Here is a 130,204-nt window from a genome sequence, read left to right as displayed (position 1 = left end):
TGTGTATCCTAATGCTAGAATTTTCATCCTTATCGGATGGCTACTTAATCCTGTTGTTAGTCACTGTTACCTCTCATATCAGAGGTAGGTGTTGTACATCTGGATGTGATACATCTTATAAACCCACATCATAGTTCTCTGGATTTCTTTTATAAAACTATGGAATTAGACAGCTATGCAATACTGACAATGCAAAAACAGAAGGGTCTACAAAACAGAAGACTCCAGAAGATTAGGATTGCCTTGGCAAATAGTTGCCTGTTTACGCACATTTTTTTTCCATGGGATCTTTGCTTTGCTAATTCCACAGGATGAAAGGACTCATTGAATGAACATGTATGCAATGCTGTGTTCTATCCACAGTGGTCAGTTTGCTGGCTCAAGATTTACTTAGTCTAAGAGCTCTATTATTTGAGTTTTAGATTCATTAATTCCCATATTGACATTTCTGTGACGTTCTTCAGTATACTGAGTGCTCCAGGAACAGGAATGAGTTTATTTCCACAGCACTCTTACCTTTCTAGTGTTTGACTTTCTGAGAGTACACTGATGCTTCTTTTTGTCTGTATGAGTGAGTGCATAGGAGGGCCACTATGATGATCAGAGGGCTGTAGAACCTCTCCTATGAGGAAGGGTTGAGGGAACTGGCCTTATTTAGCTTGGAGAAGGTTCCAGGGAGACTTCATTATGGCCTTCTAGTACTTGAAGGGAGCATATAAACCAGAGGGGGCATGACTGTTTACAAGGGTGGATAGTGATAGGACAAGGGGGAATGGTTTTAAACTGAGACAGGGGAGCTTTATGTTAGATATTAGGAGGAAGTTTTTCACACAGAGAATCAGCTCTGAAAAAAAAATCAACAAACATGTTCTCTGCTTTATCCATGCAGTGGACATTGGTGGGACATCTGAAGGAGCTGTGTATGCTTGATTCCCCATTGTAGCCTGTATAGCATTTAGAGGGGAAGTAATTACAGATCTGCTGATTCCCTTAGCCTGGGGTCAAATCTCAGAGTTAAAAACAAGAGTAGGGTTGTGATGCCTAATGTGGGCAACAAGCAGGAATTATTAATCTTGGCCTGAGTGCCTCAGGCAGTCAGAAAATTCTTACTGCTTCAAAGAGTAAGGGAGTTTATGAGAATATTCAGCCTTTCCTCCGCGAGAAAATAGCCCATGAAACAAGTAAAGGAGAAGAACTTATGGTGATGTACTTGCATGGTAAGCCTTTGAAATGATAGCCTCATGAGAAAGAATGTGAAGCAGAAGGATTCTTGTCTTAATTACTTTCTGGAAAAATAAACAAAACAACAGCAACAAAACAAGAAAATTTCATAAAACCTCTATTGTCCAGTGCTGTGCTCTTTATCTTTTAAAATGACAGATAACTGAGAAATGCAACCGTATACGAATGATAGAGCTGCTCGTTTGTTTGGAAAAAAACAAAAGAACTTTTTGTGGCCTAAGAATGTTCCCCAGCTCTAATGATTATTTGAACACTACCAGTAATAGCAGCAGCAATGAAAATTCTGCTGGCTGCAAAATATGGATTATAATAACATGCAGAAGCTGTATTGACTTCTTTTCTGATTGGAGCTAATGCACATTCTGTCTGTATACCCGATCTACAAGCAAAACACAATTTCTTGGTGGATTTTATTGAAACGTATTTTAATTTCATGAATGTTCAGTTAAGCAACAGTATAATCTACAGTCTAACAGGCAGCCTACCATTAGTTCAGATCTGCTGGGCTGAATTGTATTCAACTGCTCAGAGTACTCAGCTGGTTCATTATAAGAATTCATCAGACACCCCTGGTTTCTGCACCGTGGCACAGGAAATTGGGCACACAATCCCTGCTGCTTTCCACATTCTGTTTGCTGTTACTTAAAACTTGCCATGGCTTTCACGTATTTCAAGGGTTAGCATAGTTTCATATATAGAGAGTTTGTGTTATCTGTATCTTATCTAGGCTGCTCTCCCCACTCTTCTGCCTTTGTTTTTTTACCATGAGAAATAGAAAACTAATTATAGTGCTTTTGCTTTCAACTCATTTCAGTCATAATGCCTAAAAATCTGCAGTGATGGTATTTTTTCATATATTAACCACACACAGCCTTACATCCTAGTGTAATTTTCTACCGCTGCACATAATGAAGCCACATGGTCTCTGCATGGGCAAAGCTGAACTGCATGCAGTGGCAGCATGAGGTGCATCCGATCTAATTGCCACTTATGCCTGAAGCTTCTGATGGATCCAGAATGGATTCAGATGGATCCTTCATCCCAGGAGATGTCCCCCCTCTCTGACGCAGATGGATTTCAGATCCAAAATATAACGTGTGGTTACCCCAGAGCCCTTGATTCTAAATTCCCAAATAACATTCAGTGTTACAAAGACTCTCCTCACTGATAGCTTTCAGGATTTGATTTCAGTGAAAATTCATCCTCCAGAAGATGAGATGGCTAAGATGAGAGCCATGACTCAACATGGAAAAAAAATGTAGCATTTATTCTTAAAAATTAAGCAGCAGAACAGAAACTACTAGGTAAAAGAATACAAAGAATGGCTCACTATGCAGCCTTTCTACAGATTAACAGATTCTTTCTCATTTAATCCATGCTTTGAGGTCTCTGTAATTAGGACAAAAGCTCTCTCTGATAATCAACTTATGTTGCAGTCCCACTATATATTACGATCATTATCTTATGTTTGTATTGTGATTTCAGCATATTGCTGTATCACGCTTGTAAATCAAATTCCCACATAATAACAAAATCTTTTAATAAATACATTTGGTATTAAAACATGAAATCCTCCTGCCATTTCAGACCAGCTCAATAGTTGAGAACTTATAGTCAAGACAGGCAGCTCACAAGTCCTCTTGGCATTAAAAAACCAACAAGCTCCAGCGGGCCTATCTCTTCCCAACATTCTTGTTGTTGTAGGGGCAAAGAGACCTGGAACAAGCAGAATTCAGATAAAGAGAGGCAAGTGGCTGCTGTCTTTTTGGTAGTGTTTTGATGAGGTATATTGTTGAAACATAGACCAAATTGTCTATCTTGGCAGGAAAAGGAGCGTCTGGAACATCCTTTTTGGTATGTGTTCTTGTATATGATGACACAGTGGAGCTTGTGGTGCAAAATGAGGGATTTAAAACCAAAGAGGTGGGCCCACAGGTACACCCTATAAGCATATATTCTCAATCTCCTTGGAGAAAGTCTCCAAGGAAGTGGACACAGGCTGTATGCTCATGAGCTCTGTACAGTGGCTCTGTATATATGAACTCTGTACAGTGATTATATAGAGGCTAACAATAGAGGGGGAGTGTGACAGCATACAGCAACAATGATAAACTCCAGCACTGCGAACTGTGGACATTGGGAAACTTTTTGCATATCCCTTGTTACTGAATGACGTTTAAACTAAATAGTAGACACAGTGAGTCATTAAAAGAGCACCAGTCAGCATAATTTTCAGGCTCTTTCCTTCTTTCTGCAATAAGCAGAAAGAGGGCTTTGGAAATATCTGTTTTCATTTGGGTTGGTAGTTTTTTTTTCTTAAATATTCAGTTTTACCCTAGTTTTCCTCACAATGTTTCTCCTTAAAGCTTTCTATTTATGACTGATTTATTGATTTCCTTACCAACTTCTCAGCATTGCGGAGACAGAAGCATTTCAGCTTTCAGGAATTTTGCTTCTGATGATAATGAAGTGTTTTCATCTTTGATATCCTTAAAATTGTAATCAGGTGTCTGTGCCACTTGACCAAATTAATGGAAAGTGAAGCATACAAGTCTGAGAAATCGCAGCAAAGAAGGCAGAAATGTGCATGTGAAGTTAACACCGCTTTTAGCATCCATTTCAGGCAGCGTATCATCCATGTTATCTTCCCACTCGTTCTGCTTTGCTTTGACGCAGATCGTGACCATGAAGCACCATGTAAGACACATGCTGTTGTTTTTAAACATAAGCATATGGATACTTATGTAATCTTATTTAGTGCTAGTTTGTAATGATGTTATCAATGCTTGTTTCTTTGGCCGTATTTCCCTGGAACTTCTGCTGTCCTATTTTTAGTGTAAGGCAAAGAAGCGTGTAAGAAAAGGAACCTGTATAGTTCCTTACTTAAACCTCTTTGCTTCATTAAGGTGTTGAATTATTAGTGTATTTTAATAATGAGACATATTTGAATTTTATATATATATATATATATATATATATATATATTCATATTAAAAATGACTAGCAATTATATATTTGAATGTAACTTCTTTTTCTCTGTGACCAATGCTTAGAAATCTAGTGTACTTAAGTTTTTTGGGAGCACTAATGTAGCTTTTTACAGAAGCACTGAGTGATGACTCAACACTTGGCTCACTTCAGTCACGGCCCTAAATTTATTTCAGTTCGACCAGCAAACAGTGTTGCTGCACGGTCATTGCTGATTAAAAACAAAACTGAAAAACCTGAAGCTGGATTTGACAGAACTACAGCTTGTAATGAGCTGATCACGTGGTATTCAGATTTCTTTTACATTTAAGTCCTGGCAGCTGTTGGCAACTAGCATTTCAATGCAAATATTACCAGTTTTTGTTTGTTTCTATTAAGAATTTGTTTCCTCTTCTCAAGTTCCTGGATAAGGAGATTTTATGCCTCTGCCCCAAACTTGAAGTACTTTTACCAGTTCTTTGGTTCTCTGCTCATGCGTTTACCATCTAGGAGGACCTACCTTTCCAAGCCTTTGCCTCTTGGTGTGAGTAGTCAAAAGAACTATCTGCGTGTATGGTGAGTAATCACACTGGAGGATTTCCAGGAGGTGGCTACAAGTGTATTGATCACATTTTTTCTTATATCTTTACACTCAGTTGCCTATTTTTGTCTCATATGTGCTCTCATTTGCTTCTTATGTTTTCTGAATGTTTTTCAAGCATTGCTCTGTTTCGAAATATAACACAAAGTTAATAATCAGTTTCTGGTAACTACTTCAAGAAATATCTTTTCAACTGTTAATACTACTATTAAAAGCGGTATGAATTCATTGCAACAGTTAAATTGATTTCTGTATATTTTAGTTTTCATTATTTCTGCTTCTAGATCTTGAAAGGAAACTTGGAGGTGGGAATTCCCTTGTCATGCATCATTTCTCAGATTACATACAGGCTTATCTGTTAGTAGACTGTTCTCTAATGACTTCTTATATTCTAAATTTCCCCCAAATTAGAGAACTACAGAGTTTCAAACTTACTAGGCCTGAAAGGTCTGTTTATAGAATAAGTATTTAACTCACTGACTCTTGATGGAAAACTTATACTGGTGTGCAATAATAGCATTAGTCTTCAAATGACAAAATGTTGGATAAAAAACCATGAAATTCCAAGAGTTACATTGAGTGGCTGGATATGATAGGATGGGTTCATCATTACAAATACCAAAAAATGAGGGATTTCTGATGGAAAGTCAGTGATCAGGGTGAAAAGGTGAAAAATGACTATCACATTTCTCTTCACATCCTTTTTTGATTCTGATGCTTTAGCTGACTGCAGTAATTAAGCAGTTTGGCTCAAGAGACAAAATTTTGTGCAAGGTGAATTTGAACATTGAAGTCCCAGCAGTGGCTTTCAGACATGCAGAAGTTGTTAAACTCACAAAATAATTAGCTAAATCTGGTGCTTGTAGTTAACATACTTACCTCACAATATTAATCTTGTTATCAAAAAGAAAGAAAAAGAAAGTTTTGCTATGAATACCGTGATTGTAGCTTGTTGAAGAAATTAGCAAAAAGCACCACACATCAATCGAGTAGAGCTGAAGATACCATAAATTAGCATATAACAGTAGGGAGATACTGATCTCTCAAGCACAGCATAATTGTTCCTTCCTTCTGTATAACACAGATTAAGATAGATACAGACTAACAGAAGGTCAGGAAAATGTAATGTCATCTAAAGTTCAGCTATTGAATATGACTGAATAGGAGGTTTTGTCTGTGGAAAAAAAAAACAACAAACACACAAAACAAAATAATAATAAAAAAAAAACAAAAACAAAAGCAACAACCTGATTAAGCCCTGAACTGAGAGTGTACTGAAGTCTTTTTATTCCATTCATTTGTCGCTAATCTACATCTCAACTTCCTGCATTCATGATCTACAAGAAAATTGTTAATGATCTCTTCTAGTCCCTTAAAAAGGAAGCTATCTCTGAAAGGGCAGAACTGGCCTTTTAACATCTTAGGTTAATTTGATTCGAATCTGAAGCATTAATGTGGTCTAAATCTCATTTAAAGCGAACTGCTAGTTTTAGTGGAAGGCTGCAGAGAGCCTGTAAAGGCGGTAGGTGGCAGACTGCTCCTAATAATCAGTATGAGATTGTGATTCAAGCCTTTTGGAACGCCCGTGGTGCTTAGTTAAAGGTGATGTAAAGATTCAGTTTCCAAATTCTTTCTGTATGGGTAGATGTTAAAGTACTGGGGAGAGTCCTAGAGTTCAAACAGTCTTCCTAGTTTTATAAAGCATGCCAATGATAGCCTGGTAAGGACTTGCCAGGAGGAGTTTGTGCTCCCTCACACCCTGCGTTATCAACTTTTGAAGTAACTGTGGCAGATTACCCTGCCCTGCAGTAGTTGGGTGACCCTGATCTTGCTTTAAAGGATTTGCTCCTGTTGATAGCAAACTAGTGCTCTCATGGTTTTACCACCTCTAAAGAACAATATGTGTATAGTTAACTCACTACTCTGAAATCCCTCCTAATTCCTGCTATCCAAAGGACTTTATTTTTAATCAACATAGTTTCACACATACATAATTATTTCTGAAGATGTCTACAGGTAAACCAAGGCCTCTACTGCTTTCTGCTTGCATGTGACATAAAATGTTGTGTCTAAATATTTTCCAAAGAACAAACCATCCCATTAAAATAGCTTCCACAGAGTACCCAGGAGCTGGGATCCTGTCCTTTGGCAAAAGCTTTTTTTTAATGTTGAATTTTTAATTCTGAATGATGCTAATCTGAGACAAATTTCCTTTTCTCTACACATCAGACCTTTTCAAGCTTAGATTCACCTTGAGGGTTTTCCACAATGCCCTGCTACAAATAATGTGGTTAGAGAAATACCTTGTCTCTTAGCTTTCGTCTCATAGATTTCATTGTAAAAGAAGCTTGTGGTGCTTCCTCAAACAGATAGGTTTTTATGCTTTTGTTTTGCTGACTGTCAAGGCAGTATCTAGTGAACACTGAGACATTTCACTACCCACCCAGGATGAGGCCCTTGTATTAGAGCAGGGCACTGATCCACTGCTGAAATCCATAGCAGTGGTTGGTAAACACTTGGGGGAGCTGCCTGTCCATTCTGCAAAAATAGCATGCTTAGATAATTGCCAGATTATCCACAGATAGGTTCATCACTAGACAAAATTTAAAGGGAAAAGAATTCTTACAAAGTAATCAAATGTTGTGAAAATTATATTTTAATTAATATAATAGTTAATTAAAAACTATGCATAAAAATAGTTTTATTTTTAAAATAATACATCTTCCACTGCATCTACATTTAAGCTGACCTCTGGGACTGATCCTTCAGGCTCTATTCCTGGTTACTGTGACATCGTGTGTATGCAGAGACTTATTTTTGCTTTCCTCCTCAGGCTATCTAACATTCCTACTGCATTCTTTGTTTAGACTAGAAGTATGCCATTAGTCTTTAAGATGCTTTCTTCTGCTTATATATTTCTTAAAACACAATGGAATAACTTTACAAACTGTACAAGATAAAGCATATAGCTTGTTTGCGTTCCTTTCTGTTTGCAGTGCTAGTTTGCTATCAGTTTTGCATCAATTACTTAGCATATAAATGAAAGCTCAGTCTGAGAATGAGCAGTGCAAATGTGCACCATTCTTTCCTCTCTCATACACACTTAGTCATTCAGACTTAGGGGAAATCCTGAATGATTTTGTCACAGCAACATTTACTATGGCTCAGTGTGTACATAACCACATCATGGAAATTTTGTTCTCCATTTTTGGAAGAATTTTTGGAAAAAAAAAATAAAATAAAAATCTGAGAATTTTACAGACTGCTACACAGATGCTGGGAGAACAGGAAGAATAGCTTCAGGACCATTTTAGTCATTTCCTGAAAGAAGACCTCACTATTGAAAGTGTTAGATTGAATTTTGGAGGTTGCCAATAATAAATACTATTTTATGACTCTTCCTATGTATTTGCAGTTGTCTTCGGCTCTTTGAACAGGTGAGGGACTGTAACACCTTTCAGATTCAGCAGGGCTGTACTTTCGTCTCTGTGGTTTCAGGATATTTGGTCTCTCACTCAAACAGTCAAAACCTATTGTCACAGAGCTTCACATGAGTTTTTGTGGTTTCACTGGTAACAAATATACTCAGCTCTGCATCTCAAAGGAGAAAGATATGTCATTAGAAAATGAAACATTCAGGAAGAGTCATATTACACATAAAGTGACAGCTACTTTTTACAGGTATAGAAGAATGTTTAGAACTCTTAGTCTGCTTTTGATAATGTAAGCTTTGGCTATGGAAATTAGCATTTTCTTCAGGTGTACTTGTCTGAAGCATCAAGTAAATGGTTATGAAATACTTGTACTCACTGTATGCTTGCCTGCAGTTCTGCAGAAAATGGGATTCTTCTTAATGCTCAAGTGAGACAGTCATTAATGAAAGTAGCAATTCATGATGGAGATTGGTCTTTGCACAAGACTGGTATTCAAATCATAGTGAAACATCAACCAACCAAACAGACCAACAAAAGCAGCTACAACTCAGCTAATGGATTTTTACAATATTGATATTCCTAAGTGCATGATCAGAAACAAGGAGAAAATAATTAGTAGAAGCTTTGTTCAAGTGTGGTCTTTATAATGAAGAATTGAAGGGAGAAAAAAACAATTTGGTCTCCTATTTATGACCGGATAGTTTTGATGGTTAAAGCATGCAAGAACAAGCTAAGGCAGCTCATATTGTTCACTACAGTTTAATGTACCTCTCCTTCATCCTACCAGTAGTACAGAGGTGAGAACAAATAGCCATACAAAAAAAGACAACTTGATAACTGTGCTGTGGAATGGCTACCCATCACTCTTACAGCTTAATATATTCTGTCTTTGCCAACTCCTTCCAAACAGTAAAGTGATAATTAGCCTTTTATTTGTTAGAGAGGAATTTTCATGTACTTACTTAAATGGTCTTAACTTACAGACAGAAGGATTTTTGATCTAGATCTTCCTTTACCAAGAAAAGAAGAGTCCTTATCTTTGTTTCTTATGCATAAGTCGATTGACACAGCACTCTTCTGCCAGCCTATTACAGAGGTTTAAAACTTATGAAAAATAAGTAGTCTTCAGATCTGATTCAGCTCTTGCTGCTTCCTGGGAGTCAGCCAGAAGAATCTCTTGGAACTGAAAGAATTGAGAAGCCCAGCTTCCAAGTACTGGAAATGTCTTCAGCTCAGTAGCTGTATGAGCTACTCCAGTGGGATTACAGAATTTTACTAGCCTGCCTGGAATTATTGATCAAAATGCTATTGTGATTAGTATTTTGTCCTCCACGGAAAACAGAGGTCATACCTTACCTATGTGTAACTTAAGTTACAGCACGAATAATAAGTTTTTGAGTCCCTATATCCTTTCCATCCTCATCTTACTAAAGAAAAGGCTTTATGGTTGCGCTGCATCATATAACCATTCTTTTTAGTAGTATTGTAGTATCTTAGGTTAGATATTAGGAGGAAGTTTTTCACAGAGGGTAGTGACGCACTGGAACAGGTTGCCCAAGGAGGTTGTGGATGCCTCATCCCTGGAGGCATTCAAGGCCAGCCTGGATGTGGCTCTGGGCAGCCTGGTCTGCTGGTTGGCAACCCTTCGCATAGCAAGGGGGTTGAAACCAGATGATCACTGGGGTCCTTTTCAGCCCAGGCCATTCCATGATTCTATGATTGATGAACTAGCAAAATTGCTGTATCTCTTGAAATAAGGGCTCCCTATAGGAAGAAGACAAGAATTTTACCTGCCATAATGGGGACACAGAGTTGTTACTGATTTTGACATGGATGTCTCAGGTTTTTTTTAATAGATCACTGGTACCTCAATCTGCAGGAAGGATGGATTTGGCAGTGCATTTTAAGTCTTGGGAGAGGAAGTAGTGGCATTCCTCTACTTAAAAAGAAATTACAGAAATTGGCATGACTGGACTTCAGATGTATTTTTTTTTTTAGCTGCCTTTCCATGTTGTATCTGAACTTCCAGGTGAGGTCTTGCAGGCTTTGCCAGTGCTAAAATCACTTCAGGAATGAAGCTGCTGTGTCATAGAAGAGACCTTGCAGTGTTATTGTTCAAGTGATATCCTGTTATTTCAGTAACAATTCGTGGTTTTTTTGGTGGTGATGGTGGTTTGTGGGGTTTTTTTGTTTCTTTATTTTTTGGGGGTTATTAACACTTAGCAACTTATGGTGAAGAAGCATTGTCATATAAATAAATAGAACTATTCCTTTGTAGGTAAATGTCCACCTTTCATCCCTAACTTTCCTTACAAGAAATGCTTTAAGGTGTAAATACTTTCAGCCATTTCAGGCCAATAGTGCAATCCTATGCAGCATTGCCGACATCACCTTAACATGGATTTATAAAGGGCAAGTTCATAAGTCTAAGAATAAGCCAGCCTTTGCCTTCATCATTTACTCTATTCAGATTCAATGTCTGTAAATATTTCTTTTTCACTGAGTGGAATTTTTAGCCTTTTTTTTGTTTGTGGAGGAGAATGTAGAAACATAACCTTTATCATTTGGGATTTGAACTGAAATAATGATGTTTTGAAGATCATTATATATATATAATTATGCATATATATTTTAATACAATGTAACTGTTTTCTGTTTCTTACCATACTGAAGAAAATGTGTTTAATGAGAATAGTGACCTTAGGATCAAGTGTCCCTACGTTATGCATACGAATGAACTCAAATGCCTTTGAGTGAGCTGGTATTGCTTAATCCAAATAGCTATACTGTTCTGTCCTAATGTGTACAATATTTAGAACTCCAAATAAACAAGTTCCAGAACAAATCAATTCAGTACGAGAAGGGTGTTGCTGACAGAGCTGGAAAGTGCTGTGTAAGCACTGCTGTCTGCCACACACTCCAGGAAACCCTGCCGCAGAGCTGCTAGTTGCTACCATAATTATAGCAGAGGCAGATGATGTCACTGCTAGAGGGCAAATGAAAGAGCTTGATGTCATCAACGTTAGCATTATTATGCCAAAGCATCAGTGCTTTAGAAGTCTGTTCTTACAGAAGGAGCAACTCTAAGCGTTCGCTTTTGTTTGAAAATTATAGACGTGCTGAAAGCTCCATTGCTTTTCACCCAAATACAATTACAAACACATCATTTCTTTAACATAGTTTATTTCAGTGCTACAAATTACTTGGAGACAAGATATTTTCTAATCACAGTCAATGGATTCTGCTGAGCAAATTGTAGATATAGGTGAAAAAATGACAAAATGCCATGAGCTTATCTAATGAAAACTTTTACTCCACCTGGCTTTAAACAAGGCAAAGGTTCTTTACTAAAACTGAGATTTGGGACCTAGGCTACTAATGCATTGCATCCTTATTGTAACTTCATTAATTCTGAAGTTACATCTGAATCTGTTCATTACATTCTGTGTTACTTGAATTCACTGGATTCTTTCTAAAAGTAGACAGGCATTTCCAGATATGACTTTTTGTTAATAAAGCAGGTTTTCCTACAGTAAAATTCTGACAGCATCTGCTTTGACCAAAATTACCTCATCTCTTAAAATCATTTGAAACAGCTTATGCTTGAGTAGCATCAATGACAAATATGTCTCAGACACTTCACATTTTACTTTCTACCTGTGCGTGCTTCTTTTTCTAAGAATCAGTGCCAGAAAAACATGCTCCATTCTGCTTCCTGTAAAGTGCAACTGACTGACAGTGCGATCTCTTGAAAACAGTTCTTGCTGCAGTTTATCAGTCAATGATATATCTTCATTTGTCAAGTATCTGACTGCTGTTGGTAAAAAAACAACAAAAACAACCATATCCAGTCTGTCCTTAAGTGAGTGTCAGTAGCTCTGTGGTCATGGAAATAGAGCTCAGCATCTGATAGTCAGTAAGAATACATAGCCAGGATAAGTTTTGCTGTTTGAGCTGAGCTCCACCTTACTATGAGTCTACTGCTAACAGACCAGGTTAGGCTTGTTTTGTAGAGCTGCTCTAACACTTTTGATTACCATATAAACAATGAAGTGTTTGCAATGAGGGTCAGAACAACTAGTTAAAATCTCAAGCTTGTACATACAAAACATCTGATTTACTGATAGCTTTATTTTGTTTGTTTGCTTGTTTGTTTGAGAACTTTACCCTGAGCTGTTATACAACAAAAGATCTTTACCATGGAGGAATCAAACCCATCACTTGATTACAACTGTTTCCTAAAATGGATGAAATGGAAATGTCAGAGACAGTAGTAAAAGCTTTTTACCAAGCGGAAATATTTCTTCAAAAGGTGAATACCGCTGCAGGAAAAAACAGTGATGCTTGGAAAGCCCTATATTCCCACAGGTTCTTGTAATTTTGCTTGATTTCTGCTATTTAATATTCATACATCGAATTACATCATTTTTTAAATATGTCTGTTGATGTAATACTAAGGGTCAGTTTCTGTAGATCAAGCTTCTGTGCTCCAAATTGCAGCACACAGATGTGTGTTAAAGTCAGTCTAGAAACAGTGCATCAACATAGATATGATTCTATATTTGACCTAAGCAGCTCCGTCTCAGCTTTTTCTAGACTTGTGCACCTCAGTGAAACTCAACTTGAGCACACCACTGCTTACTGTTTCTGTCAGGCTGAACTTGCTGTTGGCACTTGTCTGTATAAATGTCATCAATTTTCAAAAGGGCTTCTTCATGGTAATGTAATGCGCAGTATCCTCTGCAGGACTGCAGGATGGAAGTCTTGATTCAGCCCTTGAAACATATGACAATAAGCACTATTTCATACAACAATTATCAGTGCTTATAATAGTAGTTTCTGATACTAGAGAGCAATTATGGTAACAGATTCCCTACCACTAGAAGCTTACAATCTAAACAAATAAAATATATTTCACAGAAGAGATCAATATACAAAAAGCAGAATTGTCTTCTTTCTTCCAGTGCATGTATTGCTGACTTAAGGGATTTTGAGCAGGACAAGAAGTTCTTATAAATTAAAACAATGAGAAAAGCAGTAGCTGGAGGAAGCACAACTGAAAGAACTAAAATTGTATCAGTGTCCTGAAGCTGGACAGGATACAGATCCATCAGAGGTGTAGGGCAAAGCGTCATCCATAAATGGGAGCTCAGAAAAATAGGAAGGGAATGTAGTCACAGAAAATAGAGTTCAGTGTATTTACTTATCTGTATTAGTGAATCTGTGGACACTGACAAAGATCCTTTTGTACTAAGTTGTTGCTTGATGCTTGTTTTTTGTGACAGTCCCCGAGATTTCTACAAATTTCTGGGAGAGCTGTAGTAGTATAACTCCTTTAAAAACAGGCAGCAGGCTTTAATTAGCTGGAGGCCAAGCTGAAAACCCATGCATGGATTTGCATGAGTAAATGCAAAAAATACTATGTCCAAGTGCTGGTATGAATATTTTTCACACAGTAATTGCAGCTTCTGCTCACTGAAAACATTTTCTTGTGCAGAGTCAAAATAGTTGTTTATAAGTAAAAAAGATATTATAGTTTGTAATTTTTGAAAAAAGACTTATTGAGCAGGAGAAGGGAGAAGCAGAGGGCAATAGTACTCCTTCACCCTAGAGGATGGCTTGATAATGTTTAGTAGTAGTGAAAAACCTAAAGGTAGAAACTGAAGTAATTCTCTCTTTCTACCAGTGTTTATTCTTAACAATAATTTTCTACAGTGTTTCTCACTGTAGATACTCAGTCTTTTAGGACCGAGGCCACTGATACCTCAGCTCTTCAGGTTTGTTGGAATATGCTTTGGAGATAATATTTGGCCAGAGCAATTTAAAGAATTGCCTGATGTTTAACCGCTCACTTTTATTTCTTCACCTCTCTTTTAAATGTCTTGGTAATTGTTTTTGTGCCTGCAGCGTCCATAGTGATAAAGGAGATAGAGTAGAATAACATTTAAAATGAACAACAAGCCAACAGCAACATTAAATCCAATATAGATATCTGTAAAGAAAAAAAAATAGAGAAGAATGTTAAGGAGAGACATACATGTATGTCATCTTAGATACAGAGATAACAGTCTAATGAAAAGTATGTACAATGGAAATATTTCCATAGTTGAACTTTCACATTTGTATCAGGTCCATGGTCTGCATTACATCTAAGTATGAAAACATACACTTTAATCCTGAAAACACACACACAGTTTCCTGCGAATGGCCAGATGTTACTTCTAGGCTTTCACAGGGTTTCATCAGGAATCAGCAAAACACTGAATAAATGCAGGAAGGGAGAAATACACTGTGACTAATGGAAAGTGACATTTGGTGCCTTGCCCTCCTGGAAATAACATTCAGGGAGGAATAAAGAAATTTGGCAAAGGTTATCAGCTGTCAGCTGCTGGTAGTTCAAGAAAAATATTTGCTCTGTCTGCATAGATCAACTGCACTGGATGTGTACAGTGAAGGCTAAGGTATCATAGTACATAAGCCAGAAATTCAGATGCATAAACATTACTGTGCACGTGCAAGCCATTTATGTTTTACATCTGCAGAAGCTCTGATGAATCTAACATACACAGGACTCCTTGCATAGCACCTATATGACTTTCTGTTGTTTATTTGCAGCAATGGGAGCTCCCCTTTGGGCCGTGATCTGAGGTGGCTCCATGTGTGAATGTGCTATTAATAGCACTGCCTTCAGACTGTTGAAAAAGTCTATTCTTTACAACCTTAGAGAAATTTATTTTAATCTACTTTCTTCATTCATAGTAAAGCTGGTCCACATCTATTAAAGGGAGACCAAAGGTACAAATTTTGTGGCCATTGATACAATTTCTGCTTCCACATCTTATGCAGAAAATACAGTGCTGTTACACTACCTTTCATTTTGTCTTTATTCCCACATTCTTTTGACCAATTTTCAGTAATTATAGGAGAAACTAATTCAGCAAACTTCTCAAGTGGGCAGGAAGAGGTGCATCCTGGCAGAGTGAGTAGGTAAGGATCCACTGAAGTGTCGTTCCGATAATGCATTTCAATGCTATACTGCCTGATTAATGAAATTGAAAAAAGATTTTTTAAACTGTTCTTAAATAAAAGATTTCTGACAAGCAGAATGTTGCAAACAGATTTTAGCATCCTACTCTAGAACCCATTACTCAAGAATGGAGGTTTTCTAAGAGACATATGAAAGACAGTTTTCCAAAGACAGTTACCACACAGATCACCAGTCAGATCAAAAGGTCCTTCTGAAGCCTTTTGTCTCTTCTAAACCCTCTGGTTTACTTGGGATTTGTGAGATAATTGGGAGATGTTGCTACCTTTTGAACAGGTAAGTTTGATTTACTACTTACTTCCACTTGATAAGGACTGTTTTCTTCTTCTGGCCTATAAAAGCACACAGATATATGCATATCCAACAAATGTGATTTTTTTCCATTTTAATGTAATATTGTGCCTGTTTTGGCTACTTAGTGAAATATCAGTTAAAGCAAATTTGTATCCCCTCAGAGCATTTGAGAGAAAATGAGTTGCAGGAAGAGGGAACCAACTTCTAAATACTTTGTCTTCTTACATAGAGAAGAGGATGCTTACCCACTGTCATCTTGGTAGAGTTCAAAAAACTGGCAAGCAGCATATGGTGGCAGCTTTCCATTGAAAATATTGAGAGCAATCTGGATGGCCCCAATTGTGGTGTCATGCTATTGGGGAGAAAACAACAACAACACAAAACAAACAAACAAACAAAAAACCAACCAACAAAAAACATTATTGAAATTTAGTTATATCAGTGACCATTTATAGAGAAGAATGAGAAGAGACTAGAGAGGGGAGAGAAATCCAGATAAAATAAAACTGTGTAAATTTGACTGTAAGAATGCATTCAGAGTATTCATTATCAGGCAAAATGTTAATGGACTACCTCAGGCAGCAGTGCCCATTTCCAAAAAGGTACCACAGTATGTATATGACATCTTCTGGCAATACTTTTTTGAGAGGAAATAATGAGGGAAAGCATGATCTGGTCTGAGAAATAAATCAGTTTTTCCAGGGCATTTTGCTATCCCTTCCTTCCAAATGAATTTTGTTTCCAAGAACAGATTAAGGCTGTATGTGATAGTATACCTCAAGTTAAATTCCAATTCCATTTCAAGTTAAAATCCAAGTCCTTTCAAAGGTATTACACAAAATAGTTGCACACAAAAATTGTTTCTCCTCATCTTTATATACACTCAGAACTTCTTAAACTGCTGTTTCTTCTGTTTTGACTTACACAATAAAATCTCACTTTTGCTTCTATTTTTGACAGAATCAGTTAACCTCAATCATCCACCTGCAGTCTCTTCCTCTCCCTATTACCTCTTCTCTATATTATAATCCTTCTTCTCTATGTTATAGTCTAACTTCTGCATCTTAATTATTATGCAAGATCTTGAACTTCTTAGAGTGATCGTTTTCAAAAATAAGAGTATGTATTAAGATATAAATATTAGAGTATATATAAAAATTATATAAAAATAAGAGTATATATAACTGGAATGGACTGCCCAGGGAGGTGGTGGAGTCACTGTCCCTGGGGGTGTTCAAGGAAAGACTGGATGATGTGTTGAGTGGGAGCTATTGGTAATAGGTGAATGGTTGGACTGGATGATCTTTTAGGTCTTTTCCAACTTTGGTGATTCTATGATTCTATATGGTCCCAAATCTTTAAAGCAGCATTGAAAATTCTGGATGCATATTGTACTTCCTTCTCAAAAAGAATAGAGTAGATCTAGAAAATGCACAGAAAAGGCAACCAGAAAAACTTACGGTGTTGTGCAGCTTCTAAATAAGGAAAGATTAAATACTGGGAAGCAGTTAGGGAAAGGAAAAGTGGAAGAAATGAGACAGAAAATAGTATGCTTGTAAGTGAAGCAGAAAAAGTGAATAAAGAATGTCTGTTCTCCTTTAGCCACAATAGAAATGCTAGGAGGGAGTTAAATCAGTACTGAGTTTTAAAAAATAAATAAATATGGAAGTACTTCTTTTTTCTTTTAACACACAAGTTTAGAAGTCATTGCCACAGGGTGTTGCAGATGCCAAAAGCTAAATGAATTTTAAAAGCAATTAGATAAATTGATGGAAAGATGTCTGTTGAGAGTTATTAAAAGCAGAGACAAAGATTCTGACTCAGGAAGTCCATAAACCACAGTTTGTTGAGAGGTTGCATCAGGGAAAGCATCACCCCATGCTGGTATTATTCTCACATTCTTCCCTGCTGCTGCACACAGGATAATGTATGAGCTAAGTGGACCTTGATCTGACCCAAAAGGCCCTTTTTGTCCTCTAAAATAAAATTAATTGGAATTTAAAAAATAAAAAATAAATTAAAAAAAAGAATATTCAATGTACTATCCCTTTCTAAGAAGAGGAAGTGTTTGAAAGCACAGCTGGAGTTCTGCTGTGTATAAACATCTCTGGGTAAGGAATACTTAAGGCAAGATACAACTTATGAAAACCACAGCAAAAACTGCAGGAAAAAAATGATATAACACGCAGATATTTTTACTATGTATGGTTTGATAGAAACAGGTGTGAGCTTTGTCCTGCTATATTCTGATACTGCCCTGGGTTCAGTTTATTAGCTGAATTGGATTGTGTAACTGGACTGTGTATATTTACTCATTTAACTTACGTGGAGACTGATTATTCTCTTTCAGAACTTTTTACTAGTGAAATCATAGAAATATTTATTAAAAGTGAGGCTACTTACTGCAGAGTAGACCTCCATTTTTCTTTCTTTTGAAGAATTAGCAGCTTGCTTAATACTATTTAAAATAGTATTCACAAGGACACCTTAAAAAGAGAGGAAAGGGAGAGGAAAATGAAGATATAACATTTGCATAGAACCAAAAAAGTAAAGGGCTTTGAGTGTCAAACAGAACACATCTACTCAGATCTCATACTCATTTTTTAGCACATCCCAAGTTCACAACTAGTGAGAAAACAGAGCAAAAGAAAGTTAAGTATATCATTCATCATCCAGGCCAACTGAAGTGACTGAATTTACAGAAATCAGCTAGAATGATCCTTAGAATTATGGCCAATGACCCTTCCAGCTTTGTTGTGCCGAGATCTCCATTCTTTTTTATCTCTTTGGAGTGATGCAATAATGTTGGCTGCATTAGCCACTTCCTCTCTAGATGCTGAAGAAATATTTTTAACTGTTTAATTCCCACAAGTCACCCAGTATCAATTCTTGATTTTATCAAAGCTCTTTTGTACTCCTTATCCAAACCAGAGCTAATCCAAAGCCAGTAGAACAAGTATAATTTTTCACAAGTAAAGCAACAGGATGTTCTATGTTGTTACGAGCATTGTCTTATCAGAGAATGAAGCATTTTTTATTTACCTCCTTGTAGTCGTGATTTCTCTTCTGTTTTATAAACTCCAAATATTGATAATAAGGCCAATTCTGCCAGTTTTTCCATCTTGTCCACTGTATCTTTGGTGGCCCATACAGGTAGAGAGTAATTGTGAATACTCTAGTGAGAAAGGAAAGCAATGTTTTATTTTTTATTATATTCCCATCTTTCTATTGCCTAGCCTCACATTACTATGTTTGGACTCTCTGAGGCTGAAGAAATCTCTGAGGAAATTTTTGTCCGTTATAGTTTTATTCATCAGTGTTCCATGAAATACGCTCTGTGAAAATAGGGATCAACCTGAACAGGAAGAGAGGAATCATCTGCATTGAGATAATCTCTTGTGAGGCACCATGTATTATTACTGTAACAGTACTACTTTTTTATTTTGTTAGTGTGACAAATTGCAGACATGTGTCTTACCCTGTGATTAATTCTTTGATTATGTGATTACCCTCATCCTCTCCTCTATTAGTGGCCCTTCGGGTTATAATCTAGCTCCAGATTACCCTGCCTTTTCCATTCTGTGGTTCTATCACATCACTGGTCACTTACAGACAAGTGTCAATCTACTGTTATGTAACAGTGATTGTATCTTACAGTACAGAATTGTCCCATGCTTAGGACCAGTCTGACTCTGTTCACTGCAGTGATCAGTTGCAGCAATCTTATATATGAAGACAACAGTTTTGAAAGTTATAAGCCATGTTCTTAGGGTATTTTGTTACCAGTACACTAAATTAGGATTTAGATTCAAAGTTAAAAAAATAAGCAAATTCAGGAGAGAGGGCAATTCTTTTCTAAGGAACCACATTTACATTGTTTAATTGAAACATATCTTGGAGTTATTTTCTTCCTATAACCCTTATTGCATCATTATTACCTCACAGTACAGTGTATCGTACGTATTCCAGAGCTGGAAATTGTCCAGTATTTTAAGGTGGTTTAGTTCAAGTCCTGTGTTAACTGCCATTGTTTGTATAAAATCCTGGGGGGGAAAAAAAAGTGAGTATGCCACAAATACTCAATACATATAGAACATACATTCATACAGATTCACTAGTGTCCAACCTGACAACACACAAATGTTTGATTTTACACACGTGGAATCCTTATAAAGGAATATTCTGGTTGAAGTTTTCAATTTTTAATGATTTTGATGTGCTGATTTCTATTTCACACATTGGTTTTTGCCCAGCTTTACTAGGGATGTCTGCTATTCTTGATGCTACTTTCTTTTCTTCTGACTGCTCCAGGAGGCTACCTCCACCTCCACAAGCCTTCAGAAGTAAAGAAGAAGGTGGCACTTAAGACAAAGGAAGATGAGCAAAAAAGGATGAAGGGAAAATGGAAGATTTAAAAAACAACAAAACACACAGAAAAAAACAGAGGCAAATACTCAGGATGAGGAAAAAAGAAGCCGAGGAGGAAACTAGATTTTCCTTCACCTATTGAAAGGAGGCTGAGGATCCTCCTTTCTGTGGAGTAATAGGCTCACAACACTTTCCAAAAGGATTCTTACTGTTTGTGATAAGACATAAGAATAAAGGGACTGGATAATATTCCTTATTTTTATGTTGCCTGTTTCATGCTGGTAGATGAGAGAGGACTGCAATGAAGTTTTAATTCACCTCACTGGCAGGTGAATGAGTCTGCCTAGGGTTGCTGAGCTAGCAGAAATTTAGATGAAAGCAAAGAAAAATAGAAAATATTGGGTTTAGCCCAACAAGCATAGACAGGAAGCCTGAAGTGACTTAGAGAGAATGTCAGGATATGGGAAACAAAAGATCCCTGCTTCATTTGTGCATTAGTGCTATTACGAAGTGCATGAGCACAGCACTGACACCAATGACCACAATCCAGAGCATTTTCTGCATGAATCAAATATATTATCTGTATATCCACAGTCTTCTGCAGCACTGGAATGGGAAATTCTGTATCAGTGACTGTGAAGTTTTGTATCTGATTAAAAATGTAGGTCCATCATAAGATGGACATAAAATGCATCTCTGAGAGAAATTTACACAACTCAGTGTTTGCCTGATTGGGCTTGCTTTAGTTCTTTGTTACCATAGAATGATTTGGTCTGAAAGGGACCTTAAAGACCACTTAGTTCCACTCCCCATGGGCAGACACCTCTCACTAGACCAGGCTGCCTAAAGTCCCATCCAACGTGATCTTGAACTCTTCCAGGGATGGTGCAACTACAGCTTCTCTGGGCAGCCTGTTCCAGTGCCTCATCACCCTCTTAGCAAAGAACGTCTTCCTAACGTCTAAGCAAAACTTTCTGTTTTAAAGTGCTTTTTCTTATTTTTCATTTCCACTTCATTTAGACTTACCATATATGGTTGTATTCTACTTTGAAATTCACTAGATGTTTGGGTTTCCTTCTGAAGTTTATCAAAACGAGGACAGTCACGCAGAGGAAAATGCAGCTTCTGAAACAAGAGAAGCAAAACAAAATAGTTTTAGAACAATTAACACATCTCTAGTTTGTCTGTTGCTGAGATTTCTGATGTAACATTTGTGATATAAGTTCATTCTGTAACTGTTTGTTTGGGTGCATTGTTTATGAATTCTTGAACAGAGGAAGTGGACTTGCGGCCATGATTGCTGGATTTCCATCAGTTTAACCAATTTTGTCAGGAAGCAGTTACATGTGTGTCAGATGATTGCTTTTGGAAATGGATCAGAGTTCATAACCAGGAATTTTAAAAAGCTACCATTTCCCTCTTAATTTCTGTATCCCAGGAAATGCTGCTTGACTCCAACTAGGATTGAAATCTGAATTATCTCTCAGTCTACACATGCTGCTTTCAGATTTTGGGAGATAAGTACTGCATTATGGTAAGCATTTTAAGTAACTACTTAATGGACAGAACTTGAAATGTGAGTGACAAATAAACTGTGCTCCTGAAATATCAAAAAACGTGAGTCTAATAGCTCTGTTCTTTTTTTGGGGGTCATGGTTTCATATTTAATAAACCCAATTCTATGAATTATGAGGTTATAGTTATAGTAGATGTTTGATCTGAACCATGTATATCCATCAAACTGTGTGCTGATAATTAAATATATGCTTTATGCCAGTTTCAGAAGTACCTAATCCAGACAATAACAAATGAGGTCTGCCAGCAAAAAATTACAGCGAGCAAAATAAACTTGTGCTGATTCAGCAATTTATGCCACATCACTAGAGCATTTTAGACCCAGCAGTAATATTATCCTGCAACAATACAAACTGTGTAATGGAACTTATTTAACATACAGTGGAAAAATTCTCTGTATAGAGGCTCTTAGTAAAAGCCATTAAATTTGAATATTTATTGCCTATGCAGGACAGAAAGAAGAACTGCTCTGCCATTTGATGAACAATAACAGACTGCATGTAGAGGGCTTCTCTTTTTGTTTTGTAAACATGAGGCTTTGCAGTAGTCACCAACTGGCAGTAGCACATTTTCAGTTGGACACATTTCCATGGGGGCATTTTCTCTGTAATAGCAGCACACTTGAGGTTGAAGGCTCAAAGCTGCAAAATGAAGCTGGGGAATGTTGCTTAATTACACAATAACAAATGTTTTTTTCTGTATGGCTTAATTATCCCCCTCTAGGTCTTATTAATAAAGTCACACTTTTTGGCCTCATTAAACAGAGCTCAATGCTGTTGCATGTCAGGTCTTGGTAGATCTCAGTGGCTGAAAAATAAACTGTGACTAGGTCATTGCTTTTTTTTTTTTCTTCTTTTTTTCCCCCAGGATTGTACTTGGCCTTCATTTCCTATTTTGTGTTGCTTGGGGCTTGAAAACACTGTCAAATGTCTGTCTGGCTTGGCAAGGCAACAATGGTTGGTTTTGTTGTTTTTTTCAGGTGGTTTGCAGAGTCTGACTCAGAGAGGTTTCATCACACACAGGGAAACATCAATACCCATTCCTGAAGCAGCTTCAGAAGCGAGGGGGCATCAGACCATCCTATGGATGAGCTTGCATCCTCCAAACAACTCACGGCACTGCACTGTGATACCCCTAGATACCCCTAAGGACTATGAGGTTTTATACATATTTTATACATATACTCTTGCCATTCTGATGCTTTTACCATCCTGTGGCTTGAGAACTTCCCCTGGTATTCCTCATTTAAATAACAGAGACAATATTCTTTTTTATTTAGGAATATAGGCAGATTTCAAGCTGAACTGCATTGTGCCCAATCCATTTTATGGAAACCCCTTCTCCTTGTAGCTGCTTTCAAGCACAGCTTTAAAATGGCTGAATGCCAGTGGGAAGACAGATGCATCCCATCCCTGCTGAAAGTCTGTATTCTGATGTTGGTGACTGAACAGGCAGTTATTTTAGGTCTTTTGAACACATTTCCTTAAAGTCAACTTCTATCCTCAAAGGCAGAACAAAATTAACCTTCCTGCTGTTAGATTTAATAACTTTTCTTTTCTTACACAATCTTTGTCACAGGTGCCAGTGACACTAAGATCTAAACCTAATTCAGCCAGGAAGAGCTGTTTACAGCCAAACTTCTATAAGACCAATCATTCAGGTGGGACTGCTCTTACTACAGACTGTAAGGGAAATGCTAGTTTCATTAAGTGTTTGTACAGCATAAATTGACCTTTGTCTGTAATTAGAGTGCCTAAGTGCTACTAGAACAGGAAAGTAATAATTTAGAGGTCGTTATAGTGGCTGATGTAAATCCCATTCTTTACATAAACTAAGACTGAACTTGCTAAAGAGGGGAATTCCATCTGCCTGATTGATATTCAGGAAAGCACTTGCTCTCTATGTTGTTTTAGGGCAGCTTCCTTGTGATACTGTCCAAAAATGTCCTTTTGAGAAGAAATATTGGAGCTTGAAGAAAATGTGTGTGGTTGACAGATCAGGTATTCTGCAACTACAGAGTGAGGATTTTCATGCAGCTATTACAACTTGAATTATAATATGCTTGTCAGTCAGTAGCTATGGTTGATGTTTTCTCTTAGATTGAACTCAAAGAGAATGTAAAATGTTTGTTATAGCATTCAAAAAACAAACAAAAAACAAAAAAATCCTCTGAGAAATTCTAAGGCATTACAGGAAGCGTCCAGACAATACTTACCAGATCTGCTGATTTTGTCACAACATGAACAGGAATTGGTTGCCAGAGGAGGTCAGGGTTCCAAATTTGACTGCTAGTTGGTGGAAAGAGGCCAGAAAGGTATGACTGGGCACTCATAATGGTGCGGTCATAATCTGTACTTCGTATATAGAACTGAGGATAAAATGGCAAAGAGTTAGTAAATAAATGGAAACAACTAAGAAAAGAAGAAGCTTAACTCATCAAGCCTGGCTTCATGTTTTTCAGTCCTGTTTTTGCCTGGAGTCAGAGCACTGAAACCATAACGCAGCTTTCAAAGGCTCTACTATATTTGCATAAACAAGATTGCAGTGCACCTTTCACTTTGGAATCTAACCTTCCAACTGAACTAAAAGGAACGAGAAAAGGTGTTTTAAAAGAATAAAGCTTTGTTTTCTGAGGTTCGGGGTTACATCAATATGATCCATCTGCTGTAATTCAAGGATGAAGATACTTTTAATCATAGTGGTTAATAAAACTTCTCTCAGAAGCATGGCAAAGCTACGGTCTTTTATACTTTCCCATCATTGCATCCCTCAGTCAGTTCACCAAAATGGCAGCACTGTTTCCCCTTGATGGGTCTGTGCTATGTGACAAGCACATTCTAACAACTTTGAGACTTCTTGTTCACAGGATGACACGTGAGCATGGCTCATCACATTACTAGATATAGATTCATCTTTAAGCAGAGCAGAAAAATATTAGGTCACTATGGATAAATATCCAATTTATTAGATGGTGTGGAGCTGTACAGTCCTGGAAAACTGGGTAGTGGAAGACACAAACTAAACGCAGAAGCCTAAATTTAAAGTCTTGACTCCATGTTTTTACCTTGACATAAAGTCTGACTATCAAAGGAGTTCTTCTATTACCTGGATTTTGCATTACTGAAAGAAATACGATGATGTCCTTTTTATATAAAGTCCAAAGGTCTGCTATTCCAGATAACTGTCCTACAGAGAGTTCTGCTTTATACCTCTTTCCGGTTGTATGTGCTGTTCAAAAAGTTGGAATATCTTTTCCTCGTGTACTGTCCAAGTTCAAAGAGCTGCTGCATTCCAGTCTGTCAGGCAAGCATACAGATGACAATTAGATTAATGTGACTGTAGAATGTTAAATTTGTTTCTTTTCTATTTTCTTTTTTCTTCAGCTCTGTAAATGCTCTTGGGGTTAATAATAACACTGTAAAGAATGCCTGTTAATGACATCTGAAAAAGAAAGACTGATAACATTGTATTCACTATTGTCATTGCTATGCTATTTGATCAACCTGATTAATTTGTGGCTTACATTACATATCTTTAATAATTGTTTTCCCATCTTTGGTTTGGTACAACTGCAGTTATCTTCCACTGCACGCCCTGTTTTCTATTATTCATTTCAAATGCTATGAGCAGAACATTAACTTTTAGCTGCCAGAGAAGTACATTCTTATTATTGTTGATAAAAAGATAATAAAATAGAAAAAAAGCTCCCCCTAAAATCTATGCCAAAGCACAACTTTTTTTTATTTTTCATTATATCATAAGCTACTTGCAGGGAGATCATAATGTGTTCTTTGACTGCCTGAATTTCATGAATCTTTCAAGTCTCCCTTCAAATAATAAATGCTGAATTGTCCCTGATTCATGCCTCTGCATCATGATGACACATGCATCAGAATGCATTGGCCTTTCTTTGCTCCAGATTTGCATATGCTAAATACAGTTAAGGAGCTAAGGCTTGATGTTAAGGTGCCAGAGCTAAAGTAGGTTCAGCATATCCTACTGAAGCCCTGGGCTCAAAGCAGTCTCATTAGAAGACACATTGTCCCCAGAAGCAGCTTTCTCCTGCAAGACTTCACTTTTTTTGTAGGTGTTAGTAAAATTATAAAATACAGATTAATCACACAACCTGGTGTGCACATATAATTAATTTATCCTAATATAAAACACTGGGTATAGCACCCGGTGTTCAATGCTCATTAGAAGTTCAGCAATATTAGATCATGGATAATCTTTAAACTTGTCGTTTGCTTGAAGGAAGACACTCTATCACAAAGTGGTTTCTGTGTAAGCTATGATGAACAAGACTTCAGTTCAACAGAAGCTGGATGAATAAGTTTCCACAAACATTTATGAATTATTGGGTATTGCTAATAGCGACTATCAGTATTTGGTATTTTGCTGATGTTTGCAGAGTACACATCAAATTGTGGCCACTTCCTATATTTGTAGCATATGTATGTGCTACTGATAACATTAACATACCTTGGTAAGTTGTCCAAATCCCTGGGGCCATTCACTTTCTTTGTGTAAATCAGTTGGAAAGTTTACAACAGGTGATCGGTCACCATGTCGGAAAACCTAATAAAATTCATATTAACAAATCAAATTAATTACTGCTAGCATTCTATTCTTCCCTGACTAGAGGACAATCATACAATTTTACTTCCAGTGACATTTTTCAAATACAAATATTGGAGAGTAAGCAGCAACCTAGTCCAATAGGATTAGAGTACATTCTTTACATGGAAAAATATATACTCTATATAGGAGTTCAGTGGGCATGATCCTGATTATTCTTTCATTTAGGAATTAGAAATCTAGTGACCCAAAATGCCAGTGCCCAGATTATAGCTGTAGCTAGGCACGCATACAAGAAATTGGACTGAATTTTGGACACTTGGCCACTCTAAATTTAAAAACAATCCTGATGTGCTCATATGAGTATTTAATTACTTCGGCACCACACTTTAAATTTTAGTGACTACTTTTTTCATAGTGGTACCTTCCAGGTACACTGTCTTACGTTTAATTTCATGCTCATACCTCAATGTAAAGAAGTAAAAGTTTATCAATTGTACTGTTAGCTTACTTAATATTTACTGCTATTTTTAAATGTATTTATGAGAATATTTAAGAAAGTATCTAGATTTTTTTTTTTTTCCTGTTAATTTCAGTGACAGCAAAGGGTTTGGTTGCTTTGGTATCCTGGACATTCAAGCATGGTGAGTATTAGTGTGATATTTGCAGTCATATGATTTGTATATCAAGAAACTTCAAGTGAGCCTTTTAGTCACTGTGAAAGTGTGGTGTATCTGTTCATAAAGTGACATTTGTTCCATAATAACACACTGATACAGAGATACATACCTTGATTACAATTAGTACTCAACATTGCCTAACTAAGCCACATCGTTCTTCCCACACATCAAAGAGATGAGTTTGTTTGCCACTCCCACTGGAGTGGTATATATATTTTCAAAATAAACTAAAGAAGTGTGGTTTAATGTTTAATTACAACCTTTTTTTTTTTTTTTTTTTTTTTAGCAATGTGCACAAAACAGCTAGAGCAGGTACTACAGAGTTAGAAAATACTATCCTTTAAAAGAATATATAATTGGATTTCCCCATGTGTTCAAGTTCTCTATAGTAGACATGAAGATTTACTGGAGTATTAGAAACCATTGGAACCATACATAAAACTGCTTATTGTTTTTTGGCATTTGCTAGTTGAACTTCACTGAAAATGTGGTCAACCTGACATAAATACTGTTCATTAAACCAAGAAGTCATTTTTTTACTAGCATAAACAAAATATTTGACTAATATTGAATTGATGAGCTTCAAAAAAGGATAATTCTGAGTTGAAGTGTAGCAAAATAGTTCATAAAATATTCTTAAATATTTTATCTCTGTATGCAATTTTTATCAGCATCTCTGTATGGCTCTTTATATGACTTCAGACAGTTCTCAAAATCAACAGATGCAGTTACCAACTCCCTCTCCTTCAACACTATTGCAGCTTGAAGCTGATTTGATGTTTGGGTTCTCCCATTCTGTCTTTACAGCACTTCAGATCAAAATGGCTCAGACTTTGGCCAGCACTTGCTCCTATTGTTGTCAGATGAAAGATCGTGTTGAAGAAAAACTAGGGTAGGGGCAAGCTGAGATTATGGCACATATATGTGTATAAAACATCTTCATTCAAAAATGTCATTAATTACAGTGCATAATGTGGCTCTGAGTAATAGTGAGCCTCATATGGACATTTTTATTGAGAGACTCAACTTCAAACAAGATTTCTTACATTGCAGCTAGCAGTAAGAAGGTAAAAAACAGGGGATCCATGGAACCAGTCATGCCACCAGTCCATCATAGGTGCAGAAATACTAAGCATGTTCAGTCAAGATTTCATATGGCTCATGGTGATTAAATAGATAACATCCTTAGTCAGCACATCCTGTTCTGAGAAAAAGCATGATGAAATCATATCACCTCAAAAACCACACCTCTTTGTGTAGATGATAGGTGAAATGAGTGCCTATCTGGAGTCAGAAGTTACAAATCAGAACTTCTTTACAGAGACAGTAAATGAGTATTGCATTTCTACTTGGATACCTGATGGCCCTAGATAGTTCCTATTTCCTTCTCTTACGTCTATGTTAGTGCCTAAGAATTATTGTTAGGGTTAATATCTACATGTAAGGAGGAAATCTAAAACAGCATTTTGACAAATTGGCTGGTATTACAGCTTTTCACCACAAAACACTTGTGGCTAATAATTAAAACACCCCAAGTCAGCGCAAAGATGGAAGATACAAGGAGAGAGCAGTTCACCTTCAGCTTGAATCTGGAAGTGAGCAAAAGGGAACTTGTCTGGTTCCACCCTCCCTAGCAGATGTATTTTATGTTGTGCAATTCCGCTGAGAAAGTTCTTAAAAGTAATTATGACACTTTTTTTACAATACAGTAATACTCTTAGGTGACTACACAGCAACTTCCAGAGAATACAGCTGGAAAATGGCCACTGAATTAACTCAGAAATGGCCACTGAATTAACTCAGAAAGGTGCAGACTTTCATCGACTGCAGCCCGACTGTCATTTTATCCCATTATGTCAATGAAATGTTCTGGGGCCAATTTCTATTAATATCTCTTTCTGTTTCTGCTAGTAATTCTGATCACATGTGAATTCAAACTGTGAATTTAGAAGGCAAAATTCTACTGAACACACAGAAACCATGCCTTGAGAAAGGAGGTATATGCTGATAATAAGACTGGATCTATTGTAGCTTTTCAGGTAGATCGGTCAGTCTAAGGAAAAGTGTCAGGGATAAAATGAAGACATTTAAAATTAAATATACAAATTTTAACATTAGTTCTGATAATTTACTTCATAAATAGATACAGTTCTATCTTATTATTTCTTTTTTTTTTCTTTTTTTTTTCTTTTTTTTCTTTATTTCTTTTAGGTAGGTGTGGAAGATAGCTGCATAGGTGTGATAAAGAAGCTGATTTAGGACAGGAAGGATCGTATCTCCGTAATGGTGAGCCTTTCCTGCAACTATTTTTTCTTTCAGTACCACTGCTTGTTAGCACACAGTAACAGCTGCAATTCTGTAAAAGCCTCATTCTCTTCAGAGAGTTAATTCTCCAGAGCATGTTAACAGCCTGAATTCACCCCTGCATCTAGCTAGTTCTCCATTTCACCACTGAAACATTTAAGGGTACTGCTATATACAGAACATTACTGGAATTAGTAAGAGTTGAGTTCCTGCCTTCTTTAGGGTCTGAAACAGCAACAAGGCTTAGCAGGAGTAGAAACTGGTTTTTCTGGTGCACTCTGGCCTCTCTCCAATTGGCACATCTACATAAACCAACCAATATAGAAGGGTGGAAAAATATCTTAAAATTCCTATTTATATATGTAAATTCCAATCCCCAAAACTTTGTGTTGAAAATATCACTTTAAACCAACTATACTTAATCAGTATACCTCTCCCTACTAAAGAAAGCCCCAAACAGTTAGAATGAAAAGGGTTGTGATGCAACCTTCACCGTCCAAATTACTTTATTGTATAAATCTCTCATTTACTTTAGCTATGGATGAAACTGATGCTGAAGTACCGTCCAGTTACTTTAAAAAGAGCAGTAAACCAGCAAAATACATTTACAGTCTGTTTTTAAAATAACTACAGTTAACACAACACCCATCTCAAATATCTACATAAAATGCCCTTTTCTGTTTTAGTACTCTACTATCCTGATTCAGTTGTTCACTGTCATGGTGACTTCTATTTTGCAATTTCAGAGCCATCAAAAGCTTCATCTTCCAAGCACAATGAAGGTAGGCCACAATCACCAGGTCTGACTATGCAACAGGTAAAGTAGGCTTCAGATCTCTGCACCCCCATGCACTATGCCTCTACCACAAAGTGACATGGTTTAGTTATACTGAAAAAAATACTAGTAATTAGGAGGTGAAAATTCTTATAGCTAGAGGCATTCTTATCTTAAGGAGTCTTTAAATTTAGTAAGAAAAAAGAAAGTTGTATTGTTAAGTTTAAAGAGAGGCTAAAGAACTGCACACCTGGTTTGATTTGACAGACATACCAAATTCCCTGCATTTCCCACAGTTAAATAGAAAACAAATCCACTCACTGCAACCACGAACTTCAGTTCTTTTTCTGCAGTTGCTGGCTGAAGCAGAATGAAGGTAACATGAAAAGCAAAACATAGAATCCAACATGGGTTGGGCAGCCGTATCACTCCCATCCTGGCAGCAGATGAAAACAGTACCTGGAGCTCCTGCAGCTGCTCGGGCTTAACAGCCAGGATAGGAGGCTGGACTTCAAAAGGGGTGGAACTGAGGCTGGTGAATTTCAAATCCAGGAGGAATGTTGTGTGACTACGCAACAAACCCCATCACTCTTTGTTTTCAAATTACTGTTTACATTCCATTTAATCAAGTCATAATTCATTTCCTTTTTGTCAGTGACGTTTTTCTCTTTTGGAGCTTAAGGATGAGGCTGAAATACGAGGAGTTGCTGGGCATTTATAATGTTCCAACCTCCCTGTTCTATTTCTACTTCTTAGGGCTTTGAATTTTTACCGGTGATAGCACAGCCACAAGGATGAACTCAGAACCAAGAAAGAGCCAGGCAACACTGTTTTCTCTTTTCTGTCCCATTAATCCTCTTTTCCACGTCCCTACCTACCCTTTTTCTCTCCTTGTCTACGTTGTCACCGCAAAATCAGAATAATTATTTTAAAGAAGACTTCACCTATCACATAAATAGTTAAGTAAGTCTTAGAGAAACTACATTCTTCAACCTGTTTCCTCAGCAGTTTATTTGCTCTTTGAGTGTGTTGTTTTTCTTTTCCATTGTGCCAAATTCATTTTTTGGCCTTAGTTCCCAAAGAAATTTCTCATGAGCAGGCCCTGGAGCTCACATTTTTATTGTTACTAATTTAGGAACATCATTTTTGACGCTCAGTGGCTTTGAGCAGATTGCTCAGCTTGTCTCTCCTGAATTCCTCTCTATAAAACAAGACTAAGAATGACATTAGTTCTAGACACACAGCTTTTTGAAGCAAACAAACTACAGTTTGTAGAGACCTATAAATAGTTCCATAAATGTTGAAAGTTAAAATCATCCATGTATTGTCTGAGTTATACCATTCCTGTCATTCTCAAATCAGTCTCGGAGTCTTCTGTTGAGCTCTCTGGAGTCATATTTTCACTTCAACAGGTACTTTATCATTTACCAGAATATCTGTCCTTAGGGCCCTAAACTACACTAAGCCTAAAGTAAGTGCTCTCTTCTCTGAATTGTGTGACTGGCTTTAAGTGTCCATTTCCCTTGATGGAAGGGAGGAGGACTACAGCCCCCAGACTTCCCCATCTCCTTCTCTCTATCCATACCCAATTTTCAGCACTCACTTGAACTTCTATTTCTGTCCAATGTTTTGTCCCTGTCATCTTTGGTCTCTCCTGGTGTGATGGTGCCTATGCAGGAAATAGGCAAGAATGTCATTCATACTTGAATACTGATTACTTCACCTTCCTGAAAATAAATATAAGATGATCGCCTACAGCATTATTTAAGAATGCTGTCAAAAAAAGGCACTTTCTTTAGAATATTTTAACACCTCAAAATTCAACATAGGATGCCCTAATTTTTCATCTGTATAGATTTTTCAGTAGTTGGATCCTAAACATTTTGGATCAGTGACTCCTTGGTTTTCAGAAGTTTTTCTCATCCATTGTAAACCCTTGCCAGGAAATTCATAACTCATGAGTTTCATAAGGTTTACTGTTTCATTGTGTTCCTGTGATGAGTGACTGTGGCCAATGAAGGTGAGCAGCCATAACCCGAGAATCTTATTATTACAGAAACCATATGATAGCTTCACTTTAGAAATAAACAAATATATATATATATATATTTGTGGTGTTGGATGGCATAATTCAGGAAATGATACAGAACAATACAGAATAGCTGTATTTTGTAGAAAGTCTTTGCTGACAATGCTTTAAACATCACATTTCAACATGAAATCAAGCATATGATAAAGTTTTTCTTTGTGTGGCATCATTTTTCCTTTTAGCATATTTATTTTGCTAGTGGATGTATTAGCAGAAATATCACCAGAAAATGGGCACCATATCCTAAGAAAAATCATTGCACATTACAAAATGAAAAAAAGAGCCTCTTTTCTGTGCAGTGGTTTTAAAGACGGGGTCCTTCAGGCAATCTGTAAGTATGTATTTCATTTGTAAATTTAGTTACTTGTCTTGTATTTTAATTCCAGTTTGGGATATAGGCAGACTTCCATTCTTACTGTGCTTTAGACAGCTTCAAAATAAAACTTTAAAAATTATTCTGAAGTTAGTCATTAAAATTGTCCAAGCATCATAATGTAAATGGAGTCAAACTATTTGTATAATCTATATGCTAATTTGGCTCCATGGCATATATTATAATTATTAAATTATGGTATTTAGTGAAATTGGCTTGAGCACAATTGTCTGTTTTAAAAGTACATATCTGTCTTGAAGGCCTGCTGAAGCACAGCTAGAGTGGCTTTGAAGCAGACTGGTTGCAAAAGAACTCATTCTTTAATATACTTTAATGTACTTTATATTGTATTTATAATGTACATATACTTTAATGTACCTTAGGTAACTGCTTCTAGTGTAGAACAGCCCAGGCATGCACTAGGTGGAAGTTGTTGCATTGGAGACAGACAGATAGGAAACTGCTCCCTGCATCCAGGGATCAGTATATGTTAGATGTTTAATGTTTCTCCACAGAAGTTGGAATGCTCAATTCATTGTTACTAGGTCGTGTAGCAGGGAATTAAACATGGTCCAATGATGTAATGGAAAAGGAGGACCTTCTGTCATAGTTTTGCAAGTAGCTGGCTCAGCTGGGATGCACATCCATAGCTGAAGGGAAGTGCTGGATCCAGGTGGCAGATCCATGTTCCCCCATCCCGGGACAAAAGTGTGTGACAGAAGAAAGGTGTTTACATGGTTCTGAAAGTTTTGAGAGGTGGATTTGGATAAGGAAGGGGAGGAGGAACTATGAACTGTAGGCTAAAGAGACTTGTTCAGGTCTGGGAAGCCAGCAAGAAGATTACCATTGCCTTTGGTGGGAAAAGCATGAGTCCCCCTTTACAGCTCTTGATCTTCCACTCAAAAACATCTGGCAAATAAAACACTGAAAACAGCTTAAGCTGACACAGCTTCAGAAAAAGAAGTAGGAACAAGTACAAAATAGAAGAAAAGGTGCCTAGAAATTTGTTTTTAGAATCCAAGGCTATGATCTTGTAACTATGGGGTCTTACATTTTCCTCTCTCATTGGTTTTCTTTGGCTTTTTAAAAAAAATATTATTGCTGTTGTTGTTGTTAAAGGAAGTGTGATGGTCAGCTTTGGCCAGGTGTGTTGGCTTTGTGATGAATCAGAGTTCACACTAACTCTTCTGTGAGAGTGGCCAGATCTGGGAAGGCTCTCTGCCAGCATCTGCTATGGACACTGAGGCAATATGGAAAAAAAACAAAACTTGCTCTTCTTTGAGTTGGGAAGCAGCTACAACTGGCTGTGCCAATCTGTTAGAAAATGTTTATATCCTTATCTACTTGCTGCATCTAAAAGGATATAAAAGATGTTGCCTTTTTTCACTAGAGGCAGTCATTTATTTTTATTTGTATTTTTTTGAACCTGTTTGCTATGAAATCTAACTGCAATTCTTCCTAAACTGCTTTGTATGGAAGCTTAGAAAGCACAGGAATCATTGCTTGGGCCTTGCTGAGCAGAGAACAGGCTTTAACAGTGAGAATTCTGAAACTTAAGATTCTTATTAGAGGGAAAAGAGACCTTTTTATTTTATTTTTTTATTCTTTTGTAGCTTATTACCTGCTTATGCTGTAGTTCTAAGAGTGGACATACATTTTCAAGTCCAAAGAAAGGAATGGCAAAATTGTATTTCATTTTCATCTGTTACACTCTCTCTCTTTGAAATGACCTGTGGGCAAAAAGCTTCATATATCCTCTGTAAGGAAATAAAAACAATCCCAGTTTTTCAGGCAAAGAAGTGTCCACTATTGTCAAAAGTTTGTACTGTCAAAAGATGATTCCAATCCAGTGTTTGTAGTAATGCCACAAACTGCTTTTGCAATAGGAGTATTAGAAAATAAAACTAATGAATTATTGCCCAGCACACTGTGCATGTTTTAACTAGCACAAAGCTGCGGAGCCTTTTGTGTTGTCAGTAGGATCTTTTTGTTAATGTTAAGAACAACATGGTCTGACAAAATTCTCTGAAGCACAGGCTTTATATTATCAGAGCAGAGTACATTATCGAGGTAACAGAACAAAAGGAAGGTGTTTGTAAAGCTGTTTGAAATCACAAATGATTTTTCTTTCACAGTTGACACTTAGCCTTGCTCTCTTTTTGGGAGAAGACACAGTGACTCAGTATGTGAGAGCCATGATGGGTCAACGAATTGCCTGCCAAGTCTTTATGACAGCCAGACTGATTGTTTGCAGGCTGCTTTTAGGTGTAGCCCCATGGTCCATTATTTCCATGACTCTCACCTTCCTCCTGTATACATGTGTAATATTTGTGTATATAGACAAAGAAAAAAACACCACACACCCCACTCCCTGCACACAAGGAAAGACAAGTATTCACTAAGTAAACAGCCTCTATCGTTATTTTTGTAGCTTCTGAGATCTGTTTTTGTAAAATAATTTCTTGAATAATATAAAGTATGGGGAAACTGGAATGACTCCCCAGTTGCTGGCTCCTTTTGGAGCACTGCCTCCCTCACCATTGTCCCAGTCTTCATAAGGAAACAGCATCCCTTCAGCAGTATTTTCCAGTTTTGCTCTATGTTAAAGCTATAGCCCTTCAAAGCACTATAATTTAAATTATGCTCTTGAATCAGTCCTGTCAAATCACTTTACAATGAATAAACCTAGAAAAAAATACTCAATTGCAGAATACATTTGGGTTTTATCCTTTATAAAAGAAAGCTACTCTTAAGGAAAGGTAAATTACTTCTTTCTGTAATTTTGTTTTGCTGTACTGATGAATGTTTTTTCCTTTGATAGAGATCAGGAGACTGTTGTTCATACTGATGGAAGTTAATGAGAAATTTCAGACTGTAGTAACATCACAGTGTGGGAGGAACTGTTTTGAAAGCTGTTTTGAATTTCCTGGAGGCATCACCTAAAGGTAAGACAAAATGAGAGAATCCTTCTTAGCATATAACCTTGTTCTCCAAAGACACACCAAATATATCACTACTACTTGAAGAAATGTGTAGGTCATACTAAGTACAGAAGAGCTGACAGATTTGCTTCCATTTGGATGGAAGTAGGATAAAAGTAGGAAAAGTCTTTTGAAATTGTGAGCTGATCCACACTGAAAATTTCCCAACAAATGAGTTCAGAGAAATGTTTTATCTCCTTCCCAAATATGTTGAGCAGTCTTCACTGCCTATGTTCCATGCTGTGGTCATCATCACGTGGAAGAACGTGGCTCTGATTTATACCACTCTCAAACATTGCTACTGGTCTCTGGTGCGACCTGTATTAGCAATGCTTTACTAATCCCTGTATTTCCCTATACTGGGGTCATAAGTCATCTCCATGAGCCTTCAATTAAGCATATTTTGGAAACAACTCCATGTTTGGGAAATGGCATCTCCACATAGAATAATTATATAATATTTTTTGAACTCAATCACACCCTTCTGTTCCTCAAATGCTCAGATGCTTGTACAGTTAAAGTACTAACAGTTACATTAGCAAAGGACAATATTTGATACAATTTTTGACAAAGTTGGAAACTGGTTAAGGCAGTGAAATTGCAGTTGTGCAGTGTAGGTGTAAATCTGATCTATACACTCTTTGTGTTTAGCTCAGTTTAGTTTCCTGGTGTTACACACCGACTGGCCCAGCCTAGATGCATTAGATAAGAACCAGTACTACATTTCTTCACTGCTCACTTTGATTTAGCAAGAAACGGTCCCTCTGAGACCTTGCTGTGCTGTGCAGGCTGTGGGGCAGTGTCCAGGAGACTGCAGATGCTGCCCATGTCTAAAACTTCCTGCGGGAAAAGAGTTATGAACTCCAAAATTAGGAGCTGACTCCATCAGTTACTGATACAGAATCATACTGAACCAGGATAGAATATGGGCAAGAGTCAGTTTTTGATATCACGATACGCAAATATTTTTATTTTAGTCGATATGTGTTGTCAGCATTCAGGATTACCAATGAAAGTGGTTGTGGGTGGTGATGCTGGATTTGGTGTAAAAGCCATTTAACTTTTTTTACTGAAGGAAAATCTGGGAATTGAAACAATGCTCAACTCTTGTGTTAAACTTGAAGGCTAAACATTTGGGTTTCCCCCATCATCAGTACTCCAAAAGGAAAGTTAGAAAATGTAGTATGGAGATACAGCCAATCTACTAAGGTACTGCCAAAGTGTATATGTATGTTTGACATTCTGGTAAGTACTAGTTTGGTATACTACTCAATATTAATCTGTTCTGATCTCTGAATATCTTCTAAAATCAAGAGAATGCATGTTGATGGTAATTAGCTTGGACTAATACTCTATTGGTAGAATGAATTAGCACAATTCAGTCCATTTGGATGTGATTCTTCAGGAACTGGAAGCATTTTGACTGCACTAAGATAAGTCAAATGAAGGGAAGGGAAGGGAAGGGAAGGGAAGGGAAGGGAAGGGAAGGAAGGAAGGGAAGGGAGGGAAGGAGGGAGGAAAGGAAGGGAAAGGAGAGGGAAAGGAAGGGAGGAAGAGAAGGGGAAGGAAGGGAAGGGAAGGAAGAAGGAAGGGGAAGGAAGGGAAGGAAGGAAAGGAAGGAAAGGAAAGGGAAGGAAAGTACAAGGAAAAGGAAAAGGAAAAGGAAAAGGAAAAGGAAAAGGAAAAGGAAAAGGAAAAGGAAAAGGAAAAGGAAAAGGAAAAGGAAAAGGAAAAGGATCTGATCTTACTGGATCTGATTTTCTTTCATTTCAGACCAGATTGTTAAGGAAAAGATTCAAATAAGCTCTTGGTCTTAAATTTTGTCCCCTAAACATTTAACTTACCCCATTTTATGTCCTACACCCTACATTCTTTTGTCCAATGTTGTACAAGGACTGGGGAGACCAAATGAGTAAATCTCTCCAGTGGACAGCGAAAACTGCATCCAGGGAGAGTAAGAGGGTGAGGATCTCTCAAAGTATTATTCCGGTAGTACATCTCTATGGTGTATTGCCTGCTTAAAAATACAGAATGATCAAAATAAAGTTAGGTGCGCGAAACCACATTTTTCACGTCATAGTCGTTATACTCTGGGATGAAGATTATTTGTCTTGTTAATAATATGTATCATTAATACTCTGAAGAGATCATAATAAACAGTTAGTATCAATTTACATGTAGACTGTCTTACTGATGGAGAGTTGAGGAGCTAAAAGATAAAGAGGGTAGATTTAAGCCCTCAACTGTATTGGAGCAATAGAGAAAGATCTTAGGCTTCAGTGATGTGATTCTGCTGCTGTCAATAACTGCTAAACTGAGTCCGATTATAATAATTAAAATCAATCTATGATCTTTTTTTTTGTGTGTGGTGAACCTTGTGCATCCAGTTTAGTTTGACTGGGGTAGCAATACATTTCTTTAAGTAAAAAAATACATGCTAGTGGTACAGCTTGCAGATACTTGCCCATTTTTTTCCTGGTAAAGTTCAAAGAAATGACAAGCACTATAAGGAGGCAATTTCCCATTGAAAACATGGAGTGCCATCTGTAAGGCAACAATGGTGGTTGCATGCTGTAAATAGGAAAAAAAAAACAAACACAACAACAAAGCAACATTAAAGGGCTACTGAAAATCACTGCATGTATCTATTACCTAATAATAAGTCTATTACATTATCTGTACACTTAATATTACTTAAGTGACTTCATTAATACTTGCCTTCTGCGGTGATTAACAAGTACTGTCCTTTTCTGTCTGTACCAACTGAAATGCACCAAATGAAATGTATGAAGTATATATAACTCAGTATTAATAAGTATTAGGCACCTGTAGGTCGTACTGAAATTAGAAGGGGGTTGAGAAAACTTCTTTTAATAATAAATAACTGGTGATTTTTCTTGTTAAGTAAACAGAATTTGAAGCCTGAAAGGTCTTTAGGTGATATATTATACAGCTCATGCTCAAAAAGCAATTTAGGAATAGAGGCTGTTTACTCAGAGCAGTCTCAGAATTTCATTTCCTTATGAGAGCGTCTGCACATTCTAAACAAAAACATAAGGTCACTGTTGAGTAACTGCTTTCATAATATCTTCTAAAAGAACAAATTGTAACTTTATTTTTTGTTGTTGCTGTTAACTTCTACATCTGAAAAAGGCACAGGAAAGAGGTGTTATGTTTCTAAATTATCTTTGGTTTTTTTTTCAGTTCTCTGCTGAATCAAAACAATACTGTACTGAAATAACCTATGCTATCAGGTGAAAAATGGAGATTTCAAAGTAGTCTCCGTTCACTACAGAATGAAAACAATCCAGTGGTATCTAAGATTAACTAAACAGAAGTGCTTGTATCTGTATTCCATGCAGGAAATGAAGCTACATGGCTTTCACTGCACTTAATAACTGCAGAAAGAGAACTTTAAAAAAAGGACTCACCGCAGAATATATAATCATTTTTTGATGGTGTGAAGACTTTCTAGCATCTGACATATGCTTTAGGATAGTTTTTAAAAGAAGACCTGAAAGAAAATAGAGAAGCACCAACAGTGATTGTGATGCTTTGTGTTAATGCTTGGATCACTTGGTAATATTTTAACACAATCTGTCTTTAACTGCATCAGAGTTATTCCACTGGGTTTAGAGAATTGTGCAGAACACCCTGATATTATCCTTTATCTGAATAGTGGATCTAAATCTGTGTAAAATTTGTCTGGGACCTCTTAATAACTTCTATAGCAATGATAATAACATTAGCATAAAATTGGAATCTTCCAGGAGTTAAAATACTAAAAAAAGAGAAGTGTATGCTAGCAGAACGAAACATGCCTATTATCTTCATCTAATGGCATACTTTTTAATAGCAATTAGTAGATGTAATAGCAAGAGGAGAGGTTTTAATTTTGTACTTAGTTTTGTATGTTGGAGCTCCAAAAAGGCAAACAAATTAATCTGTACTTTATATGTGAGCTCTCCTTGTAGCTCACAGAACCTGACTGTAGAGTGGCAATATAAAGCAAAAATGAGGCCAAAAAGTTGTCAGTGGATGAATGGAAGACAAATAAGTGACTAAAAAGGTTTTATCTATCTTAAAATTTCAGCAACTATTTCCTAATCAGAATAATAAAGCCCAGAATACTCTCATTTTCATATACCCAGTAATGAAAAAATAAGAAAGACTTAGAGAGCAAAATTACCATTCTGGAGATTATTACAGATAATATTTTGAATGCTAAGCATGCTGGCTTACATTAAATTCAGAGTTGATTCGGTTCAGCAAGCATCTGTGTATGATTTTGGGTTTCTTATACAAGATAACCAGAGTGATATCTCCTGATTAATGTTGAATTAGGATGTTTTTGATTCATATCCTTACCATCTCTCTTCTCATTAGTCAAAAACTTTAAGTACCAATTGCCAGTGTCTAGGTCATAGTGTCTTTTATGGCCATGTTTATTACACTCCTTTTCTTCTTTCCCACTGTGCTATTGATTTTAAGTGGGGTTAGAATTTGGCTTACCTCCCTGCAAACGTGATTTTTGTATTTGTTTGTGGAACCCAAATTCCGCCTGCAGTAACAATTCTGAGAGCTTTATCAGCTTGGTCCTGACACCATGAGTAGCCCAAGCAGGTAAAGTGTAATTGTTAATATCCTACAATGAAGAAAGAAAACATTATGATTTTCCTGTTGGTTCCCACTGCTAATTATTTTTAATTTTATTTTGGTACAAAATAGAACAGATTCCGAATATTTTTTCTCAAATAATGTATTTCTTTATAATAACTGTATTTTGCATTTAGACAGCTGTGGAATTCTTATTTCCGACATCCCACTTCTTAAAACAAATCTGAAGGGCAGTGTTCAACAAGAGGAGGAAATATAATACTGAAAACTATTATTACATAAAAAGCAAATGGCACTATTTATGCCAACAGCTAATGCAGTTGTCAGTTACAAAAATTTCACCTTGTGATTCTTCTTCAACCATCTACTGGAATATACCCTGAAATCTTTACTGAAACAAATGCTATAGGGATATAAAGATTTAAGGCTTGGCACCTTTGGACCAAGATTCAGAAATTAAGTAAGAACATATACGGCTGTAATTTGGATGTAGTGGAGAATGATTTATGCCTATAGAGTATAGAACACCTACTTACTCCAACTGTGCTGGATGCTGATGCAGTCCTCTAGCTAGAATATAATGGGTTCATTTTTTGTTTTGGGAGACAGCCCAAGATAAATTAATGGTGGTAACCGTGAGAAGGAAATAATACATGCCAACATTCCTGGTTTCTACTGCTCTGAATTCCTGTTTAAAGTTGTTATCCTTATTTCTTATGAACTTGAGTCAGAGGGCTGAGCTCACCAGGTGGAGCCAACTACTTAAAGATAGGATTTAATTAGATAAGTGAAACAATGTAACAATTAGGTTAGATTGGCTCAGGTCACTTTTTTCTTTTAACAAATGTCGTCTGTGCTGTGAGAAAAAAAAGAAATTCTTGTTTCTATGCTATTTAAGATAATGCTGCTGGCAAGCAAGCACCCTGGTCTACAAGTCAGATGACGCTTAGCCAATAATAACAAATACAGAGATGTATGCTACTGTCGTTTCATTAATTTTGTTACAAAAAATGGAAAAATGGAAAAACTCTCTTTATACACTTGAGAGGGCAAAAGTTACTTTAATGGCAGATGTCTTAAATTTATATCTCTGTAGTCTTCACTGAGAAATATGAAAGCCTGGGGCTCAACCTATCTAACACTAGAAATAATAACCCAACCAACTGGTTTAGCCTTCCAGCAGTTAAGAAGCTCACTGTTGGGAACTGCCAATTCTTCATGTTTCTGTAGTGGCATGGGTTTGTCAGTATGATATAACACTTGGCATTAAATGCTGAGGTCCTGAGCTGTCCTGAATCTGGGCAATATGAAAAGGTGACTTCACTGAAATTACAGTGAGGTACACCAAAATGCATTCATTTAACTCAGGTCCTGGCTAGCACTGCAGTCAACTTCACTGCTCTACCTGCAACAATATCAATGACATTTTTAACACAAGAAAACATGCAATTTTCACTTGCTTCAGCTGACATAAGTCAAGACTCGGATGTGGCACAAAGTGGGGCTGGTTGCTAAATTTAGAGCATTCAAAGTTTTTTCACATTCCAGTCAGAGATACCATTTTGTGGGACCCACATACCCATGACTGTGGGGTACCAAAACATCCCCTTTGCTGTAAAATCTGCGCTTCTTTGCGATGTGCACGGTCTCTTTGCTTGGAACAGGCTCCCAAGGTTTAGCACAAATTTTCTTACTTGTGCAATCACTGACAAGATATTGCATTTGGTAGGCCATTGGTTTGGATTCGTTACATTGGGGGATGACCCACAGCATCCTCATAAAGTCACAGTTGGATATTCAGCTGTGAATTTGATCTTGGGTGAGTGTTCTGAGGAAGGAGCTGAAAACTGTCTGTGGTTCAAAAGAATTGGAAGCATCTTCTCTTTCTTCTGAGGTTTTTCAAATCACAGAAATAAAAGCTAAGACTGGTTTTGATAAAGTGTAAGCATTTATATTGAACCTTGGTGATTCTTCTTTGTATTATTTACCTCATATTGTAAAGTGTCAGAGATCCTCAAAATTCTTTCACTGTTCAGTTTCTTCAGTGGGTATCCAGTGTGAGAGGCTAAAAACTTGAGAAAAGACTGGAATACAAAAAAAGGAAACTTGTATGTTGCACACAGGGCCTTTCTACATCATTTTTACACACGTCTACAGTACACAGTACTTTTTAGAAACAAGATGGTCTTTGCGCTTGGTGCCTAAGCACTGTGCCATTGTCTAGTGGAACTCACAGGCAGGCAGTTACAACCTGTTCAAGTGGATCCTTTTACATCCTGCATGCTCTACCTATTTTCATAATCATCTGGCAGACACCAAATCAATACTTGTACAAAAATTTATTAAGAGCTTGTGAAACCTGGCTATCATCCTACCTTCTAGCTATGACCTCCCTCCCGCTTCTACATCACAGGTACAGGTTTTCATTTCTGGTCCTTCTCCCAGCCATTTTTGCTCTCTCCTATATCTTTCATGTTGTTTCTTAAGTTGTCAAATGCGTGGCTTCTTCATTCCTACCTTGGAACCTGTCTTAATTACAACCCCTACTACTGTTTTAGTCCTAAAGCCACCTACTGATCGGAGCGATCTAACGACATAGGATTACATAGTAATACTGGCGAGATTATGATATCAGTCAGTGAAAGAGGGTGCATAAACCAGGAAAATTTAAATATGCTAATTTATACCTCTAGTTTTTATTAGGGAAGAAAAGAAATGAAAGTTTTCTTTTAGGCTGAAAAGAGAATACAGCCTTTTCATCTGCAATAAGGATGGTAATCTAAGTTTGAAGTACAGGAATAGTTTATGCTTGGTGGGAATGTTCAGAAGTGGGTAGAATGGATCCAGATGTATGAAGAAGTCTGACAGAATTCCTATCAGTAGAAGTGTGATAAACAGAATTAGTCTGACATTGGCCTTGAGTAGCGGGGAGGTCTACCGTAAATTTGCTAAAACAGGGAATTTTGATTCAAATGATTGTAATACCTAAATGCAGAGCCAGATGGCTGTTTAGGTGGTTAAAGATAATAGGAAAACAGGTGAGTATAATAATGCCATTTTGATTAAACCCATAAAGAAGAAATTTGCAGTACAATATGGAAGTGATTACATACTTGTGGCAAGTAATTTGATGTCAGTGAAAGAAAGGAAGGGATATATCACAGATGCAGGAATGTAATGTGAGTATCTAAATGAAGACATTAGGTGTGAGGCATGAAAAGGTATTGAGGAAAACACTGGGACTATTATAAAAAAAAAAAAAGGTGTAACTGAGCAGTGAGAATTTTGTGGTAGCATCTGAACTGGCAAGGAGTTACATAGTCAGAAACATCAGAGGAGCTGCTAACATGAATAGACTGAATAGAGCTAATTATTGAAGTGAAGCACTGATCTGAGTTTTTGTTTTCTGTGCTCTACTAGAAGGTAGGTGTCATGTTTTCTTTTTGAAGGTAGTCAGTCATTTATCTTTTCTATGACTTGCCATTTTCAGTTGGTGGGGATGGTTCAGTCTAGCTGGTTCATAATGTTGTAATTGTAGTTTGGGTACGTCGTATACGCCCACTTTCTAGATTATGTATCTATATATATGTTGATTGCCATTTTTTAAACATACTTGTTAGATAATGTTGCCAAAAGTAGTACATATTAAATGGAAGATTTACAGAAATTAAAATACTTTACCCTGTACTGCTTAAGCTGCTTTTGGAAATCTCTTGATGCAGAGGTTTCTCTCAGAAGCTCATTGTATTTTGGGCAGTGGGAGAAAGGTACATGAAGCAACTGAAAATGAAATTGCAAAACATTAGTTAGGCAAGATTCTTCTTGTTCTTGTTGAACATAGCCTTCTAAGACTGTTGTCCTGATTGGCTGCACTAATTAAAACAAGCTGCAAAATTATTTGGGAGTGTTGTTTTCTTGGATATTCATCTGCAGGACCATAAGAGTCATATTGATGACTACTTACAAAATAATCTTTACATGCTTAGAGGAGTAGCAGGTTCAGCAGATCAAAGTAAAAGAGTCATATACAGAAGAGTGAATTTGTCACTTGACAGAAGACTAACACAAGCCCTCATGTACTGCTTTGTGCTTGGCTTCCCCAGGGATGATTTCACTCACTGTGTTCAGTCTTTCTTTAAACATACCACTGCCTTTCTACTATGAATTACAGCGCAACAGGTGGACTGCAATAAGAGTCTTTGTGCATACTCAGCTGTATTAAGTAGACAACGCAGTTCCATTTACTTCAGCTAAATCAAAGAAACTGGCAAGGTTTCTATAACTCATCTTTCCTTTGACACTGAAATATTCTTAGTGTTTTGGGTTTTTTTCTCTCTAATATGCTCTTTGTCCTTTTTCCTGTTTCTACAGTCATGCAGTTAAAAGTGCTTTTGAAAAGAACTTGGGAGTCCTGAAAGGATAATTAACTGAGAAAGCTTCAGAGCAGCTCCTCAGTCTTTTTAGAAACATAATCTATGTCTTCTAGAAGGTAAGAAAGAAATTCTGAATTATAACTGTGGTTCATGGACAGGCATAGCTTTACCAATAAATAAATGAGGGACACTTGTTTAGGGTAGAAGGATACATGTGGTCTCGATCTTATATGTGTAAGCAGCAAAAATGAATGTAGTCATAAGACAAGCACTAAAAAAAATAGGCAACTTGTATTTATGACTATGACTTGTTTGATTTGTTTATTTGATCCCCTAGGCGTGAGGTGCAGTACCTGCTTGCTGAGTGTGACAGTGGTGTTTATGCTGACCAGGTGATGTTGAGTGTTTGCTGGGGTAGTACCATCTGTGCTGGTGTCAGAGCATCTCCTGACTCTATTCCAATCTGCCTGCATGCACAGGAAGACATACGTCTCCGTATCTTCCATATTCAAGCTGTCATCACTCTGAGGTGAGAACCGATGCTTCATGTCCCTGTTCAACAAAATTCCCTGTCACAGATTGCGTTAACTAGATTTCTAAGCCCACAAGATCTCAAATACGTGTAAACCTCCTCTTCCATAATGGGACTTATACTGTATGCTCCTTATCTTTCCTAGCTCTTTAAGACAGATTTTACAGAAATGGGGAACTCTATCTCTACTCAGTCTATCTAAGTCCATTCCCCTGGAAACTCTTGACAGTATTTCTACTCAGCATATTATTCCTTTCTTCCTGATGTTTGTAATTAATATAGCTTTCATTGCTATTGCTGTGCCCTTTTTCGGGCTCCTATATCTCACATGCTAGATATTCTACTGATGATCACGGGAAAGCAAGTGTTTGTAGTTTTTACTCACGTTATCATTTGACAGTGGCACTGTGTGAACTGGAATTGGCTGCCAAAGGATTCTGGGATTCCAAATGTGTCCTTGTGTTGGTGGATACAGCCCAGCAAGAGTTGCCTGAGCACTCATAAGTGTTTGATCACAATCAGTGCTCTGGACATAAATCTGAAGGAAGAAAGGGATTTTATGTATTTATTTAAGGTAATCTCTCCTGTTAAGTTTCTTTTTTTGGTAGAAAAGCTGGGGTCGAGAATTGTGCTGAGTAAGTTGGCATTAAAATGGAGTGGTATAAAGAAAGAAACAAGGGAAAAAGAAAGAAGCTGAAATAGGGCCTTGGAATAAAACTTTGGTGGACAGAAGAATTGCAACTTGGCAGCTGCTCCCTTAGGAGTCCTAGTAAAAACATAAGACTACCTTCATTTGACCAAATGAATTAGGACATCATGGATGCACTGAGCAACTGGAAATGAAAACTAAGCTCTGTCTGTGCTGTAAATGGAAAAGTAGGATTTGAGATCTCCAACACCGATACTCTGTCATACAACTGTGAGGTATCTGAGCCTTACAGCCTTAAAAAAACCTTGTGCATGGTTTTCAGCTTACCATCAGGCTCACTCAAAGTTGAGCCACAGCTTCAGGGATACTTTGAAATCACACTCAGTTCAGTAGGTTACCTCCAAATGTACCAAGTTCAGATTCTCACAGATCCAGGCATTCCTATCAATGTCTTCAAAAAACATCCCTTCCAGATCCAGTACTTGCCTCAGACCGTTTGTAAACAACGCTCAGGAAATAGGAGTATCTTCTCCGCATATACTGCCCAAGCTCATACTGTTGCTGTATGCCAAACTGTAGAAGTAACAGAATAGTGTGAGAGCCTCAAGAAGTGTTCTGTGCATATATTTCTACAAACCAAAAACTATAAAAGCTGTCATAAAATGTTTCATTTCTAAAGGGAAGATGGAAAGAAAAGAGAAAAATGAGTAAAGTTGCTGTGTTGACAGTATTGGAAATTCAGCTTTATTATTTACTTATTTGCAATGTGAAACATTCACTACATGAACATAGTCTCATTAATACTCATTTTCATTAGCCATGAGGAAAAAAAAAAAGTAGAGAAAAGATGTTTACACTCAATCTAGATTGCATGCAAATGAAATTCATTACTCTCTGTCTCTGAAACTCACATCTTAATAAGTTAAGCTGAGATTCAAATATTAATGGACAAAAAATCAGAATCCCCTGTGCATTTGGCTATAGCTTAGGCAGATGCAGCATTCCGCAAAAGGACTTAGTAAAGAAATACCATATCTGTAATGATCCTAGTGCATCTATTGTAGGCAAAGGATTGCATTTATTATCCTAGGATGCCTGAATTCTAAGCTAAGTGAATTCTAAACAAGGCAAGGGTTTAGAGCACTTAGTTATAGAGGCATGGGAGTTTACATTATTTAAAAGAGATTATAAAGGAAAATGCAGTATTTATACTAAAATACATGTATATAAACTAGCCAGGAGTGATCTGGAAATTGGAAGGACCATCTGGGCTAAAGTCTAAGAACAACCTTTCAGTGCAACGGAAGCAAAAATATCTGACTGGTTCAAAGGCAGAGCTTGCTAAATGTATGAACCCAGATTATATGGTGTGGCTTTTTGTCATGGCAAAGGCCTGGATTTGATTGCTTAAAAGGTTCTTCTTATTTCTGTGTGATAAGAATTACCAAATTAAAAGCTACTAATTAGTTCCCTGAATGCCATATTCACAATAGGCTTCACCATAAAGGTTATCTCTACATTCACCAAGAAATGTCTTCCTGAGAGACGCAGTTTTGCATTTTGCTTTTCAGGAAGCCATGCGGTTATTTATCCAAACTAACAAGGTTAGCTGATGGGAGGGTTACTTAAAGTAGGTACTGATGTGTCCTAACAAAGCTGTCTGGTTTCTTCTCTGTTCCTGGCTCACAGTGGTAGGGTGTAGACACAGCAACCAACTTCCTGTGAAGGCAGGTGCAGGATATGAATCCCACAGAGTATCACCAGAGATTCCACATGGAAGCTACACTTTTGGCTTTTACAAGATCTTCTCATCCAGAAAGACTGAAAATTTTGAATAGAGAACTGAGTATAAGTTCTCCATGCCCCTGGATATTTTGGTGCAATGTTAACTGTTAATTATAGTCTAAACTCTTGATTCTTGGTTCTAGCCTGAATATGTCTCCAGCTTTCAAATACTGGATCTTGCAGTCTTTTTGAAGGACGTGTCATCTGCCATCACAAATCTTATTCTCAGAAACATAATCACCAATAAAATTGAGTCAATTGCTTAATCTCCATGTTGAACGAGATAGATGGCAGTTCTCTACTCTCACAACAAAACAGATTTTCTAGCAGTAGTGTTTTAGTAGCTGTTTAGTGAACATATTGCAGCTTACCATTATCATTTTGTAGAATCATGACATGAGAATCACATGCAGCGTTCCTGTAATGGTCCCGTGACTGTGATCTTTTTTACTTGTACCTGGTGTTTCCTGGCCTAAATTGAAATATATTCAACTTTGCTCATGTAACCATTACTTTGCACTGGGATCTCAAGTATGGTGATTATTCATCACTTCCCACAGTCCTCTTCTGAGTCATAAGATCATAGGGTAATTCAGGTTGAAAGGGACTTGAGGAGGCCCCTTGTTGAGTCTCCTTCTCAGAGCAGTCAGAGGTCAGACCAGGTTGCTGAGGGCTTTATCCAGAATACCAGGCATGGCCCATGGCTTCATATGTGATTGCTTCTTTCAGTTGCTGGAATTGTGCATCCAAAGTTTCCTAGGGTATGTATGTGCTCATCCTAAGTTTCTGCCTCAGCCTGTCTAATTAGTGTTGTTAAACCCTGACACCTGGGTCTTAAAGCCTCCCAAAGCTTACATAGCCTGAAGCATGCTGGCAGGCTGTGCTGAACTTGCATCGCATACATATGAAGTGCTTGAGTCATAGCTAAGTTAAAGCTGATCCTAGCCACCTTTGAAACACTCATAGTTGCTTTCTGCCTTATAATGAGACTTGCTGCCATAGATCTTACTCCTTTTTCTTCAAGGGAGATGGTGTAAGAGGAAACAGGTCTGACCTCGCCTCAAAGATTGGTACGTCCTCCTGAGAACAAAGTGGAGGAGGGAGCCCAGTGTGCAGTTTGCTCTGTCGTGACTCCGTTGGAGACCTGGCCAGTGACAAGTTCTTCCAGGAGAAAGAAACAAACACATTGTACTGGACCTGCCGGTGTGTGAGCAAACTTACAGAGCAGACGCCTCTCAGAGGTACACACTCAGCTTGCAAACATAGCTCACAGACTGTGAATGCACACACAATAGCTGTTCTTTTCTGGTCCTTTCAGGCTTTTGGCACCTCTAAAGCTCTTTGTGAGGCTGCCTGGTTTCCCAATCCTGGACCAATGACTTGGGCATTTTTCCATGCCAATGTTATATCTTGGGGGGAAAGGAATGAAAGCAGAGACACAATAGAAAATGCTGATGGGAGCAGAGCAGAGCAGAGGTAGGTTTAACACCCCCTACTTTCCCTGTATTCCTTTGAAGCCTAATAGAACAGGAGCTCACCCTTTGTACCATTTACAAGAGGCATCCAATACTAATAACAGTTAATGGAGAAACACAGTTTCTGCAGTTGAGATCTGCCACTGCTTGACTGGCTGCCAATTAAGAAGACCAGCAGCTGATACTGGTATGCTAGCTCCATTCCACTTATATCCCACTAACACCTAAACCAGCTGAGCTTTAAATCAACTTTCCCTCATACAGCATAAGAGACCCTTTTGCTAATATTGATTTTAGTAGTTCACAAGCTGGGAAGCACTTCTACCCATCAGAAGTTGAGGGTTGTTGTGAGCACTTTCACCACCTTGGGTTAAAGCTATGTGTTTGATCTCAGGTGAATTGTCAGTGTCTGGCTCCTCTCAGAAGATCCCGGTCTGCAGTAAGACAACTCAACATGCCCTGCTGCTGGACCAGAACAGCCAACTCAGTGTCTTTGATATCACTATTCATAGCTGAAGCTTCCCGGTAAGTTCTATTTACGAGATCTGCGTGTGGCATCATAACAGGGACTGTCTCCAAGTTAAAACCAAGTGCTTAAAAAACAAATATATTTCTGTATGTCAACAAACACACCTTGGTAAGCTGTCCGTATCCATGCTGCCTTGCAATTTCTTTGTGCTTGTCAGTTGGAAAAAACTCCTGTGGGGTATGATCACCGTGATGAAACACCTGATAAAACAGATGGAATCCCCTTCATGTTACAGGTCTCTTTATGGTGGATGTAATAGTGCAGACCCAACAAATATGCTATGACAGTGAATACTGTATCTATGAATTCTGTATCTAACTGATACTAAATGTATTCGCTATATTATCTATGCTCCAGATCTACACTAGGTCTACAGTACCTGCTTGATTTATGTAGTCAGGTGTAACTTCTTTTTAGTTTGCAAGTTATAAATAGTTCTATTTTTTTTAATATATTTTAGAGAGGTTTTATGTATTTTAGGAGGTACAGGCTACAGCACTGACAAAGAGAAAAGGAACAGATGCATGTAAATAATTTTCTGGGAATATTGGAACATTAATATTTTGGTAGGACTGAAAGCTCAGAAGGAAGCAAAACAAACTACTGCTGGAGATACAGTTTCTGTGGCTGAGTGCTGCTAAGCACTCTATTTTAGCAGAAATTATCTCTAAAAGCCATCAAAAGAGGTGATGAAAGTGTCATCTATCATCTAAATACAGGCTAAACTGTTACTTTGAAAGCACTGAGCATGTTATGAAATTTCCCTTCATATGTAAGATAGATCTGTAAAGGTACATCAAGATTTTTCATTCCTGTGATGGATTCTCTCCTTGTCCAACATTATTCTTGTACATATATGTTATATCACCCTAAAATTTTACCACCAGATTTATTTATTTTTTTAATTTATTTCTCCAAGTAGGGAGAAACCCTAATTGAAACCTATAGGAAAAAAATGTACTGATAATTTATATTGCCTGCGTGATAACTCAGAGCAGACAACAGTTAGGCCTTATACAAACAGCAGTACATCAAGTAGTATTGCAAGTAGTATTCATTTTACAGCAATGGTTCTGTGTTGTATATTCAGTACCATGATGGTATGTATGCTTGTCTGGCTTTCACACAGTGAAATCTGATTTGCTGGTTAATGCAGTGAAAACAGAGGAAGAGTAAGAATTCTTCCATGGCAAAGAGTACTTTTGAAAGCCATTGAAATTTAGATATGAAATCCCATTTTATATTTTAAAAATACTGCTGTGCAACTCTTCTCCTATTGCTAAGTAGAAAAAAGGCATCCAGAAAGTTACTTTCATCCAGGACTGCATTAAGAGATAACATTATAAAATCTTATTTGTAATTGGGGATTGTTCTTTGTGCAATGCAGTAGTGAATTCTGAGTATGCAGCAAACATTTTGGTATTCACATATTCACAAATATCCCTCCCCCTGACACACACACACACTCCAGACCGCAAAAAGAGTGACAGGTTTTTAAGTCTATCCGTCCATGAACTATATAACAATATACTTACTACGGACACAAACTTCAGTTTTCTTTTTGCTGTGGTTTGGTGAAGAAAGATGCAGAAGAGGCAGAATGTGAAACACAGGCTCCAGATTCCGCACACCAGCTGCCTCGATCTCATCCTGAAGGTAAGCAGCTTTCAGCTGTTTTGCACACCAAGGAAGGCCCCTGTCTGGACGTGGTGATACAGTAGATATGTGGCTGAGAGGGGAGGAGTTGGCTGTGCTTGATGGAGTCTGAAACTGTGATCTCCCCCCTCCTCCCTTTTCTCCCTTCTTGGTCAGTGTTGTTCTGCAGATTCATACAGTGAAAACTGTATTTTGCACTTGCACTCAATTTCTGAATCCTGTGTATAATGGGACAATCTCTGAGCCCACCAGTTCCTGCACCAGGCACTCACAAAATAAGTGAATATAAAGAATTAGATGTTCCATCTGTTGTTTAAGATATGGGTTAGTATCAGTCAGTCTTCACAAAAGTGAAAATGCTGCAGATGTGCTGTATCTTGCTGTAACAGTGCTCACACAGTCTGATTGGAACAGTTTGTGAGAGGGAAAGTGAGAGGGAGTGGTGCTGACGACTGTCCTTTTTTGAAGGATCTCTGGAGTTTCCCTTACATTTGCCTGTGATCTTTAGCAGGAATAAAAAGTGAAGTGTTTTGTTACATCGGACCAAGGATAAGCCAGAACTGACTGCAAAAAATAAAGATGTGTCCAGAATCATAGAATTATAGAATCATTAAGGCTGGGAAAGACCACTAAGAACTCATCCAACTATCAGCTCATCTCACACACCCACTATGTCCCTCAGTGCCACATCCACACGGTTCTTGAACACCTCCAGGGACAGTGACCATACCACCTCCCTGGGCAGCCTGTGCCACTGCAGCACTGCTCCCTCTGAGAAGAAATGCTTTCTCATATCCAACCTGAATCTTTGATCTCTGTAGTATATATGTTTCCAGTGGCAAAGCAGGTGCCAATTTAGGTTTTCTAAAGCTATCCTCCAAAATTTCATGCAGTTAAGTAAATTTTTGATTTTCAAAGGTCTCTTGCTGCAAATACTCTCATTGTTACATCATGCACAAATCAAGTATTGTTTCTGTCATTTCTCCTGTACATTTTAAATAGAGATAGAATCTAGCTCATAGATAATCTTGTGAAAGATTGCACTGATCTCACAAGCTTACTGGTTTATATTCAGTCACATTCCTGTGTTAATAAAAGCCCTATTAAACATGGAAAAAATGAGGCTGAGTCCTTAGTGCTCAAAAGCTCCCAGTATGTAGGAATTTTAAAGATGTTGCTAAAAAAATCACATTTTTACCCCCAGAAGCTGTATAACTTCAAGCCAGCTTGAAGTACAAATAACACAGTGTTTCTTCATAGTCATTAGATATGGGATGCCTGGAGGGATCAGTTCTCTTCCCCAAAGTAGCCATGCCTCTTCATTCATGTGTCAGAGCTAAAGAGATTTCTCTATGAGATATTCAGAGGTCAGACTTTCTTGGTGCAAGATGGTTCATTTTTCACTTGTGCTTTTGTGCCTGAGAAGGCTGACCTACTCCTGCAGAAATAGAATATTGGGAGTTGCCCACATTCGTTGAGGAGAGCTTTATTTTTTTTAATTACTGGATTAACTGGTTAGTTCAAGCTAACCACCTTTCATACAGTTCCTGTCTCCATTGGCCATCAGACTTCAAAAATCTCTTCCAAAAGAGTATGTTCATTGGTGCTTATAGGCGACATGACTTCAGAAGCCACCCCTAAAATACCCTGTTTGCAAGCCCTTTAATAAGGCCAACTGGTACCAGTGAGGAAATAATACTCGTGTTTTCAGAATTGCAGGACTCCATGCAGGTTCTTCAGATAGTATGTTAGCAGGGACAATAGATATGTGATAGGAGGAAAAGGGTTTTACTTTATTCTTTTCCAGATATTCACGGTCTCTCACTTTATGTGAGATTTCTTTAACAAGAAGGTGAAATCACTCTTGGAGATGACAAAATATTAGTGTAAAAATGGATATTTGCTTCCCTTTGATCTAATCCTGGCACTACTAATTCTGTAGGAATTAGTATACATAAAAAGTTGTTTTAAAGTACAACACGTCAGTGCAAATCTGTTCCTGCTGAAGGTCACAGAAGTGGAATGATACTGTGCTGCACCACTTATTGTCATTCCTGTGAGTGAAAGTCTACAGAGAGCAGGAGGTGGACCTTCCTTGGCAGCGAACTCTCACCTGCAGAAGTCCCCTGTTGTAGTTGGTGAGAGATGTAAAAGCTGCAGCTGCATTCAAAGACAAGATAACAGATTCTTTAGTATGCTTGCAACCAGAGTTAAAGCATCAGGGGAAGGTGGAAGAGGAGGAGATAATTCTAAGGGTAATAAATGAATCTCCCTGACTATCCTGAAAGTACAAAGGGAAATAGATTATAGTAGATGATATGTCCTTGTCTTACCTATGAACTTGGCAAAGTGTTTATCAGATCATGTTAAACATAATATTATTAAAGTAAAAGTACAACTTTCTGTGGTGTGATGTACTATGATATCTAAAAAGTCAGTGTGTTAAATTATGCTGCCAAAACTTGGACATTGTTTAGGGAGTACAAAATTTCATTAATGATCCTTCAGTGTTCCTAAGTAGATTCACAGTTGGAGTGCTGTTGTTTTTAAAAGCTTTCATCCAAACGATAAAATTTGCCCCCTACCCCAAGCTGCAATGTAAAGAGTATTCGGGTAGATGTGATGCTTGTTCCCCTCCACCATCTTTTGTTAAATGCAAGCTTGATGATTCTGTTTGGTTTTTAAACATAGTTAGAGGATTGGATTTGCACCTTGGCATTCAACTTCTTCATGAGCAATGGAGGAGGATAATAATTAGTTGAAGATATGCCCATAAGCTTGCTAGGAGAAGGCTCTAGTGTGAAATTAGTGTGAGCAGAAGGAGGTATGTATAAAAAGACTCCAGTCTTCCCATCCTACCTCCTCTCCTTCCTCCTCCCTGCAGGCTACACTAGTAGGATATTTGCTTCAGCATCTGATGTTGAAATCACGACTCTGTGCTTTTTACAGTGTTGACTTCTGTTGCCACCTCCATGCCTTTTCTGTGTCTTCTCTCCCCAGCCCCACTCAGGCCAGGGTGGTATCTGTCCCTCAGCAGAGTTCATTATAAGGATGTTTCCTCTGGCTTGCAGCACTCCTGTTCATCTCTTGCTTGCACAGTGTGAGTAAACGCTAAAGAACAGTGAGGTTATCATTCATGCAGCTACAATAATGCCTGAACAAAAAGGTTCCAACTCCAAATAATTTTCTTAGTATCTAAATAGATAGGTATCAACTGCCTCTGTTTGGCTAATGCTTAACATTGACTTCTTTCATCCTGTACGTTAAGAGAACAAAGGTAAGTCATGTCACCATGCCTGTGTCACCAGGGCATATTATACATCACCTCAAAAAGAATTCTGCCCCAACCAGATATACACTTTCTGTTAATGATTTCAGTGCTGGCATGCAGTATTGTCCCAACCCATTCTACAACTGGGAAAGAGGCATGTTCACCTTCCCTGAGGAGTCAAATCGAATCTTGTAAGCTTGTAAGAAGTGAGGCTGTGGTCATTCTTAAAGGCAGTAAGCCTTCCCTGGTTGGACCCAAAGCTACACTCCTGACATCAATCTGTGATTATGCACTTTTTTGCACGATAACCAGCTTCTTTGCTATTACTCTGATAGAAATACAGAGCAGCCACACAGAAGCTGATGGACTTATTCCACATGTATTTCCTTATACTGCTGCATATGGTTTATACTGCTCTTCTTCTACTGATTCCTTGCTCAGTATGATTTTGATTAGCTCTTTATCTTTGATAGAGTTACACTGGCTTACAGGAGCTTCAAAGTAAAAGAAAAAGAGGGACATTAAAATTCATTTCCTCCAGCTGTTCTGATGAAAAAGCATTATGTAAAAAAAAAGAAGAAAAAGATATTTGTGTTCATGCAGAAAGAGATCACATTCCAGATACCATCTTCATCTGGAGTTTTCCTGCATTGTAAAGCCTCTTCCTTTCAAATGCGAGCACTTTATCTCCAGTTTTGTGTGATTCACCTTTGTCATGAGAAAGTATGTGACTCAAGAGGAGCAAAGCTGTTGTGGGGGATTTGCAGATTAGGATGCAGCTTAGTAGTTGTGCCTTAACAGATGATGACTGTACCATCGGAATTAAAGTGACATTAGTCCACTACTTTACAGTGGCTTCAGGTCATCACTGAAATGCAAGCTGAATTCTGTGCAGTGGTCAATGCCATTTTTTTTCTTCAAGCATCCTTATTGGGCTGTATCACACAACCAGACAACCGGTGCAGGAAAGTAGTAAGGTTTTTAAGCAGATTTCCAGAATACAAGGTCTTTACACTGCTATCATTGCCTAGACTTACTAATGTGTTGTATAGGACTGAGAGGCTTCATGCTAAACTGGAGGAAGAGAAGAACATTTTCTTTCAGATAGCCATCATCACACCTGTCTATCTTGTATTAAAGCCAGAAGTGTTTCTATCTAGGTGCTGACATACATCCAAACAACAGTCTCACTGTGTGTAATCAAGCATCAAGCTATTGTCCTTGTATACATTGGAATACCTGGGGGAGCTGGGTTCCTGCTTTCTTTAATTTTTAATAATTATATTTAACTTTGAGGTAGAATACAATAACTGTGATTAAAGTGATTGTTCTGCTCAGCTGGAATGATTTCTGTTCATGCCCTAGCACAATGCTGCAAGATTTGAAATGTGTGTACAGGGAAGGGAAGGGAAGGGAAGGGAAGGGAAGGGAAGGGGAGAAAAGAAAAGAAAAGGAAAGGGAAGGGAAAGGGAAGGGAAGGGAAGGGAAGGGAAGGGAAGGGAAGGGAAGGGAAGGAAGGGAAGGAGGGAAGGGAAGGAAGGGAAAGGAACGGGAAGGGAAGGGAAGGGAAGGGGAGGCGGAGGGGAGGGGAGGGGAGGGGAGGGGGAGGGGAGGGAGGGAAGGAAGGGGAGGAGAAGGGGAGGTGAGGGAAGGGAGGAGGGGAGGTGAGGGAGGGGAGGGGGAGGGAGGGAGGGGAGGGGAGGGGAGGGGAGGGGAGGGGAGGGGAGGGAGGGGAGGGGAGGGAGGGGGAGGGGAGGCAAGGGGAAGGGAGGAAGGGAAGGGAAGGGAAGGGAAGGGAGGGAAGGGAAGGAAGGAAGGAAAGAAGGAAGGGAAGGGAAATGGGAAGGAAGGAAGGAAGGGAAGGGAAGGGAAAGGGAAGGGAAGGGAAAGGGGAAGGGGAAGGGAAGGGAAAGGAACTCTGTACTAAGATACAAGTGCACTTTAATGACGCATCTCAAATCTGTTTTGGTCAAGTATTTTCTTGAAAGAGTAGTGGTTGATTTAAATATTGATGGAAACTTTTTCTGAGTGAATATCTATCAGAACTGTAGCTATGGAAGACTGTGTTTTTATGTCACTGCACTGTGGCCATTAATACTAGGCAGGCTGTGTGGTGGAATCACCAAGTGATCAAATTCATGTTCTGATTCCATAGATGCAAGGTGGCAGCCCGCAAAAACAAGCTTTGTTGTGATTTTTATTTCACCAGGCGTGACAGAATTCATCAAGATTCATCACATGCTTCGTCAGTTTACACAGTGAATAATCAATAATTTATCTTTTCAGTTAAGCTGTGCATCTTTTCTGTTTTGTCAGCTCTGGATCACGGTGGTATTTTACCTTAATTGAAGGTAAGAGATGGAAAAGAAAACAAACAAAAAAAAAAGCAGTAGTATGAAAGAATTATTTTTTTTTTAATTTACTTTAGTACAAACCAAATAAAAACCGTATACCTAAACCCACACAAGAACCAAGTAGTAGTACAGATGTCAGAAAAATGTTTGCATACATCTGTAGACACCTCAGAGAGTTATTTTGCAAAGGTATATTGCCATCTAGTGCTAAACCCTTCTATCCGTTGTGTTGTGTGCTCATGTTTTTGCAGTAGATTCCTGACTGACGCATTTATGAGAATCATCAGAAATAGTTTTAACTTCTACTGTCAGGGCTGATGCCATTATAAGTTTACTCTTCAAAAAGAGAGACTTTATTAAAGTTGCTGCCCTGTTGTTTTTTTTTTAAGCAATGAGAGGAAGAGTTAAAACAAAACGTGATTTTTTTTTACATATCTGTAGCATTAACCCTCAGTTAATAACATCTTCATAGAGAGGGATGAGTCTGGATTAATTTAACAAACAGAATTTGGGCACAAGGATCAAGCTGATGTAGCTTCCTCTCTTCCCTTTTACACACAGGTTTTTGTTTATTAGTTTATTTTTTGTGCCCTTAGTTTTTTAGGTTTTGATATATATATGTATTTTTCTATTCTACACATCTAATTTCTGAGTTTTACTTAATGTACCACAGAAATTGTGGGGTTTTTGTTTGCTTGTTTTTTGTTGTTTGTTTGTTTTTTTATGGCATTCAAAGAATTCTTCCAGGGGTGACCTGAAAAGAAGCTACAATGTCAGTTCACACATACTATATATACCTGTAGAAAATGTACCTGTTCTCATATCTTCTTATCTCTTGAAGACATAACAGAAGAACCTGTGTGACCTCTTATTCATGAGGTTCCACAGTTGTACAGTAATTAAAAATGCAACTCCCTAAAATATGAAGTAAACACTTTTTTTTATGTTTACTGTATACTATACAATCTTGTTCTGGTAGTCTGGTTAGATGTATTGAGTATCTGTTAAAACAAATCACCATAAGCTGGTGAGCTTAGAACCTGTGACCTCTTTAGCGATGGCATTTTAAACAAGGCATCTTATTCCACCCCCAGTATGAGACCTGTTTGTTTATGCACAGAGAGATAAGATCACATAGCAGAAGAGATTTATTTATAAGCATATTAGAAAGAACCTGTGGGGCATTTTTTCTTCCTTAAAGATGTACTAGAGCAGAAAGAAGGAAAAGAAGCAAAGAAAATATCAGGCACTGCTTATCAACGTTGGCATATCTTTGAATAAGCAGGACACAAAATGTCCTGGTACTTTCACCTGTTCATAAAGCTTCTTAAGATCCTGCTTCAGGGGTGGGCAGGCATTGGTACAGGCTGCACAGGGAAGTGGTGGAGTCCCCATCTCTGGAGGTATTTAACTCGGAACATTGCACTTAAGAACATGATTCAGTGGTGGGCTTATAGTGTTAGGTGATGATTGTTTGGTCTTGATCTTTGCCAAGCTACGTGGTTCTGTGATTCTGTAATTTCTAGGCAGTCAACTCTAAGACTCAAATGCTGAGTCAGGATGTACAAAGGAATGTGGGAGAGCTGCGACATCCCATGGCCCTTATCAGAACAAGAACAAAATTTACTGAGCTTTTACTCTTTGAAACAAAATTATTGCACAGGGAATATCTCTTGGATGAATGTAAGGTCTGGCTTGCAGCTCTGACGAGGCTGTTGTTTATTTTACTGCCATCAGCTTCCTCTCAAAATATCAAGGGCAGCATTATAAATGATTCAAGCATACATTTTTCTCCTCTGTTTTTCAGGAAAGATATATCTTCACTATATTCTTTTGTATTGATTGTTAAAATAGAGAAAGTGAAAGAAAAAGAAAAAAACAACCCCAAATGAAATTTTGTGTATGGGATACAATGAAAGGTTTATATTATTTTGAAAGCTCCTGAGATTTGAATGTTTATGTTCACCACCATTTAAGCACTGAAAGATGTTTAGACTGAAGAAGGCACACAATAGTTTTCACATATTTGAAGGCTGCAGCTAAGGGGAAACTGATAAACTTGTCGTTGCTGGGCAAGAAAAGAAACAGAGTGCATTTGCAGAGAGGCAGACTGAGGGTAGATGTTGGCACAAATGGAAGATAAGAAGAGTGAAGCACTGCCAGAGAACAGATTCAAAGTACCTAGTCTACTTCCTATTTCCTCAGAGTGTACACAGATAAGAGCTAACATTCTCTGCTGATGGGTTTGGTTGTTCTTTGTTTTGTTTTGTTTGGGTTTGGTTTGGTTTGTTTGAAGCACGTTGTGGATGTTTCTGTAGAAATGGATTTTGGCCTCACACCCCATGTCAGACCCACTTACTGGGATTTTGCCCAACACTCTTAAGTGCTTTCCATAATGAAGGCTTCCACAATCAAATTGCAAAAGGTGGCAAAATGACAGGAAGAAATCTTGGTAATTGTGCATACTGTGGGTTTCATGCCCTTCAATTCCACATAAGGACTGATCTTTAAAGCTATCTGTATCTATAAAGCTATCAGACTATCTCTGATGCAAGCTAGCTGTTGATTTTGGTATTTCTAGCTTTCAGTACAGGTAGACCCTTTTCAGACTGCCCAGAAGTTAGATCTGTTGAGATACTTCATTTGTTTAATGGAAGCAGTAGAAAACATGCTTGATCCATCTGCCAGTTCTTTGCCCCGATCATGTATTACTTGCATTTTAATCCAATATTAATCCATAATCATTACTTTTTAAAGTGATGAATTCTCGGAACCAGATCTCTACAGTACTACCCAGAAAACAATCTTTCACATAGATGTCCTGAGCATTATTTGATCACTAGTTCTGATCATACAGAAATGTGTCCTCAAAGTACACTACTGCATGATTAAAGGCTGTTACTTGATTTTTGATATCACCTTTTTTTCTTTTAATTTTTGTTTTAGATCACTTTAATTTTTGTGGCTGACTACTGCCAGGCAATGCTGAATTTTAAGCTAGATTGTACTGTCTGATGCTGCTCTTCACTGCCAAGATCCTTCTACAGGGAGAATGATTTCTGCCTCTGCTCACATGGGTAGCGCTCATATCAGTGCCATGTGTAAGACGGTGATGTTGCAGCTGCCACTGAATTGGTTTGATAGAAATGTCACATTTTAAATCCCCAGAATGTTTCTTCTGCAAATGAAAACCAGAGTTAGTATGAAAATGTTCAGCATAAAAACAGTGGTATCGGGCAAGGTCAGAGGTTTCAACTGCCTTGTGAAAACAAACAGCTTTTCCATCCTTAAATGCTGACCCTACCTCTCTCTTCCCAGTTCAGGGGTTGTGTGTGAATCCACAGATGTGAGATACATGGTCCTTCCCACGATGAAGCTCTGGGGAAACCATAAGATCTTGAACTCAGTGGAGATGGGCAGCCAAAGAAATGACCACTGTGACAGCCAGAGGCTTCAGCAAAGGAAAGGTCCCTTCAAACAGATATTCTTCATAACTTTCTGACCAAATGAGTGGTGGACAGTGCGTGTGGGGCTGACTGTCTCAGTGAAATGGAAATCAAGGCAGTTGTTTAACAAAGAATCAGGTTCCCATAGCTTCACTGTCAGAGGAAGAATTACAGTTAAATGGGAAAAAATACGAGTATGGATATCTATAAACTATTTGCTGCTCTCTGCAAAGTGGGTCTGAAGGACCTAAATGTGCATATGGGATCTGCTATAAAATTGTTGCATAGAGGGAGTTTGTGCAGCGCTTGAGACCTGTCCCTTTTCACGTCAGTCAATGAAACACTAACAGAAACTAGATGAGTGAAGCTCCTGAACCATTCACTTTTATAGTATGTGTGATCGATGCTGTTAATTTTCTCTCTAATTTTCAAATAATTCTAGATCTGGCAAAACAAATCAGACAAAGGTTTCCATTTACAGCTGCTGTCAAAGGTGTTTCTTCCCTGATGTGTGATACGTACTGCTTTGGGGGCAGGGTGTTGACTATAACAGCAGTCAGAAAACAGACACCTTTTTGGAAAACTAATACAGGAAGGAATTGATTGTAAGAAAGTCAATGCATGCTGTACTCTGCCTCTGATTTTAGTACTTGTTTCTAATCATTTCTTTGACTCAGCTGTAATCTCTATATCCGTGCACACTTGTGTATGCCCCTTGCCCCCACATGCATACAGAGGTGCATTCAAACTGCTGATCTCCAGCAGTCCCAGTGACCTTGCTTGAAAGAAATCATAAACTGTTGAGCTGTGATTTACAGAAACATCTGATGCCTGCTTGCACGCTTCAGATTCTGACATCTCTGTACAGCAAAACATGTTGTTTCCTGCTGTCGTAGTCATGGGACTGTGTTTAATGTTCTTTTGCTGGGTAAAGAGAGCCAGCTTGGATCTGTGCTGTTCTTCAACTCCACAAAAACTGAGAGTGTGAGATATCAGCATGAATCTTCTCTCTTTCTGAGTACTGCCTTGTACATTCCAAAAATTAACATTCACCTTGCATCTTCTGTAATAATCACAAATTAATTAGTCAATGCATAATTCAGCGGGTTAACTTTCAAGTTCTTATACACACACGTTTTCTGTTGCAGAGCTTTATAGTTACATAGCATAGAATATCTTCCTTGGGAAGATACAAACGTGAAAGGCAGGGCCTGTTCTGCAGTAGCAACAGCCTTCCACATGGCCAGCTCCTCAACCCCTGCTAATGGACAAGACCCACTTTCAGGAGATGCTGCTGACAGAGAGAGCTGAGCATCCTGACAAATGGCTGTAAAGATGGATTTGGGTTTTTCTCTGTAAATATGAGAAGTTACTGTGAGTGACTGAGTGAGTGAGTGAGGAAAAAGAGAATGAATGAGTAAGAACAAACATCTCTGAAGCGCTGCCCCTGCCTGAAGTCTTCTGAACTGAAACATCTGTGATCTGACCCTTTCTACCCTTGTCCAAAGGTCCAAGATGTTCTATTCATCCATCTGATGAAATAACATCAGTTGTTGACTGCTAGATGCTTCTACATGGGTCATTTATCAGTACCAAGCCCATGTACATTTCACAGCAGTTCTCATTTGTAACTTAAAGTAACATAGCTATGTTTGTGTACCCATACACAATAACCAGTAAAGCACCCAAGCCATTGCTCCTTGAACCACCCACCTTTAGAAATTCACTAAGTGACAAACAATGCAGCTTTCTCTGTAGCCACTGTGTCACTAACACTCCATTACATGCTATGAAGGATGTGACTGCCTGCACAGTTCCGCAATCCATTGAGTGTGGTCTGAGAACCATGCGAGGATCAGAAGGATGCTTTTGTACAATTCATTGGCATTCATTGCTTGGCCACCCTCTGACTTTCTGAGGAAATATATATATGTTGCACCTTCATTCTTTCTCAGTTTTGTAACATAAACTGTTATCATCTGTGTGGATATATCTAGTCAGCAGTATTGACTGGTAACCTCACCTCAGAATCCTTGCTGAGGACGCTACTTGTGCTGACTTTCTTTCCCTGTGTAAATACAGCTTTGTGATCCCTTAACAAGCACTTGCTCACTCTTTTAATTCAGAAAAGACACTGCAATACTTCCTAGCTTGTATGTGGCTGCCACTTGGAAGTATCTGCTTCAGAGCTATTTTATCTGCATTTTTCACTGTTTCAAAGTCTTTTTTTCTCTTTGCTTACTGCTCCTATTAGCATATTTTTACAGATGAAAACCATCAAACAGTTACTATGTGAAGTTCAGGGTATGATTTCTGTGCTTTGGAAATTATCTCCTTTCTTAGTGAATTGTAGCACGCTGTTTGTCCTTGGATTAGAAGCATTAGCCACCGGTAGTTTGGCAGCCCCCGTACTGCGTTTCTCATTGGGTGGTAGTGTAATGGCCCTGATACAATTTTCAGTCTTCCCAACAGCTGCAAACTCAAACTTTCTCTCTTGAGAATGGAAATAACTAATCCACGTTATGAGTAAATACAGTTTTCATTACACAAACAGAGGGTTGATCCTCCCCTTCTGACTCCTGTACAGAAGCCTGGAAGAGACTGTAACTGCCATGCTTCTGTAACATTCCCATATGAGATTTTGCAAAGCTTTTGGACCAGTAATTAAAAATATTGTAGCATATATAACAAAATCTTTGTGCTCTAATCCTTCTCTTATCAGAATCTTGCCATAGCCTTACTTGGCTCAGGTGAACAAATGTGTCTATTATTTCTTCTGTTACAACATGGAGGAGGGCTTAAAATTCAGTGAGCTGCTCAGATTTTCATTGTTCTGTCTACCTACGAGCTGTAACCTGCTCAGAGATTCTTTATAAAGCAGCAGAGGGTGTTTTTGTTTTACGTGATCTTGTGGGGGTTTGCTTCTTGCTTTTTCTTTTACGTATATAAATCCACACTGCTTAGGGCAAAGCTCTTTGATTCTGTTTTCATGTGGTTGAAGTACACCCAGACTGACTGTGCACAGTGATATTTCCACCTTGTAAGACACCTACTACTCATGTCATTGCAGAAGTTGTCTGTGGAGCTTGCTCTCTCAGGATATGTGTATTCCTTAATCTCTCACGGTATAAAATCAAGGTAGAATGAAAAAGAGGGCTTGAAGAAACACTGGGATTGTGAGAGAGAAAGAAACTAAGGACAAATGGTAGTAAAAATATCAACACTGGCGACAGAAGGCAGCGCTTCCAAAAAGTATCCCCAAGAAGTCAAAAAGGGGTTCAGAGTTGATACTGACTATTGGAAAGTCCTCACTTAGATGAAATGGAATAAAGTCATATGTGCATGAAAACTGTTAAGTATTGGAGTATAACCCAATGAAAAAGTTTTAAAAGTAGACACTCTGTTTCCAAATTACCTTTTCTTCTTTTGTATTGTCCTCATACAACCTGCTTTGCTTCAGGGGTTCTTGACTGTGCAGACTGAGTCTTTGGAGTAGTAGTTTTGGAACAAGGGGACAATATACTCTTCACCAGAAATGTCAGTGACAGCGTGTGCTGGTGACTTCATCTTGCACTGCTGTATTAATCTAAGTTGAAAAGCAAAAAGCCCGATTCCATAAGGAGCTTTATTTTGGATGTTTGAAAGATTCATTTATTCTTTTCCTACCGATTTTGTTGTCTCCACAGAAATACACTCAGTAACAGCGAGGCCAAAGAGGTCACTGACTGTGTAGCTTCCGTAGCATTTAGCACTAGCAAGCCTCCACTCATTGTTTTCTACAAAAAACAACCATCAAGAGGAAAACACCTGATGGAGGAAACAGAAGGAAAAAAAAATCAGTGGCATTAACAACAGAGAGTATATTAACTATTAATGGGTGACATTTATGCTCTCCTAATTAGGTAAGAAGGTTCACTTACTCTGACAGCTTTCGTTCAGAAATATGCTGTTTTACCATAGTAAATCACCTTGAGATGGATGAGCCTGGTAAATGGCTCATCTTGATGCCTGAGAAGGCCCATTGCATGTGGCTATAATATCCTAACAGACAATACTCACAGAAGTTGAAGCAGCTTTTTCGAACCACCCGTCAATTCTTCCTGTTTTTACATAGGGGTGCAGTTTGATCCATCATCTATTGTGGATGCATCTGAGGATATATTTCTCATGGTGTGTGTTACAAAAGATTCTCCAGTTGTCAGCAAAGTTTTATGACCAGGGAGAATTCCTCCATCACTGTGGTATTTTTACTATGTCTGAATTTGGCTCGTAGTGCATTACAGTAGTGTTCCCTGAGGAAATAGCTGATGAAAGACTCCAAGCCTTTGTTCTGCTTTGCTGTTGTTCTCCTTTTTGTCTTTAAATTGCTCAGGCAAGATGTTTCATTTGAATATCTATGGTATAAATTACCAGTGTTGTTCTTCCCTAGCATTTGCTTGACAAATTAATTACCAATACAGCTTTGTGCAGCCTGTGTATTTGCAAGGCTGTGTAAGGTGGCAGCTGAAGGTTCCGCTTATGTAAATTAATTATAGGTGTAACTGACCTTCTGTGAAAGTGGTTGTGGCACATATAAGATTAAGAGCCCTTGTGTGAGGCTGTCACTGGGAAGCACCTGCTCTTTGTAATTCTGATTTAGTCAGCACAATGAGTGGGACTGTGTCTAATAAGAGAGTGTGGTAGCTCCCTCTGGGGAGTGGGAAGGCAAGAGAGGGGAATTCATTTGGGAACTGACTGTACCACAGGTGCATCCATTACCTGATACAGATGTGTAGAGGGAGTTACGATTCCATTTCTGTTCCCAGAGAGCGTGGGGTAAATAACTTTCTGGGGATGATAAGACTGACCTACCTCAATTACTGTGAAGGATGGCAGTGCTGCAGGAGTTTTGATAACTTGCCACTTGTGTGATATGCACAAGTTGGTGGTACCCACGGATCCCACCTTAGCTCCCCTGCTATATCTGCCAAGTGGGAAGAAGGATTAAAATCAGGCAAGCAGAGGGCACAGTATTGCCTGACATTGGCCTCAGTTCAGAGAGATGTGCCCAGCAACACCCGTGTGCCTCAGATTGTCCAGGTGCTTCAGTACTTTGCTGAATTACAACTATCATTTGTCTCCTTGCCTCTCAGAAAAAGTTTGAAAGCTGTTAGGTATGTAGTTTGCCCTCTGATCTGATTTTTAGCTTGGGGAAAACTTTAAGGATGCTTCTCTTTTCCTGCAGATTTCTTCATCTTCTGCTTATTCCTCAACAGAAGAAATAATCCATGAGATCAGTTGTTTGCTGTGGGAATTATGATGCACCTTGGGATGATTCTGACTTCATGTAAGGAATAAATAATGGGATCAAACACTTCAGAAAGAATAAATAGTTTGTAAAATTTCAGATGTCCTCGGCAAAAGTACATACACAGTTCCTAAAACACCCACATTTTCTGAGTGTAGCAGTGCCTTCTGAGTGATACCTGGGGCAGAATTACAAATACCGCCATCAAAATTATAGCATGCATAAGCTTTTATAGTAAGATCAGAAATGCTGAACGCTGCTGAGGCAATGTGCCAGTGGCATGCTGCAGGAGCATGGTGCTTTATATAAAGCTTTGGAAAATTCTCCACTCTGGATTTGATTTCTAGCTACTGTTCAGCATAAATTGCCTTCCTGGAGCAGCGGCTGGGGTAACTCCTTGGTAATGAGATGAGATGTGAGGAAAAGATCTTCATGCATAAAGAATTCCTCAGAGTGTTTTTTCTTCATCACTCCCATGGTAATGGAAGTTTTAGGAGAAGGTACCCAGAGGGTGGTGACGCACTGGAACAGGCTGCCCAAGGAAGTTGTGGATGCCCCATCCCTGGAGGCATTCAAGGCCAGGCTGGATGTGGCTCTGGGCAGCCTGGTCTGCTGGTTGGTGACCCTGCACATAGCAGGGGGTTGGAACCAGATGATCATTGTGATCCTTTTCAACCCAGGCTATTCTGCGATTCTACAATAAGTTTCCTAAGTTTCTTCTTGAAGTTATTGCTTCTCTTCCACCTACTTTTTAATGAAGTGTCTCAATGTCTTCTCCACATGCTCCTGCCAGGCAATTTTAGCCAGCAGTGAGGTCTCCCCGTGCCTTCTCTTTCTACAGTTAGACAAACTGAGCTCCTCAGGCATCTGTCAGACATCATGTCCCCCAGATGCCTGAAGCCCTTCACTGTATCCACTCCAGTTTGTCAATATTTCCCTGTACTGGGAAGCCCCAAACTGGGCAGGTACTCAAGATGTGGGGTTTGCAAGCATTGGAAAGAGGACACCCTTCCCTAGACCTGCATAAATCTACGTGCAGTATGGACTAATCACAGCTGCTGTTGGAATGTTCTAATGTCCCTTGCTGCCATAAAATGAAAACTCATATACAGTGTTTGGGAGGGGTGTGCTGTTGATAAGGCTGTAATCTGAACCTCCTTCTCGCCTTTTGTTCTCCACTTTGCTGATGGGATTCAGCCAGAAGCCATCTCAAGCTGAGGCAGTCCCAGTGCATGACTGGTGATGACCTGAAGGGTCCAGATCCAGCTCACAGGTTACACTTTCTGCCTTTCTCTTCCTTCTTATCTTCTGACAGAGGAATCCATTTTTGCTGCTTTCTTAAGTGAACAAGGTATATGCTGGAACAGAAAATGTAATTTTATATGATAACTAACTGATGCTAAAATACTGTGTGAACACTAGCAACCTCTGTTTCAAAGAGTGGGCCTGAAGGTGAGAAATTTCATGTTGTATGAATAATCTCTATGGGCTATTGAATTGGAGTCCTATTTCAGTGGAGTAAACAGAAATTTTCCTTTGACTTCAGAGTGTTTCTGCTCATCACTCCCGAAGGCAGATAGAATGTTTTTGTTGAATTAGATGGGCCCAGGATTAAACGTTCATACTGCACGTGGCTGCTCTGAATGTGCTTGTTTCAGAGATTTCTGAAGAGCTACCAAAGGGCAGCTTGGACTGCCGTGAGGATGTTCAAAGAACCGAGTAGAGTTTAACAATAACAAATGAAGTCATGATGATAATGAAAAGAAATAGTGAGAAAAAATGCACTTGTCCTTAGAAATCCACCACAAAACTAAAGAATGAAATGATTTGAGACACCTCAAATGTACGTGAGCAGCGCTCTATGCCTGGTTTTTCCAGTGCTGTGTCATTTTATATGTCCTTCATACCAATGCTTTGGAATTAATCTGTTTTCCACAGGGTCAAACACCAACATTTCAAATTCAGTAGGAACTATTTAACTCAGCAACACATTTATTGTCCTTCATTTTTGCAATGGTCTGTAAACAAATGGAATATAGGGAAAAGGATAGTTGCTTGCTCAAGAGCAGCTTATGCTGAGTATTTAGGTCTGCATGCATGTGGACAGCATAATGCTACTGATGTGCACAAGTACAAGAAAATCTTGTCCACCAGGAACAGATCATTCCATGTACTTGTAACTTGCTATCATATGACAGTTACCAGATTGCTGATGTGTGTTAGTTTTCTGGTAGCTGATACCCTTAAAAAAACACCCTTGGACAGAAGCCTCATAGAGCCCTATTTCTGATTTGCCTGCCTTTGAGTTATTCCACAGATGTATTTGGAGATGTTTGAATATACAGGGAGTGACGGTCCTACCAGCATCCAGTGTGCACTGTGGAAAGGGAAACTGAGAGAATGTGTAGACCTGGACATAAAGGGATCTAAAATTAATGTTTTAAGCCAAAACCATCACGACTGTTTGTTTCTCTGACACCTCTGACATCACAGAAGATGAGTGCGTGTGGCACTTAGCATACAGGTTTTGATGGTGCTTTTAATTGTAAGCTTCACATCAGTACAATTAATGCTTTTAGCTCCCAGGCAGCTTTGCAAAATCAAAGGCTTGTGTAGGTCCTTGTTTTTAAAGCTCCTCACTGTCTTACCTTTCCAAGCAGGGCACTCACTACACATTAAATTAAAACCTGATTTCACTGAAGCAAATAGCAAAAGCTTCTATTGATCAAAGTACAGTCTTGATGTTAATGTCTATGTGGAGCACGCAACCAGCCAGATGATCCATTAAGCCCATCTGCTGCCATGTGGGTAACAGATACCAGGAGATGGTTATTCAGCACTGAGATGTTGCTTGCTTTTGCAAGAGTTGTCAGGGCACTAATGGGCTTTAATTGTTCTGAGCAACCTCACTTTGGGTTTTACACCCCACACTCCCACACCCTCTGCCCATGAACTCTGTTTAAGCTCAACCCAGGCTCTTCATTCTCTTATTGAGCTATATTGTAGGTTTACTTGCTTCTTGCTGCATCTCTTGGCTGTGCCTTGGCCATCTGCTGCAGGTGCCTTGTCTCTTGGCTGCACCCCTTCGCTGTTCATTGTAGCCTCGTCTTTAGCCCTGCCTCCTTTTCTTTCTGACTGCTGTGTCTGCTTGTTCCATGGATCTCTTTCATTGCTCACTGTGTAGACGGCTATTGAAGAACTGCTTTCAGTCCCCGTGTGTATCCACTGTGCTCATGTCCTGTCAGACTGTGCCCAGTTGGTGAGCGCACAGCCTGTGCTGGTATCTCTATTGATTCCCACTTTCTTTTTTCCAGCCCTTGGTGCTCTTTGACACTGCGGGGAAAATTTGCAAGTCAGTATTTTAATTAAAATCAGTCTGACTTCTCTTGAGATAGTTTCCTATGCCTTGCTTTTAGTGCCACGGGACTGATTCCCCAGGTCATTTATTACTGCTGCTTGGGCAGAACATTCATAGTTTGGAGTGGATCCATAGTTGTTCCCACATGAATATCCCTATGCAGGTTCATCTCCCAGATATGCTCAGATATCTGTTCCAGGCTCTTAACTTGAACAAATAATCTGATGCCAGAAAATCTCTGGTATTAATTTTCACAGGAAAAGAAGAAGAAAAATTGAAAATACTTTGAATGAAGATCACGTTGTTTACATGCAGTGTCACAATGAGATAAATGACTTGCTTTTGAAATATGCATTGTATTACTCGACTGAAATATTAGTATGAATTTTCAGAGACAACACCTTCAGCTTACATTTGTTCAACACTAAACTGGATCAGAATTCAAAGACATGAATGATCTTGTGTGATTCCGGGCTGTTTTGAGTTAATCAGGCTATTGAATCCTTCCCAATATGTGGAAATACAAAAACTTTGGGAATTTCACTCTTATATATATTTGTAACTGGAAATTGAGTTATACATTCAGAATGACCTTGGAGAGGAGTGGTGAGGGGTTATATTTCTTAGGGGCATGCAAATCTAGATTTTCATAAAAGCCAAACATTATGTTTGTTCAAGAGAAGAAATACCATCAGATTTCCATATGAAAGACCACGTCGGGGATAAGCAAGCCCTTCAAAATCAAGAAGCTTTTTGCACCTGAAACACGATGTGCCTTTTTCTCTGAATACCAGTTTATAAATAAGAAATGAAAGTGGAGGAATGTGACTTTCAGTGTTTGGAAGGAAAAAAGTTTCTTCCTGCTGTCCTTTGAAGGGCTGTCACTTCTGTGTCCAGATATAGACCTGCAAATCATAAATAGATGTGCGTGTATCTATAGTAATACCTGCAATGCAGTACTACAGTAATGTGCAGCAGTACTATAGAATATTACATTCCCTGCTGGTGGATGATTCATTTCTGTTTCCTCTTTCTAAGGATTGCTTGGTGTAGTATGAGAATTCAAACAGCTTTTATATGACTGAATTTCATTTTGGCTGTGTACTTTTCAGAGCATGCAGCAACAACGAGGGCTGCTCCAAAAGTAATATCTCCTGTGTTACCATGTTGGCCCACGACCTCAGAGGCAGATATTGGTGGGATGGCATTAGATGTTGAACCTTCCTACCTGTATTCCTTTATATGTTGTTGCCATGTGACAGATGGCAGCAGAGGGGCAAAGTGGTGTTTGACATGGAAGTGCAAATGAGACAGGAGTGTGAGATTGAATTCCTGTGTGTGGAAAAAAAGGCACCCATTGATGTTCACTGACACTTGCTGGGTGTTTCTGGAGACTGAGCAGTGGATATTGGCACCGTGAGGCAGCAGGTGATGTGTTTCAGATGTGGTGATAGTAACAGTGGGTCACTTCCAATGGTGCAGATTTTTATGAGAGCAGCCTGCAAACTCTTGTTCATCACTGGTGAAACTGCATAGCTAGTGTTGGTGACTGTACTGAGGAATACTATTTTGTAGCTGAAAATTCACTCTATCAAATAGTGTTATTGTGCTCTTTGTATCCAATATAGTTTCCATTGAAATAAATAGAAGGCACTACTTTTGGAGAAACCTACATACATCTAATTAGTTATAATAAATTTTAGCCCTTTTCTGTTTCAGGAAAGGAGATGATCAGGAAGCTGGTGAGATGAGAAGGGTGTTTCCTGTCCTTTTCTGTGTCTTGCAGTAGTTTCACTGATCAATGAGATCAATAGAAAAATCTCTAAACTAGTTCAGTCAAAGTTAGCAAAAACCAAGATATATATATATTTTTTCTTAAATTTCCAAGTATATAAATTTCCAATTATATAAACAAAATTTATTTTTAAGCCTGATAACCATATGAATAATATTTGTGAAAATCATCATGAAAAAGCAAAACATTCTTCTTGGACTGGAATAGGTGATGCAGTTTTGAGGAAAGTTATCCATTTAAAGGGGAAAAAAAAGTTTGTCTAGATGAGATGGACCAATTCCTTTGTATAACTGGATATTTCTCCAAGCACCCAAATGGAAAATTGCCTAGGGAACTTCTTTCTGTTGTATCCCAGCCACGAATGTCCTCTGGATCTGCTCTTGGCATAGCTGGCTCTCCATCTTGGACTCTATGCTGTTTTCATAGTCTTGTGCACCCAGGGGGAGGTGAGCAGCATCGATTACAGCTCTTAACTTTGCACATGAGTTCTGTACAAAGCTGTCCACAGATTGCTTTTTAGTTTCTGAATATTCTGCCACTGAGTCCTCTGTGAGGTTGGTTTCTTCATTCTTTTTTTTTTTTAATTTTATTTTCAAGTGAAAGTTATTTAATGTTGAATATTAGAGAATGTAGTACTTTGACAGTAAATTCTTCCCTAGGAGAAGATAAGTCCCTTTATGTCTTCTTCATTTCTCCTCTCTATAGACAGCAAGCTTTTAGGTTTTATTCTTGAAGTTGTCAAACTTGGGTGGTCTGGAGTAAGCATTGAGAGCTGTTGGCCATGATAGTATGCCTGGCATGCAGCTGAAGCTAAGGACCTCATCAACACTCATCTGCCAGTCTTCTGCCTGAATCCTGAATTGATCAATTGATCTGATCTGTATTGAACTGATCAAAATGATAAACAGGTCCCTTTCTCCTTAGAGTCCCAGCTTGTTGCTGTGCTATATTTTGCTGCCAGCAGCTTCTCACCAGCATCAAGTGGTTAACACTGACTTGTCTCCAATACGGCCCTTAGCATGTTTAAAGAAGTCTGCCTATATCTGAGAACAGCCTTTACCTATGTTATGTTTTTCATATAGGTGCTTTGCTTTCTGCAACCTCTTGTTAATACCCATTTTAAATGATACAATCTGTGCAATTGCATTTTATGTTTGAGGATTTATGCTCTTTTGTGGATTAAGTTGCCTGTACCTGATCTTGTTTCCCTTACTAAAAGTTATTAAGCAACTGTGAGGTTGCTGGTGCTGGTAGCAGTGAATGTAGCAAATGTAAATACTTTCAGATTATCCCTTCGGCACTGTTGGTATTCTTGACTGAGCATATCTTACCAACACGCAGATGTGCGAGAGCCGCTATGGTTTTATCAGTGCATACATCTTGCTCACTGCTTTCACTTGCACCTTCAGTTCCATTTTTGTCTCCTTAGTTAACCTGTCAAGCTGATTTTGTGTGAGGGTGAAATGAAACTTGACAGGAATCATCAGCTCAGCCTCTGAACGTAGGAAGGCAATATTTTACTACAAAAACTCAAGCAACAAAGTGCTCAGTAATACAGCCAGTACAGGGAAAATCTGTTATATATGCTCACAGGCATGGGCTCCTATTACTCTGGTCTTTGGCAGGTTATTAGGAATGGTCAGAAGCAGAGGTGTTGGCAAGGAGGGATAACACGTGCTATACTCCATCCCTGTGGCAGTGTCTTTTGAAAAGTGATACTGGTGAGAATGAAGCTGTTAAGGCCCTTCCTTAAAGGAAGATATATGGTGTGCATGATGGGGGAGGAAAAGGCCCTGAGTTTTCCTGTGAGTGTCAGTATCAAATCATTCGTTTTATTTTTGAGCTGATATGCCCAAGAGTTAATGTTCTGCAAAAGTCTATGCACATCTTTTATATCCCTGGAATTCTATTAAGCTGTCAGAGCTAACTACAGAATGCCACATAGCCTTTGTATTTTACCCACTGGCTTCATTTTTTAAAATGGCTTTTATATTCTTAAATGTTTTTTACCTGTCGTGGTTCAGAGCTTTGATTCAAGTGTTAGGAACCCAGATGCCTTGTCTTAATCTTCTTCAAGCCCCATCGGCTACAAATACATCTTGTTACATCTCTAGGTTTTATTGCAATATTTCACTCCTTTCATCCTTTAAAACTGCCTATTAAAACAGGCATGTCTAAGTATGTAATTGAAAGATTGGTTCAGCATTAAGGTTGGAGCATAACTTTTGGTTTCACTGTTAAATACTGATTTATACAGTCTATTTCTAGGGAAATATTTAAAGACATTATAAATGTGATTTATTTTTTTTTAAAGGTAGAAATCTTGGACATGGTTGCTGCTTCATTTCACTGCTTAAAATGTGAAATAATCATTTTATTTCTGGTGTAATAAAATTTAAGTGTCTTGAGTAAAACTATATTGATTACAAGACATCAGAGTTGAAGTTAGTGTCTCTCCACTACAGAAAAGTTAAATTCTGATATTATTTATTTCAAGGAAAAGATGTTTTCAAGCAGTGTTGTTTTTTTTTTTTGTTTGGTTTTTTTTCCCCAAAAAACATTGAGAGCAAAAATTCATTTCATTTCATGGGTATGAAATATCCGATACAGTTTATTTGTCCTCTCCAGAACATGAAAAACCCTCAAAATGTACACACTTGACTGCAAATCCCAAGCACAAAAACCAAGAAGCATGCGGACTTCTTTCATTATTTCACCTTGAATCTACAGATAAAGAAGCAGCTGAGAGAAGACTTCGTTAGAGTGGCAGGACTATTGGGATCATATGCAAACACTTGGACAAGGACTCAGAGTCCAAAGAATTCTGCCCATCGTCGAGCCCTGGCCAAAACTAGGGAACATCTGTGTTTATTTTCTTCTTGCCAGTCTTCAGTATAAATGAAGTAGTTAAGTAGGAAAATCTCAAGCTGTGATTCCAGCTTACTCTGTGTCTCCAGAGAATTTTATTTCCCGTTCCCCATAAATCAATTTATGGTGACACATCTTGCAGATGGTCTACCAGCGACCAAACATTTTGCACAGCTGTCCATTTATCGGGCATTCAGGTTCCAGGATATAATACCAAATTTTATTTACTGGCCACTCAATTAGTGGAAGAACTGGTTTGATTTATGGTCACATACTTTTATGAAAAGAGAGAGATCGGTGCCATTGCACTCAGACAAAATAGCCCTCTCATTTCATGCTCAGGGCTGTAGCCAAGTTCCCAGTGGTGTTTTGTTTGCTGGTCTTCTATGGATTTCCACAGTCTGTGCCTTCTAAAACAATTAGCATAATGCTGAGGAGGCACCCTGGCAAACTGAGATGTAAACAAAGATAATAGGAACAGTTAGCTGGAAGCTGCAAGACGGAAAAAGAATTCTTAACTGATATTGATTGTTATGGCTCAGGCAGATGTTAAACATATGCAGCCTGCAATTACAGCACAATTAGAATTACAGAACTACCTCATATAATGGGAAACTCAGTGAGGGTAATGTGACAAGGAAGGGAACTATTCTCTCTTTCCTTTTATCATGTGAAGAGCTGCTCTTCCTGCTCTCATGGACAATTAAAGCAGATCCTTTGTTTGCCTTCAGCCAAGACGTTCATTCTTTCTTTCCTCCCAGAAAACCCCATGCTTAATGAGAAAAAAAAGGTTAGAATTGTGAATCTGGGAAGAAATCTCACTGGAGTAGGGAGGGGAAAAGCAAATGAAATCTTGACTGATATTAACCTTTCTAGCACTTGTAACTTCTGTGTGATTCTTCAGGTGCCTTATGCAGATCTATCTTTGTTCATCTTCCAAAATCGAAGAGGCTTTCAGTCATCACTATCATTTGGGTTCTGTAATCATCCGGTTTGCTGACCCTGTGGTTGAAGGGTTGCTGCTTTTTTTAACATGGAGGCACTACTGAACCCAGTGTTGGAAACTGAATGGAGATGAAAGGATTTGAAGAACGCTTCCTCTGTTAAATAGCTCGGTTTACTACATGCTTAGGAATGGGCTCAAGCTCGAGGAACTTGAAGTTTCTTGGAAAGTCCCCACAAAGAATATTTTCTTTCACTTTTAGGGATGCACACTTTTTACCCATCACTGAAGGAACTGTTTTAGTTTTTGTCTATATGTGACTGTCAATGGTTTGGATTTTTGGCATCTAACCTGTTAGAATAGAATGTAGTGATGTTCATGTGGTTGTGGCGTGTAAATCTATTGATCATCCACCTCCTATTAATAAATCAATGATTCTTTTTACTTCTAGGGAAAGAAATACAAGTATTCATTTGCATAATTAGCAGTTTTTGATTTTTTAACTATATTGGCCATTCTGAAAGTAATGCCTCCCATTTATTTCCGTGGAAACTACAGTAGATACAAAGAACACAATAACGCTATTCGATAGAGCAAATTCTCAGCTACAAAGCACTATTTTTCAACATAGTCACCACCATTAGCTGTGGAAAGGAAGTTTATCTGCTTCCATTATACCAGAGAAAAAATCCTACTCAGACTTTGGTTTGAATGATGACTGCTCTCATGCAGACACTCTGCAAAGTGATCACTGGGTTAATTGTTAAAACAAACATCTGGATATAGAAATGTTGGAACTAGAAATTTAAAGTCAGAGAAAAAGCTCCTTTCCCCAGCAGTGATAGAAATAGTACTTTTAAAGCAAAAAATTGTATTAGTATCGCTAAAAAGAAATTTGTTGTGTGTATGGGCATTTGTGGAGGGGTATGGAAGAAAGGTTGCAAGTGGTGCTGGGAATTTGTTGACGAATGAGAGAAACTGAGTTTTCTCTCACTCTGAAGTGCTGAGGGATTTGGGAACGTCAGGCAAAAGTACTTTGCCCCTTAAAATAATGTGATGCAGCTTATCCCCTGGCAGAAGAAGAACCAGTAAAGCACTTTTGAGTAGGCACTGACTGCTGGTGTGGGGACTTCAGGGAAAAATGCAGTTCATCACTAGTCAGCATTTGTCTCCTTGACTTCAGTGAGTAATTAAGTTGCAGTGGCCCTTTTAGTGAATCTGAGCTATGCACTGGAGACTGAGAGACCAAAATCCAATAGTGTGTAGTCTCCTGTTTCCGGACTAATCCTGTAAGATATAGTGGGTTGAATGGATGATCTAATAAGAGAATATAACTTCAGTCAGCTCACTCTTCTTCAGAAATTAATAATGAAAGCCCACTGAAATAAAGAGAAAGAAAAACTAATCTGTGAAGGAACAATAAAATAAAATAATTAAACTGGAAATCTGTTTACTGGAGAATCAGATCTTGTAAGGAATGGTACTAAGTATAAAGCATGTCCGCTGTACAGCACATGCCTGTGATTGGCTGTGTTTGCTCCCCATGAGGGGAGATGCCCCATGAGGGCAGGAAGTGCCCTGGGAATTTGGCTTATTGGAGGGCATAAACATGAAGCATAACTACCATATACACACAAGGAAGAACACTGCCTTTGTAGAAGGACAAAGAAGGCAGACATGGAACGGCAGGAGCTGGTTATTGGTTCAGTTATTAAACTTTTATCTCTATCTGTATTACATACAGTGAAGCATTCTCACTTGTATCCTGAAGAGCTGCACACACCATGCAAGCTATGAAACTGATTAAACATATATTTCTTACAAAATTCCTACCAACTCTCTCCCATTCTCTGTGATGATTACTTCTTTACGCTCACTATGCCCCAGGACACAGTACTCCATATCTTCTTCAGTTCATCATCTCCCATGCCTTTGAGCCCCTAATGCTCTTCTGAGCTTGCCTAGAAGCCTACAAGAGGCATGAAATACAAACTGCAGGTCATTCTTCACTGCAGTTTCTTCACCTGCTGCCTTGGCAGCATCATGCTGATGCTTGCTAGCAGCTGGCAGCTGACCATACTGCAGATCTGTAGGACAAATCAGTGGCTTCTCAGCTGATTTTAAAGAGCGATGAATGAATTTCCCTGCAAGGAACTTCAGCTTTTGTGGTGCTGCTGCTGGTACCGAAACCCCCCTATAGTTTCATGAGTGTGGCAACTTAATGTTCGCAAATTTCATTTGTGAATTCTCATGTTGGTGGAGGGAACTGGATGTCCTGTGGGGAAGTCTGCACCTGCAGTCACATGTTTCTTAGGTGCATGCAACTTATTTTTCCTTCCACAGACCTGCAGCTGTTTCCTGCTGGGTCCTCTGGGTCAAACTCTCTCACTCTTGCCAAGGAGAATCAAGAGGTAAGTGAACTGCTTTTCTGAGTTGTGAGGAGATCTGAATAAATGGCAGAGGTTTCTCTCATACATAACTCACTTTAGGCTGCATCTTGAGCGAGGAATGGTGGCAAGATTAAAACACTTCACCTAATTCTCACTTAAAATCAGTTTGACATACCCGTTTCAGTACTTTTTAACAGAGAATCAGATTCCAGTGAGTGTAGAGGCATCACAGAAATACTGGCAGTGTTTTATGTAAAACTCCAAGGCCCTTTGGGCAAGGCCCTCACTGGTTTTAAACAGTACCCAAAACACAGGAATTTCTATTTGACTATAGCAATAAGATCTCTGACTGCATATAGGCTGATTAATGACACCAGGCAAGCAGTTGGTTGGTTCAGTTGCTGGAGTAGAGGTCAGTCCTGCAGCTCCTGCCCCTCTGTGCTGGGGCTCTGCTCTTCCACCAGCTGATGGAAACTAACAGCAACTCTGAACAAGAAACAGAGCAAAGAGAGGCACTACTTGTGACTGTTGACCATACGTGGTTGCCTTGCCCCCCACAGAAATGTCTTCTTATCTAACATGGCTACAGATGGCTTATAGTGTAGTATGAATGTGTTTTATGTGATAAGTCAGTTACAGGACTCTTGTGTCTTAAGATTTCATGGCTACAGTTGTATCATGGATCAGTAGTAAGTTTATAATGTTTTAACTTGATATTATGCGTAATGTTTATGTTCTTGAGTATCTTTGTGACTTATTTTGCTGTTCAGTGTCTGAAAATCCTCCATTCAGAAGTAGATGAAGCACTGTGTCAGGAAAGAGCAATGCTGCTGTTTCAGGAAGTATGTAACTATGGAGGTTTCTTATGGGAGGTTTCTTCTACTTGTTCATTTATCATCAACATGGAACAATTTTTCATCTAGCTTCTTGTTCAGCTATTGATTTTTGGACTCAGTGGACTAAGTTCATTCCTGCTGTAGCTCCAAGGAAGCCCATGGAAGTTCAGCAGGAATTCACAGGAAGCTGTATTTACACTTCTGCAGTTAGAATTAGAGCACCTTGCAATGGGTCACGTTGTTCCTGAGGCTCATTCTTTATCTGCCAAAACATTCTTTTAGCCCATTTTTGTCCAGTCCTTAGGGATTTGATTGGAAAGAAGGGCTATTTGTGGTACAGCTGCTCAGTCATTTAAGGGCTGACCAGGCCAGAAGCACCTATGTACTTTCATCACATACCTTGACATTATTGCAGTGCTGGATTTGACCCAACACCAATACACTGAAGGGCTTTTATGTCACGGCCAGATCCTGCCTTTTTTTCAGTGGCTTTCCCTTTACTGAAGGTATTAGGAGATCTGTGGTCTGTGCCAGCTATTGTTCCCAGAGACATCAGCATCTGTCTTGAAGAGATGTTTTCCTGGGACATTGTTTCATTAGTAAAACTCTTTCCAATTGTATGGCTTTGTTTAATTGCAGAACAAAGCACAGCCCAGCTTAGCTGTCTACTGCATTTGATCTTGTGCAGCAAAGGCAGGGCAGCTACAAACGCATTTGGCATAATGTTAATTGTTGATAGCAAGACCTGTGGGCAGAGAGAGCACATCACCAGGATGCTCTCTGCTCTGCAAAACTGGTTGGGTAAGGGAACCGCATTAATCAAAGAAGGAAAAGGTCCTTATCCTTCTTCTGTGTGTCCCTGCAAATGGTGGGCTCAGTTTTGTTCCTAATAAATGTGTTTTCCTTCTTAGTTTTTGTTATAGTCTACAATATGAATCACAACACAGTCCTAGTGCCTGTTATACTCCTACTCCATACTCCTACAGCTCGCTCATGAAAAAACAGCTCCCAAATTACAGCTTTTCCCTGCTACTTTGTCACACTGATACTGTTATTAGAATGATAATTTATTAGAAGACTGTTCTTTGCACTCCAGTAACAACACTAATGAGGAAAGTGCACGAGGTCTGACTGAGAGCAGTCAAATCTGCCATTGATAAAATGAACCATGAAAAGTTTTCTTTCTTTCAACTAAATGTTGAGGGAAGCTTATGACAGGTGCTGTTAGATTATCTTATTTCTCTTGTGTATGTATTGTCACTTTTCATGTTTCCCAAAGGCATCCCATTTGGGAGGAAAACACTCAATCCAGCATCACTGTCGTCTTGTGTGGAAAGGGAAAATAGACATATGGTATGATCGGAAATAGCATCTCCTGACAGCCTCTAAAAATACTCATCACATATCACTAGCTATTTTAAATAGCTGGCTACAGGAAGAAAACATCTCCAACATGTCTCAGTCATGAGGTATTGACATACTGATATTTTACATGAAAGAAACAGCTCCTCATCAGCAGAAAGTGGTAATGAAGCATATTTTTTAAGCTGTTTAGGGTGTTATATTACAAAGATACATTGGACTGTATCCTCAGAGGATACGGGTTTGGGGAATGTCCAGAAAAATTAAGTATGTCCAATGAGGTGTTATGTACATCACGTACAGAGTGCTGCCCAGTTATGCAAGCTCAAAACTCTAAGCTGGAGCACAAATACTGGCATGAGTAATAAAGGAAGTGTGGCAGGAATGTCTGCAGTTCAGTGTACTGTTGGGTTAGCACCTTACTTTACTACCTTTTGCTCATGAAGAACCCTTGTCACAGTTAGGTGTAGTTTCCTAGGGGAACTACAAACAGATCTGCTTTTGGAATCACTAATTCTATGGAGCTGAAACGTAATTTGCTCTTTATACTGTATAGTTTATATAAAAGCTGAAAGAGTTGCAGAGCTCCATCTTGGGATGGTAATGAGCATATAGGATAAATGCACATCATTGTCATGCTGGTGATAATTGGTAGTTTCCTGGTCTGGCTAATGCCAGATGAATTAAAACTAATATACTGAGTAACTCGATGAAGCCTCATTGATTTGCTTTACTAATGAAACAGGTAATCCATTTTTCTCATAGAATTGGTAAGAAGAGCAACTCTATTTTGAAATATTATCCCTCTACCACTCGCTTGCAGCACTTGGGCATGCACTGGTAGAAAACAGTGTGCAGAAAGATGCAATCCACTGTAATTCATACAGATCTCATGGAATGACCCTATTAGCGTGTAAGTTCAGCTGGGAAGAACAAGCAAGTCATTTTCTGGATTCATGTGAGTCAATGGGAGATGTGTTAACTTTCTTCATCAGAAAGTTTGTTTCTGAACAATACACTGAGTCCTATTCTAGCATGCTTAGGACTAGAACAGAGTCATGAGGATTTAGGTATCTGTAGCACTGAGAATGGGAAATGTTTTCTACGCTCATGTCTGTGTTTTATCAACAGGCAAAGGATATTTTTGGTAAAAGGTCAAATAAATACAGAAGTGAGAGTATTGTGAAGTCCCCTTAGGATCTGTGTGCCTGCCTCTGTATACAGAGTGCATAGTTAAAGTATCTGTATGAGACAGTGGTAGGCACCTTCCATTTTCACAATGAATTATAAAGCATAAGGCAGACTCCTGGCTTTGTTCTCTCTTCCTAGTGGTCCTTTTTCTTATGTTAGTACTTGACAGCATCTTTGTTTCTTGACTTCTCTTCCAGATTTCTTGTTAGGCCACAATCACCTTTTTGTATTTGTAGATGAGCTGTCTAGTTGGGAGAAGAAAGGCACAACAACTGCAGTCATATCTGAGGAAATAACAGATTGTGGTCACACAGGTGTGGACAGATTTTAAGCTCCCGAATGACAATTGTGGGTTTTGTGATTTCTCAGTGGGAATTTGAATCAATTTTCTTTCTTTCGTTATCATTGCTTGAAGAGTTGCTGTGTTGAAATTCTCCCCCTTCCAAAGGGGAGAATTGATACCCAGGAGATAATTCAGAGTCATAAGTATACATACATCCATTGGAGTATTCAGTAAACCCTGATCCTAGGGATAGATAAGCAGATCTTTCTTCCTTTAACTAGATAGTGACTATCATCCTTTTTTGGGTAATTTAGATGTGATTATCTGCCATTGCCTTTCCCTACAAATATATGTAGCAACTTTTGAAATAGGAAGGAACTCTGAGGAAAATATATGGATGTTTGTATGTTGAATGTATGTGAAGAACTGTGAAGAGCGTGCTTTACCTCCTGCATATGCATGCTAGGAGAGATCCCCCATGCCTCAATGCTGTGATTAAGTAACATCAGCTTTTTAACTGGTCGTTTGGGTTGGCCAGTTTTATTCCCAGGTTTCAGTAACAAAACATGGCACTCCAGATGGGACCAGCTCTCCAGGGTCTTGGAAGACCAAAGGAATCAGGAGGATTCCAGCACTCACTGTAGTATTTTCAGGGAGGCCCTCTGATTGATTGGTGAGGTGGGTTTCTGTGACAGCTGTCTGGGAGATTAACAGCAATAATTATGGGTAGTTAACGTTTTGAGTCTGAGTCCATGCAGCTGCTGCCTATCTAATAAGTTGCGGTTGAGAGATTCTGCAAGGATGGGCTGAGTTAAGCTAGTCAGTGCTAGCCAGACTAGGGAGCTGTGTTCTAATATGGGGATACCTAGTTCAGTTCAGATCAGAAGACTGTGGCTACGAGTCACGCAGGACAGGCTTGAGTCCTGCTACACTATAAGAAATAGTTGTTTGTTTCAGTGTGGAATCAGGGCAGCCCTATAGGGAGAGGATTCCAAAGTGTTCTCCCTTGGGATGTATATTAACATGCTGGAAAAAGCTTTGGGATTCACTAATGTGGAAAGAATTGGTTGAATATTGTAACCATTGGTGTCAGTGTATACCCTGGTAGATCAAGAAAACTGCCTGCCAATGGGTCTGTGAGTTATAACACAATCTTGCAATTAAAGTTATTCTGGAGACAGGAAGGAAAATGGAATGAGAAGCTGTACGTGAGTTTGATCTTCACATTACAAGATAATTACAGTATATATAAGAAGTGTGTATGGATGACAAGTGGAAGTGATGTTCGCTTTAGAGCCTGAAAAGCAGAAATCACTTAAGCGATGCAACAAGGATTAGGAACTATGGGAAGGTAATGAGGAGGATGTTAAGATGTTGATTGGGCCACGGGGTGGCGATAGAGGACAAAGGGATAGAAGATCACGAGAGTTAAGGGGAGTGAATGAGAGAGAGTGGGAAAAGGAAGGTGTAAGAAGCTCTGAAAACATTTTTAAGCCTGCTGGCAGATCAGACCAGGAGAAATGCCCAAAATATAAAAGTCCCTCTAAAACAAACAGTAGGTTTGTACAAGTAGGGGTAAAAGTGAATTTTTCAGTAACGGATCTGTGGTCGTGTAAAGAATTGGCAGCATATAGAGAGGACCCAGATAAAGGTAGCTAAGGTGATGGAACTATTATTAGAGCTCATGATCCAGGCTGGAATGATTTGCAGGTGGTGTTGCATACACTGTTCGTGTATCAAGAAAGGAGTATAGCCTTAATAAAGGCAAAGGGAGGAGCAGAAATGATTCATGCCTGGGGGGCACAATAGAAGACAACTGATGATCATTTTCCTTCAACAGTTCCTTAGTGGGACTGGAATAATATAGGCCAATGGGAGATCTTGACCAGATGTTTAAGGCTGATTTTATTTAAAATGAGACTCGTTATTCCTAAAGCAGATAATTTCCCTAAATTGTACCAAGTGATGTAGTGAAAGGATGGAACCCCATCAGCCTTTTTTTGTTAGATTAATTACCTCCACCAGTAAATACACTGAATCGGATCCCAAAAAGGAATGGGATGCGGTGCAATTAGCGTATATTTATATAGGGTAGTCAAACTTGGATATTAAGTGCAAATTACATAAAGTGGATGTGGAAAGCTGTCAGTCCCTGAATACATTATTGGAGACTGCTTGGAGGGCATATAATAATAGACAGAAAATTAAGCGAGTGAAAGAGGAGGAATAAAAAGCCTGAAAATAAAATTATTACTGGAGGCACGAGAGGTAGGGAGAGGAAATAACCTGGGAAAATGACCTCCAAGAGGAAGGCCATGATTGAATGTATGGGGATAACTACCAAGACCATGCTTAGAAAGAGATCACTGTGCTAGGTGTGTGAATAGAGGTCACTGGAAATGAGACTACCATCTAAATCAGCAAACACAAGTGGGTTTTAGCGGAGTGCTCAGCCAGGCTGAGAAAATACTGATTTTAGATGAAGGTTGAAGGTGATCAGGAGAAAATTCAAAGTTATCCCCAACTGAGCCCAACATAAGGGTGGGCAATGAGGATATGATGTTTCTGTAGATACAGGAGAAACTCTATTCATACTTGTGGAGAGCAGTTAAGTTATCAGGCAGTCTCAGTTGTTGGTGTCACAGGTCAGAAGGAGAATTATTCTTTCAACCATTAAAATTTAGGATTGGGAAAAGTTTCTTGACTCAACAGGTGTTGTATATGCCTGAATGTCCTTTTAGGTAGAGATGTACTAAACAAGTTACAAGCACAAGTTAAATTTCTAAAGGGAAAAATTCAAGTATGTATCCCTGAGGATAATGCCATGGAAGCCTGGGTGTTTATGTTACAGGAATCAGGCTCTGAATAAGTTTGGGATGCCTTGGTAGGCTGGATAGGGATCTGCAGGCTGGGCAGTTTCATTGTCTGTATTCAGAGGCGCTGGAAAGCCTTCAGCAGCTGATGCATGGGTAGAGTGTGGCATTCAGGAATAATAGGCTCTTTTGCTGACTTATAGCTAGTGATGACTCCTGAGGGCAGCCTGTGGATAACAGATGAAGTGGGCTTCCCTCCAGAAAGCAAGAGCAAATCCTTTGACAGGAGCTGCTGAACCCACTGATTCATCACTGATGAGTTTGCAATGGAAGGTGAGCACTGTGGCTATGAAAGACCCAGTAAATAGGGTCAACGGTGTTGAAGTTATTGCATGCCATAGGCTGTATTTTATCAGGAAGACTTCCTGGGGAATACCTGTTTCTGGAGTTTGGCCAATTTGCTGTTCATGCGCAGGAAAACAATTATTTTCTTCATTGACTTCAGCAGTACGGCAGATGAATGATGAGAGATTGTTAATACAATGATAAAATATGTCATTAATGATAATGTTGATAGCTCTGAATAGATTTTGGAAAGGAAATTAAAGCCAAACCTAAGGTTAGAGAGAGAGAGGTCTGGGAAAGAGTTAGCAGATGGGAGGTCAGGAGAAAGAAAGAGAGAGTGGGGGTGGAAAATGGAAGCCCAGAAGTACCTGAAGCAATAATTGTAAATAGAGGCAGGGCACATATAGAGAAGAATTCAGGGGAAAAAAAAGTGCCTCAAAAAGGTAAACCAATCAGTTTCTGAATTTCTCGAAGGCTCCCTGCATGGAGCTTCAGAACTGGTCAGAGGTTCAGAAGCACGTGTGCACCATTTCCCTTTGGTTGGGAGTCAGAACCTCAGCCAACATTTTTTGAGTTAAGCAAGATGTTATATAAAAATGCTTTTAGCAGGTAGTTAAATATCTTCTTCACAGGTGACAGTTCAGGTGCATCAGGGTAGACTTTCGGAAATATTTTGTTAACTTGCAAAAAAAAGTTGTTGAAAAAGGCACAGCGGGAGGTAACCCCATCTCATTAAAACTTAGGTATAAATCACAGTGCCCTTGAAGACCTTCTCATTATCTTCAGCCTCCATCTTCGGCAACTATGCAGAAAAAATATCGGCTCAGCAGTGTTAGCCACAGTACAAAGGAAAGCTTTCCTGTAGGAAATCTAAGGGAATCCTCAATGCTTTTATTTATGACACAAAATGACTGAAACATTGGAACATCACAAACCTCATCTTTGGAAGCTCTGTTACAAGCTGGAAAAAAAAAAACAAAACCCACCACACAGGGACACACACTGATCTAAGAAAGACTGTCATGTTCCTTTCTTTTCCTTTCATTTTTATTCTTTTATCCTACCTGACTTTAGTTCATACAAAAGTCAGCACTTTGGGGAAAACCTTAAGTAGCAGCATGTCAGAACTTTCATGCTGACTCAGTCCAATGCTTTGCCTTGTTTAAACATCCTACCTCTGTGGATGGCCACGCTGCTTCAAAACACAGGTGAGTAATATAGAATGAGCTGAACACAGGCAAAATATCTTCCTAATTGTGTCAGATACTGCTTGGGATTTGCTGTAGTCCTTCTTAACACCTAGATTCTGAAAAGTGTGGTTCTAAGTCATGTGTTTTGTTGTAGCTGATCCCCACTAAGGTCCTCAAAGCACACATGTAGTTTGATAGAGTAAGAAACCTCCTTGTAAGGTTCACCTTAGTCTCACTTAGAGTATTTTTATTTTCTCCTTGAATTTATGTCAGTCCCACCTGTTTAAAATACTTCTCCTGTTGCTAGGAGAGCTGAAAGGACAGCAGAGAAACCAGGTAGCATCCACTTACTAGTTAAAATAATTGCAAAGAACAAATTTTATGCATTCTTTTGGTTTAAAATGCATTTGGTGTATATTTTCACTGCTCCTTAAGGCCTCTCCTACTCTTGCCACTGTGGTAGGTGTCCTTCTCTTAGCACCAGTGACAACAGCTAGCAGCGTGGCTCAGGTTGCATCTAGCATCATCTTTAGTCTGACTTTGTTATTGCTCTCACTGCCCAAATGTGTAAAATGTAGCGTAAAAAAAAACTTTGGAGTGTAATTCTATGCATGGCTGTGTATTTCCAAACGTAAAGCTTTTCATTTCCTTGAATAAGGATCAGCTGCTTAATAGCAAGTTCTTCTGTGTTCAGAAGCAGGAGGTGGGCTGAGACCATCTGGTTGTTCATGGGAGCTCAGCACACAGGCAGTGGACCAGGGAGGGGTGATGGGAAGCTATGGATATTCTTTGGATTCTGACACTGATTTGTTAGCAAATACTTTCAGTGAATCACTTCTTTGCGATCTCACTTGTTTGTCCTCTCATATCTACCTTCTCCAGTCATCTCTCCCATCATCTGGATTGGGGCAGGGACTGGCTAATCACTTCATTACTACAAAGTTCCTAATCAAGAGGCTTCCATTTCAGCTGCAAGCCCTGGTTACTGCTGCTTGTAGTACTTTGTTTTCAGCAGGTAAACTCATTCATGGCTTAAATAGACATTATTGGGGGTGGTGGGGGAAAGAGACGGAGAGAAATTGCAGGACAGCATGGCTGTAAGAGAGTTGCACTGGAGGTAATTCTGACCTACTGAAGCTGCTGCTGATGTTTAGAGTAAGAGGATGCAGGAGGGAGTCAGGCAATGTTTTTGTGCTGTGAAATATTGAAGGATCTTAACAGTCAAACTGGAATTTGACAGCTATGTTAGAAAGTCCCCCTTGTCTATCAGACACTGCAGAACAACTGGGAGTCTTCTCTTCTCATCAGGAGATACTGAACTCATATTTTCTGTTTCATAGATAAAGGATATGTGCAAGAGAATTTTCTGTTCTGACAGGGAAAGAATGATTTTACCTAATAGAATAATGCTTTATGATAGAGAACAGGCTTAACTGCGTCTTTAAATTGTGAAGATGAGATAATTAATGGTTTGAGTGTACATTTATTCATAAATTCCCATTTGGCACAGTGTTTCCTTCTTCATATTCTCATAAAACCCATAAAAATTACAATCCATAGAATACAGGGAACACGGGGTATTGCATATCTTCTATGATATCAGGGCTGTAAGTGTTGCCAGGAAGCAGGGTACATTGTAAAGAACCACCTCTGACCCTGGCAGTAGAGGCTTTTTATTGCTGAAGCACTGAGCTGCCTCCTGCTGTGTGTGAAGCTTCAGCACAAAAGGACCTGGGTGTTTTTAAGCAAGCCATTATTTCTAACAAAAAAATGCTTTTTCTTTCTCGGCCAATTGTTGAGAGAAAGGACAGACACTTATTGTTGAACAAGCTTGAGAGTTTTCTGTTCCAAGGAAAATAGCATGAGGCTGGCATAATCAATTGCTATTTGACAGAGTGATAGAAGTGCTCATGCAGTCGAGGAGCTAAAAATCTGTCAGGAAGCAGCCAGGATGGCAAATTGACAGAGAACATCTTGGTGACAGCATGGACAAAGTATTGCACTGAGCTCCATCTTTACACTTCCTTAATTCATGGATGAACAAACGCAGTTAAACAATGTTTGTTTCATGGTAAAATGTCATGTTTCATTCAGGGGAAAGAAAAAAAGATTATAATGGAGCAATTATTCTCAGCTTGTTTTAGGCTGTGACCTTATCTCATTCTCTACATTGCTCAATGGGGACAGGCCAGAATATGTTACAGGCTGCCAAACCACAGAAGAAGAAATACAAGACCTGACTGTAAGACTCCTGATTTGTATGTTAGAATATTTGTGTGAAATCAACACCAAGCTATAACAAATCACACCAACTATAGTTCCTTCCAGTTCTACCATTGCTGTAAGGAAAGTTTTCTTCGATAATGCAGTGCCACTTATAAGCACCATTTCTCTGCTTAGATGCTATGTTCTTTTCTTCTTTCCCATTATCTTCATATAGTCAGCTTACGTGTTTTAAGTATATTTATAAAATTCGGCTATAATAAAAAAAGGCTGGAAACAGCATCCTTCTGTGCATAGTAATCTTGTATCCTCCATCCTTGGACAACATATGGAAAGTCAGGATGGTTATGGCATTCTGACCAGTGCCATTTTGGAGCGCTATCAGACACAACATCTGACCTCACATCTCCAGTCTGCTGGCCAGAGAGAGGCCACACTGGTTACTTGTACTGGGCTTGAAGATGCAGTAAGGGCAAATGGAACCAAGGCTGTGATGCTGTAGCAATTGAGGCACAGCCTCCCTTAACTACTTGTCTTGATAACGCAAGGAATCCTAATATTTCAAGAGCAAGAAGTGTGGATAAAGCTAAAGCTGTTCTGTGTGTCTCAATCACCAGCACTTACTGTTTTCTTTGAGTTCCTATTTTACTGTCTTTTTCAGAGACAGGTAATTTTTCTTAGAGTAACAAGGGTGGGAGGACTAACCCAGGTATCTTTCTTTACCCTCAGTTCTTTCACTTGTCACACGTCCCAGGGATGTCAGATAGCTCAGCAGGTGATATTGATGTTAATACAATTCTGCCAAGTCAGTGGCATCAATTTCTGTGGCAGTTATTGCTTGTGAGCCTCTAGCTTGGGATGACTCCTGTCTCCTGGGAGCTGCTCAGTGCTACTCAGGCTCCTTACAGTCAGCTAATGCAGTGGCACAAGTGAGTGCCATGTGGCAGCACCAGGTGATATTGCTTAGCAAGGCAAAGAAGCCTTGCTAGACAGCAGAGTACCTTCTTTCAGGGCAGTGCGTACCTTCTCCTTCATGGTGTTACCCTGTACCCCTATTCAGTTGTCAGCAGCAATGTCTTTATGGGTGCTTTGTACCACTGTGTTAAGGGATACTGAAGTGATTAGAGATCAAAGCCAACATGGAACATCCCAAGTTGGTAGGGACCCACAAGGCTCATCAAGTCCAACTCTTAGCTCCATACAGGGCTGCCCCATACTGTGCAAATGAAAACACTTATTCTTAGGAAAACATTTTGTTTTTAAACCAGTTTCTAAGAAAGCAAGAGGATTTAAGTGTTTTTGTCTGCCTTGTATGGCTGCTGATGAATGGTAAGACACCATGTCAAATGCACAGGGCAACTTTGCTGCAGGGTTTGTTGTGGAATTGGCCAAGAGAATCCAAAAGGAAATGGTTTTTGCTGTACAACAGAAAGGAATTTTCTCCCACAGGATTATTAATATGTGTAGACTATAATACATATATAGACTATATGTAAATAAAATCAGCAGAGACCAGTGTTTCCATGGGAAGTTCCAGCCTTGCTTTCACCAGTAAGTAAAATGTTGGAAAGAAAAAGTATTTGGAGAAGCCAATTGTAAACACATTTATTTACTAAAATATCCATAGGCTTTCCTTTGCTCTTTGCATTTTATACTACACACGATAACAGTAATATGAATAGGCAGTAAAATCTGAAATGAGATGGAGCAAAATGAAAACCTGAAACAATGACTTTAGCACAAATGTTTCCAGATCATAAAACCATTTCCCTCACTGTTTATTCTATGTCATAGATACACTTCTGTTTCGGGGATTTTTTTTCTAATGCAAAATAATACAGTTGTAAAATGGTGGAGACAAATGCGATACGATTTTGATGTTGAGGATTTGGGAGTGATAAGCCCTGCGTCGTTACTTGCAAATGAATTGGCCTACTGTAATGAAGGTAAAATTGGCAGCGTTCCCTGACAGTTCGGAGTGATGAATAAAAATGTAATGTGGTGACTTTGAACTACTATGCAGTAAAAACACAGGTTTTCTTTGACGGTGGAAATAAAACCTGAGATGTGTCCTTTAACAGCGCGTGGGTGGGCTGTGGGAATTGAGGGTACAGTTGCTGTCTTTACCTTAAAGGGAAGCTCAGCTTTCAGAAGTCAGTGAAACATTTGTGCGAGAGACGTGTAACAAGGAATTTCAAGGTTATCCACTGAAAGGCTTCAGATACTGTCATGCATCATAAGATTGCCTAGTTAATTTAGGTGACCGCTAGGATCCAGAACTACAGCTGTAACCTTGGGTTTGTTCTGTTTTGCTTTTAAATCATTCTCTTGTTTTAATTTTCTCAAATGTGTTTGGTGATTCCTTGGCCTGTAAAGGCAGTGGTGCTCTGGCAAAGGCTCTTTGGGAACTGCTGCTTACAATTCTGCTGCTGAAATGATCAGAGCCTTAGAATGGTTTCCTGGACTGGAGGATCACCTTCTCTTTGAATGCTATCAAAGCTGCCGTTGTGTATCTATTGTGTCTATCTATGATGTATGTTAAGAATGGCATACAAAACTAAGAATAACGTTGTTGCCAATAGGAAGAACCATCTCTGTGCTACCTAATCGGGATGGCTATTGTACACACAGAATCATAGCCATAGATCTCAGGAGAAGAAATCTTGCTTTTGTGGAATAGTGATTTCATTAAAAATGAATTCACAGGAGGAAATACAGACCTGGAGAAGTACCTGGGTGAGCATAGATTAGAGCAGGAAGTTGTCCCTGACTTTGGTTATGACTGGAGGCCTTCAGAAAGCTTTTTGCATCTGTGGCCTCAGACACCCTGGCTTGCATTTACACTTCTGTGTGCTGTGACTGTGATGATTCACTCCTGTTTATCGGTTTGTAGCTGTCTCACTGAGACCTATATAAAAAGGTAGGAAACTACTCCTGGTGATGAAGTTTTGATTTTGTGCTGAAGCTGTAGAGCTTGTGAGGTTTAATTGTGCTTTTGCATCCCATTTTTGTGACAACTGCAATGTGTACAGGGCAAGGGCACAAGATGTGATAGATCTTTTGTCATAATTGAGAAGGCTGATGGAATGATGCTGATTCCAACTGCTGTAAATCTTGTATTTTATTTAAACGTTGGCTGGTTTATGTGAGCTTAGCAAGAGCAGCACTTGCACCGCAATGCTGATCGCTGTTGGCAAGCAGGAATATCATCCTGAACCAGCTTTGGCCCACTGAAGATATTCGGATGCCACCCAGAGGAAGAAGCAGGAACTTGTAGCAGGGCTGTCCTGTTTTATAGCATTCTGTCCTGGAAAGGGTTCTCCAGTAATACCGGTGGACTATGACAGTGAGCAAAGGAAACAAGGCACGCAGCTGTGTGGGCACATAACTACAGGGTGACATCCAAGGCCCTTATCATTTCCATGCCATGGAGATGTATTATTTGAGCAGAAATCTCCAGTGTTCATCCTGACTCAGCTAAGTGCAGAGCAGGGTTGGACCCTACTCCCTCCTCACGGTTACCCAAGTGGTGAGCTCCTGTCTACACCTGGGCCACAAATATCGTTTGTGAAAATCTTGAATGGTTTTAATTCCTGCAGGACTTGCTGGGCTTCTTTTTTTCTGGAGTGCTGAGCTGGAACCTCTGATGTGCCATTGCTTTCCTGCTTCCAGAGAGCAGCTGCAGTGTGCTGTCACAGCCCCCACTCTGACACAGCACAGGGAGCCTGGGCACCAGGCAGCCCCTCTGGGATGGCACAAATCTGCTCTGGAGATCTGCAGACATTTCCTTTAGGGTCTTCACCAATAGGTTTTCAGTGCTTTTCTTCTCTGTCAGCTTGGACCTCCCAGTAGTGCCAGCACAGGGCTGTGTGGTTTTGCTGTCGTTCCACTAAAGCACTGCTTTTAATTTGCACTTTATCTGCACTGAAAAAAAAAAAAAAAAAAGACAACAACCAGGATTACAATGCATACTCCTAACGTGTACTTTTGATGCTGTTGGTACGGCATTAAAATATCTAATTGGAGAGGCAGAGAGTTCTAGCTCCACTGCAAGTTGTTGTTATTTTTAATGCAGAAGGATTGTGATGTTCCTGCTCTGGGCTAGCGAAACGTGTTCAATTGCCTGCTCTCCATTTCACACCTCTCAGAAGCTGCACCCCAGGGCTTGCCAGCTCAGCAAACTCCTGGCATTAACTTCACAGCCTCAGAATGATTTGTCTTTGTTTTGTGCTCCTTTCCTTCAAAGTCAGCATCGCTGGAGAAATCTTCCTTTCTGAAGTGCTCTCTGTGTGTTTGGTTGTGTCTGTGATGGGGAGGACAGGATGCAGCAGCATCTCTCTGAGGGCAAATGCTACAGCAGCTCCGTCATTGTCACATCTGTGTGCCTGGCAGAGACTTCTGAATTTATCTTCATCAGATCCTTGTGAGATAGGGTGGAGAAATTAGATTATACATCTGGGGAGCCACAGCACAAACATGCTGCGTCCCACAAACACAGAGGCACGTGTCTGACTGACAAGTGCAGGCCCAGTTCTCGGCGTAATCTGAGGATTCCTGGGAAGCCAGCCAGACTTTTCGTGTGCGCACACTTGGGCATCACCAGCCACTCAGCAGAGTTTAGTGGCTGCCACGGGTGGGCAAAGTCAGACAGTGAATCCCGATGGCTGCCCAGAGAGGTTGTGGATGACCTGTCCCTGGAGGTGTTCAAGGCTGGGTTGGATGGGGCCCTAGGCAGCCTGGTCTAGCATTAAATGGGGAGGTTGGTGGCCCTGTTTGTGGCAGGGGGTTGAACTTCATGATCTTTGAGATCCATTCCAACCCAGGCAATCCTGTGATAGCGCAAGGAATTGGGACGTGTTTTAACTGGGTGCAGCTCTCTGCCTCACTGGGGCTGTGTTGTACTCGGGTGTCACAGTATCACAGTCTGGTGCGGGTTGGAAGGGACCTTAGAGATCATCGAGTCCAACCCCCGGGATTCGAGCCTCTGTGTAGCAGAGCGGCACTTCTACCACTGAAGTGTGCCGGGATATCCACAGAGCTGGGCACGGAGCACAGCGATCCCTCAGCATCCAGCGGAGCCGCTGTTCCCTCAGCCCGCGGGCTCTGCTGTTCGCAGCTCTCTCCAGCCCCACTTCTGGCGGCTGCCGGAGACGGGAGCGCGATGCTGCCCAGGGGCCGGCTCCGTTCGGTGCTGCCTTCCCCCAGAGGGCGCTGTCTCGGGCTCCGGCATCGGGGTCGGGGCGGCTCCGAGCTGGGGGAGCGCCCGGCGCGCCCGCCCGCCCGCCTCCATCCTCCCTCCTTCTTCCCCTCCTTCCTCCCCTCCCTCCGTCCCCTCCCCTCGGCGGTGGAGCCGCCGGGCTCCCTCGCTCCTCTTCACATGGGGCTCGCCCCGCTGCAGGGACAGCGCTCCTGCACCGCCGTCAGCCGCTGAGAGGGAGCCGAGGCGGCAGGTAGGGGCGGCCCCTGAGGGCAGCGGGCGCGGCGGGAAGGGCGCTGTGGCCGCCGGCTCAGGTACCCGGCGGGACGCCGCTGGAGGCTCCGTCGGTTGCGTGTGAGACTCGGTGCGTAGCTGCGAGAATGCGTCTGTCAGAGCACGGAGGGAAGTCAAATAAAGTGGGAACTTTCCTTTACTTAAAGTCCGTTGGAGCAGAAAAAGCTATTTTTTTTATTTTTTTTTTCTTTTTCCCCTTCCTTTTCGTGCATGTGTGTGTGTGTGTGCTGTAACTGCTTTCAAGCTCTTTAGGGATGGCGTTTCGAAGTTTGTTCGGGGGTCCCTGGGATTCCAGGTGTGGGCTGCTGCAGTCCCTGGGGTGAGGGAAGGGCACTGGGCTGCCTTCTATGGAGAGTTTCTTACAGCCTTAAGATCTCTCCGGGGCTGCGTTTGTGTGGCTGGATAGGAGAAGTGTTGTTTGTGAAGTAGGGCACGGCAGTGTCACTGTTAGCTGTGCTGTTCCTTCAGCGAGAACTCCTCCTGTTCCAGTGTGTGTGTGTCAATTCAGTGTCTGTGGGTAGATGTGTGGGGTTGCCAACCTTCTGGTCACAGCAAAGGCTCCGATACCTTAAGCTCGTGTATGAGCTCTCCTATAAGCTTACACTTAAGGTCTTCTCTGAGCTGTCACTGAAGTTTTAAAGTACTCAGGAAACCTGCTACAAAGGACGCAAGGAGATTCTCAGTATACATATTGTGAGCACCAGCAGTTTGTTAGCTGAGCTGCCAAGCCTAGCAGTCCATCTCCTCATCTTTCGGGAGAGGTTTGTCTAGAATAAGGTACCTTGGTTCAAAATACTTCGGGGAAGTGAGTTATGGTGGGCTGATTCTCCTGATGAGCGCTTGATGTTCATACCTCAAGCAGAAAGTCAATGGAACCAGCTGTATTCTTATCAGCATGGCAGAGATGGGAGCTGCCAACAGCAAAACAGCTGGCAGCACGGTGCTGTGTGCTGGATGCTTCCTGGAATGGGGCAGGACAGGATTCATGTCAGCTGGGATGTCTGAAGAGCAAGATGAAGCGATGTGGTAGAAGCTGTAGGGTGGGAACCCACCTGTGCTATCTGCCTTCCTTACTATAGATCATTTAGACTGTGCTATAAGGTAAAGATATTCCTAGTTATTGCACACAGTGGTTGGCCGACAGCGTTCGGAGTTCAAAACGTGTTTTTCAGCTGTGTGGCTCTCTCTTTTTTGACATGCTTGCCATTTGGTAGGAGCTTGCTGAGGTCTCATCTCTCTCCCTTCTTCCCAGGTTTGCTATTGCGAGGCTTTAAAACCACCCAGCAGACCGCGTTGCGTGCAAATAGCGCTCTGTTAATGGATTGTTAGGGCTGGAACTGGGATGCGAGGCAGCCAGTGGTCAGCACCGTGGCTCCCGATGCAACCATTAGTCAGCATGATATCCAGGCTGAAATCTACCGTCATCCGCTGCTGCGTGATGTGCTTCATCAGTACGTTGAGTGGCGGAAAGTTTTAAGTTGAGGGAGAACACTTGGCTTCAAAGAGATGTGATGAGACAAATGGGATCTCCGGGTTTTGGAAGCGTTTGCAAAGTTTGCCAGTGCACTCAAAAATAATATAGCAGCTCTGCTCCGGTGCCCGGAGCAGCGGGATCGGAGCGCAGCCGGCGGGAGGCGCCCGAGGAGCGGCGGAGGGCGGGGGACTGCGGCTCCCCTGCTCTCGTCACAGGGCTGTGCCGGGCTCGTGGTGGGGAATGCCGTCGTGTGGGGGAATAGAGGTGTTCCCTAATAAAGGCAGGTCTAGGGGAGCTCTGCTGCGGAGCCCGGTGGTGTAGAACCGCGGCAGAGGATGGCTCTGAAAGCGTGGAGTGTCCTTGGAGGCTGTCTGGATGCCGTCCATCCCTTAGATTGTATTTCCCCTCTGACATCCCACAGGCAGCCTGCCCTACCTTCCCAGCCTGAAGCCGGCACGTTTGAAGGGAGGGCAAGGGCTGGGGGCGAGGGAGCACTGGAAGTATAGCGCACTTGGAGTGGCTCCTGGCTGCAGTGATCGTGTGGTTTTGATCCCTCATTGATCTAATACAGGGTGTGTTCTTCAGATTGACACCAGGGAGTGCCCGCAGCATTTAGTTTGCCAACAAGTGTCAGTCGTGGGTTAGCAAAGGCTGCAAGCAGCTGTTAGGAAGAGTTGCAGTAGTGTGGAGTAAGATTCCTTTTAGTGAACAGTGGACAAATAGAAAACTGATATGCCCTAAATAAAGAAAAAGAAAAAAAGTTTTCTTGGTGGAAAGGATGGTGAGCTACAACATGCCTGTGGTTTCCTAATCTAGTGACCGCTGCAGTTCCTCCCAGTGCATTACTTACACTCAGTGTTAGCTGGGTTGCCAATAGACAGGTGGAGAGACAGAATCTCACAGCACACTTGAAGAGGGCAAGATACGCTTCTCACAGCTGGTAACAGACAATCATTTGGCTATGGGGTGTGCCTTGGACATGGGTGATACCTGACATTAATTTCTCACTTGTTTCCTCTTCTGTTTGTAAGAGGGCGGGAAAAATTCCTCAAGTATTTTGTCCAGAAACTTTACTGAAGGGCAGTGCCTTCAACAGTGCCTGTCCCTGTGGGTCTGTGATATCGAGCAATAGGATTGTTAGTACCTTAGTGGCTATCTAGATTCTGTCAGTAAGCAGCTGGATATTTTGGTATGTGCAGAACTGGATTGCTGAATAAACAGTGTATTGGGAAGAAAACAAACCTGCAGTGAAAGAGCATCTGTACACTTAGGTGAAGGCAGTAGGTGATTGGCACTGGTGTTAATGCCATTAACATCCTTGGAAGTGTACACAAATGAATAACCTGCAGCTAAGGATGTGCTAAATAATGTAGACAGCTGTTTCTTATTTAGTCTTATGCTAATTGATATGAAAGTAAACCTACTGCTGTTACCATTACCTTTGCCAGCTCACGGAGTTGTACATCACTTGTATAATCCTGGTGCATTTGTTTCCTTGGTACATCATATGTTGGTAACAGAAACAGTTGCTTTTACTTGTCTGTTAACTTACAATGTTCTATCAATTGCAGTATCATGTATGTGTTGAGGCTGGCAGACCAAATGGGAACTGACCATAGATGAGCACAGACGGAGCAAGCACAAAACATTAAGTCATGGGTAACCTTTTTGTCTGAGTTTAGGGAAGGTCCTTTTGTCTGTCCAGCTCGATCAACCACTTCTTGACTAACCTTAATTTTTACTGTGTACCTCTTTTTTGGGGTGCCATTTTGTCAGTGTTGTTTCTTGATGGTCTGCATTTAACTGTGGGCCTGAGCAAGAGACACAACAGGGCAGACCTGAAAAAAGATGTAATGCTTCCCCATCAACACAAAACATGTAAGATCAAACTGCAAAGCTAACCAGAAAAATGAACGGGACCACAGCATTGGATAACACTGAGTGCAAGAATTTTGTTAGAGAGGTGGTCTTTATACAGTTCTGGAATGTTTTCCATGCACTGAGAAGGGAGGCTGTATTCTAGTTTCTGTGCATGAAGATAAAACATCCAGTTCTTAGGGACTCGGTATGATCAAAGAATTTCTTATTTCATCAATGCGTGTGTAACAGTAGAATTTTAAGGGCTACTCTGAAGGTTTGATTTCCAGCCTAAAGACTTACTTGGAGGGCTTGTCACTCTTAAAGATCTGTCAACCAGCCCCATGGGGGCAAGCTGCTGTAGTTAGCTCTGATTCTCTCGGTTCATTCAGCCTTTAGAGTCCATGAAGTGACTGAAAGCAGGATATATGTAACTTTAGACCAGTTATTTATTAACTGGGAGATGTGGTTGGTAGCTGGGAGTACTGAGCTACTAGGCAAAGCGTTAGCATACCATCTCTAGACAGCATCTGGCTCAGCTTTGCTGGCCTGGCAGATGTCAGTATTGGGGCAGTTCCTTTCATGTTTCATCCAGGGTTATGCACTTCTGCTGTGTCTGTGATCAAAGGCCTGGTCTTGACAACTGAACCTCTAGGGGCAGGATCTGCACAAAGCTGGGGTGTGAATACTGCACTGCTTCCCTTAGGAGGACCCTGTGGATAGTAACTACAAGGTTATTTGGTTTACTTTCAGAGTAGCTGGATGTCTGCTGGAGAGCTGGACAAGTGTGCTCTGCATTGGGCTTTTAACCACCAGTGTATGGGGTGGGTTTTTTTGGTATGTATTTCTGCTATATGTGCTTCATAATTGGTTCTTTGCCTGGTGCTGATAACAGATTGCCTATGGGAGGGAAAACTTCAAGAACAAACCAAAACACTGCAAACCAACCAGCCAACCAGCAGAAAAAAAAGCACAGAAGCCACTGAAGGAAATAGAGGATACAGGAAGGTGAAGGTGAGAATGTTGATGAGATGTAAAAGAGCCGTGTGGGGGCAGGGAATACTCCAGTAGGTGAGGCTGAAGAGCAGGGAGATGAAAGCAGGTTTTATAAGAGAGGAGAAGATAGTTCTCCTATTTGCTACGGGAGTACGAAGATGGGAAATCACACATTGATTTAAACAAAGAAACAGTGGGTGAAGTTCTGGCTGTTGTGAGATGCAAAGCAGAACTTCTTCGCTGGTGCAGGAGTTATTCCTGTCTTGAATGCCACAAAAGAAAGAGAGCTGAATTTCTTCTCGTATTTGTAAATTTGGAACAATTCCTATCTGCAGTGGGAACTCAAGTCAAACTCTGTGCAAAGTGCTCTCGCTGCCTCCTTAGAATAAGGGGGGGGGGGGGGGGAACCACATTCTAAGGAAACTGATTTCCATAATCTGGAAGTTTTCAGAACAGAAATTGTTTGCTGTGAGTGTTTGGGATGCAGCACATTCAGTTCTGGGGGCAGCTGCTTTTTCAGTTGCATCCTTTATGTAAATCTGTCCAGAAAGATGGCAGAGTTGTGTTTCATGTCTGTGCTTAAATAAATTGTTCATCTCCATGCAACGCATTGTAGTCTAGCTAGCGGAAAATGTGTATGCATATATTTATACACATATTAATGCATGTATGAAAATATTTTAACAATGAAAGGTGGCTTTTGTGGCTTGCAATTATGTGCAAGTATCAGTCAGGTATCTTCAGGAAGAGCCAGCCTTGTGCTGCTAGAGGGGTGTAAGGTGGGATGTGAGCAACTTCTGCTGCTTTATGTGAACAGGGACAGACTGCAGTACCTTTATCTGAGAGGTGCTGCTTAAAGCTGCAGACTTAGTGGCATAAATATTCATTGGGTGTTACAAAGGTGGCTGACTTTACACATCAGTCATCTTCTACCTTATCTTCTGTAATGAAATGTAAGTAATTTGATTGCTAAGAATTATCTTGTGCACCAGAGTGGTGCTGTGTAGTTCTTGGTTTTTGTTTTTTTTGTTTGTTAACACAGTGAAGATTCTTCTTTCTTGGCTTAAGCATCTCTTTATAACTTGCTACTCAGGATGTTAATGTATTAATTTCCTGCCCTTTTGAGTTACATTTGACCTTCTTGGAATGAAATAAGCCTTTGGATCAGTTTTCTTACATAAAAACTACATGTATTGTTAAGAAAGTCCAAACCTGGTCTTTACTAAGCGTAAGATGAACACAGCTATTGCAAGTGATTGCAGGAAGTCAAGTGTGTTCTGTAGATATATTAGGACATAATTAGCAAAAAGCAGGTTTTTACATGACTTGCATTTTATTACCTTTTTAGATATAATGCATTTCACTGTGGGCAAATAGTTACCGTGTAATCATTCTCTTTTGCGAGTACCTAAAGTTAATTTACTTATTTGCACTTTTGTCTGGGTGTTTTATCATGGGAGTAGTTATGTTTAACAACCCGTTTACTGGCTGAATAATTCTTTCATGCTGTTGTATCCATTTCCCAGTGGCCATCCATGACTTGTCAGACACTAATTTTCTTTGAGAGGGTTCAGTGTTATATCTGTGACCAGAGGCTGAACTGGAGTTGAAAGAAACAGCGCAGAGAGAACGTGCAGGATTTGATCGATTTGAAGCGGTCCACTTGTCCTGCAGCTGGAGAGAACAAGGGAAGATGGATACAGCAAGTGACTTGCACTGCAGCTGATTTTAACTCCACTACAGAAGGTGAGCAGCTTTTTAGCAATGCTCACCAAGTGCCATCATGTGAGTTGCCAGCAGAACGTGTGAGATCTCTGAATGTGGCAGTGCCCAGTGGTTTCTGAAAGATATGGGAAGTGCAGGAGAGAGTAGCTCTAGCATTTGTCATACAGCTGTTGCCAAGAGACTCCAGTTGAACATAATCTCTTATTGATTGTGGTTTCCTTGGCTTAGTGAGTGTATAAGTTAGACCACAAATTCAGTTTCTGCGAGCTGATTCCTATGTTACATGCCACTGGCCATGACAGCAAAGAACTTTTATAGTGTGGATTTTGTGGGGCATGTTTGTTTCTGTTACGGTGTGGTCAGTGTGAGCAGATGGAAACCAACCAGTGGAATGGCAGCTGGAAAATAAGTTAGAAGTTCAAGCCACTCACCTGTTGGAGAGGAGAAAAAAGTCAGCGTGCATCTAAAAAGCTTATGAGTAGGTAAAAAATTGGTGTTAAATATTCTTAATAGCCATGTGTTAGGAGGAAAACTCAGGAGTGGGTTGTGGAAGACACATTAGTTGTCAGTATAAAATTCCCTACGAGCCTTGTAAAAAGCAAGGAAGTGGCATTGGGTTGGTTTGTTCCCAGTAGTCCACCATGGGGTGTGACTTGTCTGTGCTTTCTGCAGTGGCCCATGGGCAGCAGAAGGGCTGGAAGGTGGCAGAAGGGAAGAGGTGGAGCTGCTGAGTTCCTTGGGGGAAATCCTGCCCAAACTGTCTGTTAACACCTTGCACGTGTGTTTGTTTGGAAGGGACACTTGTGGCAGCTCTGACAGTGCAAATCCCTGTGATATTGAGGTGTGATTCCTGAGAGCTGTTCTCGCCTCTTTCCTATTGAATGATCTCTGGAGTGTCTCCTTAACTGTCTGGAGATATTGCTGCGAGGCTCTTGGGCTAAGAAGGCTGGCCATTCCTGTTTTAAATAGCTTGCAAGATCATGATGCTTGGAAGCACCCAGATGTTTCCTAGATGCCATCCTAATGTATGCTTGGACCTTAAATGGGAAAGGCTAAACAAGCTTTGTGCATGGGTGTGATTTAGCAGCATGAGTTTCTCGTGCCCTCATCTGACCATGACTCTGAGCTGCAGTAGTTACTTCCAACGTGTGAACAGTGAAGAAAGAAAGGCTGTGGGGTCTAAGAGTGCCGGTGGGGTGACTTTTCATTTTCTAACTGGTAGAAACGAGTCAGTCAGAATGCTTCCCTTTTTCAAATTAGAAACTGGCTTAAACATTGAAGCCAGTGATATTGAGGAAATTAGAGACTAAGACAAGTCCTTGTTCCGCTGCCAATCAGCATTCTCCGTGACCTCAGACTAAGTAGACTCTATGGTCAGGAGTCCTCTGGTTTTCAGCATTAGCCCACTCAGTGTTTTCATGCTCTCACAAGCAAGAAACTTGAGGCAAAGATATTAAGAAGCTTTTGATCATTAATTCTTACTTGTAGGATGTGAGGTTTAAGTGCTCAGCTTGAGTGGAATGCTTTGAAAATGGAGAGTGAAACAGTATTTTTTAATGTTACTTTTCTGAGATTTTTATCATGTAATACAGAGTTTGGGGATTTGATTCCAAAAGCCTAGTTATGTTGGTTCTTAGTTGCTGTAAGTATTCAAGGATAAAATGTCTGCTTCTGTAATTTCTAAGCTGTAAACTGTACTAGCCACTTGATTCTATGTGTTTCTGTAGTGATCACTGACTTTAACTAGTGCAGAATTGCAGCATTTGCAGGGCCCAGTTTTGGGAGTCTGTTCCATTTGCCTTCGTCAGAAATGGAAGTTATGGAAGTTCTGCTCACAAAGCATGACAGAAACACCGAGCTGGGTAGGGAACAAGGTTTGAAACAATGGAAACACCAAAGAAACAGAAACAAAACACAGAAGGCAAACTACAGCATGTCAGAGTTTAGCAATATACCTTGTTTGTATCATCATCTTGGTTTTGCTTTTGCTTTCTTTATCTCCACTTCTTTGAGCAATGTTCTGAAATCAGATATAAGTATCTGGAAAATTAAGATTATTTTGGTCTGTTTAAACAAATGATTTATCAAGATTCTTCAACTGAGCAGTATCAGAGATTAAAAAACCTTATTTTTAAGTACTCATTTAATATCTAGCCTATAGTTTTTAAGATCTTGCTGCTGGTGTACTTCAAAATAGAATTTAAGATTTTTGTTTCTTTTCTCATTAACCATATTAAGATTGAAACTTTTTTACGTATTTCTAATTACTTCAGAGTTGTCGTATAACTTATATTTTTCTTATTATAGTGTCATTCTTCTAATCTATTGACCTGGATGAAGCTTTCTGGCTTTCATGAGTCAGGAAACATTTGTCTTTGCATGTAGGGTAGGGTGAATAATGCAGATATTATTGCATTGTGGCCACTGAGACAAATAACCTCAAATGCTTATTTTTGGGTAGATTGGCCACCTTGCCTTGGAGCTGGTCTGGAAGATGAGAGAACACTGCCTGGTTTCCCTTCTCAATCAGCCCCAGTGGGGAGAGGGGGCACTGAGCCCCAGGCTTCAGCCTGGTTCTGTGTTATATTGAAGGGTACGTTATGCACAAGGACACAACACCCTGGGAGAGACCACAGCAGCTCTGTATGCTGGTTTGACTGCATCATGAAAGACTGAAGGAGCAAAGAAAGCCTTTGAATCCTCTTGGGTGGAGGAAGGATTTGAACTTCCTTCTTTCCTGTCTGGGACTTATGTCCTTTAGGCAAAAGGAAGTGGCTGTTGACAGCTTTGCACTGTAAATTGTTTCTTGCTTTTTAGTTGAAAGTACTCAGCAGGGTGGGTAGAAGTCATGAAGAACTTGTAGTGACAAGTTTGTCATGATTTGAGACTGGGAGTTTTGTTTTGTTTTGTTTTTCTTCTTGAACATTTGCAGCAGTTTTCCTTCTGCACCATTCTACTTGCTTGGAAACTCTAAGCAGCAATGCTATTTGCATGGGATACTAGAAGCTGTTGGGACAGTGGTCATTCTCAACTTATTCTACTGTTGTTGTTGCAGTCAGAAATGAAAGTATTCCAGGGAAAGAGCATTAAGTGTGAGGGCTGGCAGAGCAGCAGTGTAGGGCGATGATCTGCTTTCACTCCCTGTTCGGGTGCCCCTTATGTGAGGTGTGTGTTTGGGAGTGGATTTACTTCCCCAGGGAAGAAAGAGACAATAAGATTAGGAGAGTGGTTAGGCCCTGGAACAGGCTGCCCAGGGAGGTTGTGGATGCCCCGTTCTTGGAGGTGTTCAAGGCCAGGTTGGACGGGGCCCTGGGCAACCTGATCTAGTAAAGGTGTATGTTTGGTGGCCCTGCCAGGCAGGGGGTTGGAACTACATGATCCTTGAGGTCCCTTACAACCCAGGTCATTCTGTGATTCTGTGATAAGAAAGGCTGAAGGAGGAAGAAAAGGCAGTGAAACTGCATTTGAAGACAGCCTAACCAGCCTATGAATTCTCACATATGTTGAATAGTGTTGCTCCTCTGGGTCTTGGTGTTTGAATGACTCATGAGGATTGCTGGGAACTGAGGGACAGCAGGGTTATGCAATTCGTGTGCAATCATAGCAGGGATCTGTGGCTGTGAGGCACCAGAACGGGGATCTCTGGATTCCCAGTCCAACATGCAGTCATCTACATTTCCCTTTAAAACTGGTTTCTGCGCTATTTTATATTTATATATATATATTTGAGAGGGAGCAGAAAACTCAATCCCAACGTTGTTTAATTTCTGTTCAAGCAGATAAAGTGACAGGCATACATAGTTGCCTGTGATATTTCAGTAGAGCACGTGTGCTTTTGGGCTGTGTGAAAGCACTTGAGGAAAAATTCCTATTTATGAAGAGATTTAGCGCTGTTTGTCTTCCGTGAGCTATTTACTTCTTCAACTGAGCTAACATCTATTAAACATTCATTCTAAGTGTAATACCCTCAAGAGTCAATTTAGGTAAACTGCACTACCTCTTTCTAGACAAAAAAGAAAAGAGAAAGATTTCCAGAATGCACATGAAAAATGTGTTAAATTATTTTTCTTTTTTTCTCGGTTCTTATTATATATTGAGATTAAAAAAAATTCTGACTAGGGAGTAGAGGAGGGAAGAAGCAGCTCCTTTGTCGACTGCATAAAGGGACAGTCAGAGCTTTTGTGTGTGCAGGTTTTTTTAATCATGTCTTCAATTTTCTTCTCTTTTAAATTGAGTATGTTATCGTGACTGCAAACTTTCACACTCCCATTGTCATAAACAATAGTCTAATAACCTTTAGAGCTTTGACGTTTTCGAGCCTGGCAGCCAAACGAGTGTTCAGAAGAATGTTGAAGACTGCAGCTTAAATCATGTTACACTGCGCTGTCATTTACTTCCAATACTGTATGATATTTTTAAAGCCATACCCTGCAGCAGTGGGCGATGTTTGAGAATCAACATCACCTTTGGTTATTTTCAAGAAGACAAGCAGCTGCATTGTGCTGGAGGTGAGATACAAGATGTGGCTGAACTGTGCAGTATTCTCAGCTGAGAACTTGTAGGGCTTGGAATGGAACACAGAGGCGGGTGAGATCTGAGCAGCAGTGCGAGCCCTGGTGGGATGCTGAGTTGTGTGATATAGGAAGAGGATCTGCTGTCATTCTGTCATACAGGTTCTGCTCTGCTCTGTGTTCCAGTGTTAACAGATGTTTTAAACCCTGAAGCATAAGACCTAGTTGCTGATGGGTCGGTCATAAATAGAAGAAATAATTTGTACATATCAGGGAATGTTTTTCCCCTAGCTGTTAGTATGTGGTGAGGTGACACCATGGTGTTAGTAGGTTGGGTAATCCTGTGAAACACCCTGGTTTGTTTGTTTGCTTTTGTTTTCTTTTAAGGAAATGAAAATACATTCTGGGACAAAATGGTAGGTGAACGTTCGTAGACCATTGGTACGTGGCAACATAACCACAGACAAACTGTGGCAAGAAAAGCAAGTATTTACCTGCGCTTCAGTTTCATTTCCCACCCTCATCACCCAAATATGATCAGCTATTATCATTCTTTGGAAGAAGGATCAAGTTGCCTTGCTGGTGTTTGTTAGTGCCGTGTTACCTGAGGTTGCGCCTCTACAGCTCTGCAAGTACAAAAGGTTTATGAGAATGTTGGAGTCTGCTTCAAGTTAAATCTTAACTTGCTTTATGTTATAGTGGGTTTGAGTTGGCCCACTGACTTTGGAAGTAGATTAGAGAGTACTTACAGAAGAACTGTGTGGAGCTTGATTTAACACCAGTACACAGGCCTTATATCAGCACAGGTTTAAGTGTGTAAAAGTGCTTTTACCAGTATGTACAAGGAGGTCCCAGAAGAATTCTTAGCTGGGGGATTGGGGCTAGTTGATCTTAAAGGTCTTTTCCAACCCAAACCATTCTGTGATTCTGTGGTGTATCCTACAATTGATTTAATGCCTGCATCTATTTGAGTCATGTCTGGATTTTGATGTAAATAATATCCCTACTGATTTTGCACATTAACACCAAGCTCTTGCACCTCTTGGGGGAAATGAAGTTGAGTAAGGAAAAGCTTGGTGTATTCCTCTGCTATAGTGGTAGACTAGGAGAGATCTGATGTTTTAGCCATTTAATGATATAAGAAACCAGAAAACTACTTCAGTGACTCATTTTCTCATCTCTAGCAGCCATAGAAACAGATCAGAGAGCCCATATTTCTATTTTCTGCTCTGTTACTGTGTCTACAGTAAATTGGATGATAAAATGTGAAAACAACCCTCCTCTAAAGAGCGCTAATTTGTAAAGTGACAAGAAATATGTATATGTATGTATTTCCTCCCTGTTGCCTTGATACTCCATTGCATACATGTTTCTGCAGCTCCGTTGTCCATTCCTTTTGCTTTGTTGATCCCAGTGAGGTCATGTCACCACTTTCTTTATGGGGCTGTGCCACACTTGACTACAGGGAAGATAAAAGCACCAAAAAGTCTCTGCATGTGTTTCTGTCTAAGGTTTCTGTAGCATCACAAGGCCAAATTTAAGTTGGGTCTCTCTGAAAGTGTGCTGTGGGGCAGGGGGGGAAGGGCACAGACGACTCATTCCTTGTGTTGTGCATGGTAATAGTGTTCCATTTTTGTACTTTCCCTGACCTGAATCTGTCATCTGTAAGAGGGGGCTGTTTTAACCTGCATGGAGTCTAATAGATGCTTTTCCCAGCATCTGTACTTACCTGTACATATTTAACTCTCTTTATGCTAATGGATTGTAAGTGAAATACAAATAGCACGCAGACTGTAGTAGCTGAAGAAATGCTGTGTCTGGTGGGTGTTTTAAAAAAGAAAAAGCTGTTTTAGGAAGGGCTATTTTCTCTTCAAGAGATTCTAGTTTGCCAGTCTTGGTGAGTATTGTAGTCCTGCTGGATGCTGCTCATGAACTGGAAAAGAAGATGGGAGAGCTATAGAAAGGTTAATTCAAAGAGATAGAATATGTGCAAGATGGGTTTGAATGATGAGACTGATTGCTGCTTCAGGTCAGTGGGTGCTTCTATGGAGGCTTATCAGTGTTGTGCAGTGGTGTGAGATGGCTGGTGCCAGAAACACATGGTGTACTTGTATCACAGATTCATGGAGGAAGTTTGTAGGTTAGCTGTCAGCAGGCTCTGCTGCCCCTTTAGCTTTGCAGTGAGGGATGCATCCATCTGGATGGGGGCATATAGTGAGATAGCCACTAGGTATGGCATGCAAAGAAGCTGTGATTCATTTATCCCTAAAAATGTCTTTACAATTGCTTTCATCTCCCTTCTTCCCTGCTTCGTTCCTTTTTGCCTCTTCTCTGGGAAGTCTGCAGTGCCCACTGCTCAACAGAGATACATGCAGAAGACCATTGGGTGGCTTGGATGGCTCAATCAGACAGGCTCATAAATAAATGACCATGAGATGTTTCAAAATAACATCTCAGTTCTGTGCAGTATTTGAATGGAGTGGTCTGAATGTCTCTGAAGTGCTGGTCTCTCCCTCTTCAAAGCACATCTAGATAATGATCATAGAATCTTATGTGACTGGTACAGTAAATGCTATTAATAATGCACTGTTCTTAGTACTACTGAGTTGCACGGCCTCTAGACTAACAGTTGAGAGAAATGCTTTATGTAATTCACACAGTAATAGGATTCTCAATTAGGTTACTCCTGAATTGACCCTTTTTGGCATTAGCAGTGCATTGCTTGCTTTGCAGCCTAGCTGCTGGTGCATCTTGAATAGAAACTGGAAGTGTGAAGTGAGGGATTTGAAAATGGGAATCTGGAGATACTGGTGTTAATACTTAGAAATGGTACATTAAGGGGAATCTCTTAGTACATCCTTGTTTTATACTGTTGAGGGGCCGGTGTACCTCTGAAGGGTGACAATGGTAGGTATTCCAGCATATACTGTCCTTATAAAGGAGAGTGTAGTTATCATCCTTTCTATTCAATCTACACACATGCTTTCTTCCTCAGATCAAGTTTGCTCACCTCTAACTCACTCATGCTGTTCCTTTTGATTAGTTAATTCATTGCCCTTATTGAATATCATTCTGAAATTAAAAGTCTGGTACATGAAAGCTTCAACTCAGGATCTTTGCTGGGCCTATTTGTAGAGCAGCTCAGTCCTTTTAATCAAGTTACTGAATTGCTCTATTTCATCAGGCACGAGCTGGTCTCGAGAGTCTTAAGGAACTTGGTTGCAGAAAGAGAAAATGGCTAAACCTGTGTTTAAATAATATGTGTTCAGAAAAGAGTAAAATTGCGGTTTAGGTTAGGAAGACTGAATAATTCTTTGAAGAACTGGTTTCTAAGTTTGCAGTTGTTCTTAGGCAATTTTTCATGGCAAATTCAAGTATTAAGGTAATGTAGTTTTCACGGTACTGATCTGCGCTTCTGATTTTATTGTTCCATTTGACTCTGTAGGGTAGGGCAAAGTGCTGTGCAGAAGTCATTCTGTAAGGCTTATTTGTTGTGATTGATTCTGCACTGTTAGCCAAATAAGCTGTGCAGGCTTCCTAGGGGAATGAGGACCACATGATCTGCTTGTTGCTGTAAAGAAGAAGAAGAAAAATAAAGAAGTTGAAACTCTTAGATATGAGATATAGAAGTATAGGATTGAAACAGATAACCATGAATAAAGATGATGGCATTACTGCATTTCACTGTATGGTCACTGCTTGTGTTAACACCCTTTCAATAGATGCATATTGAAAATTAACTGGAGAATTGCTTGCTGTGGCCAAAGTTATTGGTGTGTTACAACATTGGGTCAGAGGAGCTGAGAGCTCAGGCAGGAGGAGTGTGCTGCTATAAAGTGTCAGTGCTGTGGGTGTGCAACCAGAAGTTGAGATGGTGATTGCAGAACTATTTTCATAGCTGGTGGTTTGGCACGGATCCGCTTGAAATCAGTGGCAACTATATCAGCATTTTTTGGGCACTTAAAAAAAGAAGTCATTTATATAACTAATAAATTCACTTAAGTTTACTATAACTCTCTCCTTGGATAGTTATTTCTGTGCAATACAACTGTACTACAGTCTCTCTTAATTTTGTCACTCACTTTTGTATTGAAAAATCCTCCACTGTTGACATGTTATTAAAGTTTCTACTCTCAAAGGTCAGTTCCCCCTGGAGTCTCCTTTCGTCTGGAAGATGGCATATATTAAAATTTTATAGCAGTTCCCATTAGTTCCAATCCTACAATCCTGGGATCAATCCGGCTGCCCTTCTTCGTAGCCTATCAAGTGCAATAAATACCTTAGGTGAGCAATAAAGAGACTGGAATTAGATTCTTCTAAGCAAGACTTGTTTGCATACTGAAGGTTTAAACCTGGCTATGGTTCTGCTGATGAGGCTCCAACACATCAGGTGAAAGGAGCAGCTAACACCTTCACTTATAAAACAGCTGATCTAATGAAACGTGATCTGGTAAGCAGGGGTGTGTGGCTATGTACTGTAGCAGGTCTGCAGACTTCTACCCATTTATTTCTTACTTTGTGTTCTGCTCTTAGTGCATGGTTAAAAGGAAATTATCTCTGTGTGAATTCCTTTTCCTATTGGAAGCCTGTGGGAAAGCTATGTGATTCCCCAAAATGATATCTGTCTTTTCTGCTACTCTCTTTGTGTGTATTTGCTCATCATTTTGGTTGATGCAGCCCCTGACTGCTAGAACTTGAGAGTCACTCCCAGCTGTTGTGGAGGGGATCTGGAACAACTGAGAATGTGCTCACAGTGATTTGTGCGTGAGAAGACTGGCAGCCCAAACTGACTTGAGAGCCCAGAATCCCACTTGTTCTTTCACCACTGTAAAAGGATGGTGCACCCACGAGTGAGTGAATTTCCAATGTGATCATCAAAAAACTTCAGATAAGGCCAAGGCAATTATTAAATTATATTTATTTTTTCCCTGCAGATTTAATTCACTGTGACTAACACAATGATTTGGTGCATCACAGAATCATAGAATGGCCTGGGTTGAAGAGGATCACAATGATCATCTGGTTTCAGACCCCATGCTATGAGCAGGGTCACCAACCACCAGACCAGGCTGCCCAGAGCCACATCCAGTCTGGCCTTGAATGCCTCCAGGGATGGGGCACCCACAACCTCCTTGAGCAACTGGATCTATTAGCAAAAAATAGCATCTGGATGCTTTTTCAGTGTCGATAACAGGATTGATTTAAATGCTTAAACAGAGTCTTGAAGAGTCACTAAATTCACGTTTTCAGAGTGGGATAAATTTTTCTCACACAGCATGACTTTTTGTAATTGATTGCATTTTTTAAAATGTCAGGCAGTGTCCTGCTAAGTTTATTGATGAATGTAATGGGTGAAATGTAATTCTAAAGGGGAAGAATTCAGTTTTCTTTTAAATCTCCTTTTGCTGTGATCTCTTCCAAGAACCATGCAGTATATCTTTGAGAACTAATATTACAGCTCACTCGTGTTTGTTACAACTCACATTGTATTTGTGAATGAGTAAGGTGCCTGTTCTCTTGGCCAGCTCCTCATTAAAGAGTATATTTCCATGGAAAATACTCCATGATAGTAACAGTTTGGATGAAGTGTTCCTTTCTGCTTTAGTAAAGAAACCATACTGGCAAATAACATTAAAAAGTTTTATTGAGCTGTGCTGCAGTCTTGAAAGTCTTAGGTAGCTCCTATCACCGCTGTTTGATCTCATAAGTTCCCTACTGGATTGATCACTGATTGATCACTCAGTTCTTCTCAGTGTGTGATCTGGACTGAAAGGTACTCAATGAGCTGCCTGCTATTGGGACAAAAATCTTTGGAAATGCCACCATTAGGTGATGCTGTGTTCTTATATAATCATAGAATCCTTGGAATTGTAAGGGACACTTAAATGTCCCCTGCAATGAACAGGGACACCTACAGCTGGATCAGGTTGCCTAGGGCCTGATCCAGCTTAACCTTGAAAGTCTCCAGGGACGAGGCATCCTCTGCATATCTGGACATCCTGTTTCAGTGCTTCACCACACTCACTGTAAAATGCTTTTTCCTTATATCTAACCTAAATCTCCTCTGTTTAAACTTGATCTCCCCTTGTTCTATCACAGCAGATCCTGCGAAAGAGCCTGTCCCCTTCTTTCCTGTAGCTTTTCTTTAGGTACTAAAAGGCTGCTATTGGGTCACCTCGGAGCCTTCTTCAGGCTGTACAGCCCCAGCTCTCTCAGCCTGTCCTATAGGAGAGATGTTCCATCCCTTGAGTCATTTTTGTGACCCTTCTCTGGATGTGCTCCTACAGGTCCATGTCTCTCCTGTACTGAGGACTCCACATCTAAACACAGTACTGCAGTTGAGGCCTCACCAGCACAGAGCAGATGGGCAGGATCCACCTCCCTCACCCTGCTGCCCACACTTTTTTCAATGCAGGATACAGTTGGCTTTTTGGGCTGTGAGGGTACATTGCTCCCCATGTCCAGCTTGCAATCTGCCAGTACCCCCAGGTCTTCTTTAGCAGGGTTACACTCAGTCCTTTCATCTCCCATCTTGTATTGATGATGGAGGTTTCCTTGTCCAAGGTGCAAGGCCTTGCATTTGGAATTGTTGAACCTCATGAGGCTTGTTTGGGCCCACTGCTCAAGCCTCTTTAGGTCTCTCTCAATGACATCCTGTCCCTTTTGGTGTGTCAGCTGCACCTCACAGCTTGGTGTCATCCACAAGCCCTACCATCAATGCCATTGATGGGAATATTGGTCCTAGCACTGACCCCTGGGGGACACCACTTGTCACTGATCTTCATCCAGGCACTGAGCCATTAACCATCACTCTTTGGACTTGATTCTGCAACCAGTTCATCATCCATAGAACAGTCCACTATCAAATCAGTATCAAATCCATGATGTGATTGCTTAATTGGTTGGGATTTTATTTTTAGAACCATGGGAGGATGAGAAAAAGAGGGAGTTAGTGTTAGTAGCTTTTACACTTCATGCAGGAGTTGAGTTTGCCCAGCAAAATAAACATGGCAAGTGACTTCTGTCCTCTTCTCCATTTCAGTGTCTACAAATAACTCTAGACCTGCAACCTTATGTTCTTGTGGATAAATGAATCATTAAAACAACAACAACAAAAAAGGTACACGGATTAAATTAAGCACTTAATTTCTTCAGAATGTGAAGAGCCTTTCACAGTGTCCTGTGCAAATTGATGAGTCACATGGAATTATTTCAGGCAGCAATGCAAGCAGAAGTTCATCTTGATGGATGCTGAAAGTTAGTTTAAATGTCACTTTAAAGAATGAAAGTATTTGTAAGCTCGAGGGGGTTGGTTATTTCCTGCTGTGTTGGGTGAGTGGAGAGAAATGCTTCTTAATGTAGGCATAATCTGATGGTAACCTAAAGCTTAATGGATTTTCTTTGGAACGAGTGCTTTTCTTGTTTGTAGATACCACAACATTATATTGTCTTCAGTACTAAGACAGCTGAGACTCTGCTTTGCATCCCTTTACATTAATGGGAAGAATACTGTGCCAGCTGTTACTAAGGTCATCCAACAGTTCACACTACAAAACACTCCGGTCTTCACTGCTTGTGGACTCTCACGAACTTTCATGTTGAAATTTCTGTTCTGTATCATGCACAACCTCTGAAGTGCAAAGGAGAAACAAAACGTTCCTCAAATAAAGTTCCAAAAAAGCACCATTTTTGTATTATTTAAATAATTACGGTGGTCTTTACACAAAACTGGCTATTCTATGTTGTGGTTGAGAGAACTGAAATTTGGCAGTTTCAATCTTGTATTCCAAAAGGAAATGTATGTATAAGAACTGCCATAAACTAGCCTAAAACCCATCAAATCCATATGTTTATACCTAGGCTGCTCTCTGGGTATGAGTGCTGCGTAGCTAGAGATCCCCTTCATCAGTTGAGTGAGTTTGACTCTTCTTTCTGTATACAGCTATTGGTTTACCCATGAATGCTTTGCCTGGTATCTCTGAGAGCATTTCAAGAGCAATTTTGCTTCTTTATGAGTAGAACAGCTAAGCAGCAGTATTGGATCTGGGGAGCTTGCATGAGGAGATAAGACTGGGGAGAGGTTGATGCAGTGCCTGAGTGGTGAGGAGGAGTGAGCTGGGCCTAGAGAAATACAAGCTTAAAGGGTTGGTTAGGGGGATGCTGTAGAGCTTTCTGAGCAGAAAGACTTTGATGGGCCTGGGGGGAGCAAGATGCAGGGAGGGTTTTTTTTAAAATCAATTTACCAGTACTGTCCTCCGCCCCTAAAGAAGCCGAGAAGTGTTGCGGCTGGGAGGCCAAAGATGGTGGGGAGCTCTTTAGGCCAGTTGCTGCTGGAGCAAGGAAATTTGGTAGAAGAATGGTGGTCTAAATTAAGATCTCCTTTCTCTCAGTCTCAATCTCTGACCTTCATTCAGGCTGAGTGAAGAATAGAAAAGAGACAGGGTGAGCAGAAATCGTAGGCAACTGATCAGGGAGGATGAACAAAATAACAATGTGTAGCCATGCTGTGGTTTGGAATAGGACCCAAACTTTCTTTCTTTCTTGTGCATCTGTATGCCCATGCTGGTAACCATAATCACATGGTAATCTGTTATCTCATGTGGCAAGATGGCAAGTGGGTGAGCAAAGCTCCTTTGTACAGAGATGACTGCCACAGACTGTGTTTCCTCACAGCCTTTACTCTGCTGTGGCCTATATCTGAGGGAAGCCTACTGCTGCTGTCATATTTCACGTTAGCTTGAATGGTGGATATCTGTGCAATAAAAAAACCAAAAAACAAACACAACCCTTCATCTTGTTGATGTTTATAAGACATTTGTTTCTTGGAATGGATTTGTCATCAATTTACAAGCAATGAGCCGATAATGTTCCAATTAGAAACTTTTATTAATTGTAGCGGGTAAAACAAAAGAGCAATTAGCGCTGCGCGACAAGGGGAATCCTCGTTCCTCCAACTCCGCAACCTTTCCCGTCCCTTGCAACTTCTCTTTTGTAAGGTCCATCCGAGTGTTATCTGTCCTTCTAAATTGTCGGTCGTAGATCGTGCCACTTGGTGTGTCATTCCTTGGTTGTCCTTCGTGAAACTTTGTATCCCTCGGGCGCGCTTTGCCTGTAACTATGGCAGAGAGTACACATTCTACCCATAAAATTAGAGTGCTCTGCAACCCTTGTGGCCTCCATATTCCACCCATCAATCCCGGTCCTAATGAACAAGCACTCCACCACAATGCTACCACATTCCCGTCTTAATGAGCAAACATTTTATCACAGTCCGCCCTTTTCTCTTTAGTGCTACTATCTTTAGTTTTGCGTCGAGTTAAAACCGGTTTTAGTTGCTTGTTCGATATCCTGGGCTCTTTTTCTTGTTTCTAACTGTTTTTAGTTCCAGGCTTATTCCTGGCGAGCAGTACTATTGCTACCCACGTTTGATCAACGGTAGGTGCAAGCATGTTTTTACAGAAGCCACCACATAGTCGACCGCTTGCTACGCAATAGGAGAGAAGATCCAACCCCCTTCTTAGTTTTGTTAACACCTACTTCTGATGGACTCACCTGTAAGATGACTGTCATGTGCTCTGTAGACCTCCTGTACCCCAACCCTACATAATGAGACTTAAATATTTTATCAATTGACGCAGTTTTAGATAGGCCAGGTTTCTCCGACTGCAGTATGAAGTCTTTAATTGTTTCGGGGGAGTTATGTTCGAGTCTTGGGTATCTTCTGTGATTCTAGAATCTTTGGAGTTGCACTGTCAAGATGGAGCGACCCCTCCACTTAGGTTTATCCCTTGCCTCGGCCCATCGAACTCGGTGTGCCTCGAGCCATGGGTGTATAATCTTCTACGGCAGCAAAGTATTCTGTCAGGAGGGCATGCGGTTTTGCTTCCCTTTTAAAGTGGGTCTTTGGGGTACTGCACGCTATTCTTTTTCCCACTTGGTTATACACTAAGTATGCTGTTAAGATCTAAATTCACACCCCAGGTTTACCCCTTCTATTAAAATTTCGGCCACTTGAAGCGCTAATAACAATATTGTGATTCCCGTGTCCGCAGTGGGTCTCACTTAACCTTTCTAAATACATATCCCAACAGATTGATTCACAATAGTTGCAAAAATATTCCTGTACTTACATTATAATCTTCTATAGCTGATAACGTTATACCAATTCATTTGAATCATTTCTCGTTTTCCTTTGAGGAGGGGGTTCTTTACAGTTTTACTGTTCAAAATCACCCGCTGGACTAGTGACTCTCCAATTCGTGCATTGTTGTATGTGGACCCTTAACACGACTACAGCCATGTGTCGTCTTATTTTCGCAGTTCTGATGGCAGATATTTGGTCAGTCCAATATACACCAGATAGCGACCTTACCGAGCAGAGCTGGTTGGTTTCTCTCCATGTCGTCTTATCAAACCCAAGTCTCCAGCTGCTTATTTTCGATGGAGGGAATGTCCAGAGGGGTGTCTTGTGAGTCAATTGTCCCTTTTTCCTACAATTCCTGTTTATAACTTCATTAATTCGTGAATATAAGCTTGAATGTTCTGATCTACCACCCCCGGGTGATCTTTAGGGGTTCGCCTGATATGCATTCTCGTTATAACATTTCGACGGGAGATATTCCGCATTGTCAGGCCCGGGGCTGGGCCCTTAAGGTTTTAAGAGGGCAAGGGAATCGCATTTATCCATGAAGAGCAGTTAGTTTCTATTATAACTTGGCAATTGTCTTTTTTAGTTCCCCAGATTCATTCTCTCTACTTCACCCTGAACTTCTGTGGGTGCAGTGGCATGTCTTCCCATTTTCATTCCCAAGGCTTCAGGCTATATTTCTTAAGTGATGTCTTGATGTAAAGTTGTTGGTCTTGATCTGAATTCTATACATTCTGTGTCCCATACCTAGGGATGAGTTTTGGTCGGAGTAATATTTTTGTTACTTACGCATGAGGTGTTGCTTTAGTGTGTGGGAATGGCCTCGTACTAATGTGCTAGGGGGAGGATGGTCCTATTATGACTAATACACGTATTTATATCTTTCTCTTACTTTTAGAATCGAGTATAGACTAGCTGCCCTCTTTTCCTGTAAATCTTTTTAGTGACCTGTAAAAACAAGCATACAGCTCGCAAGCTTGAGCTGACGCAAGTGTTACTCAAGGGTCCTGATAGTGGCCAAGTTACTCGTGAGGGTCTTTCCATCTACTATTGCTAGACTGATTCTTCTCTTTCCCTCACTACTCTAGAAGGATCCATCCACAAATAAGTTTTTCCCCTTCTCTTAGATTCTTCTTCCCTTGCCCAATCCTGTGTATTAAAACCCCAAGCGCGTACCACTCGTCTAGTTACAATAAATATAAAAGGGTCTTATTTAAGTCAGCAAGCTTCAAGACAGGGCATGGATGAGAATCCTCCTTCAGCATTTTGGTAAGCATTCTCTTCATTCTTGTCTATCCCACTTTATTAATCCATCGACTGATGTCTTGATATAGGAACTTACTTTACTTCATATATTTTGTCATCCTGTCTCAATATCCACCCACTAATGCGCCCAGCAATTGTCATTATTTGTCTCTGATTGGGGCTGGCGACGGTCAGGGACAATATTCCTTGATATCCTTTCAGATCTATCTTCTTATTCTCCTTTACCTCAGTAATGCCCTAGATTATCTACCTCCTACATTCGCACAATTGCAAGATTCCCTTTTTGATCTACTTTTAAGTCCTTTCAGCCAAAAAGTTCAGCATTTAATACTTTCTTTCCAACTTTCCCTCATCCTCTCAGGCAAATGATGAAGATCAATCTTACTACTGTAGTTAATTTGGTTCAGGATCTAGCTGTATACTTCTTGCAGGACTGTACTCTAGGGCTTGCACAGAACAATTTAGCGGGATTCTGTTGAAGCCTTGGGGAGTACAGTCCAATCTTTATATTTCTCCTCCTCCCTGTTTCTCAGGCTTCCTTAAATTTTTGCTGTCACTGGAATTTTCGATTCTTGGTCCATCCCCCATTTTCCTTTCAATTCCCTACTTTCTTGACCGCCTGTTACATCATCTAACCTGGCCGTATTATGTCTTTCTTCCTCCCTCCTTACATATACCGTTTGAGCTTCCCCAAAAGTTCATCCAACCGCCCGATCCTGCCAATTTCTGATCTTTTCTAGTTTCTTGCGATATGTCTTCCCACAGCCTTAGCTACGAACTTGTGTTTTGAGCAGAGCCTGTCCATCGGTGTATCGGGACCAATCCTGAATATAGTCTGTAAATTCTTGAGTAACCTTATTCAGCCATATTCAGTGGGTGTTTCCTCCTTCTTTCTTCTTTCATTAAAAGCCTTTATTTATATCTGACCCTCTGGGACTGCCTCCCTAATGCCCTGGATAAATGATAGTTTCGCAGGTCTTGCATGTGGAGTTTTCCTATGATGTTGTCTTTGATGTCCATTGCGGATCTGTAAGGGCCATTATTAATAGTCGCAGACAGGCCCGTGGGCATGTGAGCATCCCAAATGCGCATCCACTGCACGCCTAATATACCTCTCTCTTCTGCTGTGAACAGTATATAGATAGATTGTGTTCCTCGCCAGCGTATAAAAAAAAATATTGGCCTAACGAACTGATCTACTCGTGTCTGCCACGCCCAGGGATTTCTAGATATCTCACCTATTGTTCCTTCTTAAAAATCTCTCAACATCCCCTGAAATTTAAGGGAACTGAGATAAACCCACTCGAGGTTTGGACCTCCCATGGCATTTTCTTCTAAGGTAGAGGTTATGTTGTCGTGCCTTTGCAGTTCACAGGCCCATCCCCCTTCTATCTTTTTACTTCTCCCTCTCTCGAATCACATCTGCCCATGATCCAATGCAGGAGGAGAAGTTTCTTTTGGGAATTGTGGGGACAGGCATATGTGGGGTCCCAATAAGGCTCTCTTTCCATTCGAGGATATTACCGTTTTTACGACATCTTCTTTCTTAATCCGTGGTCAAATTAAAAAATAGGGACTCCAAACCCTCATCGGTGCGAGTGACCATTGACGGTGCATAGTCACTTTCTTCTTGATTGAAAGGGGTTTGGAGTTTACCCAAAAAATTTAAGATTGCTGTTGTTACCCATCTCAGTTAGACCTACTTATGCCACCATAACTCGCGCGGGCCAATGTGTTGTCCGCTCCAAATTTTAATACAATAATAAATCATCTCTTGCTTTATCTTTATTTCTTGTTCCTGGATTACGTGCGTCTCCAGGCAATTTAGCAATAACCCTAAAGTTGAGTCCTTAGGAATGGATGGTGTTGAGGGTGGTCTTAGTTTTTACACTGCCCCATCCGTTCTTGACTTCTGCTGCTCTGTATTTTATTCAACGTCTGAGCTCCCCATGGTGCCCAGTACGGCTCCTAGGGGAACACCTAAAATAAATTCATCCCTGAGTAGCTCGTCAGCTCCTGGGGAACACCTGAATAATACTCATCCCTAGTGCTCGTAGCTCTGGGACACCTAAATAATACATCCCTCAAGTGCTCGTAGAGCTCTAGGGGAACACCTGAAATATAATCGGAGTCCCTATGCTCGTAGCTTAGGGGACACTTTAAATGAATAATTCATCCCTAGTGCGCGTCGAGCTCTAGGGGACACCTATAATTAACTTAATAATCATCCCTGATGCTCGTAGCTCTAGAGCGGAACACTGAATAAATAATCAATCGCTGAGTGCTCGTCAGCTCTAGGGAAACCTGAATATTAGATCCATCCTACGTCTCGTAGCTTAGGGGAAACACAATGAATATATCATCCCTAGTGCTCGTAGCTCTAGGGGAACACCAAAGAATAACCCTCCATAGAGCCCATAGCCCTAGGGGTTGTGGTGGTGAAAGGGTCCCGCTTATACCCTGTACCCACCCTTCGGCGTGCCCTCACTCAGTGTTGCATTCACTCGCTTCCCCCAGGTCGTGGCCCACGCCCTCGCGGGCAATGGGAACCGCACTACTGTGGGGTCCACACTCGCTCGGGTTAGTGCCGGCTGCCGGCCCCCCTTCACAAGCACACAACACTCGCCACACGCCGGATTCCCAACCCAGACCGGACTATACTCACCTGTCCTGCGTCTTCGTCCGGACTTTCGTGCACGAAATTTAAAGGGTTAACCGGTTTTTCCTTGCCTTTGTGTCATTTTAAATTTCGAGATCGTCGGCAGGAGTAGGCGGAGAGGATAGGAGCCGAGGCCGCCTATTTAGGCGGGGCGCCCCCTCAGGCTCGTACCCACGCCAGTATTCCCGTCCGAGTCACGGCGCCAAATTGTCATCAATTTACAAGCAATGAGCCGATAAATGTTCCAATTAGAAACTTTTATTAATTGTAGCGGGTAAAACAAAAGGCAAATTCAGCGTGGGCGACAGGGGAATCTTCGGTTCCTGCCACACTGCTGCACGCTTCCTCCTTGCAACTTCTGTTTGTGGTCCATTCCGAGTGTATTGTCCTTTATTGGTCGGTTTACGTGACGTGCCACTTTGGTGGTCATTCCTTGGTGGTCCTTCCTTGTGAACTTTGGTATCACTGGGAGCGCGCTTTCGCGCTTAACTATGCAGAGTACACAATCTACCCATAAAATTAGAGTGCTCTGCAACCCTTGTGGCCTCCATATTCCACCATCATATCCCGGTCCTAATGAACAAGTACTTCACCACAATGCTACTACATCCCGGTCTTAATGAGCAAACATTTTATCACAGATTGACTGCTTATGGTTTGCTTTGTGAATGAATTTGACATATGTCATGCAGCTCTCCCTTTTAAAAAGCAAAGAAGCTGAAAATCAGGAGATGTCAGAGCATGGTGTGTTTTAAGTACTTGACTTCTAGTGCATGTGAGTTACGACTCTTAGGTAGTGATTGTGTGCCCTTTTTTTTTCTCTTTCCTGTGACACTCCTGCAACAAAAGGGCCTTTGCAATTTCAGGTGGCAGTTTTATTGCTCATTTTGAGAGCATATGAGTTTGTAGATGACACACTCTGTAGCTTTCCTGTGCCAAACACCAAATGTTGCAGAGTTATGTGGCTACAGGGGCTCTGCTACCCTTTGAAGAACATAGTGTCTTTGTGTTGACAGTAGGCTTTAAAGCACGCAAGTTTTAGACTGGAATTTCTTCCTTTTCCAGTGACCTAATGGCTGAAAGGACATGTAGAACAACCACTTTGGTGCAGCTCAGTCACTTTTGGAAGCCCATTTGGTTCAGTTGTGTTGTTTTTGTGGTTTATTTTTCAGGCACTAAATGATATAAAGTTGTTTTTAAAATATTTATCTGGATGCTTCACTGTTCAGTTGTTATCCGTTATTTAATTTATTATACCTCTCCTCAGGTGGAAAAATATACTGAACTGTAAAGATTTATGTCCCAATCTAGTAATGCAATTTACAGTGTTCTAAAGGCTCTGGGATTAGATGAAAAATCAATTCTTTTTACAATCAAGGGAACATAAAGAATGAAGCACTTGCTAGTGCAAGCTGTGTGTAATTGTGATGGAAGATTCACAGCACTTCAGCCTTTGGGTATCACTAGACAGAGCTTTAGGGATTTTGCTAAACTGCATAGCTGTATTGCATATCTTTCTATCTAGGAATGCTAATGAAAAGAAAGAAGACAAAATTATTTTGATCCGACTGAAAAACAGTTACTGAAATTCTTTCCTATTACTTACAATTACCACTTCCACATACATGTTGAAGACTTAACTGTTAACGGTCTGATCTGTTTGCTCAGTGTGAAGCAGCTGTGCTAGGAATACTATTCTCACATGAGTTGCAGGAATGCTTTGGTAGATGAGAGAAGGCTCTGGCTTAGAGAACCATTGGAGTCCTGCAGAAACACTGGGGAAATACCACTCTGTAGCTGCAAAATGATTGAAACTGAGCAAATAGTTTTGAGTGGGTTACTTTATGTAATGGATTTTTGCAATCACTCTCCCTGTGATTGCAGAATGTCCATGAAGAAGGTGGTAATGCTCTCAATCTATTTGCTGCTTAATTGAATTTAAGTAGCAAGCAACATTATTTAATAAATGTTGATTCCCATTTATATTGCATGCTTATGACCAACTGGTAAGTGGTGTTTCTTCTTTCTGACTTGACCTTATATGACCAAAATCTCACAGAAAGAGGATTTTGCTTTTTAGTAAATCAGGTGTTCTCTGTGCTATTGAAGTTCAGTCATTTGCTGCTCTGCAGAGGGACGATAGGTGGGCCTGGTACAATTATTAGCTGTAGTGGTCATCACCCTTTTTGGAGCAGGCTGCAGACTTTGGTCAGGGAAGCATACTGGACTGAGTTGGTTTAGCAATCCCTATCAGTCATAGAATATCAGGGAGTGGAAGGGGCCTTGAAAGATACCTAGTCCAATCCCCCCACTGCAGCAGGAACACATCTATATTCTTGCTGGATGAGGCAGAGAACTTTGCTACACTGTGTGTATCCACTGCAGTCTTACCTGCTATATCTCATCCTAGAGCAGCATGCAGCTGTCTGACAATGTGAGTGATATTGTATTGTTGCCAAAAAAGATTGGGAAGCTGCCCAGTATGGAGATGGGACAGAAGGCCCAGCTAAGTTTGGCAAAGAAAAGCAAATACAAAGTCATAAGTATCCTGTTTCAGAAGTGTTGCTTACTGTGTTGTTTTTGTGGATTTTTTTGTGGGGGGGGAGACTGCTGGGTTCTGTCTTCTTGTGGGACTCAATCCTTCAGCATGTTAAATGCCTGGAAGTCCTGCTAACAGATTGCCTTACCATCTACTATTTGAAAAGATCTTTTTTTTCAAATGCTTGTTGTCTGTCTCGGTAATTATGTGGTGGTTGTCTGTGAGGTGTGCAGGTAGCAGGTTGGTTAGTGAGCTATTTTGCTCTGTGTTTTTGCTTGAAACAGGTGACATAGGAGCCAGTGTAGAGATTAGTACCTAAAGAATTTGTTGATTTGAGGTGGAGAAGTGTAGGAAATCCCAAAGGTGGTTGTTTAGATAAGCACAAACTTAATGAAGGGCCAAGTACTATGGCAGAAGAAAGTACTCTGTGGAATTTATCAGTCAACTGAACATATTTACTCTTACTTTAAAATGTAGTTTAAGAATGGATGTTTTTTGATTTCCAATGTTCATTTAACCTCATCTAACCAGAGGTGCTGCTCTCTCCCTCTGGGTCACCATCAGACCCCCTACTCACAGGTGTGGCAGTAATGTGTACATTTGCAGTCTTGCTTATCTGAGCAATAGTGGAAATGGACAGTCATATTGAGTGCTGATAGTTTTAGAGTGCAACAAACCACCAATTTCTGTGTAGCTTCTATTTTCCATACCCTTTCCACCACGAACTGCATTACCCAAATGCTTCAGTTCAGATAGTCATAGCAATATATCAGGCCAAACTTAGTTATCCAAGGGATTAATTTGTCACTGTGTGGTTTGACCTTGGATGACAGCTTTGTATGATGAGATATTCTCTTGCAGAGGAGAGGGAAAGGAAAATGAAATGGAGAGCTGATGATTAGACAGTGTTTTGTGAGGAGAGGCGAGGATTGTATAAAACATGCATACCAGAAATGGCTTCCAGCAGTCCCAGATGAGGATAGAAGCAGGACAGGTCCAAGCTCATCAAGAAGAAAGGGGAAAGGTGAGAAACAGGGTGGTCTTCACATTATTATTGGAGGATGTGAAGTGTTTGGAGGTGCCGCTTGGTGTTCTACATGGAGTAGTTTCAATCAGTTTATACCTTGAATAGCCTCTCAGAACACAATGCGTTATACTTCTAAATATGAGGATGTGCTCAGTGGCTCTTGATAGCAGGTCTTGAGCTTGCTGATGTGGTGAGTACTTGCCAGCTTAGCACCAGGGAGAATATGTTCAGAAAAGTGACTAATCCAGGCTAGATCAAAATGATTTCTCTTTTTCCTCAAGCTTGTGGTTTTGTTCTCATTTTAGCTAATGAGCTGTCAGTTTTTTGTTAAACAATGTGTAAAGCTGTATTACTTGATATTTGTATTCACTATTGTGCTCTTGTATTGTGAACGGAAAAAGTCACCAGAATAAAACACTATGGTTTGAGCCTGTGAGTGTCTGAAGAGGAATACTGAAGGTTCCTTCCCTTTATTACAGATGGAGGACTAGCATTTCCTGAAGCAAACTGCAAATCCAATGATTTAAATGTGATTATTTTTTCATAGTCAAAATTTAGATGGCTGAGTTCTGGGTGGGAAGTGGACTGATATTTGGCCAGGTATTTTTTTAGTCCTCATGCATTTATATTAAAAAGATGCGTGTCCTTTTTTCCTTTGTTAGACCAAATGTAGAGTGACCAGAAATATGATTTATTTATTTATTTATTTTAACTTAAAGGAGTCAAATGTCAGGGGGAAGTTCTTTAGCAAGAGAGTGGTGAGGTGCTGGAACAGCTGCCCAGAGAGGTTGTGGTTGGAGGTGTTCCCTGAAGGTGCTCAAGCCAGGTTGGATGGAGCCCTGGGCAGCCTGGCCTAGTATCAAATGTGGAGGTTGGTGGTCCTGCCTGTGGTGGGGGGGGGTTGGAGCTTCATGATCCTTGAAGTCACTTCCAAGCCAGGACAGTCTGTGATTCTGTTAGAATCTGTTGCTTTAAGAAGAATATGAGACAAAGATTTCAAAGATAAGAAATCAAAGATGAGAATACTGGTTATAAAGCTAGAAGAAATATGGCTTCTCGTGTGAGCTGAATTTTTGGTTATTGCTTTTTACCACAGAGGAAAAGCTGTTCTAGCATCTATCAGAGAGACAGGATACAGCAAACTGAAAAATTTACAACCTGTTTAGCAATTAAGAAAGCCACGGCATTATTAACGAACGTAAGAGGCTTTATTAGAGCCCGCATCAATCTGTTTGTTTCCAGACTTCTCTTAAACAATTCTGTGTAATGGGCAAATTTGAAGTGTTTTCATTTTACGCACAAGGCAGAAGCTTAACGCAGCAATTTTTCTAGCAAAGTGCAACGTTTCACTGCAATAAGAAATGCTCGTGTAAAGGACAGCAGATAGATAAGCCGAGGAAACAAGAAAGATTAATACCTTTAAAACTGCACAGCAATTTAAATTAAGGTTTTAATTTTAAAATGTTGCATAGGGACATGATAATCCATTTCGAGCAATTGGAAAATGAAAGCAATTTTAAATATTTCTCAGAGTAATGTTTTATAGAACAAAATTCTGAGCGGGGTGGGGGGGGGGGAGGGAGATCTCTAGATAACACATCTGAGTTCAAATGTGTTCGCTGACTCAAAGGAGTTACTCAGGAGTTCAAAAATACCAAGGAGTAATGGATGAAATTTTAAAGCCTTCCTTATCATTACTACTAATCCACCTTTCTCCTCAGAAATAGCATTATATCAGCCCAAACTAAACTCAACGTAATTTGTTTTTCCTTTCTTGAGTGTCCCTTGTAGGAATGCATGTGAAGTACTTCACCCCTAGAAAAAATGTCCGACTCTATTAATAGTTACTCTGTAGGCTGTGTGTAAATGAGATGTTCATGAGCTTTCAGTTTTGTTTGTAGAGTTTGACCACCTGAAGTTGTCATATATTGCAAAAGGCTTCCTATAATGCCACTTAGGGATGCAGCTGTTTATGTGCAGCAGTTATATAGTTTGTTTTAGGTAATTATAGTCTTCTAAAACTTGGCTTCTTGTCTTAACATGCAGAAAATGGCAATGATCTTTACTTCTTTGTCCCAAATTGCTACGTGTAGAGTTAACCAGACCTTCTTTTGAAACATATCAGCTAAATCAGATTATGAACCATAGAATGAGGGAATGGTATGGTTTGGAAGGGACTTTAAAGCCCACCCAGTGCCAACCCCTTGCTTTGGGCAGGGCTGCCACCCACCAGACCAGGCTGCCTAGGGCCTCATCCAGCCTGGCTTTGAGTGCCTCCAGAGATGGTGCACCACAGCTTCTACTGGGCAGCCTGTGCCATGGCCTTGCTACCCTCTGAGTAAAGAATTTCACACTAGCACCTAACCTAAATTTCCTCTCTTTTAGCTTAAGACCATTTCGCCTTGTTCTATCACTGTCAAATCTTGCAATAAGTCACTTCCTTTCCTGTTTATAGGCTCACTTCGAGTACTAGAAGGCTGCAGTGAGGTCTCCCCAGAGACTTTTCCAAGATGTACAGGTTCAACTTCTTCAGACTTTCTCTGTAAGAGAGGTTCTCCAGCTCCCTGATCATCTTCGTGGCACTCCTCTGGACCTGCTCCAGCAGCTCCACATACATCTTGTGCTGGGGGCTCCAGACCTGAATGAAGTACTTCAGATGGGACTTCACAAGAACAGAGTAGAGGTGGAACAGAGTTGCAGGGAGTCTTGGATGGATCTGAATATGAGCTTTATTCGGTGTTAAGAGAAATATTTAAGGGGAAGTAGTCTTAGTGCTGCCATCAGTTGATTTATAGGAAGGCACAGGGAAGATAGAGTCAGATTTTTCTTGGAGATACTCAGAGCTCACTTGGGCAAGGCCTTGAGACTCCTACTCTGACTTGATCTGCTTTGATCTAGGGGTTGGAGAAGAGACCTAAATTACTTCTGAGAGATGGTTTGCCTCCATTACCTATATTGAATATGTACTGCAATTTGCCTTCAGCAATACAGTGTCGTGTCAGTGGCTGAGGAATTCTAAAAGCTCCTTTGGGGCAGCACTGTTGAACATGACGTAGTTATATTGAAGCTGCTCTGAAATTTTTCTTAGAACTGTCTTCCTTGGAAGTGTAATCATGAGAAAATCAAGAAGTGGAAAAGATGGCAGTAAAATACTTATAATAGATGGAAAGAACATAGCTTCTCAGAAACTGAAAAAGAAGGGGTATGAAAAAGGCGAGCTCAAAGTCCATATTTGAAGAAGCGGCTAAGTAAGAAATGCTGCTGTAATCATTTGACTCCACCTCGTTTCTTAATGTGTTGCAAAATGCTCCAGTTCCTGAATAGGGGAAAATTAAGATCCTGAAAGAAGGGTAACTCAGCTAGGAAATGTACTTTTGTGCTCGGCTATCTGTCTTGTGCTGAGAACCTTGTAAAAACAGTTGGAATTTTCCTCCAGTAGTATTAAATCTTTGTCCTTTCTATTTCTACCTTCAATTAAGTGAATGTTTAAGATGTCTCTCTTTATGTGCTTCATTTAATAACATATTACACAAGTGAATCACTTGAACTCTTCAGTGAAATATAGGAACCATTTTCATGTAACATATCAGCAAATTAACATCTTGCTTTGATGTATTACTGTAACTTAATATTCCAGCTCAGTCTTTATTGATGTATTTACTCCAGACTCAGAGCAATTTAGGACATTAAATGGTGCGACTGTGTATTCAGCCTCGTTACAGGCTTAGTGCAACAGCATTCAAGCACCTGTTATTGTATGACACAATTTTTGCAGAGGGCAGAATTTACGGGTAAAATCTGAATCTAGGCTCCTTGGCATAAAGAATGTTGTACATCATTCACCAGAGCAGATCTGAATTGCTGTAACGTTTGTAATTGGCAAGCAGTGCTTGTGACTGAGAAGTCATGAAGCTCTGAAAAGGGCATATATTTTCAGAATGTTTTAGGGATTCTTAGTGTATCTTTTCTATAGGCACCTAGGGCCAGATTTGATTATGCATGTCTATATGAAGAAGCTTTTACAGATCTGTTACTGAGATTATACCTTTGATATAGTGAGGATGTGCATTTATTGTGTGCCATGTTCTCATAGTTTCCATTTGTGTGTGTGTTTGTTCTCCCCTCCAAGCACTTCTATCTGTCGGGACTGCAGGCCATATAGAAGAAAATAAAGTGTTCTGCTAGTAAAGAGGAACAGAAATTAGTATCTTAGGTTCATATTTACCAAAGCCTTTTTGACTGGGATTCCTCTGATGCTTGTGCAGATTGATGCATGTTCATACATTAGACAAGTATGGAGAAAATCTCTAACTGTTGGACCTGTTGGACTAGATTAAAGCAGATCAGGGATAAGAAGTGAATTAACATAGTGGCCATCTTCAGTATCTTGTGTATTTGGAGTATTCAAGGAATAATCTTGGTATCACCTGTTGCTATCACTTGTTGCTTTAGTTACTGTCATGGTGCGCATTTTAATTCTAAAAATGTGTAGCTATAGAGTATGATGTCTGTCCTTAAAATCTAGATATAAATGCTACGCTAGGGAATAGACTCTTATGCTCTGAACAATGATCAAATGACAGTGTTCCCAACTTTGTTTTCTTTAATTCTTGGCAGCTCTTGTAGCTGCTTGGAACCCAGTTTTGTTAGCACCAGCCCTTTTTGGCTTTTTGGGATATCTGCTGTGGCTTCTGCATGGGCTCCTGCTTTTCTGTGCTCTTTGGAAATGTCAGTCACTGCCTAAGCATCAGGAATCTGTGCAGGCTTGTTTTGATATTTGTCTCTTGGTGACGAGGCCAAGAATGACAGCCACAACCAGATGTTACAGTTTGGCTTCACAATCATATTTTTACCCAAACTCTATGCATTACTTTTTTGACTGAAGTTCTGACAGCAATCTTACTTAGGCTTATATAACTTCCAATTTAATTTATTTATTTATTTATTTATGGTGTTTCAAACAAACCAGAAATCAGGACATTTACCTGAGCTGCATTGAAGTACAGTGCTTGTTTTCTTTCCTCTGTGCTTCAGTTGTGCTGCTATAATATATCCTTAGGGCAAATATTGTCATATAAATCACTGAATGGCTTCGGTTTGAAGGGGCTTCAAAGATCATCTAGTTCCAACTCTTGCCGTGGGCAGGGTTGCCAACTACTAGCCCAAACTGCCAAGGGTCCCATCCAACCTGGCTTTGAATACAGCCAGAGATGGGGCACCACAGCTTCTGTGGGCAGCTGTGCCAGGGCCTCACCGCCCTCTGAGTGAAGAATTTCTTCCTAACATAATTCCAGTCCCTCTTGTCCCGTCACTGTCTACCTGCATGAGAAGTCAGTTCCCATCCTGAATGTAACCTCCTCTTCTGAGGTCTTCCACCACTGTTTGAAAATAGACTACTGTATATCATGGTGACCCTGCTTTGCTGTTCCTCATGTATGTAATCTCCTTGATGCTTAGCATGTGTCTTACAATAAACAGAGTGTTTTATATATTTCTGTTTGGAGAGCAATCATAGTTATGCTGCCTGTATAGAACACTCTAGGTTTTGTATTTTGTTTTATAATGTATTCGCGCTCATGTCATGTTCTGCTCCTAGTTTCTGAGAATGTTTTCACTGCAAAATGTTTGTTTACCATCAACTGATTGTAAGAGTAAAGAATTCGGTGGAATTTGTGTCCAGTGTGGGAAGTAAAGTTGTGTACTTGGTACAGAAGAATGTTATGAAGAACTGAGGACTGATGAATGAAATTTCCTACCATCACATAATCTTCAGCGGCAGATGAATTTCAATAAAGCAGTTGAAGGTGAGCGGGGAAGAGAATTATTGGCATTACAGGTTTGGAGTGTCAACCCGGGAATATCTCATTAAGCTTGAGGTTCATCCAGCGCCATGTCTACGATTCTATGAAAGGCATCCTCCACTAAGTCCAAATTGTGGGGAGCAGTACTCCTTGCAGCACCATCAGTTGTTGCCTTTCTTCTTTTCCTCTCCTGACAGACAGAGCAACTTGACTTTAAAGCTTTGCCATGTGCTCAGCATGGCCCAGGGAATGCTCTTCTGTGGCTGAATTTAGTTTCTTTCTGCTAAGAATCCCTGAACCAACTTGTAGTGAGTGTATCTGCTGCCTGCATTGCAAAAGCAGAAATTGAATGGGGAATGGGAAGTTCTCCTTCACTGCTGTTCGTGATGTTCCAATTTTGGATTAGCAGCAGCAAGCTGCTTCTCTTGTGGGATCATTTTTATCCTGCAGGAAAAGCCATGAGGGCCATCTGTAGAGGAAAATGAGCAGTTTGCAATATGTTACATCTGTAAACGAACAAACTATTCCAGACACTGTGTTTATATACATACTACAGTGTAATTGAGTCTAACTGCAGAACACAACTTGCAGTTGCAGTTCCCTGAAGCTCGTAGTCAATGTGGTTTTGCAGTGGGGATAGTGAGTAATTATCATTTCAAATGTATTTTTTGTATGATCAGAAGAGAATGGAAGGTTTAACACAGTAAATCCTCAGCTCAAGGAGACTTTGCTGACTTTTTTCCTTATCAAGAGGGACCCTGGCACCACTTAATGCTTTTTTTGGCTGTATTGAGTTTTAAGTGAAAGATTTAGACAGGTGTTATTAAGGAAACAACGCTGCGGGAAAGAGGGCAACTGAGAGGCTGGCAGTTGCAGTGTGTCAGGACGCTGATGAGTCTGTCTTGCACGCTGTTCCCAACAGAACATGTTCTGTTACCATGTTAAAACTCTCTGCTGTATTAGAAAGCATCATTTCTATGAACAGAAGCCTTCCATGAGCTGGCCTTGCTTGGGGAGATGCAAACACCTTTCGACTGAGGCAAATCCAGTCAGTGTACATAAAGCTGGCTCTTGTTGATTCTCTGCCTACTTCCTGAAGAAGTTATTTTGTTCTCTCATCTCTTCAGTCTCCTATCTTTTATGTTAATGACTTTGCTCCTTCGTATTACAACAATGGGATGACAGTGGAAACATTTAGAAGAGATGACTTCAGCTATGTTTTAAAAGGATCAAAGGATCTTAATGGCATATGCTTTAACTGCTGATCCTAATAGATGCTTTGTGTTACACCGCATGAATTTGACTTCACTGGGATCCATTGAAGAGCGTGCAGACATGAGCACAGTTGAGTATCTCTCAGTGCTCCAGGTATTGTGGAGTTTTCCCTTCCTTTAAATGAAGTCATTTGTATAGGCACAGTACACTTCTGTACGTTGTTCTGTCATACGTTAGATGTCTTAATGTCTTTTCTGTGACTTTCCATTATCCTTTATAATTGAACCAACTGATTCTATGGTAATGAGTCCTTTTGAACTGTCAGTGTGTGTATATTTCCATTTGCACCGCTGGCACGTTGTTCTGAACCTTCTCCCCTTCTGTCCAAGTAAATTACTTACACTATCAGATCTGTCTCATTGTTCACAGTATCACTGCAGTGGATATTCCAGATACTCCTTGCTTACTGAGTCTATAATGACTGCCCATTTTGCTCAGGGATCTTTCAAAATTTGATAGCTGTAACGTTAGTACTAATTAATTGTTGTAAGAGTCAGAATCAAAAGGAGGGAGAAAGAAATAGTATTTTTAATTGCACAAGCTACCCTGTGGAGGGTCTAGCTAACCTATTGGCTTTTCATTATACAGTAATTTATATTCAAATTAATTTTAACAGCCAGCATTTTGTCTGTATTAGCTGTGATCGTTTAAACTTTTGCAGCAATATATATGGTAGCTGGTGTTGACGAGAATTAAGTTTTAATACTGACAGGAGAGGAATCTTGCACGGTGATGAGAGATGTGGCTGATAACCACGACTCTGAGAGTTTAGCACAAAGATAAGTAGATGAGCTTTCATGTTTTAGATAGTACTGAATGATAGTGAGTAGTTTGCGGAGATGTACAGAGAATGGCCAGGAGGCAGCGGTCACTGATACAACAAGGACATTTCGATTAGGCATAGGGGAAAAATACTCCAGTGTAAGATCAGTCAAAAAAGGTAACGGGTTACAGAAAACCCTACACTGTGGAAAAAGATAATGTTGCTGTACAGAGTGAATGGAGGGCAACGAACGCTGTTTGTGGCTGATTTCTAGTTTACAATCAACGGTAAAATATTCACAATAAAGACAGATTTCCTTTCTGTAGAATTGCTCTGGGCTTTTGCTTACCTGTCTTCAACCCTCGGCCAAGCCAAAGTTCCTAGCAAGTTCCAGGATGACCACATGGAATATTATTTAACCAGTTTGCTGAATCAAGGCTTAATGATCAGTGTGAGCTCTCATATTTGCTGATATGAAGAAAGCTTATTCTCCAATCACACAGATAAATAAGAATAACAGAATCACAAAATGACCTGGGTTGGAAGGGACCTCAAGGATCCTGTAGTTCCAACCCCTCTTCCTGACAGGGCCACCAAACATACACATTTACTAGATCAGGTTGCCCAGGGCCCTGTCCAACCTGGCCTTGAACACCTCCAAGGACGGGGCATCCACAGGCTTCCTGTGCATCCTGTTCCAGGGCCTAACCACTCTCCTAGTGAAGAACTTCCCCCTAACATCCAACCTAAATCTTCCCTCTTTTAATTAAACCATTTCCCCGTGTCCTGCTATTACTAGCCCTTTCGAAAAGTTTTACTCCCTCCTGGGAGTAAGTTCCCTTCAGGTACTGAAAGGCTGCAATGAGGTCACCCGCAACCTTCTCTTCTTCCAGGCTTGAAGCAAAACCCAACTCCCAGCCTGTCCTCATAGGGGAGGTGCTCCAGCCCCCTGATCATCTTCGTGGCCCTCCTCTGGACCCTTTCCAAAATCTCCATGTCTTTTTAGTACTGAGGAAGAAGGAATTCACAATAATGTGTAAGAAGGAATTCACAATAATGGAAGTCTTGGAGCCAGCATGGTAGTTCAGTGAGACTGGGAATTCCCAATCATGTAAATTTTCTTAGAGAAAAGTGATAGCTGATGTCAGTTGGTATCATTCCCTGGAGGGAACAGTAATCTGTGTTCTGCTGGAGTTGAGCATGAAAATAATCAGAGGGAACTTGTAAAAGCTTTTCTACCCAGAGACCCATTATAATGTCACCCTTTTCTATAAATCTTGCTGATACACTATTTTGTGCAACCTGGTCTTGCATTGTAATGGAAGGTACCATAGAAGCACTCAAAATTTTCAAACCCTGAGGAACGTGTGTTTGAAGCCAACGGGTGTATTTAGTGTGAGCTTGGGTCAGGCCCCAATAGGCAGCACTGAAGTACTCCAACGTCCTGTGCCTAATGATCATTTTTCATGTGTCGCCAGTGATAAAGTACGCAGGGAAAAAGCAGGATCACTCAGGGAATGATATTACTAAAGCTGCTTACTTGAAATTACTGGATTATTTTCTTGCTGACTTCCATGAAACTCTTCCACTGGCTGTTTAGTCTGTGTGGGAGTGAAATTTGGTTAGTATACAATCATGCACTGTTTTTCTGTTTTCAAGTGGAAATAAAAGGCAACATAGCAATGAACTGGAAACTGCAGTAGTCTGTGACCAGATCCCTTTGTTTGCTTACTTTCGTAGCTATGCTATTACCTTCCTTTCACAGATACAGCTCTTAATCAGTAAATATTTAAGCC

The 130,204-nt window shown here is 40.1% G+C and overlaps 3 protein-coding genes and 1 long non-coding RNA gene across 8 annotated transcripts in view; 2 read left to right on the top strand and 2 right to left on the bottom strand.

The window, feature by feature from the left end:
- Nucleotides 1-11,410: 11,410 nt before the first annotated feature.
- On the bottom strand, nt 11,411-30,434 carry LOC107309358 (prostatic acid phosphatase-like). Of its 3 annotated transcripts, none has more exons than XM_032442386.1 (11): nt 30,323-30,434; nt 26,009-26,104; nt 24,736-24,822; nt 23,742-23,894; nt 20,978-21,076; nt 19,522-19,626; nt 18,626-18,758; nt 17,987-18,069; nt 15,829-15,935; nt 15,114-15,283; nt 11,411-14,236 (listed from the first exon to the last, which is right to left on the bottom strand). In XM_032442386.1, the coding sequence occupies exons 3-11, from the start codon at nt 24,814-24,816 to the stop codon at nt 14,118-14,120; spliced, it is 1,050 nt and encodes a 349-aa protein (XP_032298277.1). In that variant the 5' UTR covers nt 24,817-24,822; nt 26,009-26,104; nt 30,323-30,434; the 3' UTR covers nt 11,411-14,117. The 3 variants fall into 3 exon arrangements, with proteins under 3 accessions (XP_032298277.1, XP_015709563.1, XP_032298276.1); XM_015854077.2 differs by having other exon boundaries at nt 30,185-30,391; XM_032442385.1 differs by lacking the exons at nt 26,009-26,104; nt 30,323-30,434 and having other exon boundaries at nt 24,632-24,746.
- Nucleotides 30,435-34,349: 3,915 nt separating this feature from the next.
- Nucleotides 34,350-51,093, bottom strand: LOC107309359 (prostatic acid phosphatase-like). Of its 2 annotated transcripts, none has more exons than XM_032442383.1 (11): nt 50,802-51,093; nt 49,371-49,466; nt 45,964-46,050; nt 45,214-45,366; nt 43,605-43,703; nt 41,912-42,007; nt 39,819-39,951; nt 38,738-38,820; nt 37,771-37,877; nt 37,151-37,323; nt 34,350-35,264 (listed from the first exon to the last, which is right to left on the bottom strand). In XM_032442383.1, exons 1-10 carry the CDS (start codon nt 50,913-50,915, stop codon nt 37,164-37,166), a joined length of 1,128 nt encoding a protein of 375 aa, XP_032298274.1. In that variant the 5' UTR covers nt 50,916-51,093; the 3' UTR covers nt 34,350-35,264; nt 37,151-37,163. The 2 variants fall into 2 exon arrangements, with proteins under 2 accessions (XP_032298274.1, XP_015709564.1); XM_015854078.1 differs by having other exon boundaries at nt 37,151-37,320.
- On the top strand, nt 44,305-49,355 carry LOC107309360. The gene is made up of 4 exons (XR_001553158.2): nt 44,305-44,412; nt 44,634-44,825; nt 48,287-48,738; nt 49,132-49,355. It is a non-coding gene; the product is annotated as an uncharacterized LOC107309360 (long non-coding RNA).
- A 41,093-nt stretch (nt 51,094-92,186) lies between the features above and the next one.
- CPNE4 (copine 4) overlaps nt 92,187-130,204 on the top strand; it is a 198,676-nt gene continuing 160,658 nt past the window's right edge. The window contains exon 1 of one of the 2 annotated variants that reach the window (XM_015854074.2): nt 92,187-92,327. The gene's annotated coding sequence lies outside the window, so the exon portion shown is untranslated. Of the gene's footprint in view, nt 92,328-92,359; nt 92,439-130,204 lie in introns of those variants that run through there. The other variant, XM_015854075.2, reaches the window with a different exon arrangement.

This window comes from Coturnix japonica, chromosome 2 (assembly GCF_001577835.2).
Source record: "Coturnix japonica isolate 7356 chromosome 2, Coturnix japonica 2.1, whole genome shotgun sequence".
Lineage (NCBI taxonomy): Eukaryota > Metazoa > Chordata > Aves > Galliformes > Phasianidae > Coturnix > Coturnix japonica.
This window is presented reverse-complemented; position numbering and strand designations above follow the sequence as displayed.

Coding starts and splice junctions, on each gene's coding strand:
- LOC107309358 (XM_015854077.2), bottom strand. CDS start 30,298: ATGGGAGTGATACGGCTGCCCAACCCATGTTGGATTCTATGTTTTGCT. Junction 23,895..24,735: donor GCACATACAACCGGAAAGAG/GTATAAAGCAGA, acceptor TTTTATCCTCAG/TTCTATATACGAAGTACAGA. Junction 15,284..15,828: donor CTCTACCAAGATGACAGTGG/GTAAGCATCCTC, acceptor TTCATTAATCAG/GCAGTATAGCATTGAAATGC.
- LOC107309359 (XM_032442383.1), bottom strand. CDS start 50,915: ATGAGATCGAGGCAGCTGGTGTGCGGAATCTGGAGCCTGTGTTTCACA. Junction 43,704..45,213: donor TGCCACTGTCAAATGATAAC/GTGAGTAAAAAC, acceptor TTTCATTTTCAG/TTGCTTCATGTACCTTTCTC. Junction 37,878..38,737: donor AAATGATTATATATTCTGCG/GTGAGTCCTTTT, acceptor TCCTATTTACAG/CATGCAACCACCATTGTTGC.